The sequence below is a fragment of the Pseudopodoces humilis genome, chromosome 5, assembly GCF_049639895.1.
Source record: "Pseudopodoces humilis isolate 2021_Gansu_Grassland_sample_001 chromosome 5, ASM4963989v1, whole genome shotgun sequence".
NCBI lineage: Eukaryota > Metazoa > Chordata > Aves > Passeriformes > Paridae > Pseudopodoces > Pseudopodoces humilis.
In genome coordinates, this window is record NC_142204.1 from 29552696 (window position 1) to 29696874 (window position 144179).

Consider the following 144179-nt stretch of genomic DNA (forward strand, 5'->3'; position numbering starts at 1 on the left):
GCCAAGCAGCTGGACTCACTTTGGATTATTTTTTTTTAAACTTACAATTAAAAACTTAAGAAGTGTTTTTATGTTATTGTCAGAAACTTTGGTCATGTGTGCCAGAAAAATTATGTAGCTGACATAAAGCAAAATGTTTGCATTTATTATTCATAAAGCAGAAGTCTTTTCAGCTATCACTGGCAGCCATTGGGAATTATGTCATTTTTATTCCAAGAACAGAGCAGATACTGCCATAACAGATTGTTTTGCAATCACACTGTACTTCCTTTTTGATCCTGTTGACAAAATGGTGCAGGGGCTGCTATGTCACCTGCAGACTTTCAAGGTCTTGTCAAGCTGAGTTTCACATGTATTCCTGGATCTTTTTTTATATTAAGGCTAACTCAATTCACAAACATCAGCTTCTCCCACAACCACTAATGATTTTTTCCATTTCTTGCATGGGCTAAATAATCCCTACTAACCAGGCAAACCAGACATAAATAAATGCACCTCACTCATCATCAGTTCTCTCAGTTGCTCAAAACTCTGGCTTTGGAGAGTGCAAAGCACACCCTGGTAACTGCTTTAACACCCAAAATTAAAAAGGCAGAGAGTAAAATACAACAGTCCTGTTTAACAGCACAGAAAGAGAAGTATCACTTGTTGCCAAGAAGCGGCCACTGTGCAGTGTTAGCAATCACTGTATGAAATAAATAACCCTAACCAACAGCGTACTCTGAAATACTTCGTGTTGGTGTCCCAAATAATTCCAAGAACCAAAGTTGTGTGACTGTGCCAGAAACCAGCTGAAGGCACCCAAGACTTCATCTGCTGTTACACTGCAACTCATTTTGCAACATCCAGAACTGCCCTGAACTAGTTTGTCAGGCAGAGCTAGGCAGAGCTAGCAGAGCAATTTATAAACTTAGTGATAAATTCTCCCTGAATGTGGGTGCTTATTTCTCTGCTTGTGCTGCTGCAGAGGGTGCAGCAGTCAAACAGCAGCTTCTGCCTCTCCTGGAAACTGGCACTGCATTGATGTAATTGAAAGAAGTTTCCACACTGTATCCTCCTCAATTCCTGTTTGGACTGTGACTTAGGTGACAACTCATTAGTTTTTTGAAGTTGCCTAGTGGATCGACGCTATGTCACCTTTTATGTGTAGCCTACCAGATTCAGACAGAAGTAAAGTGGAGAGGCTGAACTACTGGACAGGCTGGTGCTAGTCACTTGTGGGGTTCTGCAGGACTACATCCCCTGCCCAGTTCTCTTCAACCTAATTAACAACTTGGATGCAGGACTCAAAGGAATATTAAATAAGTTGGCCAATGACACTAAGCTGGGAGGAGCTGTTGACTCCTTCAAGGGCAGAGAGGCCCTGCAGACAGATCACAACAAATTAGACATGGGCGATCACCAAACAAATGAAGCTTAACAAGGGAAAGTGCCAGATTGTGCACCTGGGACAGGGCAATCCTGGTAGTGTGTCTAGAATGGGGAACAAAAGGCAGCACTGTGGAAAGGGATATGGGGGTCCTGGTCTATGGCAAGCTGAACATGAGCCAGGCCTGGCAGCCAGGAGGCACCAGACAACCTGGAGTGTCCTGGGGGCATCAGACACAGCATGGCCACCCAGGCAAGGGAGGGGATTGTCCCCTCTGCTCTGCACTGGGGCAGCCTCACCTTGAGTGCTGGGGGCAGTTTTGGGTGCTACAATATAAAACAGACATTCAACTATTAGCATCCAAAGAGGGGCCACTAGGATGGTGAAGGGGCTGAAAGGCAACCTTATGAGGATTGGTTGAGGACACTTGGTCTGTTCAGCCTGGAGAAGAAGAGACTGAGGAGAGACCTCATCACTGTCTGCAATTTCCTTGTGAGGGGCAGTGGAGGGGCAGACACTGATCTCTTTACTCTCATGACCAGCAACGGGACTTGAGGAAATGGCATGAAACTGAGTCAGGGCAGGTTTAAATTGGATATTAGGAAAACATTTTATTACACAGAGGGTGGTTGTAGACTGGAAGGGGCTCTTCAAGGAAGTGGCCACAGCACCAAGCCTGGCAGAGCTCAAGAAGGGTTTTGACAACCCTCTCGACACATGGTGTGACTCTTAGGGTGTCCTGTGCAGGACCAGGAGTAGGACTCAATGACCTGATGAGTATCTTCCAAGTCTGTTGCCACTGGAGATGAATGGATCACACAAACACAGCTTGAGGTGTGGTGAAAAGCAGAGAGAGTTTATTTCTTCTCCCAGGATTTATAGGTTTCTGACCACGGCCAGGGGTTGGATGGTCAGGATAACACTTCCCTAACGGCACTGACCGTGAGAGATGTCCATCACAAGACGTGTATCAGAAAGAATGTACACATATCTATGTTTACAGTTACTGTCTTGGGAAAGTCTTCAGAAAACTATGTCAGCAAGCTCAGAAGCTGAGTTTTCAGGGCGACATCAGTCAGCCTATTCTATGATTCCGTGATACTCTACACCTTAGGACAAGCTTGAAGCTGGCCAGTGCTGAGCTTCTGAAAGAAGCCCAGACATGCTTTTAACAGAAACTTTAGGAATTGAGCTTACATTTGATATAGTCATGATCCCTTCAGCTGCTGAGTGTATGGTTCTACCCACTTGTGTATGTAAATTTGGAAAAACTCTAGTTATTGTTTAGTTACTGTTGGCTAGAATGGAATCAATCTAATAGGAATGAAAGCAGTCAGGACTGAAGCCTGTAATATATGGAAACACTACACACGGAAAAAGCCCCTTGTAGCCTAAAAAATTCCCTTTATATTTTTCTGTTTAATACCATTTTAATGAGTTGGTACTGGTCAGGGGAACATCCTTTTCCTCTGTAGTCATAGACACTTAGTGAAAAGACAGAAGATCAGCACAAAATACTGTACATCCAGGCTGAAGAGGGAAGTGGAGAACACAGTACTTGTGTGGTCAGCAGCTCCATACAACTCACCTGTCTGAGTAACACCTTAATAAACTGCCCTAGGCTTTATATGCACTGATAACTTATATGCTAAAAATTGTACTCTGGTTCTACTGAGCTTAATGGTAAAAAAACCCTCTGAATTTAACTGCTCAAGACTTATCATAGCACTATGGCACTTAAAAGCAATTCTGTCTTTTGACTTCATAATGCCAAAAATATTCATTTTCTCAGGCAATCTCCCCACCACAATGTATGGTTTTAAGTCTCTATCACAAACAGCACACTACTTAGTCACAAACATCTCTGCCACAATTGCATGGGATGGTGAAACTATTTGGATGCTTGCAGGATCTGCTGACTCAGATGAACAGAGCTTGTACTCCCAACTCTAATTCCCCACTTGGCCTCTATCCTGCCAGTCTGGATTCAGGTCAAGGTGACATAGACTAAGCATGGATTAAACTACAGGTACGATCAGCAGCATGTGTACATAACAAGAAAACCTTCTCTAAACATATGCCACGGTGCTACAGGAGCTTGAGGATTTATCTAATCTAGCAACTATTTTCAGCTTGCTCAACTAAGGCAGCAAAGAAATCTAAATGAGCTTTCAAACTCAAGACTTTTTCCGACCATACTTACTTGGTAAACTCCAAAGACTATCTTCAAAATGCATTGAAATATTTTGCTGGGCTTCTCTACATATTTTACAGCTTTTTATACATTGCTTTCTTTCTGTGAAGGTGAACCTTGCTGATCTGTGAAATGTTGATCTACTCAGAACTAATATAATATGACATTTAAAGAGTCACAAACAATCTCTAATACTGTTGATCAAAAACTGTAAGATCTCTAAATGAAATCTCTTTACTTTTACCCAAGCCACAGTGAACTTCAAGTGTCCCTTAGACTTTAGTTTTTTAAATAAACTAATGAGACCTGTAGCTGCATAGATTTCTATTTTTACAAAAAAAAAGCCTGCCTGTGTTGTGGGAGATGTTCCAAAAAGGGGAGTTTGCTACTGTTGGAATAATCCTTTTTTATATAAAAAAGTGTTGTACATATTTCCTTTATGTACTGAGTTAGAAGAGAAGAAAAATCAAACCAACCCCAGTATGTGATTCCTATCTCTCTCCAACAGGATGGCTTCATATTTACCTCTCCCTCATTTTTTTCCCCCGTATTTGTCTAGTAACATTTAAAGTCTTCATTTTCTAGCTGTTTCTGCCTCTTGCTGTCCAGATCCTCTTTCTCTTTTTGCTGTGTGCATTAGCCCCACTTCTACCCCTATAAGCTCTGCTTTCTATTCCTCCTTTCTTCAGCCATTTCCTCTTTGTGCCCTTGAACTTCATCTTGATTCTTGCTTTTTCTCTCTTTCCTGGTACTCTGCAAGATTCCCATGTGAGTCACTACAGCAGCACTCCTTTTAGCAGAGGTAGGATGGTCACTGTGATGAAGAAGAGTCCCATTACCAGCCACACTTCAGAACTGCTGGCCATCAATGAATGACTGGAATGGTTTGACTCAGTAGGTCTCAGAAGGAAACAAGTACCCTTCTCTGATCAATGTGAAAAACATGGAGGCAAAAATAAAGTAACACAATTTCTACCATCTTGAGTTATCCTCTCAGAAAAAGATTACACATTCGGAATACTTAGTAATTATTCCTTAAATTAGCTGGCAAGAGACACCCAACCCTGTCTGTTGATTTTAGTTACCTAATAATTTTAGATTTTGTGTTTTTTTGCTGTGTCCCCTGCTGAGCTCACACTGACTGATCTAGAGTCTCAGTGTCATGTTTCTCATGTAAATGAATTGTTTTCCAATAGATTATAGCTATGTAATCCTGCTATGAACACTAATGGACACTAATTGAACCAAAGAAGGAGTCTGTGCTATTCTACCATTCCTGTAAATGCAGCTGTAAAAGGGAGAAAGACTTCTGTTTGGTCTTGGTTAATATTTGTAGAGCTGATAGTGGGGGGGGGGGAGCAAATCTGATACAGAAAAATGAGAGTGCAACTTTGTATTTGTAACACTTCACAAAAAGGTTTCTTTGCAGTGTAAAACTGTTTAGAACTATGTCCTTTAATGTTCAATTTTTTAATCAAAATTTGCTTCGAATAAAAATTAATTTTTAATTCATTGCAGAGTTTTGTGGCGTCATTGATTTCCTTATAGATGTACATAGGTATAGATGGAATACTGTTGATATTTCACTTCTAACAGTGCAACAAGTGCAACAAGCACATTAACCTGCACGGTGACATCGGTCCGCACAGGCAGGCTGACAGAAGCGCTGAACTCTCGCCCCTGTAGCTGCGGCAATCACGGATTTACACCTTAATTAGCTGGCAGCCACCTCTGGGGAGCGGCTGCAGCTGCCATCTCCAGCTGCTGGCAAATGCGGCATTTGGCTTCGGGGCTTTTTGTCACTTTTTCTTTGGGTATGTGCGCGTGTCATTACCAATGCCCACCTTCTAATATACTAATTGAAAACAATTTTGAACCTTATTAAAGCGCTGTTAGCTTTATTAGAGGAATGTCAATACCGATCAGGACGTTCAATCTCTTGCTTCATTCAAAGAGATTTTAGAGTGAAAAATGAGGACGTTTAGGAGAACATGGTGTTTACAGTATTTCAGCCGCTGGTAGCAGCCGATCTGTGCGAGAGCAGCGGCCCTGAGCCACACCCGTAGGCCGAGCGCGCCCTGAGGACTCGCCCCGCCATTACTGAGCCCGCCCGTCTCCCCGGCAACGCTCCCGGCGTGCCCCGCGCGCCGCAGGCCCCGGCGGTCGGCGTCGCTGGCGGGAGGTGAGAGGCGCCATTTTTAAATCGCTCGGGCCGGCGGCAGCCCCGCCCGGCTGGGCTGTGGGCGGGGGTTCCGCTGGCTGAGGGGGAGCCGGCGTGTGCGGAGGACCGGGCTGGAAGGGGGGAGCCGGGCTGTGAGCGGGGCCGGACTGTGATGGGGGCTGGGCTGAGCTGAGCTGACCGCGGCCCTTCTGCGTGCGTGGGGCCGCATCTCTTGGCGAGCGGGCGGGGAGGCCGCTTGGCCTCTGCTCGGGCCCCGCGCTCTGCCCTCGGCCCGGGCCGTTGTTGAGCGCGCAGCCGGGACGGGAGAGCCCGGCGCTCCTCTGTGCCCGCTGCTCCGCCTTCGGGAGCAGCCTGCTGCGGCCTCTGCGGCCTGCTGCGTTCGGGATCGCCTGCACAGTTCAGGGGTTCCTCCTGCCTCTGAACTCGCTGCAGACTTTCGAGTGTTTACGTTTGTCTGCTTTGCTTTCCACCAGCGATCCTCAGCCGCGTTCGATGTGAGGAAAATTATTATTTTTCTATGCTTCTGGATATGTGTCAGATGTGTTAGTGTTTTTCCTCTGACCGAGCTCCTACATCCATAAGTCAAAAAACTTTACAGTAAAAAGGTCACAGTGACTTAAGTGGCTCGCTTGGCCTCTCATTCGATCTTCGTCCACGTACTGTAGTGTATATAAAATCATATTTCTGCATACAGGAGGTGTGAGATATGTATGCTAATGTGAAACCTATGCCCTCCCTGAACATAGCGATTTTCGAGTCAACATGAAGGGGAAGTGATTTTTCAGAAGAGTTTTGTTTGTGCGCTATAGCTGTATTTGCAAAACGCAGCCATTTGTATGCCCGAGCAGAACTTTGAATGAGATTTTAGTGAGCGAAAACTTGTGTGCGTTTGAACGTTTCTTACCATGTAAAAAATGGAAAACATACTGTCTGCTCTTGAGTACAGCTCAATTTATCAGCTGTAGCTGCCATTTCAAATTCGATTTGATCAGTCAGTTTGACTTGGTAGTGTATGTGGCTAAAGCACAGATTTTACCCCTGAGTTGAGAGAGAACCTTGTTGTTTTTCACCTAATAAGTAACTGGATCTGTAGTATAATCAGAAACTGAAAGGGTGATACCAGGTGCCGTGTGTAGGGATGGACACTGCAATAGTTCATTGTTTCTGAAAGTTTTACCTTGAACGGTGTCATGGAGGGAATGATAATAGCTTGCATGAGATTGATATCTTCTGAAATGCAGCTGTTGTACAGATATTCTCCAGTATTTCTGCACTTAGGTGCACAAAAGTGTTAAGTGTTTATTTTCACTGGTTCTCTCCAGTAACATCTGAGCAGTGTCTAGGTTATGGAACTCTCTGTAACAAAGGTTTCCCTGTTTCTCTTTGGTTTTGCTTCCCTAGATATTTTTTTTTTTTTTTAAGGTGATTGCTTTGACTGTTACAAGTTGCTGATGACAGATCAGTAGAACATGGACTGTTAAAATGCGGTGTGCTGACACATTTCTCAAATAATATAGAAGGGGGTTTGGCGTTCTTTTGTTACACACTTGATGTTCATGAGAAGTCTGATCTCTTATGAGTATGTTGCATAGTTGTTTAAGATAGGATTTGTTTCACTGAATTGTGACTGTCTAAAATCTGGGTATTTAGTCTAAAGCTGTGATTTTGTGAACATCTGAGCTCTGTGCTGTGCCAGCTCTCTGCTCCTGAAAGGAGAAAGGCTTGCTCCTCCTCCTGTCTGTTTACTTGGCTCTTTGTTCCTTTCCCCTAGCCTGTACCAGCTGCCCACTTGCACTGATGGTGTCTCTTGCTGGATTTTTCCATGAGCTCGTGTGACTCACTGACCTCACAGAAAAACTATTGAGTGTCTTCTGCTTGTTTGAATGTGTTGGCTTCTTGAGTTAAAACAGTCCATGAAGGGGTCTGATGAATGACAAACACAGGAATGGGAATAAAGAAATGAGGAATGGAACCCTCCCATTCCTGGTGACAGTGAGCTTTTGTGTTGGATTACACTTTTGCATTAGTTCATTATCTGGTCTTACTGTGGACTCTTGAGCAGGGAGGAGAAGGGGGTGGTGTTTGAAGAGTTGTTTTCACGAGGCTGTGCTTTCCTTGAGTTTTTCACTCTTTCAGGCAAACAGTTCATTGTTTCAGAAGATCTTGGTTAATTCAATTAGAAAAAAAGGAGCAAATAAAGAGGTCTGGAGTTGTGGCAGAAGCAAGCAGAGGAATTAGACCATGAATTGTGTGAAGCAGCTCTTTGATTTCCAAAGATTTTACCAAGAATTTTACTGCATGAGCAAAACCTGGGACAAGGCTAAATACTGCCAGTTGTTTCATAGTTAGTTGCAAAATTATATTCATTGTATCATCTAGCTGCTTAAAACCGTGTTCAAACATGATAAATTTAAGTGTTTTGAGTATGGCTGTGGTATGGAAAAGAGAGCCATGTGTGAGTTATTTATGGCACTCAAGGGAATTACCAGTACATGGTGCAGTCATGTCATTTGGTTATGCCAGGTGAACAAGAAGGAAGCCTTGCTGTTGTAAACAAAATGCCATAAAAATCCATATAAAGAAAAAAATCATATTGATATATAATATTTTTCTCCAAATGCAAGTATTCTCATTTTTAAGAGCTTGTAGCAAAGAAAAAGCTAAAATAATATAGCTGAAAAAATCTTCCAAAAGAAAAGCCCTTTCATGATGGGCAGCTATAAAGAGGAGAGATGGATAGTGGGTCATTCAGCAGTGTTCCTTTCTTTAGGAGGAGAAATAATTGGAGAAGAAAGGCAAAACAAAGGTGATTCTTGGAAATGTAATTTATTTACTCCACTTAGCTATTCTACAGTAAGTATTGCCATTTTATCTATAGAGTATGCATTTCTGAGGTTTCAGGACTCTGCACCAATGCCTTTATATTTATACCTGTGGAAAATTATGTTAAGGTTTCATAGTATGAATTTGGGGCGACTGATAGAAGTTTGCAGTTTGGCAGCTTGATAAAATTTGGCAAATAAGTAGATGTTGAATTAAGTTTAGATATGATGGTGGATTTAGTTTCTTTAAAGTATGTTTTATGCTTCTGCACTTCTTGAACACGTCTCCAAGAGAGGAAGAACCTAGTGTTCTTTTAAAGTATTTCTCAAAAATTATAGGAGTAGTCTTTGTGTAATTTTGAAGATTATTTAAGGCCTGCTCACTGACTGTGAGCAACTACTGATAGCCATTAGCACAGAAGAGATTCTGGTTGGTAATATACTTTAAGTATTTGTATCCCTAAATGTTGTTGACTATTGACAGTTTACTGCCAGAAATTATTTTATGTTGTGGGGAAAAGAACCCCAAAACAACAAAAGACTTTTTTACATGTGAATAGGTTAAATATTACAAATTGCTCTTTGTGTTTTTGAGGAAAGAGCTCTCACGAAGTAATGAAATCTCTGTTGTCTGTTTCAGTTGTCACGAGGAATGCAAATCATGACATTTGCCGCTAGATGTCCCTGCAAGCCAAAAGAGTTTTGTTTCCTTAAATGCAACTTAGGTTTTTCAGTCTGGGGCATTGTTTTGTCAGCTGTAATTATCTCCCTCTCTTTTCTCCTTTTATCTTTTTCATGAAATCTTCATGCATATTAATACATGGCCAGGTGTGTGTCTTGCTTTGTAATTTGTGCACTTTTTGATAGTAGCAAAAGCTGTGAGAAGAGAATATTTTTCTCACCTGCAGCAGCTTGGAATAGAGAGTACAACAGGCTGTGTTTCAGCTTATCTTTTGGCTGACATGCTCTCAGAACACATAGTGTTTTCTTGGTGTCTTTGACTTTGTCTCCATTATGCCACTTCAGAAATACTTCTTAGTCAAGTAAGAAGCAGAATTCAGACCTGACTTCAAATGCTGTCTTCCTAATTCTGAGCTTTGGTTTACAGTTTGATAGTTTCATTTAGTATCTGTAGCACATGAAAGCAAAATACTATTGCCTGGTTGTTGTGGTTTTTTTGTTGTTGTTTTGGTTTGTTCTTTTTGTTTTTGGGTGGGTTTTGTTTGTTTTTAATAGTGATCATGTTAACCCTGTTGATATGCTTAGAAATTCTTAGGGACATACTGCCTTTAGTTTTCCCTGTGTACCAGAGCTTTCTCTCCTCTCACGTGATTTATTGTCTTTAGCATCACTGACCTCTCCTCCTCATCCAGCTGTTGTTTTACCAATTAAAAATGTCTTTATATTGAGTTTAAAAATCGCTGTTTCCCTTTGTTTCTCAACAGCCAACAAAACTCAGGGATGAAAAAGAGATTGTATTGATTAGAAGGGTCTTGAGAACTTATGTCATTAATGTTTGATATTGGTTGTGCGTTTAGGACAGTCACAGAGGAAAATGTTCTTTCTTCTGATTCTCTCAGCAAATTTGGGTAAAGCAGAATACACACTTGCTGTTGCTTTTCCTACAGTAATGTTGTAAGTGGTAGATTTTTCTCTGACCTTTTCTCATTTCAGCAATAGAGGAAGAAAAAATGGGAAGAAAGTCTTACATTTACATTTTCTTGACATTATCATGTCTTAGTGGAATGGGTGTTTTTTTCCTATATGGAAGACAGGTTTTCATCTTGCTTATAGTTCAGGGGTTTATAAAAATCAAATTATAAGTGTTTAAGATACAACCATGAAAGAGTGCAGTGGTAGAAAGTATACATGCAACTGTGCATGGCAAGAAGGTGAGGTATTTGTAGTGATGGTAGAGATTTGTCATTGTTTCTGTTTGAGTTTTACTTTGTACAAAGGTGCACTTTGCACACTGCAGACATGGACTTCTTAGGCATCAGTCCAGCTATGCAAAAAGTTAAAATGGCAGAGTAGTTGTTTTCAAAGCTTTGTAACTTCCCTAAAAGTCAGCTACAGTCCTCCCTCCCCCAGATCCTGTAGAAGTGTCAGTAGTGATCAGATTAATACCTATTGCTTCAGATATCAAAAATCACTAAGGAGGCATATTGGAATACTTAGTTATTTCTCAGGAACTCTTGATTTACAACTTTCCTCACACCAATCTGATATTATCACATTTTGCAAAAGTCTTTCTGGAAAGGTCACAATAAAACATGAGATAAGCTTTGAAAATAAGGAAATGATGTATTTCAGGACTGAACTGTGGGCAGCTGTCTTCCAGGCTGTCTCTGATACCTTAACTCTTTTCCAGAGAGGGCTTGATAGGAATTCAATAGAGAATTATCTGCTTTTCTTCCAGCTGAAATACTTGTGTATATTGATTAATACAGCTTGTTAGGATAGTGTAACAGACTTTGACTTTAATAAGTAGTAAGAAAAGCTGTGTGTCTGCTGTCTGTGACCTCTGCTTGAACTCTGATTAAAAAGGCATAATTAGGATATCATAGTTGGAGTCTCAGTGTATAGCATAAGTAAAAATAATGTAATCTTTCAGAAAATAGTGCTTGTTGTTATTTTGTATTGACTCAAGTGACCTTCATGTTTAAGTGTACTCTGCTCCAGGAAGGGCTATTACTTCTCAGGCAGGCTGCATTAACAGAGAAGAGTTACACTTTCAGTAAATGTTTATAACCTGTGTTACAGCAAAATCGGGATTCTTCTGTACTTAAAGCAAAAGCAGTGTGTGAAACCTTTGAACTGTGAATGTACTTGAATGCTAATTACATGTCCTTGTATTTGTTCAGGTGTCTTGATCTTCTGAGATGTCAGTGGAAGGAGTGGCTGGTCTTGTAGATTAGTTATACATCAATCTTCTCTTCTCCATACTCATCGTGAACAGTCATAATAAAATGGATGGTTTGGGCAGCCTTCTTCCTCCTGTGGGTGAAAGTGGTGATGCAGCTAATTCACAAGAAATACTGAAACTTTTGATGGATGAAAAAATGCGAAGTGAACACCATAAAGCAAATTATCAAACTCTAAGGGCAGAACATCTGAGGTACATCAATTTAAACAAGTTTCTCTCTTTAAGTTGTTAAAAGGCGCAGCTAAATATTGGAAGGGATTTATTTGCATGTGTGAGATGTGTGTTAGTTATTTCTGTGTGTAAGGACAGATTTGATTGTTGTTCATGTTAGAAAACAAACAATTCAAAGTACCTTAAGACATTGCAGATGATGTTTCCACAGTATTTTTATGCTTGTAAGTATGGGATAACTTTCTAATATATTACAGGAAGAGTATAGTAATAGCTTAGTTCTTATTTGGTATTAGTATGTTTGCTTCTGTATGTGAATCTTTTGAGCTTTTAAGGTCATACTTTAAAAGGTGAATATAAAGTAAATATGTATTTTATCTTTCAGATTACAAGAGGATTATACCAAATCACAAGATGAACTGAAACGATTGTTAGTTGAAAAACAGACTGTACATGACAAATTTCAGCAGCTTCTTGCTGACTTTCAGGAGCAGTTGCTGGCTAAAACACAAGAGCTGGAACAAGTGAAGCTGCAGGTGAGATAATTTACTGGAAGGACTTAGTATGTATTTCTATCCTGTAGTAGGGCCATGCATATTTTTTCTGTTAATGCAGCATGCATATACCCAGTTCGGATATATTTCAGATGTCTTGAAATTCACCCAATCCAAGTAATGGCTCTTCTCTAGAATGACTATGGGTTGAAATTACTGTTTCCTTGTTTAACTGAATCATCCAGATCCTGTTGTTAGTTGCTGTGTAAAACTCTCAGTCCCCATCTGTGCTTGCTCTGCTGTTAAGGGAGCAATCATCTGCATTGGAGGGTAGCTTAGGTGCCTAAACCTGTTAGGATAAGTGACTAAAAAAATAGATATTTGTTTCTCTTCATGATTACAGCTTTCTTCTTTCTTTTTCTTAAAAAATCCCAAACTGGAATCAAACAAAAAGACTCCTCAACATTTAAGATAACTTGGGTGTCACTCTATGTAACCACTTGTTTCCTTAAAGTAATGCAGGACATGTTCTGAGGAAATAAATAAAATCTCTAACCAAAGGTTCCCAGACTCTGAATGGAGGAGATGTGCCTCAGAACCATAACTAGAGCTAGTTTCCAGGGACTTCAGGATACAGATAAGTGAAAGAAAGGTAGAATAAATAAGAATATATCACAGTTGTGGATAAAATTTTTAGTTTTAAACTCTGTTTCTTAGTAGATAGTTTGCTGTGTGAACCATATCAAGAAATTTTAACAAAATACCATGCAGAATGGAGCTTAAGGCAAGGAATCTTTCTTGATTATTCTTTCTTTCATTTAAACCAGTACCCATGTATCCATTGGAGAGCACACATCTGTTTTGCAAATAATTCTTTGGTGTTGCTCATTTTGATCTTTTTGAGTCGGTTCACTTACTGTTTAAATTAGACACTAATTCTTTATCTTTTATGTGAGACTGCTTTCCTTTCCCCCATCCCCCACAAAGGAGATGAATCTCTTGGCAATTCAGCCTGAAATTTTTGTTGCTTCTACTGATAAATGCTGACATTCAAAATGCTTCTGTTATCTTCCCAGAATATTTTTAGTTCATTAATGCATTTTTTTTGCTTCTGTAATTACTATTGAAATTTCTTTAGAAAAACATAGAAAATTAAGTAGAATTCCTAAAATTGTATTTGAAATACTTTATTCCTGGCCGTGTTACCTATCACAGTGTAAATAACTGAACATGACTAATTATTTGTGATATTTTTCTCATTGAAGGTGCTAAGTCCTCAAAAATTAGAACTGTTAAAATCAAAAATTTATGAGGAATTGGAGTCTCCTATGAGAGAGCGTTATCAGAAACTTGAAAATGTAAGTCATAAATATTGAAATTTTATTTCATTTAGAGCAGTGATTGCTGCTTTATAGTTGCTCCTAAAACCTTAGGAAATTAAAACTGAAAGGGGATCAAAGTATGACATTATTTGTCTGGTACTGCTGTCCCAGGCAGGGAAGGTTGAAATCCTGGAAGAGGGAGGAGGTGGCACTCAATTCGTCAAAGATCACTTGTGAAACAATAGGAACATTGCATAGACATTTAAAGGAAATAAATTTGAAAACTTTTAATTTGGATTGTTTTGTTTGATTCTTTTTTTTGTCTAACTTAGGAAGTAGAAAAATACAGAACACTATATAACAAACTTCGTTATGACCATACATTCCTGAAATCAGAATTTGAGCATCAAAAGGAAGAACATGCACATATTTTAGAAGAGAAGAAAATAAAATATGAGGCTGAGGTAGGTAGACTATTACAGTAGCTTAGAAAGTATCTCTGAGAAAGCTGCTTGAACATTGTGGAACTGTTGGTACTTGAAGGGTTGTCAGTTTGGCTCCATTTCATGTTTGTATCTATTCTCTTAATTCTCAAAGCACTTCTGTGACTTAGCCTAAGGCTGCCTCTGCAGATTTGTTCAGTGATGGCTTGCAATATTATTTGTGCTATTAAAAGTAAAAATAGCTTGCTTTCTGGTAAATGACTGCCAGTATATTTGCTTAATGCTATTTTTAATCACATTTGTGATGGAATTGGTGACATGATGCTAATTTGAAATTAATAAATTATCTGAGTAACTAATGTAAGTTTAGACTTTAAATTACTTATGTGACAACTTATCGAGGAAGATATTGTTAATGGCAGATAAAAGTACCTTTTGCAATGTACCTGTCATGATCTGAGTTTGGATCAAGATGGTGATAATCAAAAGGATACTGAAAACTTTGGTAAAATTATTCCAATTGCATTAGCTCTTGAAGAAACTATTCGTTCATTTCTTTGGACTTTCAAAAGTGTATGTAGCTAAATAAATTGCCAGCTTATTTATGTTTTAAATATATACAGCATTGTAAATGAGTTGCAGATGTCATTTGCATATCCATTTAAGTATTTGTCTGGAAGCATATATTCTAAGATGCCAGATTTGAATGTATTACTCCAAACATCAGACACAAATCAAAGAAATCATCACTTTCAAAATCAATCCAAGTTTGCAAATGCAGTGCATTAAAAACAGAACAGTTGTCCTTCCTGGAGCTAAACCCACATGCTGCTTTACAGCCTGCCTCTCTCATGGGCTTGTTGAGTTTGTGCTAGTCCTGCAGCTAATTAGCACACTTACACAGAATGAAACTACCTTGAGCCCAGGGCACAGTGTGATCTGGTTTCTCTCAAAGGCTTTTTAACATTCCATGTCATTTTGCACAAGGAGGCTATAAAAACATCCTAATTCTTAAGTGATGGCTTGGGCATATCATGCAATTGAATTTCCTCATAAAAGGCATTTGCTGAAGAAATCAGGTTTGTTCGTAGAGAATGCTGGTGAAACTTTTAAAAGGACTGCAGCAGATCAAAGTTTGGACTCGTCTCCAAATATGGAGAGAATTCTTACATACCTTTCTCACTCTTTTGCACCCACTATTATATTCAGTTCATGTCACTTACTTTGAAAGATAACGATCTATGTATTTTTCTATGTATGGATCTATTCAGTCTGTGTCACTTATTTTGAAATATAACAATCTACAGTCTCCAGATTGGTATGTACCTTTTGTATTACCTTGTGAGAGAGAGTTGGAGGGTACTTTTGTTGTTGTTACTGGGTTTTGGTTTTGGATTTTGGTTTTGGTTTCTTTTGTTGTTGTAGTTGTTTTTGTTTGGTTTTGGTATTTTGTTTTGGGTTTTTTTTGGTTTATTGTGTGTTGAGGCACAGTCATGTTGGCTGTCCGGAGTTATTAGCAGATTCGAGTTCTGTTGTATTTATTATATAATTTATAATTACAAAATAGTGGAATCCTAAGGTAAGTTGGAAGAGACTCTTTCTAGTCCAAGATCCTGCTTAAAATACTGAAGTGTAATGAGACCAGTTTGCTCAGGTCCATGTCCAGCCAAGTATTGAACATTTTCAAGGACGGGGATTCCATAATTTCTCTGGCAAGACTCTTTCAGTATTTAACCATCTTCATGGTAAATTCTTTTCATAACACCTAATTGGAAATTCATGTGTTCCAAACTGTGCCTGTTGCCTCTCTTCCCATCACTGTGCATCTTCTCCTCTCCAAGCTGAGCCTTAGCTTTCTCACCTTGTCCTTATTTGTCATGTTCCCCAACCCTCTGAATACCTTAGTAGTCATCTGGACTTGACACAAACTCCAGATACAGCTTTACCAGTACTGGAGGGGGGACAAAGGATCACTTCCCTGGATCCGCTAGTTAGCCTTCTGCCAATCTGCCAGGATTGAATTGGGTGCTCTGCTGAGTAATGTTTAGCTTGTTGTCCACTAGGACCCCAGATCCTCTCCATGGAGATGCTTCCTAGACAGTTGCTACAGGCCTGTACTGTTGCATTGGATTGCTCCTTCTCAGATACATGACTTGTGCTTCTTGTTGAAGAGGACCCAGTTCTGTCCATTCCTTCAGCTTACCCAGACTCTTCTGGATAGCAGTTCTGCCTTCCAACAGATTGACCATTTCCCCCCAATTTGGTGTCCCACTCAAACTTCCTGAAATGAGGACAAGCTTGCTAATGAAGACATCAATCAGTGTTGCACTCTGTAGTGCTCTCAAAAAGACCACACTAATTACAAGCATTCAGGTGGTATTGTTTTGAATTTCCTGCTCTAAGCAAATGAATGTTTAAATGTTCACTGCTGCTATTTTCTGAATTGTTAACTGCTGTAATAGTACACCTAACCAATTTAAGAACTTTTTATTTTTCTGATTAACAACTATCATCAGATTGCAAGACTGGATAAAGATAAGGAAGAACTCCATAATCAGCTGCTTAGCATTGATCCTACAAGGGATAGTAAACGTGTGGAAGCACTTTCTAGAGAAAAGGCGCAACTGTGTCAGAAATTAAAAGCTTTAGAAGCAGAAGTAGAAGAACTAAGAGCAGAAAGACACAACTGTGTTGTGCAAGCAGAAAATGTTCAAAGAGTACAAGCACGACAGTTAGCTGAGATGCAGACCATGATGAGATCTCTAGAGGTAAGACTTGGTTTTATTATTTTGCCTCCCTACAGAGTGTAGTAAGAATAACACTTGGCCTGACAGAACTGTCACTGAAATCACTGATAATCTTGCCATTGACTCCACAATTTGAATTTGTACATTTCAGATTTAAAATCAAATTGTAGTTGACTGGGAGTCATGCACTGCTAGTTCAGCTTTGGCAAGTCTCTCAACTGAGAGATTCTGCTGAATGATATCCTTCCCAAATAAGCAAGTCATATCTGTATTTGTAGTCAGTAAGAAGGTCAGCACTTGCCACTTAGCTGGAGCTAGAAACCAGTATGTTAATAATCTGCTGCAGTAAATTCTTTATTCTTTTCAAAAATGTCACATGATGATGCTCTCTTTAATCCTTTACTCATCTGTCATCTTTTTTGCTTAGCTATGCCTCTTCTTTTTCCAACATGTTACTGCAGTTGTTTAGTACTTGGCTGTTGCTCTCCCTGTTGCTCTCCTTGGTATTTATGGCTTGTTGCACTTTTCCCAGGATTCCATTGTATTCCTCATCTCATTCTCAGATCTTCTGTCAGTTCTTGCTACCTCTCTAGGTAGCGAGCCTTTTCATCTATACTCTTTGCACAGTTGCAGCATGCAGATAGATGGTTAATTTTCTTTTTTACTATTATCAGTGCTGTATACCTTAGTTACAAAATGCTCTGATCTCAACTTAAGAAGTGCTGTAATCTTCTTAGACAGCTTTAAAGAGAGCCCCGCCGAAAATGAAAGTGTTCAGAAAAAGGAAGGTGACATCGTATATTAGATTACCTTTTTGGTATTCAGAAAAGATCAGGGTCTATAATAGAGTGATTGCATTTTATTTCCTCTCCAGGATGTTCATTCTTCTGTCAATATAACTGCATAGGCCAGCTGACTACACCTTTTTGAGCACCATTTGTAGTTACACTGTTTACAGCCCAGTAATTTACTGGTAAGCACACCTGCTGCCTCCTAACCAAGTCAGGTTACCATCATCCCTTATCAAGGAGGTTTGAAAATGGGAGTGATTTTGTGTAGGAAGTGTTAGTAAAAATAGTTGTAACTTTTGATTAAAATTCAAGACCCTTGTTGTATGGGAATATATGGTTGAGCAAAGATGAATATTTATATATCATATTATATATTTTAACAAGTCAATAATATCTGAAACCCCAGACCAATCAATCATTTCAGATGAGTAACAAGAGGCAACTCAGCTCCAAAAATCTTAAAAATACTTCCTTCATTCAAGGCAGAAAAGAAGTCTGCTGAACTACAGGTTGGTCGAATTGAGAAGGAACTGCAGACAAGTCATGAGCAAAACATTCTCTTAACTAGCAAACTTCACAAATCTGAACGAGAAGTCAATTCCTTAGCTGCTCAAGTAAGTACTTTTATGGTATCTGAAATATATTTTTCAGATCCTGTTATGGTTTTCTGTTTATATTTTACATTAAGAATAAAGTAATAATGTCTTCTGCTGTGACTTAAAATAGGTACGGAGTTTTTCCTTCAGTTTCAGTTGAAAGACGAAGAATATGTGACTTTACAGGAGAAATGTCGTAACTAAAAGTATCTCTAAAGATTGAGGTTATGTTCTTATTATTCCATCTTCTAGATCTTTTTCCTGAACAGAATGAGATTTGAAGTGGTATCTTTATATTCATGTTTTTGATGTTTATGAATATAGCTAGCCTTTAGAGCTTTAAACTTATCTTACTACTTTTTTTTTTTTTTTTTTTTTTGTAATGGACCTATGGCTTCTGCAGATCTTAAAAAGTATCCTCTAAATGGGCTGTGTTAGCTACAGGAAGCAAGCTGCATTGGAGTTACTTGTGGAGATTTAGGTTATATTAGAAGCGGGGTAGTGACATTAGCATAGCCTTTTTCTTGGGCTAATGCCAGCATAGCTTGTGCAGAAACATTTCGGTACAGAATTACATCACAGCATTTTAAGCTGACCATTGTCCTAAAATATATTTGAGTAACTTTGTTGGCATCAGTTCTTAGAGGTTTTGTTCCAAGTTTGTATGCTTTGCTTTTCTCTTGAGATCTTTTTACAGTGCATATTTGTGAGCTAAGTGTTTAATTTTGGTCATTCATTAAAAAAAAAAGTTCTAACTTACCATAGGAATAAGACATAGCTATACCACTATTTAAAGCCTCTTTATGTAATATGACATACTTGGCCCCCATGCTAAATAGGAGGGGAAAACTTCTGTTAAACATTTTTCAGTTGTCTCTCAGAATATATAGAAGATTGTTATGGTCTTTATTTTTTCTGTCAGCTGGTCTTCTTTGCTCCCCTCGAGAAGCAGAACAAAATAAAATGTTCCAGTGGTGTTTCTCAAAGGGGGGAAAATAGAAGCTTTACTATATTAACCTGCACCTGCTTCTGTTCCCACTCAAACCTATTCCTGAACATGGTTTGTCTTAGGTGCATGTGTTTGTCTTCTGGATTTTTTGCCTTAAAAAAGCCACCTTAAATCTTTTCAAGTTGCCCTGAAATGTTATCAACGTCATACATAAGCAACTAAATCTTCTGTGTAGTTACATAATAAGCTACTGTGTCATTCTTAACCTTTTGCCACTTGTATATGCTAGCAGGTTGTAATTACATTTGTCATTGTGAATGGATTTTCATTATAAGTGCTTTCCTCCAGATACTTAATTCGCATTGACCGTGTAATTACTGCGTTCAAATGCCTAAACTATAGAAAGTTTCCATGCAAGCAGTAATTTTCTTTGGTTTGATGTTCTTAAAGCTCCTACTTTTATGAGGCCATTTGATGTGTCCATAGAGCAGTATTTGATTTAAAATGCACTTTAAAACTATGAAGAACCTGGGTTTTGAGAAGGTAATGTAGCACTCCAGGAGGCCGGGGGACTATAAGTAGTTACCAAATTGAAATTACTTGGGGAAGTAGTTGGTATTCTGGCTTTGTGTATCACTGTTTTGATTTATTTATGGAGATTAAATTAAATTTTATTTTAACTTGACTCTGCGGTACCTTTAGTCAGAAGTGAAGTAAATAAATAGAAATTTATTGTAGTTAATTTGATGTTGGTTTTTACTAATTCATAGGTAAAGGAACTAAAACATTCACATAAGTTGGAAGTAACAAATGTCAAACTGGAGGCAGCAAGAGCAAAGAGTGAAGTAGAAAGAGAGAGAAACAAGATTCAAAGTGAAATGGATGGTAAAGTACGAAATTATTTTGTAATTTCATCTGTTTACTTATAGTTAAAATAATACAATTCTTTTTTTCTCTGAACACTCTCCAGCAGCCTTCACCTTTGTCCTGGTTTAGGGCAAAATTTGGGAGAAAACCTCCAGTGGGGCTCCCCCCGGGAAGCAAACCCACGTGGCCCCTTTTTTCCCACCCCCCAACCGGTTCGGGAAGAGATTTCTCTGAGAGAAGTGGAAAAAACCTGTTTATTTCACAGGCACAGCACTACCCAGCACAAAAATGAATGATATCACATTACAAAACCTCTCGCCCTTCAGAAGAGATGACAAACTTCAGAGGGTCTCTTTCCTGTGGGTGTTCGCTCTGTTATCAGTCCCTCTGGCGCTGGAAAATGCTGCTGCCCAGGCTGGGCTCCCGGTAGTCCACGGGTGCAAGCTCCCAGTGCTCCCCCGAGTCCCCAGTCCAGAGCAGGTTCGATTCGTTTCAAAAAAGGGAAAGAAAACAGTCCAGGAAGACCTCTCTGCTCCGGCTAGTTGGAAAGCCAAGGCGATCTGTGTCTTGTTGTCTGTCTGTGCTGTAGTCAAAACTCCCGATGCGGGGGGAGCAAGTACAGTCTCTGATAACAGACTCGCTGCTTCTTTTCCACTCACTTTTACTCTGAGATGGAATTTTAAGAATACAAAACCTGTGTCTGGGTTAGGTGGACGAATGGGGATACAATTTAACATCATAATCAACCCAGGACAACCTTCTATTTCTGGTCTAGGTCATAGATCTGACAATTCACTTGGTATTTGAAATAATTGAGTTGTTTCACTTCATCTACTAGGCAAAGAACAATTGAGTGCAATTTTTCATTTATGTAAATTAGTGCATTTGTGACACAACTTGAGCATAATCTGTTTCAAATTATATACTTCATATGGTTATTTTTTCTAAATTCTTGAGTCTTTTATACTCTGCTTGAAACCTTATCATGCCACAGAGCTTCAGTGGTTGGGTTCTTTTTTTTTGATTTTGTGTCTGTGGAATTGGAATCAATTCCATAAGGCTGCCACATGAAACAAAATACAGTACCTAGTTCATTCTTTGAAGGAAATAGGCATTGCTCTAAGCCACCTGATGCAGCTGAGTATGTAGGCAACTTGAAATAGCCTTCTAGAGTGAAAAGGCCAAAACTTTCTAGTACTAGTTGTTTAAATTACTACACAGCTTTAAAGAAAACTGTCCTCAGTGATTTGCCATAGCCCCAAAATAGTACCTTTGTCTTCCTGAAATGTTTCTGTTCACTTACTTTAATTTACCAAGAGCAATTAAGAAGTGGTGTTTTCTGTATTGACAATATACTTACAGTGTATTGCAAGCTAAAAATGTTGAGCCCTATGAAATACAAAACTCAATATAGACAAGATTTAAGCTAATCTGAACATAATGTGGAATTCCATTTGCAACTCTGAATTAGCTAAATAATGAGGAGTCACTGTTAGAGAATGTTGGCTTATTTACCAGTGAACACAGGTGTCAGTTACAAGATTTTAGTTTGTGTCATTTGTCCCTGCCTATAGAGTCATAGTTTTAGAAATGCCTCACTTGGTAATATAGGTGGATTAAAATCAGATTTGTTGTAGCCCAGTTACTGATTTCACAGATAACCAGTTATTGCTTACTGTAAACTTTTCCAGAAAATGAAAATTTTCTTGCTTAACCTTTGCATAGCTATTGTGGAACACTTTTAAAAAATTTTAAATCCAGACACAATTTTTTTATAAATTGCTCTAGAGTTTAAATCTGTAATAATATAAACTGTTTAATTACTTTGGTTTGAAGTAAGAAACTCTCATAGACCGTGATTCCAGTATAATGGTTACTTTTCAAAAGTCTTGGAAATATAACTGTTACAGTAAGAAAGGCCTCTTCTGATTTTCTTGTGTTTTGTTTTTTCCCCTTCCCCCATTCATTCTGTCATTTGAATTGAGATTTTTAGTTCCCTTTTTTGAATTTAGAAAGTTATTTAAATATGGGATTTCAGCAGGTTCTTATCAATAATGATGTATTTAACTTTTTTAAATGTATAATGCAGGATTGCTGTCCGACAAGGAAATTCTTACTGCAGCTGTTGAACGTCATAAAGTGCTTTTAGTAGAAAAAGATCGGGAGCTAATTCGTAAAGTGCAAGCTGCCAAAGAGGAAGTTTTTGACAATATTGCAGCCTTACAAAATGAAAAGTATGTCTATTGATTTCCTCCTCAGCTTCTAAAAGAGGACTGTTTTGTGTTACTTTTTAAAATGTCAGTCTTAACTAAACACTTCTGGCATTTTGTAATGATTCTTGTGTGCATAATTGAATAATTTCTTAGGTTAGAACTCGAGAACAGACTAGCTGATCTAGAGAAGATGAAATTGGAACAAGATTCTTGGAGACAATCTGAAAAGGATCAGTATGAAGAGAAACTACGTGCTGTGCAGATGGCAGAAGAATCTAGCAAAAAGGAGCTTCAGCGTCTGCGGTAGTGTGGCTTTTCTAATCTTAGCACAAATTTCTCATTTTTCCCCCCTTAATGTCTTCACAGTAGACAGAATAGTATCTTCCTATTCATAGATACAGAAATCTTCATTATGAAATGTTTGTTATAGTAGATTAAACAAAATTATCTTTTGTACTATGTAAAAAAGAGCACAGAATTAAAAATTAATTGTTTGAAAAGATAACACTCTTTGTCCAAACCTTTAAGTGTTATTTTCAATGACCATTTTCAATGACCAATGAAGTAATAATTTGGCAATACACATTTGTTAGAACTGGTTTAATGCTGGCATAGCCCCAGTGTTAGAGTAAACCATTTCTCTTTTCACAATGGCACCATAGCAGCAATTGGCAAGCTGTGACCCTAATATGATGTCTCTGAGTTGGTTATTATGGCTGGGAATTTACTTGGCTTACTGTAGTTTTTATATGAGGGTCAGGATGATAAACTGAATCATACTCTAAAAATCTTATTCCTATGTGAATTCTAAGAATGAATAGAAATATATTTTTAATACTTTTTTAGTTAAATATTTATCAGCCCTGCAAATAATGCTATTTTTGTCAGGCTGATTTGTCCTTATTTATAGCATCTGTATTTTGATTAGATAAAAAATAAGGATGTCTTACACAATTTTAGATTAAAAATTCAACAGCAAGCTATGCAGACAGAAGAGCTGGAAGAAAAGAAACGTGAAAATGCTAATCTGAAACAGGTAAGGTTTATTGCATTGTAATGTTTTGTAGAGAAATACATTCTTTCCTGTAGTTACCATGTTCTGTGTTTGAAGATTAGATTGAATTTTTAAGGCGCCTTTTTTTTTTTTTCCCCTGAGGGACAAAATGTGTACTTCAGATATTTAAATGAGAAGTGTTCAGAAATCAATCGTGCTTTCCTGGACCTCTGTAAATGGATTACAGCTTTTTGCTTCATATGTTTTGTGGGTACCAGGAATTTCAAAGCTGAATGTTTATAGACTGGTATATTGAATATGGTTATGCACTATTTAACTGGAGATTCAGTTGCCATGGAGACTTATAAATTGTTTCTAGGTAATGCTTTGCATTTACACTGCATCTCTCATCTGAGTTTCTTCAAGTGTTTAACAGATGTTTCATAAATGAACAAACTAGTGTAAAGAGGTATATTTCGATTGCAGAGTCAATTGATGGCAGTGTTGAAAATCAAACTTTTTTTTAACTCCTGCTTGCCTATGATGTTATTTAGTAGGTAATAACAATAGCTGTGCATCAAAATACTCTGTAACCTGTGTGCATTTGAAGTTCAAGACAAATGTTTTTTTCCTCCAGAAATCAGAAATTAAGGGATATAAGTGTCCGTATGGGGGGACAAAAAGGGAAATGATCATTTCTGTAAGCTGGCTGCAGAGGTTTGACTTTTCAGTGCTTCCTTGTTTTGTGAACTGACTGGGGTGGTCACTGTAATGAAAATAACAGGCTGTAACATGCTGTATATTATGAGACAGAAGAGCCTGGATAGCTCCAGAGCTCGGCTACAAAGTATTTCATGGTCCTCCAGTTCTGTTCAGCCCTGGTGCTGAAGCGTAGGATTTCTGAAGTTCTGGGGACACTTCAGTGACAGAAGAGTTCTGCCTACCTTTCTCATTTTAACTACAATAGAAACCTTTTGTCTCATAGTGATTTACTGTCCGGAGTATCTCAAGCTTCTGCAGAAACTGTTGAGTAAAGAGAAAAGAAACAAGTAAAAAAGGCTAATGACAAGCTAAAGCTAGTTGATGTTTCCATTTTGCATTGTCTCAGTATCTCAAAAATCAATTGTTGCTTATTTGCATACCTTTGAAATGGAAAAAATATTTTTTGTTTTGGTAGCAAATAGATGATATCCAACTCCAGCTTGCCTCACTTTCTCAATCAGAAAATGATTTGCTGGAATCTAATCAGAAATTGAAGGAAATAATAGAGAGATTGAAACAAGAATGTCAACATGCAAGGGCTCAGGCAGAGAAAGCTCAACTGGAAACAGAGAAGTAATTTTTTTCTTTTGGCTTTGCTTTTCATGTTCCTTGTGTTCTGCTTATGTGGATTACTTAACTGTGGATTGTAGATCCTGAATAAAGTGAGAAAGTTAAAATGAACAGGAAATATTGGACAGTTGTAAAAAATGGCCGTATATTCTGTGGCATAGCATGTATAAAAGCTTTCCTCGTGTCAGCTTTAAAAAAAGGAGTTTGTTTCCATTCCTATCTGTTAAAATTAATTATTGATTAGTGAGATAAACTGCTTGCATAAAATGAAATTCTACTTATACTGAAGTAAGTGTCAAACTTCTATAGGTATAAATGGATCTAGAGTTTCAGACAGTTCTAAGAGTGTTTAAGCTGTGGAAAGCTTAAATGGATGTAAAGAGCATTCAAGCATTGTAATTGTGTGATAAGGTTCCATGGTCCCAGTCAGTATGTGTGAATACTTCTTTCCCTTTCCCACTAGCTACTTTTAGCTGATATGAGGTAAGTAAAAGGTTATGGACTATCTTCTTGTTCTTCTCATCAAAATTAAAAATAATCACTTTCCTTTTTTTGCATAAGCTTGACCACATACCATCAAAGTATGACAATAAATGGTGAAGGAAGCAAGGAAATGATGAAGGAAGCCAAATTTTATTCAGATTCCACATAGAAATGCACATTTTCCTGGAATTTAAAGATTAGTTTGTCAGTCTGAAATGGCTTTTCAGAATTTCCTAGTTTAGTAACCATATGTGTCTAACTTGTACTACATTATTGTGTAATGGGTGTTTTAAAAAGTCAGTGTTCCAGATTAAATATAAAACTTCCAAAGTGTATAATGTAACTTCTTTTTGTTTTAACATCTGTTTTGCTACTAATTGGTACTGCAATTGCTATGTTGTCATTAGTTTAAGCAGTGCTTTTCAATTTAACATTTGAAGATATTGCATTTGGACTGCAGAGTATGTCAGTAGCACATTAAATACTTTGGATGTTTGCTTTAGGGAGGTGTACTCACATGTGTAATGAGATCCTTGCTGTTACTTGAATGAGGCTGTCACTGTCATTTGCATATTTATGCATCACAAAACAGTCAGGACTAGGTTTTCCTGAGAAGGCAGTGGAAGGGACTTCTCAGTCCTCAGAGATCATTGTACAAGTATGTAGATACTGAGAGATGCACTAAGGCTGATACTGCAGAAATGAAGCAACATTGTAGCCTGCATGTAAGTCCTGCAGGTCTGTGCCACTGCTACCCTGGGAGCCTTGGATCATGTTTCCATTGTTTTTATGAATCTGTGTGATAGGACATCCTTCCTCTGTTCAGTAAAGTCTTATGAGCTTGAACACCAAAAAGCTAAGTTGCACCAAAGCAAGAGGAAGTGAAGTAGGGACTAAAAGATGAGAAAACATAAGATAAAAAGTTTCAGATAAATAAAGTAGTGCCATTGAGTATAAGTAGGCAAAGCAGCTGCATGTCTGGCTGTGTCAATCTTAAGCTTTAAATGAAAATGGGAAAGGAGAAAAAGAGCTGAAGGCAAACTCTGAGACTTACACAGATCAGAGATGGGCTCAAACAGGTACTAGTTCAGCATTTTGGGAACAATATTAGTGGCATTTAGACCAACCAAACAACAACTACTGAAAAACCCAAACAACCTCAAGAAATCCTCACACCCAACTCAAGCATTTTTTAACCATTTCCTTAGCTGAAATCCTTTTACTGCTAAGCAGTGCTTGTCCAAAGTGCTTTGGTTCCTGGGTACTAGTAGTTATTTACAGTCAAGAGTGAGGTATGAGCCATGCTGCATCAACTAAAAGAGCCATGACAGGTGACATGTGGGCCAGGACTCTGTTTCCCAAATGAGAGTGGATGACGTCCAGTACTTCTATTGTGGGGAAAGAAGAGGTGGTTTGGTGAGAAATTTAGGGAGATGCATTCAGAGTCCATGTAGGGAAACTGCATCTGCCCAGGACTGGAGTTCTGTGGATGCACTAATACTAAGCCTTGGTTTTATTAAAATCTGCTACACAGAATCTCACCATTTGATTTTAATTTTTAACAGTAATATAATTAAATGTGCCATTAGTTCTGCTCACAATGCAGGTAGCCCAAATGAACAAGGCAGCACAGAGAAAGTGGCTCCTTTCCTATACACTGCTAGAGAACACAGCCTAATTTTAGTGTGTTGTAACCGTGCAAAAGTCTAAACAGATAACATGTGCCATTGGTGTGTGTTCAGCTGGAGTATTGTCTTAAAACCATATTAGTGGGAGCTTCCTGATGAGCTGGTGTTTGTTCTGGTTGGGAGCATGTGCTAAGCAAGTCTGTTACAAAGACAGTAGACTCCATAGAGCAGCACCTTGCTTTCCCAAACAGAGAAGGTAGTTGTCAACTCTTCTGACAAATGACGTTTTAAATAGGTATCTGCTCTTGTGTTATAGTGTGATAGTCTGACCTGAACTGAGGAATTTTCTCTGGGTAGTTTATCAGCATGCCAATCCAACAAGGCACCAACAATTAGCTTCTTGGAATCAGTTTTCAAATTTTCAAAATTCAAAATTTGAGTTCAGTATTAGTTTGTTCAAAACACCTCATGGTTGAAGAAATCCTAGGATAATGCATAGGTTCAAATGTCATAGTCACAATTGGAATGTGAACGCAATCAAATTTACGTCAGATCGTTTAAGTATATAAAAGTAGGAGTTGTGAAAAGATGTGTCTATTTTAAGAAAGCCTTAAGGCAACTGAACGTGCTGCTTTGTTTGTATAACCTCATAATCTTTTAACCTGATGTTTCCAAAGGACTTCAGAATACCAACGTATGGAATGGCTGCAGGAGAAGCATATGCTTACTCAGCACCTCACAGAGTATGAAGAGAAATACAAGCAAATGAAGAACAAGCTATGTCGAGCTGCTGTTGCTCAGAAAAAGGCATACTGTCTCTTCCTTGTTGAATGATCTAGCCTGTGTAAAGTTTAACTTTGTTGGCCAGCTAGAATTGTTTCAATGTTAAGAGTTCATTTGCAGTTTACTGTATATAATAACTAAATATGTTGGGTTCTTCAAGATTAGCATAGAAATAGGTTGAAGTGACATGCCAAAGAATATTACAGCCGACAATTTTGTTATCAAAGTATGCCATCAAAGACTTTGTGAGGCTTTCTTTGCACACACGTGTGCATTGATGGTTATTTAACAAGTGGACCCCTTGATGATGGAGGATGATGTTTCAGATACTAGACAAATGATGTTCTGCTTTTCCTTGATGGAATATTAAAATTTTATTTCTTCTCCTAAGCTTACTTTTTATGAAATAATTTGAAAGGAAAGGCAGGTTGCTTGTAAAACCTCAAGATTAATTAGCATTGTTATACATTGAACATAGGTTATGAAATGTACCAGTATCTTTTAAGGTCATGAAAAGTTAAGATCAATATGAGGGGGAAAAACCCGCAAACAAACAAAACCAAAAAACCCCAATAAACAAACAAACAAAAAAACCAAAGGAAGCATACTTTTTTGGTTATGCTTATATTCATTTATACACAGTCATTTAAAGGATGACTTGTGATTCTTAGATACCATTAATGTTTGTTAGAACAGCTGGTCACTAACGAGTGATTGGCAGCTGTGCCTCTTTCATTCAAAGCTAGGGATCATTTCCCATCTCTTCTGCTTCCCAGCATGGCAATCTCAGCACCTTCAAACAACACAACATCTCTTAAGAAAATCCTATAAAGGGTCACAGCTTGAAACCACATAGATTATAGATTTAATTTTTACAGGATTTAATCTATTAAGGTATTACTTAGCTGTTTGAAACATCTCATTCACAGAGAAAGACTCTCAATGACAATAAACAAAGGAGGATGCGTGAGAAAATAGAACTTTTGGAAGCCAAGATGGAAGAACTAGAAAAAGAAAATCAAGTGTTAAATAGGTAATAAATTTGCTTTTTCTTAGCTTGAAAAATTACATAGGCTCAAGGTATGACTTACAAATATGAAGTATTTTTGAATACATGTTACCTAGATTAGTACCCAGAGTCCAGTCTAATAGCCTTTACAGCACTAGAATTCTTTGAATAGATTCTGTTTAGGATGGGCAGCTGAGAGCTTGTGAGACAACTGCAGGGCTGTCTCTTCAAGAAGAAAAAGAGAAAAAAATACCTGATAGGCACAGTTGCAGGAATCCCTTTAAAATAAGGAAGTGAACAAGACTTCAGGATTGCAAGAGAAAAAGACATGGCATCCTCTTTCAAAGATGAAGTCCTGGTTTTTCTCTCTTCATTGAACCCCTGTGGAGGGCTTGACTTGAATAATTAATTTACTGTGGCTTCTCTGACTCACTACTGTGAATGGTATTAAAAGCTTAATTTATTTTATGTAAACTCTAATCTGTAATAGAGCAGATAGCTAAATATGTAGAGGGACATTTAGACAGGTATTTAGGCAAAAAGAATATATACAGATCTACTTTCCAATTCTTCTGTGTAAGAATAGGTAGAAACTGGGGGTGTTAAACAGCAGAGCACTCGTGGAGAGCTTTGCTGCTGTGTTGGGATAGCAAAGATCTTGAGCAATAAGAAATCTGTAATTTCCTAGACAGAATGTTTCCTCTGAAGAATATGCTCGCCTCCAGAAGAGGCTAAAGGACTTGCAGCGTCGGCATAATGAATTCCGGAGTATAATTCTGAATCCTGACATTCCGTCACTCAATCCAGTCAGTATAGCGCCATCGTCTGCCTTGCCTCCTGGGCCTGCAGCGTCCTTCTCCTTTCTTCAGGTGGTGATATATTACACATTGTGAAAATAATGCAGCAAAAGAGGGTACTGAAACAGTTCTTTTTACTGACCTTAGTTTTAAGGAAGGTGTATTTCAGCTTTGAACAGAAGTAAGAAATATTGAGTTATCTAGAGATGTTCCCTTTGTCGCAATAGGAGGGTGTACTTGAAAAACAAAGGGTATGTTACAGAATGTAACAACTGGGTAGTTTTAAGGCAGTTCTCCATACTTTGTCCTTCCCCTCAGAGGCTTTAAATGGCTCCTTCTGAGCAAGAAATGCTAGTATTGTTCTCACACCATGGTTTCAGTATTAGAAAGCAGTATTGCTGCTCTTGATTTCTTGTGTGGTTAAAAGTGTCTTAGGCTGAGCTGCTGAGGGTGAAAATCTCTCTGGCTGAGGTTGACCAGGTTGACTTTACAGATTCATGATTACTGAGACCTCAGGTTTGTGTGCTCCTTCATCTGGGAGGAGGAACAGCTGCAGATGTATTTCTTCCTGATGCTGTTCGTCTAGAATGTCAGAACAATACCCACAAAACACTAATGAGTAAAATTTAACAAAAAAGGATGTTTTAGACTTTACAGTTTTAATTTTCCTTAAAGAAAATGAATGCATTGCTCATTTTGGTCCCTTGTAAGTGTGCAAAATGTAATAAAGCCACATTTTTATTCTTTTTAATTTAAAGGAGGAGCAGCATCAAAGAGAGCTTGCCCTGCTTGGCAAGCGGTTGGAAGAACTAGAAACCAGACAAAGAAAACAGCTGGAAGATCTTGGACCATCTAGAGAGCGGGTAATGGTGGGGAACGGGGACTTGGCAAGAAAAAAGATCACTGGAGAAGATGAAGCACAAAGTGAGGACTCTAAATAAAATCTGCACACTCTTGATGCTGTTAGCTTTCAATAACTTATCCTTTGTACATGCTTTTCATATTTTGCCAAAAATATGGTTGTATGTGCCTGAATAGCATAAAATATATTCTGCATAGTTACCCCTTTGTGGCTCAACTTGTTTAACTGCTGGGTCTAAGGACAAAAGTAACTTTTCTCACTGGGAATCATAAAAAGAATATGCAGGGTTGCTTTTCATGAGGGGGCTGTACCCTGAATATGTGTTACCAGTGAAGTGATACTTAGCATAGCAGCAGTTACAGGCTCAATATTAGGACTCAATTGCAGTTTGTTTCTGGTCCACTAGACTTCCACTAGACTTCTCTCAATTGCCTGCTCCTATGGGTGTGTGTGGGGGAAGTGAAGTCCCTTCCACTATAAGCCAAGAGCAGATTTGGGATGATGTGATGAAGCTGAATAGCCATAAGTCTGTGGGACCTAATAATGTGCATCTCAGGATCCTGAGGAAACTGGCTGATGGTGTTGCTGTGTTTAGAAGCCATGGCAGTCAGTGACTGGGGAAAGGGAAACATTGCTCCCATTTTTAAAAAGGGGAGAAAGGATGAACCATGAAACTCCAGATGGGTATGCCTCACCTTTGGGTCTGGGATGATCATGGAGCACATCCTTCTAGAAGATGTGCTGAGGCAAGTAAAAGAGAAGGAGGGCAGCCAAGGCAGCCGTCATGGCTCTGGTATGGGCAAATTGTGCCTGAGCAATATGGCCTTTTATGATGGAGTGACAGCAATGGTTGACGGGGGAACACCAACAAATGTCACATTTAGACTTCTATAAGTCCTTTGATATGGTCCCACATGACATGCTGATCTCCAGATTGAAGAGACACAGATTTGATGGATGACTAGCCATTCAATGGATAAGGAATTTGCTGGATGGACACAGCCAGAGAGGGCTCTATGTCCAGGTAGTGGATGGTGATGAGTGGGGTCCCTTAGAGCTCACTTTTGGGACTGATGCTCTTCAGTACCTTCAGTGATGACAGTGAGACGGAGTGCAGCCTCAGCAGCTTTGATGACAGGAATCTGAGCTCTGCAGTTGGCACATCAGAAGGAAAGGATGTCACACAGAAGTGGGCCCATGGGGACATCATGTAGTTCAGCAAGTCCCAAGTGCAAGGTGCTGCATCTGGGTGGGGAAAATCCTAAATGTGAGTGTAGACTGGGAAAAGAAGTCACTTGAGAGCAGCCCTGCAGAGGAGTTGGGAGTTCTCATGGATGAAGGGCTGGTCATGAGCTGGCAGTATGCATTCGCAGCCCAGAAGGCCAGTCAGCCTGGGCTGCAGCAAAAGCAGCATGGCCAGCAGGGCAAGGGAAGCTTCAGGAAGACATTTATTCTTCCAGCACCTAAAGGGGCCTATAAAATGGAGAGGAACTTTTTCTGTGTCCAGAGAATGTCAGGACAAGGGGCATTCATTTTGAACTGAAGGAAGGGCAGGCTTAAATATTACGAAGAAATCCTTTACTGTGGGGGCGGTGAAGCACTGGAACAGGTTGTCCAGAGAAGTTGTGGATGCCCCTTTCCTGGAAGTGTTCAAGGCCAGGTTGGATGGGGCTTTGAGCAACCTGTACTAGTGGAAGTTGTGCCTGCCCATGGCATGGGGGGGATTGGAACCAGATGATCTTTGGTCCCTTCCAACACAAACCATTCTGTGAACTATTGCTAAGGCTCCTTGTCAATAAGGTTTGTTTTTCAGTATTTTTCCATAAAGTCAAAACTTTAAATAATCTCAGCACAAGAAACTTCGAAAATTGTTTTTCAAGGTTTGAGTTGTTTAAAATAAAACTGACATTTAATACAAAAATTTAAAACTGTTTTATAAATCCTTTACCACTTACTTGATATTATCTTCTTACTCCTTCAATGTAAAAGTTAATGTATGCTGCTCTGGGTTGCAGTTTTGATCACTAACAATGCTGTAGTCCACATCTAGATTGTTATTTTGATGCAGATAAAAGGATAAAATGAAATTTGAAAAGCTCTGAAAACTTCTATTTGCTACCCTTGACAATGTGCCCCTTGTATTTCTATAATGGGAATAGGCAATAATTGTTTTTTCAATATATTATAGCAGAGATTAGTATAACAAATTGCCTTCACCTTATGTAAATGTAAGTCTGTATTTGTTCCTACTCTAATTTATCTACAACAAAAATATTTATTCTAGGTTAAATATATTTTTTTTTCAGTTCATTATCAGTCCACTAAAAGAAATTTTTGAATGATAAATTATTTATCTAAATTTTTTTACTCAATAATCCAATAATGATGACTTTCCTGGAATTGCAGGAACTTTTCATCTGGGTTTTCTTTGTTTGTATTTGGGTTGTTGTTTTCAAAATAGTGTAACAAAAATGTGGGACAGTGCAAATACACTGCAATCTCTTGTGATAGGTTATTTAGTATTGTTAGACTGAAAGAATAGCAAAAGAATGACACTGGTGTTGTCTTAACTCTTCTCTCAGAGGCTGCATTTTTTCATTTTCCACAGTGTGTAAGTATAAGGCTTTGTCTTGGCTCCAGCCAGGACAGGGTTAATTTTTGCAGTTGGGGGGGGGGTCGGGGCGGGCCATGACTGGGAGCTGGGGTTATTCTACACCACCTCATTTTCCTGGGTCAGGGGGAGGAGATCCTTCTGGAAGGAGCATGCCAGGCTCCATGTAGTGAGCAACCATGTGGGAGTCCGCCTCCCTTTTACCCTCTGTCATTAGTATTGTTGCTGTTACTGATCATTTTCTTATCTCATGGCTGTTTCCAGTAAGGGGTTCTTATCTCAACCCATGATCTTTACTTTTTCTGCCTTCAATTCTGCTCTCCACCCCGTCCGAGGGGAGGTGAGGAGGTGAGGCAGTGGGACAGCAGAGCATGGTTTCCAGTGTGTCAGAGGGAGAACTAAATTGGGGAATACCATTCCCGAATCAGGGCTGCACATTCTTGGGGAATTTGTTAAACTTCTCTGAGGAAAACAGTGTAGCTATTAGAAGTAACAGAAGCTATTTCTGCTGCCTCCTGCAGTATGAACTTGTACAAAGTAACTCTCTGTGCCTGAGCCAACTTTGCCAAATGGGATGGTCACCAGCATCTACCAGCATGGAATGGTTGCAAAGAGCAGCTGTCGGCAGCTTCATGTTTCTGTCCCCAGGTACAGCCGTGTCAGCAAGGTGCTCTCTGCTGTCAGGGGGCAGGGGATGTTTATACAAACCAGGTAAGATTTGCAGGGCAGAAAAAGGGTAATGGCAGGAGTAAGAATGATGGTCAGTACTAGGTCTAGTTGGTGAACTTTCCCAGTTGGTCTCAGGCTTTTTGTGTGAAAGCTTATTTTCTGTCCCTTAAGCACCTTCTCCTGAAAGAGGGATTATTGGGTTATCATACTTTGTAACACTTTCAGTTTTTTTAAAGTATTATCACCATCAGTCTTTAAGCAGTGCAGTTGAAGTGCAAATCCTGAAGGCTGTGTTGGAGGTGTGGCAGGCACTGCACCATCAGCCTGTCCCTGGCCTGTTGCTGCTTCCCACAGGTGGGAAGGCAGCTGGGAATCCTCCAGCCCAGGGAATCCCCCTCCATTCAGACTGCAGGAGGTAGGTCACTACTCAGCAGCTGCTGGAGTTTAGACCAGTGTCTCCCCTCCCCAGCATCACCAGATGCTGTACTGTACCTTGCCGTTCCTCTTCCCAGTTTCAGTGTGATGAAAGTGTGCTGTGCTGACCTGCATGGTTCTGTCCTGGAGCCTGGCAGGGCTGGAGCTGCAGCACTTTTTTCTCACCTGATGCCATTCCTTGTCTTACACTCCATTCCTTGCATGACCTTGCATTGTTACCAGCTGTGTTTGCTTTCTTGTAACCATTTTAAAGTACAGAATCAAACTAACCTCCAAATGCTTTTATTCTAGATAAACCCATACAAACACCAACATGTATTTGTCATTTGCACTTTTTTTAACCATTCATTTTAAACAACAGATTAACTTCTGTACAACAGGAATTACTTTACACATTAGTAAGATTTGACTTCAAACTAGATGACTGCAAAATAATGCTCTGTAAGCTAGTGTTAGAAACACGCTGTTTGCCATAGCAGTTTGCCTGTAAACATGGGAAAGTAAATTGAAGAGAAGTTTGCTTTTCATTTCTGAGGATGCGATTAGAACTGTTGTGTTGCTGTAATACCCATAAGAGTCAGAGGTGGTTATTTTTCTCTGTGTAACAGTAATGGCAAATTGCTGATACGGAAGGTGTGCCAATGTTTTGTGTGCTGACCCAAACCTACCAAAAGAGCCACAATCACTTAATTATACTTCACATCACTTTGTGAGATCCACTTGATGGGTTACAAAGTCCCAGTATGACTTAAAAATGGTTTACTAACAGAGTGACACTGTTTAGGAGGCTTGAATAAAAGGCAATAATCCTATTCCAGGCTGTAGGTAAAGCTACAGGGCCTGCTTCAACACATACTTAATCTCTAGAAATCATTAAAGCTAGTGTAGCAAACAAGCAGTAGTACAAATACAGAATAGGACTGATTTTCATTTCCTCATCAATATAAACACATATAGTGAAGTTCACAGGATCAGACCCACGCAAACAGATTATATTTTACAGCTTTTCAAGCAGAAATGTTGGAGTTGTTTTTTCTGCCTGTACAGAAGGTTACTGTTGAACAAAACTATCACAGTTCATTTGAATGCACTGCCAGCAAACACCTGAAGTAGAAGAGAACTAACTGGAAAGTGTAATCCGCTCCTGCCTCTCCTTCAATATCAATTACTGTGCTTTTTCCATTTATTTGATGCTGCCTTAAAAGGTAAGATTAAGAACAGTAAAAATCAAGCCCTTACGTGCAGGTATTCCAAGCTTAAGTGCTAGTCAAGCCACAGTCCACTCCTTTAGGACAGAGGGCAAGATAGGGTAGAGGTGGGTGGGTTTTTTTCCAATTAAAATTGAACTTATCAAAATACATTGTGCCAGGCAGAGAACTGCTGAAAGTACTGCAACATTGTAGTGCAGTGTCCTGAACAAAGCCATACATTCCATCAAGTATAAAGTGTAAACTCAATAGCAAGTGTAAGACTTGAATTAAAAAAAAAAAACAAAGCCATCACAGTATGGGTTGGTTGGTGGCTGCCCTCCTCTGATACGCAGGAGGAACAACTTGTGCAATCACATGGTAGGGAGGAGGCAGACCAGCAGGACCGTGTTTTTGGGTTTGCTTTTCTCCACATTAACAGCCCGCACTGCTTCTGCCACAGGTGGTTGGCGTGTGCTGGCACTGGCTGGCCATGGGATTGTGACCAGAGCAGGCAGCATTAGCACCGATGCCTGAGCCCTGGGACTCCTCCAACGCAGCACGGTGTGACCCTCTGTGTGACCTTCCGCTGCCTGGGAGCCCTGCGCAGCTGCCTCCGGCTGCTCACAGCCCCAGCCCTGGCTTTCTGTACCAAACCTGGGCCATCTGTGCCATTCGCAGCCTATGGCACCTTTCCCACTGCCAAGGCAGGTGACAGCTCTTCCCTCTCCTGTGGGCCACTGTGCCAGACCACTCACCTCCAATGGTATGGAAATGTATCTCCTTGTCATGAGTGCCTTACCTCAAATCTAAGGGCACGTGACAGCCTCAGAATGTGCCTCCTGTGACTGAATCAGAGTCCATGGTGACAAACCATTTCAGCTCTGTCGTAGAGGGTAGGGTTGTGCTGGTGCTGTAGCAGAGCTGGAGCCACAGCTGCTCCTCTGTGGCTTTGCTCAGTAGCCACTGCACCAGCCTCATCCCAGCAGCACAGCCATGCCCTTGCTTTCCAGCTGGGCCCACTTTAGCCACCAGTGCAAATGTAATGGGCCCCTTCCTTCCAAAATGGCCAAGCCTCAAAATACCCCAGCCAGACTAAGGCAGACAGTTACCCCACCCCAACCCCAGCACGTTTATATCAGTGTCTCAAACACCAGTCTTTCTGTTCTTAAATCTTATTAAACCAACCTTTGACCTGACCCCCATATGCTGGCTTTAGGTCTGTGAGGCCCTTGTACACAGATGGCAAGGCTGGCCAGGACTGTCAGCGCTGATGCGTGGGCTGATCATGCACCTGAGTACAGGTTTGTGCACCAAAGTGCAGCCATCGTCAGCTGCTTCATCAAATCACAACAGTGTCCTGATGCAGTGCATTTTCAGCTGTGAAACTGCTCCCAAGTGTTTCACAGCTTATTTAAGGATGGAAAGGTCAAAAATGTAAACACAGACTGATGGTGGCTGAATGCCCTTCTCCAAAAGCCTCCCCTTATCTCTTCCCCTCAGTGGTTCGCTTCACTTCGGACATGGAATTTCTAACCTAACAAAGGGAAGTCCTGCCATGTGGCATTTGGCTCTCCAACCTCAGACCCACTGTGTATACTAAACACATTTATCCTAAGTGCCACTTTGGTGCCAGGTTGTTGTTGGGTTGTTTTTATCTCGTGGTGGTTTTTTTTTTGTTTTGTTTTGTTTTGTTTTTTTTTAGGTTTTTTTTTTTTTCTGAACAGGAACCAGCGAACATTTGACTGGAAGGAAGGAAACTGCAGCTGACCCGTATTCTGAAGCCGGAGCTCACTCTCACAGTTTGCCAAGCTGCTGAAAGGATGTGGCGAAACATCAGCCTTTTCTCTTACAAAAAAGAGGTAAGCAACGTGCAAGTTCATGTGGGCAACTCTGAACTTACAGTGTATTTTGCACATCTCCTATGACCTTATTTTAAAGTAAGCAAAAAGCTTACTAGACGGTATTTTTGACCAAAAGGCTATGTGTGTTCAAGTACCTAAAATTGCTGACCCTGCCAACATTAGGTCACTTTCACATGCCCCAGTGTGAATATGTAACCCTGCCCATATTTCATTCCCAATCGTAGATTACTTGGAATGGTCAGAGTGGAGAAGAGTGTCCAAACATTTCAAACCCTGTACATATAGTCAGTCAAAACAGTTTTGGGAGCAGTAGCGCTAATATAAAATCCCCCACAGTGATGCTGTGAGTCAGTGCTCCGCTCAATGCCATTTGCATTTTTTCTTTTCATCAAATAAGGCTTTTACTTGCTGGAGCTGTTTCTGGACTTCTTCAAACCCCCGTTCTCGCTCAAGTTTGCTGACAATCTGTTAACAATTAGCAAAAGAGAGAATAATTTTTTTAATGCTTATTTTACTTACTATTTTTTAAAGCCTGCTTTTCTTTACTCTAACAACTACTGACAGAAAAATCCACTCAGTGCCTGCCTATCTGTAAACATTCTTTTCCGACTTTAACACTTTATTTTGGTAGTTTTCCTTTCAAGTCATTCTGATCACAGGATTTGCAACACTTCCACAAAAGAATGACTGAGCCAAGCAAAAAAACTCAAAACAAATTCAACACATGCTCATCTCCCAGAGCGTGAGGCAAGGCCAGTGCTCCAGTTTTTACCCTAGAGAAGATTTGCAAGTGATATTTTATTTCTCTTCCTCTGCCCTATAAGCTGAAGGCAATAAACTGTCTCTTTTCCTCTAACTCACCCACTTGGCTCCAGCCCAGGTGATAGAATGGAGCTGTCTGAAATCTCTGCTGGCAACGCTATGCAGGAACAGGTCTCAGTAAACAATGAAAGAGGTTTAGCTACTCCCAGTCAAAAGCCAGAGTGGGAAGAGCAGAGGGAAGATTTCCTTCTAAGGATGGCCTAAGTTTAGCCAGTACTAGCTTCAAAAAAGCAAAAATGGGGACTTAAGACTAGACAGTACACTGAATTCTCCTGTATCAATCATTTAAATGAGATTAATTAAGGGTGATACCATTTTGAGTATCATCCCAAGCTTGTGTCAATAGGTGAATATTTGATGCTGAATCCAGATAATTTGAGATGTTAGAGATCAGAAGTGGTAAGCCAGCTAACAGGTGACTGAGAGCTGGATGACTACAGCAAACGCTGGTGCTGTGCTGCTGAGGATGAAAGAGAGAAAGGCCTGGTTGCTGGGAAACCCAGACAACCTGCTGGAAGCATAAGGAGGCCTTCAGGCAACACACCCCAGCTGGCTCTTATCTGAGTCCCTGCACAGGCACACGCGGCCTCTGTTAAGGATGCTGAGCAAAATGGAGTGGAGAATCCTATCATGCAAAGTGGAGGACGGGAATTTTCTTAGAAAGCAGTTTAGAGGTAGCCTGTGACTAAGTACTTTCAGCTGAGAAAAGATTTCTTTTGTTTGTAATAGCAGGGACTGGAAACTATAGCTGCTTCTTTTTAAGAGAAAGACTATTAGAGCAGAGCATTAAGAGGGCTATGATGGGAAAGAAGCAGACACCTCTTGCTGTAAGGCTGTGTGCTCCACGGAGGTGTTTGCACTGACTGTTAAACTGAGAACCCTGGTGCTACAGTCTAATCTGATTTCTGAACCTCCAGGGAAATGGAGCGTGTGCACAGGAGTTGTGACAGGCATTTGCAGAGACTCTGCAAACACAGTAAAACAAGAAGTCTCGACTATATAGGAACTTCCTCAAAACTGCAGGGATAATGTTATTGCTATTGTCTCTGTGCAATACAGCATTGACAGTACAGGTGCACTAACAAACCTTTGGCCTGTGCCCTCTTGGATGGGTGGGGGCTCCAGCCCCTCACAGCTCAGCAGAAGCAACAGCCTTGGCTGCATTAAGGAGGGGCTGCCTCTGGAATGGTACCCAGCAGGTCACACAGCCCTTGGTTACTGTGTCAAGTCCCACATTAAAGATTAAGCAGAAATTACAGATGTGCTTACCTCATCATAGTATTTCACTATGTATTTGTAGATTTCAAACAAGGCCACTTTCTCATTAAATTCATTTTCATGTTTCTAAAACAGACACAGTTCTGGTCAGATATTTCTCCTTTAAAAAAACAAAACTTAACATGAAAGCAAATGAAGTTGTTGCCTCTCAACCATACCTTAGATTCCTGAGCTAGAAATTCTTCAACCTCTGCAGTGGTCAATGGAGGCAGATCCCGGATGGCTTTGTAATATGCTTTCACCTCCTTCTTGTAGAGTGGAATGTCTTTAGCATAGAGAAGTTTATTTGTTGGTGCTTCCTTAAAAGAAAAAATTTGAAGCCTCGTAACTTTTCGCAGCACAGATTTCCTAAGGTTCCACCTCCACATGGTTAATTGCATCTAATTGTGTCTGTGTGACTCATTTTTCTTTGCTGTGGTTATATGCAAGGAACCAAGGCTATGAAACAAAGATGCAAACCAGAGGCAGGACCTCACTAAGTGTCTTGTGTTTCATGACAGTTGCTGTGTAATTATTTCTATTGACATCATCAGTTCCTCCTTACAGATCCCTAGACCTGAAAGATTGTGAAAGCTGAACCAAAGGGCCTGAGGCTGATACCCTATTTACATACAGGATTCAGCAGTACTGCTGAAAGGGAAGTTCCCCAGCAGTGACACACCAGAATGTCTTGATAGCTGCTGTCCTGGCAGATGTTCCCCTAAATCTCTTTGGTCCCTTCTACTCTTTTCCCTCTAGGGTTTGAGAGCATGGAGAGCTGACTGCCAGACATGCACAGCCAAACAGATTTTTTTTTTTCATGCCAGGACTTCAACAATCCAGGTCAGCACTGACCTACCTGGGAGTTTTAGGCTCATTTGAGGAAATAAGTGATGCTTGTGATAGGAGCCAAAGCCTCACCTGGAAAACTGATTTTCAGAATGTAAAAGTGGGGGTTGGTAGTTTCTTGTTTAAGTTCTGGGCAATAAATGACACAACCATGTGATATCTTGTCACCACTGTTTCCAGTGTGTCGAATGAAGTAACTTAAATGTTTGTTTTATAAATGGCTAAAAGATGCTTCAAGATAAAAACCTAAAAATCATAAAAGTAAATATGATTTAGTACTAAAAGGTCACAAGATGTTTACTGCATTGCAAACCTTTAGCAGGTTTCAGCACCCCTTTTCAAATACCTTACAGGAGCTATTGTTTCAACAATACTGCACAGTGTGTTTTAAGTACAGAAACCTAACAACAGCTCATTTGCAGTTTTTCCATCAATGAAGTGATGTGATTAGCTTTAATTTATGGTACTTCACTCCTAAAGTAAGATAAATAAGCACAAATTTTCTATTTACCTTTAACAGATGAGCAGTTGGATTAGATCACATAGGATATTAGTCCATTTTTATATAAATTCTTTTAGGCTAAAAAGTCTCTAGCCTGTTTTTTTTTGGTAGTATGAGCCTGAACAAAAGCTTTCTGCTTTGGTCCAAACAAAAGGAAAATACCCTGGGAAAAAATGAAGTATTTCTGATCCCCAGAGTTCTGGACACTATACTAAAGAATTTTTGAATGTAAGATTCCTGAATTTGTTGTTCCAGCAAGTAATTTTGCAAACAAAAAGGGAGCAGCTAATATATGTGAAAGGAAATGTTTCAAACTTCAGAGGTCTTTCAGTATTCTTACAGTTTCCACTAGCTTATTGTGTGAGTTTTCTGCACACTGCTGTGTGGCAGACAAAATTTGGACTACTTATCAAATAATGTTAATACTTTTAAAGCCTTTGTTTAAAACTACATTAAAACCTTAAAATTTCCACCTTCTGCCACCTATTGTGTAAACACACTGTGCAGAACTGAACTGCAGAGAAAACAAGCAGCAGTTAGCTATAAATAAAGCATTCTCATAGCTTTATCTGTCTACTGGTGAATTCTTCAAAATCTCAGGAGACAGAGCAACGAGGAATAAAAACCCAGCTTAATTAGGCCCCTGACAATTCTGCCCCCAATATCAGCAGATCCAGGATTTCATCATCTTAATCATTATACAGTTGAAAAAGAGATCGGTTGAGAAAGTAGAAGAAGACTGGAGGGGCAGCGTTACCTTCCCCAGTGTCTGTTCTGCAAGAGAAAAGGCATCCATGAAAGCTTGTGCGATTACAGACAAACAGCCATCTATGTGAGAAGTCTTCTTAATATCAAAGACAAACTGGGGATTCTTCAGTATGTTCACCCAGAAGCGAAGAGGAAGACTAGACAGGAGGAAGAACAAACATCTTTAAAATCAACCACTCAAGTAGCACAACTGCTTTAAAATGGTCCTTGATTGCAGCTGCACTCATGGAACAAAGCACAAACCTGGCTGCTTCTTCACGCTAACAAAAGGGGTCAGAGAACAAAGGCTACAGAGCAAACACATCTGTCAGGCACCCAGCTTCAAATAATGCTCTCAATCTGCAGCTACTTCTTTCAGAGTGTGAAGTCGATGTGCAGACTGCACAGACCTGGAAGCTCTGGTGGTTTGTGTTGTATTAAATCAATACACTAAAATTACTGTTAACCACAAAGCCAGACCACATCTTATTCCCAGTCATGCCCAAATCTTACTCTTCTGATCACACGTGACACATTCCATTTTTGCAAGTACATTTTCAGAAAGCACACACACCCCTGCATAGATGCCATGGGTATACCTGTTAGTTTTCCATATGTGGACCACATCAGGATCAGTAATTTTTTTGCTCTCAGCCTGGGCATCCAAAAAGTCAAAAAAGTACTTGATGGCAACTGGTGCTTTATTGTTGGGTAAACTCCAAATGCTCCTGAAGAGCTTTTCAACAACTGAATGAATTGCAACCTGAAAAGTAACAAGTTAATATTTTGTTACTATTACACGAGAAAAGAACAGGATATTTTACCTCAAAAAGCTGTGTGCCCAGACACATAGAAATTACAATGTGCTTGTGGCAAACATCAAAGCCATAGGTTATTGGCAAACAAGACAGTAACAAAAATGAAATTAAAATACACCACAATGAGCTCCTTCCATGTCTCACATGTCCTGTTGCTCTGCTTACAGGAGAATCATGGTGAACTCTGTAATAAATCACAGGTGGGAAGAACCACTTGGGCTAATAAAGACAACATCAACTCTTGGGATCCTGTTGCCACTGTTGCTAAAAGTATTTGGAATTTGTGACTGGAATTAAGAGGGAGGTGAGAAAAAGCTGTTTAGCCAGTTTCCTAGGGCACTGGTCTTCTAGGTGCCATCTGTGACACACGCTCAACACATGTGCTTATCAACACTTCACAGCCAAGTGGCTCTGGCACTTCATCTAATTCTAGGATAACAGCTTTGGGTGCTACAAGACACTAATATTAGAGAGAAGAACTGAAAACTGGGTATTTCTGATACAAAAGTGAAGATATTTGGCTCACTAAAGGAAGGGTTTGGTTGCTGCTGCACTCACTGACATAATCAGAGAGTATTCATAACTAAAGGCAAACAACACACTGTTTTGTGCTTTTTTTCTTCACATCTGTTCTGAAGCTCCTTCAGCCCAATCTTCTCTTGACAAGGATTTAAGCATATCCCAGGGCCTTGATGAACAGGGCCAGTTCATTTCATGCGGTAAACTCTGCAGTTGGGTCTGTGTGCATGTATGGGAGAAAGGGGAGCCGAGACAGAGATGGTGAGATGTAATTTCCTTTAGTGCACAGCCTCTAATGAGAGGAATTTCACAGCAAAGGATATCACAGCTCTCTTGTTCAGGGAAGTGTCCTGCTTCGGAGAAGGAGATGATTAATTTAAAGCCCTTTAAAATAATTGTTTCTAAAAAGCCTGATCTTTTCTTCTATGCCTTAGTCTTCCACCATAAGACATTTACGGTTTACTCCAGCATTTCCTGAGGGCTCATGATAGTTTTCACAGGTAATGAGAAATGACCAGTCTTCAATCTCATTTTGGGGACTGTCCCAAATTACTTCAGATGCTACTGACAACCTAATTAAATAATGATTTTTAGATTTTTAAATGCAAGAAGGTTATCATCATCATCCCTTCAGGCCTCTTGCACAATTCTCAGTGTTGTGCACCCATTAATATTTTATGCAATATGCTGTTGGTAAAAGTTTTCTAGCCATTTTGAGTAAGTCAGAAACGAGATGACAGTACCAGAGGGAGTGGGCAGGACTTATTCCTAAGCAATGCACATTGTAAAAATTAGGTAGTTATATTATAAATCCTAAGGACCTTTCTTTAAAAATTAATCTAAAATTAAAAAATAATTAAAAATTAATATTAATATTATAATAATTAAAAATATTTTGAATGCCTAATCTAAAACCTTAACAGATTATATCATTTTGTGGGCATTATCTTGTGAAACTCGGGCTTCATAAATTGTCTCTAAGCTGGAGTGAGAAGATTGTTAACTGAAAGCTGTCATTCCAGAGGGGTTTATTCTCACTCTATGGAACTCTGGTAAAACTCACTTTCCATAAGCTAAGTAACAACATTTTTTTTTAAACCTGAGAAAAAGGTTGTGCTTACTGAGGAGATACCATGTGAAATCAGACAATTTTAGAACTCTAGTATTAGAAAACCTGAAATGTGCCTGTCTTTGCAAGTGGTCATACCCCATAGTTAGCACAGTGATTTTTATATGCTATCTTTTAATTTAACATTTGATTTACACACAGGAAGTCTTGTACAATTTCTGGTTTAATTTGTGTTTCTGTTATGCCGAACTAGCCAAGCCAACATCAGCCCTCCCGCAAAATACAGCCTTTACAGTTTACCTTAGTTGACAAAAGTTTTGTGAGATACATTTCTTTCACTTTGAATTTTTGCTTTCCTTTGTGACCTGCTCCCTTCACATCTTTATTTGCTTCTGAGTCTGGTAAAATCTGTCATGAAGAGATTAGAGAGATTACACAGATCCAAATACAGCTCAGTATTAAATCTACCATTAGCAGTGTAATGATTCAACTCACCAAATGACAGTGTTCATCTGAGTAGTCCACATCTAAACAACAAAAGCAGAGAGCAAACAGCCATTAATAAAACACACAGCTACAAGCTTGTGAGTTCTGCTGAGCTCTGGGCTGTGCAGCAGGGTGCATCCAGGATGCCAAGCAAACAGTCAGTGTCATCCTTTCCTGCCTGCAGTGTGGGGGAAGCCTCTGAGAAATGCACAGACCCTGTGCACCTCTCTAGTGCCAACCTGTAGTTTGGACCACTACGCTACGGCATCCTATCTGCTGCTGGGGTAAGCTGGCAGCAATCACAGCTCCTCTGAAAGGAGGACAAGATGAGATGATTGCAGTGGTTTAAGTCTCTGAGAGTGCTGAGTGCAGGTGGGCTGAGGTCAGGCTTGAACACAACGGCTGGGAACAGACAATCTCAGTTTTGCTGAGGGAGAGGCCACCCCAGTGAGATACACATTTCTCCTACTTTGATAATAAGGAAACACATGTTAGGAGTGTGTTTCTTCACAGGGGCTACAGAAAGCTCTCTCCTCATGCACCATCTGGGTGGGAGCAACCTGCATCACAGGGCTAGGTGAGATGAACTGGCCTCCTGTAAGCACCCTTTATCTCCTGACATGTTGTCGAGACAGCCAAGTCAAAACTTTCAGAAACAGTCAAGAGAATAAGGACAATTACCAAACAGTGGGGGTTTTATCATTCATGTTTCTGGACAGTGCAGCACTATGTCTGTGATGCACAGTTCTGGCCACCAGGGAGAAAAAGACATACTCCCTCTCTTTGTGTCACCTGGGCTTCCCTGTCCTGCTTTCCTGCCTATGAGCCTGTATCTCTAAGCATTCATTTGCTGGTGACTGTAAGCCCTTCTGTCCTTCTTTCCTTTGCCTTCTTTCCTCCTTTTAGGCCCACTGTGCCTGCCAGAGGCCCAGAGCCAGGGCTCTTAATTTGGCTCAACAGTATCAAAGCACCAATTTCTCTGACCTCCTATTGACCAAGATCTCACAGCTCAGTTCTCTGCATTCCCAACCATTCTGCACTGAAGTTTAAATAGGTCGCAGTCCCTTTGTTACCTGATCGGGTATTTGCCTTCTTTTTGAAGACTTTTATGGTTGCTCCATTTGAAATCTGAAAGAAAAAACAAACAAATCATGCTGAAACAAAAGTGCTTAGAACTCACAAAAGCTTCAGTTTCATTTCCTCTGTCCCTCATCCTATGGCAGTGCAGGACAGCTCTCTACTCTCACCACAGTGTGCACGGCCTTCAGCAGGCAGCCAGTGCTGGGCTTTCAAGCACAGGCAGTAGCTGAACTTTCTCAGCATTACCCAGCCAGATGAGAAGGCACCTCTTCCAGTGCACCAACCTTGAAGATCTTTTCCTTCCTTCAATTTTTCTGGTTCAGCCCATATGTGGACATTTTCATTTTCATGTACTGCTCTGTGCTGTTTCTTGCATCCATTTTTTTACAGAATGCTCAGACTAAATTCTCTGCATCCACTGCCATAGGATCCCATGGGAAAGTGAGGCAGAGAGGTGCACACAAAGGTGAATTCTCTTCTGGCCCCCTTTCTTTCAGCTCAGTCTGTTCTACCCATGTCCTGTGGAGGGGGCACTTTGAGGGTTTAGCCTGGTGCTCCCAAGAACTATTTTCAAACTGAGCAAAATATTTATACACCGTAAGATCAAGATCTGTAGCTTACCATCTTGGGATTTCTAGGAAAAAGGTATCTCCTCTTTCCCTGAATTTATAGTGTTGCCAGGATGTTACACATTATCTTTAAAACAAACTGGCAAGCCATGCTTTTATTGTCAAAGAGTAACTAAAAAATGGCTCCCACTGAGAACTACACCACTGCTCTGCAATCAAATGTTGAGTCTTGCCAAGTTCTAGTGTACTTGCCTCTATAATTACAAAAACAACCGGCCAGTTCTAGGAAGGGATCTCTGCCAAAATAATTTAAGTGTTTTTTAAACCTTGGCAGCCAGCCTGGTGTGAGAAACCAGTTTAAACATTAAGATACTCTATCAAAAGCTGTGTCTTGTGCCAAAAAAATCTGCACTTACATTTGCTCCTGGAAAGTAAATGCAATCTATTTTATGATTTTTTTGCAGAGCTTCCATCTATCATACAGACTTTCAGAACTATTTTAGACAGCACAGAACACTTGAAAAACACACTACAAATAGGAATATGCTCTAAGGCTAGCTTGTGAGGGGATACAAACACCCAGACAGTCCTCCTACTTGGCCCTGAAGACAGATAAACAAGAACAGTGCTACCCAGCAACTTACCCCCCTCCCGGAGCAATGTGGGCCACATGCTGCCTCCATTCCCTCCCCAAGAAGTAGGAGGGCAGCTCAGTGCTGAAATGTGTTGAGTTCTGTCCTGAGGGAGATGGGCAGAGCTCAGAGGGAGAACTGCGCTTCCCTCCAGGAATCGGAGGCATTGCTGCAGAGCAGCCACGACCAAAGCCTGCACACTAGGTTTTATTTTTGGGACAAATTATGCTTTTAGCAGTGAGTAGACTATGCTTTTTCCCTTCTTTGTCATTACTGCAGCAGCCATACTTGCTGTTTTTTTCAGTGTGATCCAATAAAAAAAAAACAAACAAAAAACCCTTATTTTTGCATCTTGCTGTCTACATCACTTGGTCCTATGGACACCTCAAAAAATCTTTGCTTTGTCAGGTGTGTTATTGAGGGGGACACACAGGGAGAGGAGAGATCTCTTCCAATCCAGACAACATGGAACACAGCTACTTTTCAAAACAGAAGACATGGTAGTGTGGCTCTATGCCTCTTGTTCCCCAGGCCTCCTGTCCTCATTGTAATCCAGTCCTTGCCAGTGAGCTTCCAGGATCACACTCAGTTTCACTCCATGGGGCCCTGCCTGCTCCGGGAACGTGTGATACTTGTATCAGTTGGGAAACTGGAGATCTGTGACTGGACAGCAGATCTGAGAGTGACTTCCCAGCTCTCTTCTTTTGTGGGGAATAAGATGTCAAGATAATGAGTAACTTTCTTGTCACGGCTTGTGGTTATTCTCATGGATGTGACAGTACAGACCACATAAATAAACCTATCAATAAACCTCCTAGGAACCAAAAAATTAGAGCAAAAGTAGCACACAGGCCAGAGGCATAGGAGAGTCTAACAGTACAGTGGATTTTTTCTCTTCACAAACATTACACAGAAGTGCATTCTTGTAGAAACTAAAACTACATTTTCAAGATCGATTGGTGACTCTGGGACCTTCAGAACACAATCCTCGTGCTTCAATGTCTTAAAAAGATTTGATGGCACTTCCCAATTTTGAACATCTGGTTGCTTTCCAGCATTTAAGGCTGGCAAACAGAAAGAAAAATTCAGGCTCATTCCAAAACTCGAGGCATTGTTGAAATATAAGTAGGAATTTCTCAGGCAATGTTACTGCCCTCACAGAATGTATGTAACGTTCCTTTTTCTTGCTATCTAGACACTTTTGATTCCTTTTTGCATCAATATGCATACAAGAAAACAAAGGAGATATGCTAATGGCTAATACTTGCCACTAAGCCACTGCCTAAAGCACCACTGAGTTTTTGCCTAAAATGTACATTATTTTGTCAGTGCCAGAAAATGTGAACTAAAATACTGAAGAGACATGCAGTGCAATTTCCATAAGGCAGCTGCTAAGCTATAATTAGTGTAGTTATAGCTTTGCAAAAACAACTGAGCCTCCTACCTAACTTGCATCTGCAAGAAACCCTTGCCTGCAGAAACCTCAGACAAAACAAGGGCTGGGACAAAGATACCCAGGGATGACAGAGACCACTGGAGCAGACTTATTTGCCACGAGGTCTGACATCCATGAGCCACAGCATGCCATAAGCTCCAGACATGCAAAAGGCGGCTGGGAAAAGCAGAGAGCACCTGCAATAGCTGCCTGTGGTAAAGCGGGCAGGTACACATTAGACAGAAGTTCAAACACCTAATCTAATTCAAATCTAAGCTGACCTTTGCTGCACAGGTTCAAACTGCAACACTACAATGTCCTAATTTGTACAAAATCTCTACAAGTGCAGTGGAGGAGGTCACATGTTCATCTATAGATTCAAGACAGGCACAGGAAAAGCCACTGGATGATGACTCGGGACATCTGCGACCCCTGTGAGGTAAAGAGAGCAACAAATGCCTACAGAAATCTGTAAAGTGACTCCAGATGAGCTTGCTTTGCATCTAAGCAGCCTTGTTCTCTGCCCAGGATACAAAGTCCTGCTAGGGATCCTTGTTTCTCTATGGATGGCACAGTATTTGCTCATGCATACAGCAACATGTTCCATGTTGGCTCAAGTTCCTCAGCACCATACTGCACTGCACAGCACAGACCTACAGCAGCAAAACTTTTAAATAAATAAAAATTTATGAACATGTTAAGAGCCAGACTTTCAAATACAACGAGGCATGAGGAAAGATCTGTAAAAGCACTCAGCATGATAACATCAATTTCCAGAATCTATCTGTAAGCATCACGTGTGAACTTTCATATCACCTGAGGCAAATCACCTGCTGCACATTTCCCTCCAACATTTCACTTTCTATTTTGACTGGTGTCACTGAAAACTCCTTAGAGGAGTAATGCTGCTTGCTATGCTTTCCCAGTGTGCTACACCCAGGAGGGTTCTGCCACCAATTGCAGTTTTGTGTGTTGTTGCAATGATGGACAGATTATTGCAGCATTGCAAACAACTGCTTTATAGGTGCAACTGGAAGCAGAGGGGAAGACTTATGGTACAAGTGCCAACAGCAGATGGAAGCAGAAACAGAGAGAGAAAAAGGCAAGGAGATTGACACAGGAGGTATCAAGAAAAGAGGGAGAAAAGCCATCAATCCTTTTTATTCTGACTTGCAATGAGATTTCAGTAGAAATTTCAGAGAAGTATCAATACTGCCTGTTCAGATAATCAAAATATGAGGTGGGATGAGGTAAACAGTTGCTCATGGTGCAACAAAAACTCAACAGTAGAGACTCAAAAAGACCCAAGGCAACGTTCATAGCTGGAAATCAGATTCTGTTTTAAATTACATGCTTGACAGAAGTAACAGTTTACCTGATATGTTTGAACCAAGCAACCCTGCAACAAGGAAACCTCTGAAAAGTAACAGAAATCATGACTCATTGGCAAGAAAGTTGTTTGCCACACAATTCTTTCCTTCTGTTGATGCTCAGCTATGACTTCAAGCTGTGCAGATCACATTTGAGAGAGCTGTGGAGAAACATCATCTCAACTCATTGGTGTGGCTTCAGTGCTTACCTCATAGTGACCGATGGTATTTAGTTTCCTTATCCCATCCTCCATCACCTCTGAGGAACCATCAATATCTAACAACTCTCTTTGCTGCTCCTCAGACACAAGTTCTGCAGTATGACAGCAACAGAAAACAATTACACCCCAATGGCATTCTCACTGTACAGATATTTGTAAAGAAAAACAACACCTAACTATTTTGGACCAGTGACTCCCAACTGAGCTGCTTCTCTGTATCCTTGTGTTAGGTCATGTGAAAGTGCACTCCCACACTTCTGATTCCTTTTCTGGGGTGACAGCCTGGGTGGCTTCCCTTTCAGCAGGTTTTGGTGCTTTAAGGCAGCTTTCAGAAGTGCTTTCACCTAATCACTATTCTGTCGCACAAGCCTGACTAGAAGACTAGAAGAAAGGCTCCACATCTAAGAGATCACTAAAATGAGCTGTACAAGATTGACATAGTATTTGTGAAGGGTGGTCAGGCACTTGTAAAGTATATAGACATCAAGACATCAGATATGAAAGTAAATTATGAGCAATTTCCAACACAGAGTCTGAGAAGGTGAGGAAGTATAGGCATCTTGGGGAGCAAGTCCAGGAGGTGACAAATGCCTACAATATAGAGTTTGTTAGGTTTCCCACTAGGATACGTAGGAAGTGGTATGGTGGTGATAGCTACAGACCTTGGGCTCTTGAAAACCCAACAAGGAAAGGTGGTTTGATTCATCTACTGGAACAGCCTTATTTACATCTGTAGATACTGTAGGTGACTTTGTGAGTCACAGGCGAACTATTATATAAATCTAATCTGACTATAAAAAAGATTTATTTGAAGGCTCTTCTGATCAAGGGTAATGTAGGCCTGTAGGAAGGAAGGAAGGGAGGTAGGAGGAATAGTAGATCGGGACTAAAATACTCGATAATCATGATGTCATCTTTTCCACTGATAAAATGCAACAATCAGCTGTGCTTAGGTGGACAGGCCAGCCCCAGAAAAGGAAGTGAAGCAGTGTTCTAACTGGTAACATAAATGATCTAGTTTTTGCCTCAAAATTCCTCATGAAAGCTACGTTCTGTATGAACTCTGAAAAGAAACAAAGCCAAAGGTAGGCATTCCTAATAAGAAAACTCCACAACAGACCAGTAAACTACATGAAAATACAACATAGTGACATTCTCTTACCAAGACCAATTTCATCCAGCTGAAGACCATAGAGAAAGCCATTCTTATTAAAGAAAGCCTGAAGACTCTTCTCCTTGGCTTGGCCTATGGTGTCGCAGTCCAGAACATTAACTTGAATAGTTTGACAGGCATCTCCACTCTCGTTTTCTGGGATTTTTTCAAAGATAATGTTCACTGTCTGGGGAAAGAAACGTTATTCTGATTTACAGGGAACACCTGGCAAAGGAAATCTACAAACTCCTGACAGATTTTCAGCACCTGAGAGATTTTCAGCATATTTATTAATAAAGCTGTTTCAAATAAAGATTGTTTGAAGGAATTACACAAAGAAGCATTTAGAATTATTCCTGTTCAAAAAAATGAAAAAAGAAAGATATATAGCAATATATTTCCAAGAGTGTATTTTGTCTTCTGTTTTTGTGCAAATGTATTTCAGTGAATTACAAAAAAAAAAACAAGAGAAGAGGAAGAATTACAATGCATGTTCTAAAAAAGCAGTTCTTTTATGTAAAATGAAAGCCTTAACAGCAAAACTGTAAGTGACAAGAGATCTGATAAGGTTGCTGAGTAAGTAGTCATGGTAAGCATGATTGATTCTGAGTGGATAGAAAGCAGTGTTAAAATGCATATTTACACCAGCAGATTATGCTGAGTGCCTTATATCACACAGAAATACACCTTCCCTGGAGGTGTCAGCATCTGTCTACGTACAGCCCTGTCTCTGGAGGCAGCACAGACAGGGCTGCCACAGAAGCAGTGAAAAGAGAGCATGTTGCAGCAGATAGACTCCAAAGTGGTACAGAGCTGCACAGAAAAGTGCATAGTGTTCTGTTAGTTGTTATTTCAGGTCAAATACCTATGTCTGGTTACAGTACCTCTATCCTTTAGCTCACAGCTACTCTTGGCTGGGACACAACTCCTCTGCTAGGCTGCACAGGAGCTGAGTAGGGGCTGGAAGGAGGTGCCAGTGACACTGAGTGACCATCTCCAGGGAATGTTTTTTTTTGTCAGGTCGTATTTCTGATCAGGTCAAGCAGATTAACTGCTAGAAGGCAGGGAATCAGGGACGAGCACAGAATTGCTACTGCCAAGCAATAACATCAAAAATTTCCAGTGCCACAGCCTGCTCTGTGCAGTGAAATCACTGTCCAGCTACATGGATACAGATGTTCTGCTGGAGATGTCTTGGGACAGAATTAAAACCAGTGTTTTAGGTGCCAGCACTTAACTGCAAGTGGCATAGGAAAATAAATGTACCCAAACCATTCTGGCTGCTGAATGGTTCTGGTATAACATTTATCTTCTGACTAAAATGAGAGGTCTGCAGGTGTGACTCTGTGAAGGACTGAGCATTAAAACAGGAAGCAAGTAAACCATTTTTCTTCTCTGCTGTCATGTGAAGGAAAGAACTTCTGTCCATGTTGTTGCAGGGACAACTTTTCTATCTTCTTAGAAAAATAGGTAGTTATTAATAGTTCTAGAATAGTATTTTCTGCTTATTGCACAGCAAGAGCTGTGTAATGTGTAATTACAACAGGTTGCTGGTAAAAAAAAATTAGTCCAACGCAACAAAAATTGACTTTACTGTCTCTACAGAAGCAAAGGGAGTATTAAAAACAGGGTTGCATAACTATGAACGTCATGATTTAAGAAAGACTAGGATGTAACTGAAGTAATAGGGAACAACTTGATCAGGACACTGAGACGTTTAATTGTGAGGAAAATGAGTCCATGGAAAGGACAGATGGAACAAGAGACAAGAATATGTGGGAATTGCAGACGGAGAAGCAGACTGGACACCATGCCTCAGGTTGGGATTTCATGCAGAAAATTAGTAAAAAATATATTGGCACAGCAATGAGGGAGTCATGCTTGGTTAGGCCCACAGACCTACTGAACAGACAGCAGTCCTTGACTCTGACTGCCCTGAGGTCATGGTCTTGTAGGATTAAAATGCGGACAGGGACTAACTGTATTTTGTCCTTGGAAAACTCATTTTAATCAGTCTTTGCCCCTTCTAGTCTCTGAACTGATCTTTCTGAACTAGCTTCTCACACTTAAACTGACATTGATTTGGCTCTATGCCCTTGGAAGCATTCATACCTTCAAATGATCCTTTCCTTCTACATGGTTCTTACACTGCAATATTCATGTTCCTGCTCCTGCTTCATTTCCCACTCCTTTCAGACCATCAAGAGGAACTGTCTTATTTCTCTTCCTCCTTTCCTTTTCAGCACATGCTCTTACACAAGCTCCACAGGAATGTGCAGCCTTTTCAGTCATTAGCACATGAGAGCCCTCCCATTCCTGCTCCATTTGCTGTAGGATGACAAGACTGTAAAAAGAGAGTAGTCATCCTTCATGTAGGTGGAATACAAGTCATGTACGGACTCCTTAAGTGAAAGTGTGAGGATAATAGGAATGCTTTATAACTCAAAAGAGTGGTCAGATGGGAAGGAATATTTAAACACATAAAAGTCTCTAAGCCATGAGAGCCACATGGATTTGCTGATATGATTTCCTGCAGAAGTTAAGTGATGAAGCAATTGATGGGGAGCTAGGAAAGCCAATTATTATTAAGTTGTCCCTCTGCAGCTGAAGTTTTCATAAATCAGATTCAACCTGTCTGACAGCACAATCCCTGGCTTTAGAAACCATTAATCAGAAGCTGACAGTCACAATCACTATATTTAGACACATAGTGTAGAACTAGAAAAAGAAACAGAAGTTATTGTAAAATTATGAAAGCCCTTTTATGATCAGCTCTGGAGGTCAGAAAATACCTGAGAAACCACAGGACATGTGAAAGTCACAAGATAATATCATCAAGCCTTTTTCTAAGCTCTCTCACTTTGCAGAGGAAACAAAAATACTATTAATTTAGGGAAAGGTTCAGGAGAAAATTATAGGACCTGGTTCAAGCTAATAATATCTACAGATGAGACTTCATGCACTAGAAATTATGACAGCAAGACAAAATCACAGTACTCTTCAGAAAAGCTTTAACATGGGTTGCAAGAATTGTTAAAGGCTACTTAAGGAGAAGGTGGCACCTGCAACTACGTGTAGAGGAACTAGCTTGGAACCTAGCTACAAGACAGGAACTAACTTAAAAAAATATATTTTCACCCATGCAGTCACAGAAATATTGACATTTGAAGACAGTGTTTGCAGGTGGCTTTTCAGATTTCTAGTTTCCTTGAAAATTAATTTCACACAATGAATTATTTAGCAGAGCTATTAATAAACATAGCAGATAATAAATGAGATCTGGCTTAATAAAGTAATGTGACAATATCATATTTTCTTAGAAATAAGAAACAATAATTTGGGCTATGCAAGGACTCTTATTCATTACCCCATGCATCAGCATTATTATCAGCATTGCATCTGAACAAATCATATTTCCTTTTAGCAGACAGATGGAAAAAACCAAAAAATCCCCTTTTGATTGGTGAAAGGTAATTTAAGAGTCTACCAGGATGTGCCACGTAACAAAACTGCCTTAAAACTACTCCTGTCTCCCAGACTATGAAATACAATCAACAGGAAAAATCAGATTGATTGCATGATCCTTCTGCAGCAACCAGAACAGTCACCTGTGAAGAGGTTATAGAACAGTTATACAAGGGTTAGCCAACTGGCACAAAAAATGGTGCAGGAGTTACATTTAGGCTAGAGGGGCACTACACAAAGGAAGGGTTGTGCTGTTGATGCTGCAGTCTGTCTCTAATCCAGAGGACTCTCCTGCAGCCAACATCTGCACTGCTCACAATAGTGAGGGCTGCTGTGTTCTTTTCTGCTGACAAAAATCCACATATGTGTATGTAACACACTTTTAATAGCTTCCTTATCTCTCACAAAGTGTGACTAATAATACCACAACGATGATGTCTTATTAGGAAATTGGTTTCCTTGTCTCTGCTTTACTCCCTTACAGCCCACCCACTTTTTTTTAACACCCCTCTTTTAACTGATAAAGCAGTTGAACACTTTAAGCAACCCTCCACTACATGGCTTTGCTTCACTTTTAATAAAAGGCAATTGTATGAACAGGTGAATTAGGTAATTTCTTCCCATCTAAAAATGCAAATACATTTCAGCAAAGCATTCAACAGCCCAAATGCATTTTTTAAAATATTTTTTTAAAATAAGCAGTGACTACTCAAAGGAATGCTGAAGCACCAAGTCCACCACGAGAAGTCTCCCCTGGTTTCTCACAGGAGATATATCACTGAGAACATCTCCAAGTCCTCTGACAGGCTTCCTTCCTGGAGATCTGCCCCCTAAGACAAGACAAAACTACCTAGTCATGGTGACTAAGCTGTGGACCCCTCCCTGCCTCAGGATCCCATGTTATCTCCTTGTTAACTATTGGTCATCTTACTCCGGTCTCAGACCATTGGTCCCTTTTCCAATTCTCCCCTTCCCTATAAAAACCCCAGTCTTTTGCCCATATCAGGGGTAGATCATCAATGGCCCCCTTTGCTGAAGCCTGCATTAAAGAACTGGAACGCCACATGATCTCCTGTTTGTCTACACACAGCTGGGGTAACCCATGAACAGAGCTGGCTGGGCTGATCTAAGCTGATCACTGCAAGACCAGAAATCACTTCTAAAAGAGCTGTTCACTTAAGCCTCTGCTCACGCTCCTGAGGGTTACCCCTGGGTGGAAACTGCCTGGAACCCCAGACAGTGGCTCCTTCCCTGGGACGTCTATCTGGGTTTGCTGCTGGCAGAACCAGGGGTCAGACAGATCCCCAGACCCAGCCGCAACAGCCTCCCATTCCAGGCTGGCATTTTCTATTCAAAATGAAACTCTTCAGTGAAATGCTAACACTCAGCTGTGGAGTGCACTTCTTCATCAGTCATTGAGCAAATTATCTGCCGAGGGGTGCAGCTGCTTGTCTGCCTGTGAGAAAGCAGACTTGCTTCCTCAGCCTGAGAAAAGGATCCATGACACATCCAAGTCTCTTTCAAGGCAGCTTTATTTCTCAGTACTCAAATATAAGCACAGCACGAAAGAACACAGATTCTCAGCCCATACTTGACCAATGCTTTTAGAAGCATCTTTCCTTCAATTCCTCCACTTGAGCATGTACTTCAGCAGCCTATCTCTGTTCAATGCCTTTCCCTTTCTAGCAGAGACGGTTAACAGTAGGGTGTTGGGTGATCCAAGGTCTGTGGCCTTTTTAAAAAGGCATGGGGCCCTGCCAGGAAACAGCTCTAACACTGTAATTCAAACACTACATGTTTCTAGGTTCTCTTTTTTTTCTGGTTACAAATGGCCTGAATTTTAAAAAAAATCTCTCTTGGATCTGTAGAGCTCACCCTTATTTTTAGGAGGCTGTCTGTGTCCTGCTTTTACTGGTTTGGAACTCCCAAATCCTGAAAGGAGAGATTCTCATGCAGAGCACCTACACCTTTGTTTGTACCCTGTTACTGATTTGAAAATTGAACTGTCTACCAGATGTATCCCTGTATCTTCAAGGGCCTACACAGCTTAAAAAAGTCTGGACACCAAATGTCTTCAGATTTTCTTCACCATCTGTATATCACCCTCTTTTTGGCTGTATTTTTAGGCTTTGCTCTGGAGAGGTAGATTTTAATGTACTGCTATTGTAGGGCTGGAGAAAGGAGCAAACCAAAATACCAACAAAATACTGCATGACTCAGAATGTAACTGCAGTCAGCAACTGTACAAATGTACTTGAAAACTCAGATCAGGATTTATTCCATTTAGAAAACAAAACCTCCAATCCTTTAGGCAGAAATGTTTTTCCACAGTACGGAGAAAACACTTGGTTGCCAGTCTGTAAGCTCACAGGTCCTGCATGTCAGTGCAGTGCATCTGAAATGGTGTTAGAGAAGAAAACTGACTACTTTCTCTTTAGCCTCCTGTTAAATGCTATTTTTGAAGGGAAAATGTGCACAGCTGGCTTGCTTGCTTCCTCAGCCCAGAAAGCCTCACCACTCCACCTAAGTCTCTTTCACAGCACCATTTTAGCTTCCAGCATAAATCTCAGATAAACCACCAAACAAAACCATTTCCCAGTCCAGCCAGAAATAGTCCTTAACTTCATCTCTACAATTTTATTGAAGGATTCCTCTCTCCTTTTGTGATGGTTTTAAAGGGAACATTCAGCACTTCTCAGCTAAGCCCAAGGAATGCTGCACCTAAATGAGGAAAGCTGATCTATATTAACCTTATAGCTGTATCATTATCTCCTATTCAAAAGCAGGAATACAAAGTACAAAGGCAGGAAACAAGGTTCAAGAAGGGCTGTGGGCTCTCACTTCCTCATCCATCTGCAGTGCTCCCCAGTGATAACAAGTCCTTCAGACCACTTACCTTCTCTCCTCTTCACTGCAGGCTGACCACAAGACCCTATCACTGACTGCATGCATAGAAGTAGCTCTAGAAAAAGTATTCAAGGTTCTTCAGCAGTTTCAGAGTCATTAATCCCCCCCAATTTGAATGTGTGCTCTCAATTTGAATGTGTGCTATAAATAAGAGAAGTCAACTAATTCCACAGGACCAGATGTTTCTGTGCAGTCTACTAGTAACAGGCATACTGAGCTTGCTTGAAAATTGTTGCTCTGCATCACTACTGCGTTTTGCATCCTATGGGTACATACAGCAATATATTTAAATTTACTCTGGATCTCAAATACATGTCAGAATGCAGCATACAAACAAGGAAACCAAAGATCTTGGATTATGTGTTTGATTTTTACTCACAAACTTCCTTTCCAAATGCACACTCTGGCAACTTAGCTTGAAGTACCTTCAAATGCAGTCTCTAACAACAGCTTTGTAAGAGGAAGATTTGACTATTACTTTATCAGCTTGAAGCTTTCAGTAGAAAATGACAATTCAGAAATGATTCACAGAAATGTTGCCATTTCAGTGAGTTTCCTACGTGGCCCAGTGAGATAAGTCCAATGGACTGCTGACCAGCCAAATTTTCCAGGGTCATGTAGCCTATTCCAGTATATGGCATCTTAGCACCTCCAAGTTCTGCCTCAAAACAGAAGACAGGCAGACCTGGAAACTTCAGCCCTACCAGAAACTGAGCATATGGGCTCTGAAAAGGACTGAGTTCTCCCCCAAAGCCACCAGCACTTGAATTGTCCTTGCCATGGTCATCACTGCCTGCCAATTTCTGCTCCCAAGGTGTGAAGCCCACTATTCAGCAGCACTTCTCATACTCCTCATTATGTCAGGTAACTGACCAGAAACCAGGAGTTAAGAAGCAAGGAAGCTACAAAAATGACTGGAAATAAACATTTTTAAGTTCTCAGACCTAAAATCACCAGGAAATTCTGGAGCAGAAGAGTGCTCTGAAAACCTTTTTCCGACCTCCTACTCTAAAAATCACAATTTTTACATGCTCCAAAGTGCAATAATCCTGTTATCCCTTCTCATCTCAGTGCCACAATGACAATCAGTAAGGGAACTCCAGCTTTCAAAGATGTTTGGGTGCAACTGGAAAACACGAAGTACTTCTTAGGTGCTTTGAGAAAGGCAAAAAATCTATGATAAAGTTCAGGAGCTTAGCTAGACTTCTCAGATAAGCAACTAAGTAAAATCCACCATGTTATAACCTTGCTAATTTGAGAATGATTTGGTGCTAATAATATGGAAACCCACAGCAAATCATTGCCTGAAGATTAGCCACAAGTAAACACAAAAAAGAAAAGAAAAAGAAAAAGAAAAAGAAAAAGAAAAAGAAAAGCTCTGAATTCCATTCTTTCAACCATTCCTGAAGTGTAGTTTAGTTTAAATTCTAAGCATGTTTATATTTTTGTAGTATACTTTAAAATAAGAAGTATTTTTTAATACCCTGAGACTTCATTTAACCTACTCTTTGGTGATTAATGCATGCTGTGAAGTGAGGAGTAAGTGCTATTTGTGAAACATATATCAGTGAAACACCAGCTAGTTAAACTCTTAGCATGTTTGGAAACTTTGTCAGCAATAACATTTTTACTATCTGGGTGCTTAACCACTACCTTAGTATCTTAAGAGTCTTATTTTAGCTTCTTAGAAACAGAGAAAACATTACAGCTGCCCTTCCTGGAGAGAACACAAGCTGGCAAACATACCACTGTTTTGAATTCAGACACTTGCCACAGCAGCCAGTCTTCATTAAGAGTGTAGAGGGCTTTGCAAGTTATTGCATCAACAGGTCCTTTGTTTATCCTCTGATTGAGGGTTGTCACCAGCAAATAAAAAGGCTCACCAATTGTCTCCTAGGACAGGAAAAAAATGCAAGAAACGTTTACTTTTGTAATCATTAAATGAGCATGAATAACTAGGAAAAAATCAAGTGTAACAAATGGTGTTATTTCCTTTTAAGTAACTCATTATCTTGCAATTAGAAAAGAAAATCCCTCCAAGCAGATTTATCTAGTTATTTGTTTAACCTCCATCTTTTGCTTTTCAGTGTGAGTCTCATGCAAATAGCAAGGGACATCTGGAGTGAGTGGCAAGATAGCTCACAGCCCCTTGCTGTGCACAAGCACACTACAGACAAGCTGCTCCTACTCCACCTGGCAGACACTTCCTAGTTCCACCGAAGAGTGGGTGGGGGGGTGAGACACGCACATGTTCACATGCCTACTTCAGCTACTTCTTCCATTTTCAGTCTCGTGAGAAAACAAGCTAACAACTAGTTTCCTTTCAAACTGGTGTCAGAAAGGGGTTTCTGTCTCTGAAAAATGTCTTGGGAGCAAGCTGGTGGGACTTACCCTGGTGCATCAGCAAAAGAGGAAATGAACCGAGGCTTTGCTCTCCTGCCTAAACCCCAGGGCTCAGGAGAGCACCTGAGAAAGGAAAGATGTATCTCTATTTCCATGTGACACCATTCCTGCAGCCCAGCTAAGGCATCTCACTAGCACAGCTCTGTAAAAATAAGTGTCTGGTGTATTGAGAACATATCTCTGACAGTTCCTTGGCACTCTCCTTGGCTCCAGCAAACTGCTGTGAGCTGCTGAGCCTCAAACAATTCTGCTGCTGTATTAATGCAAGCACTGATGAGAGTGATACCAAGTGTGATAGAATCACATTGATAAGAGAGACAGGAAGAGTAACCAAGCACTGAAACCAAGAACAAAGTTTTATCAAGTTACTAAAAGAAACAAACATTAAAACGAAACTAAATGCATATTTTGTTTTCATTTGAAGTAATTTAGGTCTTGAAATCTGCAATACTGCTTGGAGGTTGAAAAGTTTGGAAAGAAGTTTAGTTTTCCAAAGGATGGCATTCCTTAAATCTCCATTTCTTGGTAGCTTTCCAACAATTTGCAGAGGGCTACAGCTGCATTTTAACAAGTGTATCAGTCTTTTAATACGATCACAATACATCTCACTGGGCTGAAATGTCTGGTGTGAGAAAAAGATATGCTGGAATTACAAAATTACCCAAATCTTGGCCAAATACATGACACGATCATTGCTTGGTGATGTGCTCTTTTCCTGCATTGCACTGATGGCAGCCAGCTAAGCCACCTAAACTAGAAGAGTGCACACTCATAATGTTAAATGCTAGACTGATTCCTTTAAACTGATCCCTGTGACAGCTCCTATGGAAAAAAAATCAATTAAAGAAATTCTCTGCATATCTTAATGGAGTGAAAAGATGAACACGTACCCGGAGAAATCCAGAAAGGCAGACAGACATCCAGTTTGTCAGCAATTTTTCCACCACAGATTCAGTTCGTCTGAGCAGGAGCTTAGGCTGTACATTGCTCGACTGCTCCATCAAGTCCCTTGTCAATACTTCCAAAATATGGGTCAGATAAACTAGCTTAGTTTGTAATGCAATAGTCAAGAAAGATGCAAACAAGCACCTGTGGGGGAAAAAAAAAACACAATGCTTTAATTCCGGAATTTCTCTTCCCAGTTATCTTTAATAAATGAAACACACTTTAGTGCAGTTCATATCCTAAGTTTTCACTCCTCAGGCACATAAACTGTCCACTGTTCTCTACAAAAATATAAAAAATGCAAGTCCATCTGCTTTTGTGACTATTTTTTAAACACAGAACGTGCGTCTCTAAATTTAATTTTGCAGAACAACACCTGCTCCAGTGACAGAACATTTCTAAACTGTAGAACTGTTGATCTAACTGCAGGAAGTGTTTACAGTTTTGAACTGAGCTTTCCTGCTCCTTTACCTCTTTGTTTATATGTACAAACATTCCAATTTCTCTTTAATTGCTTCTTTTAATGGCAATGTTTTTTCTTCCTCAGTGTGTGCAGATGGAGAAGGAAAAATACTCCAGAGTGCTCTAAGTTTGTTTTGCAAAAAACAGAAAATACATTTGTGTGCTACAACCCATGTTGTTTTTTCCTGATAATTCTTTTTCTTGAAGATGATAAGCATAATCATACTATACCTGTCTTTCACTGAGAAATTTTTCTGCTTTTCAAGGGTGTGAATGAGAGTAACAAGAAAGTTCTTGTTACAAATTAAAGCATGCAACATGTTGAAGCTTTCATCCTTGCTCGTTTGGTCTCTGCTCTGGAATAGTTAAACAAAAATAAGCAAACTGTAGTTTGGCTATGATGGATTCTTAATGCTCAGAAAAAATGGAAAGCAACATATGGGATAAGATTCTGGCCTTATTCAAGTTAGTGGGAATTTTGCATTTATTTAAAGGGTCTTAGGATTTTACCAAAAATGCACTTGTGTTTGTGTACAACATAGAATATACACATGCAGAGCATTCATTTTCTGCCCTATACACAAAGCAATGTCAATAGTTAAGTTTGACCATCATTTCCCATTATGAGATTCTGTTTTATTTAAGTCAAATACACACTGGATGACAGCATTTTACACTTCAAGCTCTTTGTACATATAAATTGACATAACCCTCCTCATGGAGAAAAGGGAACATACTGAAAATGCAAGCTGACGTGTTCAAGAACAACACTGAGAGAAGGGATACAATCACTCTTGAAAAAAAATAAATTAAGGCATAGCACACTACATCAGCTTACCTGTGGCATTTCTTCACTGAAGATGGATGCAAAGCCTCCTGACTAAAATATAAGGGGATATTTATCATTCATAAGTACACCAAAAGTTTCTAACACATGTATGTTTAACACACCAAGCATGTTCTTAATACTACTTGAAATAAAACAATGGAAATGCCGACTTCTAGAGCAGATACAATATAAAAACTCTACACAGTAACTTCTGCAAAGGTGCTGCTAAAGCTCACTGGAAAGTGAACTCTCAAAAAATGACCTGGTATCAGTGTGCTGTGTGTGTTACTTGATGCTGCTGAGCTGCACTAGCATGGCAGTCAACCAATGCTCCCCAGGAAGTGAGAGCTGTGTGTCACTGTCATCTGCAAATGTGCTGGTGTGCAAAGGGTGCTGCAGGCTGCATCCTTCCTGGGTGGCAGCAATAGCCTTTGCTGTACAGGGCTGCTGGTAACGAAGTGACACTTGAGCTCATCTGCTTCCATTCATTTCAAGGCACTCCATGAATATTCACTGATGAAATCTCCAGGAGGTCCATGCTGGCAGTTTCCACTGAAGCACAGGTGCTATCACACATCCAGTCCTAGGAAAAGCTTTCCCACAAAAGGAAGCCCACAGTTCTCAAACACCTTGTCAATGCCTCTTGAGCAACAATATACACTATTTACTGACATCTGTTTTAACTGTCATGCTGGCAGCCTCTAGTTTCCTTACAGATCACAGAATGGTTTGGCTTATAAGGGACATTAATGATCATCTAGTTCCAACCCCACTGCCATGGGTAGGGTTATCTTCTACTGGACCAGCCTACTTAAATCCCAGTCCCATCTAGCATTGAACATTTCCAGGGATGGGGCACCTACAACTGCTCTGGACAATCTGTTCCAGGGTCTCATCATCCTCAGTGTAAGAAATTTCTTCCTTATGTCCAATTTAAATTTATCCTCTTTCAGTTTAAAACCATTAACCTTTGTCCTGTCACTACAGGCCCTGGTAAAAAGTCTGTCTCCATCCTTCTTATAAGCCCCATTTTAACTGAAAGGCTGCCTTCCTTTCTGAAGGCTGAACAATCACAGCTGGCCCAGACATTCTTCATAGAAGAGGTGTCCCAACCTTCTGAGCATTTTCATTGCCCTCCTCTGGACTTGCTCTAAAAAGTCCATCTTCTTCTTGTGCTGGGGAACCTCAGAGCTGGATACAGTGCTCCAGGTGGGGTCTCAGAGGGGGAGAGAGGGAGAGTCACTTCCCTCAGCCTGCTGGCGATGCAGCCCAGTGTATGACTGACTTTGGGCTGTGAGCACACACTGGCATTTCACAACTCATTTTTCCTCTACATACCTGATTGTTCATCCCTCCCTTTCCTCATTCCTCCTGTTCTACTCTACCCTACCAAACCCTTCTTCCTCTTTCTCCACTGGCTATTCCCATTTCTCCAGAACTTCTTCAGCAACCCTAACACCAACTACCAATAAAAGACAAATGCACGCGTGCGTGCACACAGAGTAAAAGAACCAGAACGGTGTTAAAGGTTAAAAATGTGTGTGAACAGGGAGCAAACATCAGAGCATTACACCATACAATCTGTGAAACTGAAGGAAAACAGAAATAATAAGACAAATTTAACATGCAAAGCAAAAATCAGGCTTAGCATCAAGAATATTTTGATATAATGTCCATTTAACACCTACAAGCATTAAAAACTATTAAGCCATATTAAATATAGAAAACTGATGCAGTGGGAAGCAAGACTCTTAAAACAAAGATGGGGTCTATCACTCTTAATTTTAGGTTTTGGAGTCCCTCTTTAAGCAACTTTTCCCATCCTAAGGGAGATGCCTCAGACAAATGGGATGAATCGCTTTCCTGAGCTGCCCATCTCTGCACTGACTAAAGAAGATGCTCAATGAACAACTTCAATTTCCATGCTTAAACAGCTTAGATTAGATGATACAAAGCCCATCAATCACACTGGGGGCCACAAAGAGTGCAATATGGACATAATTCAAACACATGTGGTTAGTGAAGGAAGTGGTGGTTTGACACTTCGACCCTTCTGTCAACCCTTCTGACACACTCAGTTGCAATATATACCCCACTGGCTTTTCTGTTCATCTATAATATTTGTTCAGTGGAACACTGCTTTTCTGCCACATTCATACAGCGCTAGGCATGTTTGGACACTCCTGCAATGTAAACAGTAACTACTTAGCAGAAAAAATTGGCATACAACACATTAAGTAACTTGCCTGACACTGTATGTTTGTAGAGAGCTAAGAGTAGCAAGTGTACCTTCGTGGGATAAATATTTCAAACTGAGACAAAATCCAACTGAAATATTTCCAGGGCGTGCAGCGGCATGAGACTCACCAAAGCAAAACAGAAACCCTTCCCATTTTTACTTTACAGAATGCAGCAGAGTGGAAAATTTTGCCTTTTCTTCTTTTCATTTGTAGAGAGCACAGCATTTAGGTTGAGTCAGCTTCTACAGACTATTACTGTTTTGACATGGGAAAGTATAGGAAAAGGTATATTCTTAAGAATAAAACTGCTATTGTAATGCTAATATGCCTGACAACAAAACAAACAGAATGGAAAGAGATGCAGGAAGTAAAGTTTCCTTTCTACTTTCTTCAGACCACTTGGTGACCCTCTAAAAATCAGTCTGGGGGCATAACAGTAACACCAGCAGAGATATTCCCAGTGTTCTTTTGTGTGAGGACTGGACTCAAAGCATACAAGGAGTTTGCATTATGCAATTGCTAAATATTATTCTGACTTAGTGTCTGGTATTTGGTGTTTTACAAAAATCAAAGGCCCCGATTCTGCACTGTCACATGTATTTATCACAATGAGTTTTTACTAGGATCACAAACAGCAATAAAGTGAAGCAGTGTGCAGACAAGAGTGCAAGACTTGGCTGCAGCAGTGATGAGAAATACATTAAGCCTGGTGGGTAATTCACATCCATACCAGTTATGACCTAAACCAACCAAGTTTCTACTTACTGGTGTCAGTCATGCAGGAAAATATCACCAGTTGAGAACACAGCTTCTGCCAATTGGATAAATGCTCATAAGCACTGGTTAACATCACAATATAATATTGAAAGCTGTGGCAAAGGCACTTATCAGCATCATAATGTGCCACACATGCAAAAAAAAAATTAGTAAGAGAAGTAAAACATTCAAGAGAACACCTCTTTGCTCATCTGATGCAGTGGCACAAGCTGCTTCAATGAACACTGAAAGTACCTGCCTCTAAACTGGAAAACCTTAAGTACTTATGTCATTTCTAAGCATTTGAGCTGCACCCCTTTGAATCAACATCTTACCATTTCTGTCAGCACCTTGGTGTAAAAAGCCAGCACCATCTTAGAGCCATTTCTTCATCCCAGAAGTTTAATTAGGAAGTGTCTTGATGTTAGCTAGTATGTTAGCTAGCCTGACTGTTACTTTAATTAGCTACACCATTGGAAGTGAAAGCATGGCAACAAAAAAAGCAATGGATAAATTATAGTTTAGTTAGAGATGGCCTGAAAGGAAAGCAGCTCAGTGAGGCTGAATAAAAAGAAATGGATACACACACAACCCTTGAAAATTCAAGAATGTTGCTTTATCTGCAGCATAAAGGCTTGGCTAAATATAAACAGCTTTAAGTGTTCTTTGGTAATTCTTGATTTAAGAAAAGTTTCCTGTGTGAATGAAGTGCAATTACTGCATAGTATTTTCTTTAGTTATTTGATCCTGACCTTCCTCATTTTTTTGACTATTAGACAGGGCTGACAACTGAAAGACTTGTAAATATTTACCTCTGGAAAGAAAGTTCTAAGAGCGAAGTGTTTGTAGTCAAGGAAGGGAACTGTTCCAAAACTATCCACCACATCTAACTCATCCATCTGCAGCTCAGCAAATCCTGAAAAAGCACCCCCCATCAACCCCAGAGAGTTAGTTTAGTTGACACAAAATCAGCTTCACGATTATAACTTGGCCCAAGTAGATATTCCTTAAAAAACAATTTTCAGGGAAGAGGGGTTGTTTTTATAGCTGATGCTCTTACGAGATGGAAAGTAGCAATCTACTTTTTTGTTGAAGGAAATACTACATGCAATCCTATTAACTCAGCTCTATCTGCTACTGCAGTGCACACAATATTGAAGAGGAACTCTGATACAGCACAAAAATATTATAGCAGCTACAAAATGAAAATGTTTATATAATGTGAGCATCTTGACAGTTTCAGTTCAGAAAATATGCTGCACACCTACCCTCGCGTATTTCCTTACGAATTTCATATTCCAGCAGTTCAAGTTGCTGACTCTGTTTACGAGTTAACTCTTTGGATTTGTATCTAGTAACTATGAATGCCGCTAAAAAGGTAGAAAAAGAGGCTCTGAGTACAGAAATCACAGAACAGAAAACTCCTATACAAGACATATTTTATTATCAAGAAACAAAAAGATTAATGTACATTTGCACCATTAGTTGTCCCTGTGCTAGTACCCATCAGCCCTAGTTATCTGGATCTATACCTCAACATTTAGTAAAAATTGCTCCTTTTAACAAGGTCTTGAATTGTCAACCCAACTTTATTTGAAAGTGCAGCACACCCTGCTATATACAGCATGCACAGTGAGACACAGACTCTAACAACCACTTCTACTAATAGCAACCTACTTAAGGTAGCACTGATTAAACAGAAAAAACAGTTTTTATGAACAGAACATCCAGTTACAAATTGTTAACTTTTATAAAGCTTATTTAGCAAGAATAAAGGCATGACATATGGTTCCTTTTTAAAATGAGCTTTAAAAAACAGGAATCAACCAAATGAACAAACCCCTATACTTATTAAAATAACTAGAAATTTATCAAATACATAACCAGGTAAAAACACCCAGAAAAAAAAAACAACAGGAGCACCAAGAAGAGAAGGGGATAACTATTTACCTCCCTCAGTTTCGTAATGACCCACAAATTCATGAATGATTCAAAGGAGACTGAGCAGAAACACCACAAACACTGCCTGAGGATAAGCAGTTTGTTAGGGAACATCTGCCCCAGGGACAGGAGGGTAGCTGAGCTCTGACAGCTGGAAGAGACCAAATTGTGACACAAGGATGTCAGTTCTGTGGCTTGCTTCTTGAAGTGGAAGTGAGCAATCCCAGCAGAGCAGACAGAAATACTGTCTTCTAACATGCTTGTGACGTGCTGCAGTCTGACAATTCAGACTTCACCACCAGAACAGAGTTAACTTTGTCCACTCTTATTGGGAAGAGGGTAAAATCACCAGACTGTTTGTGACAGTTCCAGACATGTGAGTATGTATAGTGTCTGTGTCATGTTCAAACCCTTCAGCAAATCAAAAGCTGATAATACATTATTTGTACTTACCTATAATGACACCCACCACAATAGGTAGCAAAATAAGAACATATAAATATATGTGTGATGATGTTGGTTTGACTTCATGCTCAAAATTTCCTAATTTGACCTGAAGAAAAGCAATGGCTGTGTTAATAGAGGACAGGCATTCAATCAGTGCTTAAAATGACATTTAACGTATTTAAAGAAAAGTATTTAAGGCACATAAAGACAATGGGAGATTATTGGGAGGACAGTAGAGGCTCAGCAAAATGCATATGAACCAACATTTACTTAACTTTTACTGTATTTCATGTTTAAGCAGGGTAACAGAGCAATGATGAAAAAATTTGGAGGTCCTTATGTACCATGAAATTTTGTCATGCTCTTGCTGCAATCTAGAGCCCTCAGATGAAAGGCAAGATCTGCCTCCAGCTTGCCAAGGGGCTCATGCACTCAGTCACTGGTAAACATTTTGGCACTTGACAACAATGAAGGCATGTGTTTGCACTCACAGTGTTACTCTGCTGAGCAGAAAAGTAAGATAAGACTCATAATAGGAATGAGGGAAGTAGAATTTTTCATAGACACCTGGCCTACATCCTACTTCCCTATTTGCAACTTCTTTATGTTGTAGGATTCCTACAGTGTGTTCCTGAAGGTCACTAAGAAAAAATGCAACATATGATACATGAACATGTTACAAGTACAACATCCCCAACAGTGGGCTTTTCAAAGGCAGGACAGGCATTAATTCTTAGGGAAACATGAAAGTGCTGAAGTCTGCCAAATGCCAAACTGAGGCATTCACCACTGATAATTATGGCAGAAGAAATTTCACAAAGGAGGATCTGAAAGAGGACTACAAAAGCACATAAATAAAGGGTGGCTAAAACTATAAACAGGCTAGACATAAAAATATGTTCTGACATATAAAAAGAATACCACCAAGTGCCAGGGATAGAAATGAGCTTGAGATAATTGAAAAGGAGGGTTGAGTTGAAATTATTTTGGGTTACAGCAGGGAAGGCAGAGATCTGGTGATTGCAATCAGTGGCTTGTCACAGGAGGTGAGCAACCAGGGCAGCTGCAGACTGCCAACTGGATACTCACATCACAGCTATACAGACACAAGCAAGCAAAAAAACCCCACAGGGCTGGAAGGACACAGCCTTTGTATTTCCGGGGCTACAAAGAACAGAAAACAAAGCAGATCTATTTCCTTCATCAAATGTTACTTTTTCCTCTGATGTCTCTATGTTTTCACAGTTCCTATGCAAAGTTCTTTTGGTCTGTGCCTTCCTAGGATCCTATTAGCCTTTTCCAAGGCTCAAATACATTAGTGACTAAATACATCATCCATCCTGTGACTAATACATCTACTTTTCTAGACTTGTCATGTTCAACTGAAGACTTCCTAAAGCAGAAATTTCTGTTACTCATCCTTGTTTATTGAAAACCGAGATAAAGCATTCACTTAATTTTCTGCTCATATTTCAATTATCTTTATTCTTCACCATAACCTTATCTAGTATTTCTTCACTTATCTTTTATCTTGCTTATGAATCACAGACTATATAAAGTACACCTGAATTAATCCAATTCCTATTCCTAAAATAATTTCATTTTTCTGCATGACATTATAAAACCTTCTCTGGACTGGTAATGCCTCTGAGCTTTATGTCATCAGCAAGTGTTATTACCGCATGCCTTATTTTTGTGTTCAAGTCAGCGGTGATATTAAAGAATATCTATATGAACATCAGCATTGCCCAGAGTCAGCTCTCCACACACAGCATCCAGTTTTTCTAACCACTGGCACCCTCATAATCACCACATTAAATAGTTTACTGAATGACTTCCAGGTACATGTGATCTATCGCTTTTTTGTTGTTGAGGAAATCGCTCATCTTAGGAAATAAAAATATCTAGCATGATCTGCTTTCATTAAAAAGGATTTGACAATTATCCCATTTTCCACTTACCTCCAGGTCTTTCATGAGTAATTCAGAATACATTATAAAGTTTTACACAGAGCTAGGATTAAATCAGCAAGCCTCCATTTGCCAGGGGTTTGGGGTTTTTTCCAATTTCAAATACTGTTTTTTTATTTGCTGCTCTTCAGTCATACATTACATCCCCTGACTGCAGCTTTATTTAAAATCTTTCCTACTAAGCCTACATTGTCATGTGTCAGTTCTCCCTCAGTGCTACAATGGGAATGATCCTGTTCCTGCTGTCTTCAGCCCTTTGATCTGAATCTTGCTTCTGTCACAAGAATGGCATTTTCTACTCTGACACCTTCATGCAGACTGATCATTCTGTCTTTGAACCCACACCCAATATCTTCTTTCTTCTGGAAAACTAAGGCAAGAGATACATTTATTCTTGAGCCAAACTTATCTTTTATACCCATCTTATCCTTTTTTTCAGTGGCCCTACTTCTTCTATTATGATCTATTCATAAGGTTTAAAAAACATGTGAGGATTTGCTACTCTGATATTTTTCTTATGTTGGAAAAAAAAAATTTGAGGTACTAGAAGTGCCATGTTACATGATAACTATTGCATTTGATTTGCTTTAGTAAAGTGATGACCTTTCTATAACAGTCACTTCTATGAAGTTTGCAGGATGAGCATGTGATACAGCAGGGCAACACCGATTTTTAAATGCAACACCAAACTCAGAAAGGCTTTTCCATGCCGTAACTGGCTCAGATGGCAGGATCCACAGATGGGTGGATCAGTTAAAAGTGATAAAAAATCAAGAATAGCTTTGTTAATCTTTACTATGAGCCATATGCCTTGAAGTCAATAGAGTTATTTCAGTTTTATACCACCACACACTGCAGTAAGAGTCTGACATAATTTTTCTCCTTCACAAATGGTAATCATAGCATTTAAAAAAATTAATATCTTTATCTTATTCACAGAACAAGTATCTTAAGCTGCAACTCAGCTTTGACATCCATGCTAATGTCCTTATATTTGGGCCTGGCTTTGAGCCACATGCTCAAAGCATTTTAGCCTTCACTGTGCACACTGAATTTCACCCCCTTTTTCACCCAGAAATGCCTTCTATCTCAGTGGTGATCCCTTAGACAGATCCTTACTTACTTTAGTATGAAAAAGTGACTGGGAAAACACAATCCTTTTCCTCATGGCCACAGTGGAGAATCAGATCTTACTTACATCTTAGATCTGCTTACAGATCTAAGATGAGGGGCTCTCCTGGAGACAGTGATGCTGTTCCAGTGATGTCTGTTCTGCAGGTAAGAGGTGTGACAAGCTGCTGGTCTCCTGGAGCTCAGCAGCAGCGAGTCCAGCTGGGACTGCAAAGCTCGGACTCTGACACCACCCCAGCAACCAGACAGAAAATTAACTCAGTTCTGCCAGCGGTACCTAAGCCAGGCAGGCACGCTTCGACATGAGGAACAAAACTGTACTACCAAATACCATGACAGCATTAATGACACATTTTACTACACTTGTACAAACATTCAAACAATGCTAAATTGCAACAAAAGGGACTTGTACTTACAAAAACTTTCACTGTGGAAAAGTCAATCTTGTCGGTTCCTTCCCTTTTGAATTTGCACAGTATGGTGCTACGGTCTGGCTTTTTGGTAATATTTTGGACACTGAACCATATCTTTTTGGTCTGTGCACCAGTCATATATGACAGATAAACTTCTACCTCTGTTTTAGAAATATTCAAGTTATCATTTTCTTTCTGGAGGGAAAGAATTGAAAACAAACATCAGTCACTAAATACAGTAAGAAAAAAAAAAGTTATCTCCAAACACTATTTTAAATTGGGTACTGTAGTTTATTATTTTGAAACTTACATATATTTTTAATTCCAGATCAGGATCCAGTTCAGTGTGCAGCTGGTAGTTAATGAACACTGGGTCTGGGTGATAGTGTAATTTGACACATGGTATAAAGGTAGTATCCACTTTTAACATCATATCAACAACTTTACCCTCTGTTGCATGGCTCAGGCTTGGTGTTAAGTAATGATACTCAGATGCATTTCCAGGACACCTAGAGACCTAGAAATGCAATAGCAAAGCTCTAACAGTCATTAAATACTCAACAGTGGGTACAATTACAAACAGAGGCACTCAAACTCATTTTAATATTTTCCTGACTTCACACAGATACCTGCTAAGCCTCTTCTCTGACATCAGGGCTGCATGCAGTGCACCTGGAAAAATTTCTGTGTTGAGCAAATGTCTACCTTTAAGTGAATTTGTCACACACTCTGCACGCTGCTTTAAGGCTGATTGCTCACTGCTAAGGTAACTATTTCCTGCAATGAGACAGGAATTGTGACAATGGAGTTTCCTTGTTTCCCCTCAATACAGGTGACAAGCTCTTATCACAAGGTGGTAAGACAAGCTCTACAGCACTCCTAGGCATTTGCTCTTTCTAACTTAACTCCTGAGAGAGGGGGTTGCTACAATCATCGTAGCATTGGGCCATTGTTTACTCCACTGGATGATGCTGCTGTGTTCTGGTCTCTGTGTTGCAAGGGTCAGCAAAGTGCTTGCCTCCTCACAACCTTGGAGAAAGGGTTTCATCCCAACACCAGCTCCAGTCTCCTGCCCCTCACTGAGGCAGTGACACCATTTGGGCTTTCAGCACAGAGCCAAAGGGAAGTATAGCACTCCCTCCTCCGACACACCCATGTGTGGAGACTAAGGAGACTCAAAAAGGACACATTTGGAGCAAGTCCTTAGACCACAAACAAAAGCTCAGGGAATTATGCAGGAGAGCAGCTGATGTGTATTTGTGATTCTGTACTAAGAATGTGTATAACTGTAATCCTCTAAGTGGTCTTACTTATTTCAGCAGGGTGACTGACAAGTCCCTGGCAAGTGGTTGGAAAATACTGAGGTCTCCTCAAATCTTAGGAACAAAACCAAATGCTAACCTAGACGTCAAGAGACCTCTATTTGGTATTGCAAAGGAGATAAGACTTACTGTGAGATTTGATCTCTGGTCATCTGAAATAATCACACTGTCCACCACATTAAAATTTCTACCAGTTGTAGTAATTTTGCGACCACCACTGCAAAAGCCAAAGCAAAACAAAAACAAACATGGGGAGAAAGGGAGGTTAATGTTATCTCTTTTCCCACAAACATGTCCTGCATTAATCCTTCAGTTGTGAATAAACTACTCAAGTGCATTTTGCTTTGGTAGCAGACAACATAATGAAGTCAAACTGCAGAAAAAGATAATTTGAGCTATGCACTGTACTTCCTCTCTTTCTTTATAAAATAATGGTAGATACTTTTGCTACCCCAAAACAACATGACTTAATTGCTTCCACACGTATACCCCTTTTTTTCAGGGACTCTCCAACTTTTTTTCTATTTATGCAGCCCAAGAACTAGACCATGATTAAATATTCTGCCTTGAAGAAAGAGCATCATGGTGTTTCACTGCCCCAGCCTGTGCTTATTCTTGCCTTCTTCCGGACCAGCCCATCATGCCAGGCACCTCACAGGAAACATTCTCGGTGGTGTTCAGACTATCTGTCTCAGCACACAATGGTGCTTGTGTCTGAGGGCTCTGGCTCACAATTTATGCTGTACAAAGTTGGAGTGGCTTAAGGTATTATTAATTTCCAGCTGCCTGAGCTGCCTCTCACCTGGAGATGAGGGCACGCATCCTGGCTGCTCAGTTGCTGCAGCTGTCAGCCCAACCCATTACCTCAAATCCTCACTCGACAAGATATCAGATTCAGAATGTGAGAACAGGTAAAAACTGTGAAAGCAGAGGGAGAGGTGGAAAGCTGTGCCAGAGAATATCCTTTAAATCATCCTGTAAGTCTTTCACCAGATCTGTGAGTCTCCTGCAGAACACAGCAAAGGCTTGAAAAGCGCTCTTTTGGCTTTAGGGAATCATATTGTAAAGCAAGTCTGTGTACATCAGTGCAATGATGATTATTTTCACTTCACTTCCAAACCACTGATACTTTATACTGTTTCACAGATGAATGCTGTATTAGCATCAAGAAATCAAACTTAATTTGAGTTAGAATTTATGCATGTTATCCGTATTTTGGGTTTAGGCTTAGTAGGGATAGGCTACTTTTGACTTCTGTAAAGGAGACCTGAGGTGGGCAGAAGAAGTCTACAGAATCCATCTTGCAGCTACTATAACCCTATCTGTTAAATCACTTCACAGGCTTAAATTCATCCAACACAACAGGTTACAGCAGTCTTCAAAACTTGCTTCAGCTGCAGTCTGGCCAAGGAAGAAGGCTCATATTGGCTCAGTGCAACTACATTTGGGTAAGTACATAAAAACTATAGAAAGACAAACTTACCTGATCCAAGAGGTATTTGGTGTAATTCTAGAACATGATGGCAGTGAAACGTAATGCAGGGTCATTGGTGGTGAACATTTTTTCCCATTAGCCTGGATACATATACTTTTGGCCTCTTTACGTGTTGGTGGGAGAGCAAATGTCATTTGTGTATCATTTAGCACATTTCTAACTTTAATGCTGGAGAAGAAAGAAAACAAACACTGAGACACAGATGCCACTCATTGGTGTTACTACACGAAGCCTATAGCCTACAGCAAGTGGCAAGGAGAAAAGAGAACTGAATCTCTGTCTGAGCTGCCAGATGGAGGTGGAAAGAGAGCAGGGAGCTGAAGAAATAAAGTAGGGCATCGTTTGAATGAAGTTGCTATGTGACACAATAATCACAGGAAACAGTATAGATAATCAGCCCTGGGATGAGGCTATGTAATGCAATGTGTGACTGTGCTGTTTACTGCGTACTTCATGCTACCACCATGGTCCATGAGCCAGTCAAGAATAACAATCTTCATTTTCCTTTGATTTCTTCTTTTTCTTTCTCTCTTTCCTCACATTTTTTCACTCCTTCCTCTTTCTCTCTACTTCCTGTCTTACCCTCCCTCTCTCCTTTTTTTTTCTGTGGTCCCCTGAAAACTTATGGTTGAAGCAAAAACTGAACACTACCTTTTCAAGTGCTAGCTATATAAAATGGGCTTCCTAATCACAGGCAGCCATTGCAGCTGCACCTGAAAATAACTGATTCAGAATAAGAATGCCTAATTATCTAGGGGTTTACACTGTGTAATCATCAACAGAAAAATTGGAGCTGTACTAGAGATTTCCTTCCCTGGCATGGTGTCTGTGCTTTACAATCAGAATCCTAGAATATATTAGGAATATTTTGAAGCAGAGGAGATTCAAACAAAAGCTGAGGTTTTCCTGTGACCTAACTTCTTGATGCCTGCTAGAAGGCACAGAGAGCCACAGATACAAAACTGTCCTACTGCTGCTGAGAGAATTGACAACTCATCCATCCCTTGTGTTGTACTCAGACACCAAATTCATTTCCATCCTTTGGTAATTTAAAGTGGAAGTATAAGTAAAGAAGTCCAGAGCATCCCCTGCTCTGCTGAGGAGAGGTACATGACAACTGTTCACACAGCCATATTGCTAGAGCAAAATGGATATTATTTTCACCACGCAAGGTAAATAGTGTTACTTTTTGGTTTGACTCACACGTCTGGTTTACAGCCAGTGATTCCAGTCAGTATCAGTTTTATGCCTGATGCACGTGTAAAGTTTTCTCCTTTGACTGTTATTTCACTTTTGCCTAATGTAGAAATCCACAAAGGCTCAATGGATTGAATGCTGATATGCTATTAGGAAAGAAAGCAAAACAAGATCTGGTTATGAAAAGGCTGGGCAGATAAGCAACAGCTGTAAAAACAACCACCACTCAGGAATGCAGATTTTATGGCATTGGGATACATTTTTATTATTAATTTCAGATCCTGTTAAACTTAATCCCGGGAAGTACTGTCAATCACAACTTCATTACAAGCCAACTATTTTTACCTACGTATTTTATATTTCAATTTAACTAATAACGGAGTTGCCCAAAGCAATCACAGTCCTTTAGTAGTAGGTAGCATAAAAACCCAGCTTGAAATGATACGTTTCATGTGACCCCTGAAGAATTAAAAAACAAGGCAAGACAAAACCCATGGTGCTGTCACTATGAGAGATCAGATGAACAAATGAAGGCATCTTTCGTGACCTGAAAAGGGGATGCAGGGTCAAATCCTCGAATGAAAATTTGAGAAAGCGCCCCAGAATTAGCTTTACTAGAAAGTCTTTTCAAAGTCATACATAGAACTAAAGGTACAAAACAACTGCAGGGGAGTCCTTTGGTATCTCATTTTTACGCTAAGAAGTTCTCCAGCATTTAAAAATAACTCTAGTTTGCTGTGATGTTGTCAGTCTTGCAGAAAAACTGTGCTTTTCTTTGTCTATATTTACTTAGTCTAACTTACTTAACACTACTGAGCAAGAAGAGGTATTTTTTCCCTACTGTATTCACTTGATATTTTTGATGGCATCTCATGTTTAACCAGTTTTGCTGCTTCCCCAGTTTTACAATCGCACAGACGGCTTCCTCTCTATCTTTCAGACAACAAACTGAAACATTCAAAAGAACAGGAAAATATGCATGTGAAACCACAAACTGTTTGGGACCTTCTCAGGCAAACCTTTTAGCTCAATTTTAGACTAGTTTAAATTGAGCTTTTAGAGCACTGTGATTATCCTGGTTTTTTGCTGTGCACCTGCGGACACATTCACTGGGAAGTTCAGTCTTCCTGATCCTGTTAAGGATGCTGGTGCAAAGCCTCTAGGAAAGTCCATCCCACAGGTTTTTCTCACCATTAATCATTTCATGTACCCAAAACAGCGCTGATAAGGACTTTGGGCTGGTAGCCTGAGGGGACCACCAGGGTCACAGCACTTTGACCATTTCAAAAAGGTCTCGGCACATTGTTCCCACATGCTATAGTTCACTGGATGCCAGAGCACTCCAGAGCAAATGAGGGATCTGTCACCACTGATTGAAAGCTGCAACTCGTGCCTTAGGAAAAGGCCAGAGAGTGCAAAGGCTGGGGCCAGGGGGCCTGCAAAAGGGCCACCAAGATGACCTCTCGTATTGATAATAGAGGAAGGCAAAGAAAATCCCTCACAAACAGCCTGAGGGGGAAAATTCACTCCCACAATAATCTGGAAATCAGTTTAATTCTTGAGACCGGACAACTGAAGCAAAAATCAAAGCCAGCAAACCACTATTGCTTTTCTTCACCTGCATCCTCTCCTTCTGCTTGTGTCCAACCTCCAGTGCACCAAGGACAGCCAATATCCTCACACAAATCCAGAAGCCAAATACCACAGAAAGGAGGAAAACACAGCTTTGGGTTCTCCCTGGTAACCATCAGGGAGCCCTGAAGCACCAGAACCCCACAGTATCACATAAACACGTGGAGATCCCCCATATAGCACCAGGGCTGTGAACCCTGGTGAGAGAAATGCCAGGCACCCATTGCTCAGGGGTGCAGCAGGGCTCCCACTGGTCTCTTTGCCAGGCACCAAACACCACAGAGTGCTTCAGATTACCTGCCTTGCTTCCTTTCTTAGCCCATGAAGAAATCATGGAAAGGATTGTTCACTCAGAAAGTTTCAGCCCCCTCTGAAACCATGCCTTCCCTGAGGTTACACAGCACAGACTCCCTCGTGGCATCCTGCCCTGGCCTCATGGAGTCAGTGCAGTCACAGCACTGAGGTAAGATGACCTCAAGAGTCTGATTCCCACCCAGCTTGACCGCCATAATCTGCCTCAGCAGCAAAAGAAACCAATAATTTCCTCACCAAAGGCAGGAAGGACCTAATGTGTCCTCCCTGGGGTCTGCAGTGCTTGTTTCCCCAGTGCCAGCCAGCCACTGACCTTCCAGTTGCTACATGGTAGGGGGAGCAATGCCCAGGGCAAGAGCGGCCAGAGCAGAGAGGCAGAAGGATATTTATAAAAATCACTAGTTGTGAGGCATGTGATGAAAGTGTAAACATGCAAAGAGACATACAGGAAGCGAGCACCAGGTCCTCAGGTAATGTAAATCAGCACAGCCCTGTCAGCTTCAATAGAGTTCCATATTTCTGAGCTGCAGCCTCCTCCCGCCTCCCCTGGACAGCCCTAACACTACCCTGGGGCTTTGTGATCCGTGCCAGCACATCCTCAGAGGTGTGGTTAGCATGGCTGCAGGTCTCAGAAAGACTAGCCCAGGTTAAGAGGTGTCTGCCACCCTGGGGAGTCCCTCTCTGGCACAGCCCCTCCTGCACAGGGCCTGAAGAACTGGATCAGGGAACTGGCCTAGACGAAAAATAACCTGCTGCAAGATAACAGTGATTTCCAGCCAAATCAGTTCCCTAGCCAAGCGTACTCAATCCAACCACTCCAGCTGCTGCTCCGGCAGGGGAGGGGGAAGGTGCACGCATAGAAACCAGCAGCTGGAGTCAGGAGAAGGGCTGGGGCTGGCACTGAAAAAAGTATACTAATCTAAATGCTCAGCTGGGGTTGTGGGAAAACACAAATCCTCTTTCTCTACTCTCCAGTATGTTCTCCTTATAGCGCAAGCAGTCAAAGGAGAGCAGGATTTCAAATGCAATTTCAAGCTCTCTGAATGGATCAATCACTTCTAAATAAACATCTGCCTTTGCACTGCCTCGGGTGCTTTCACTGCCTTGTCCATCACTGTCTTTCCAAGATAAGGCATGTGGAAGAAAGCCATCTCCTAGGCAATTCCAACTATTTACCAATGTCAAATTAATGCACTTGGAAGCAGAGCAAAGAAGAATTTTTTCTGTTCTTTCACCAGACATAATGCTTTAAATGCAGATCGAATCCAGAATATTAATGCTCAGAAGCACAAGTATTACAATCCCACACGTCTCCGTGAAAAACAAGATGTGTTTTATGATTTTGTTTAAGAAACATCAGCTGAGGAGCTGAATTTAAGAGGTAATCCCTGTCTTGAGAGGTAGAAGTTTGAGTAGTTCTAAAGAAACACTTAGAGATAAGAACACAGTCACTATTTATAACAACGAAGCATCACTCACAGAAAAGCTGAAACCAAAAAGTGTAGGCAGCAAATCTCTATGTACTTACTCATCAGTCAATTTTCTCTCCACTACTCATTTCTTTTCTAACACCTGCATGTCATAAGCAACCACTGATAAAAAGATCACTGAGTTTTATGAGAAAACAAAACCATTTTGATTTCATAAAGAATGAAGGGATAATCTTGTGGTTAAAGGGCTGACCTATGATGAGAAGGTTAAAGGGCTGGCTGATGAGACAAATAATTTAGACTGTATGCACACATACAGTCTATATGAATTCTGTAGAGAATTCAGCAGGTATTTTGGCAGGACTAGTGAACTTCTTCCTTCCCAATGATCCAGCTTGTGTGGATCCATCTCCAGTTTTGTCTACAGCCTGGAAACAAGGAAAATTTTTCTGAAAGTGTGAACCAGAGATTTACTAACACCCATGGATTTCAGTTCCTGGACTCATCCTGTAGCCACTTCTCTGTTATGCAGAAACTTGGTGGCACATCCTCCCCTTCCTTCTGCTCCCCTGGCAGCTGTTTCAGGAGAAGCTGTGATCTGGCTGCATAAAATGAGGAAGAGGTTTGAGATTCTGAAGCTTAGTTTCCCAGAGCTGTCTGTGACAGCAGAACTGAAACGTGCTTTTATATCTAGGTAAGATTTTAAGCCTGAAATGTTCTCCTTTTTTGTTGTTGTTGTTGGTCAGCTCACGTGTTCCAGCCCTCTGCATGATGGCTCCCGTGGAGTGACTAAATCCAGCACACAGGGACTTTGGCATTTAAAGCAATCTTGTAAACACTGCATCTACAGGTAGGCACAGGACAATTGCAGTGTTCACTGTCTCAATGCCTGCATCTGAAACACAAGTCTTTGCTGATACCTTTTAACACCAGCAGAACACTAAGGAAAAATAGTATCAGTCCAAATACTTACTTTGTGAACGACTGCCTACTCATCCATATCTCTATTTTTTCTGCAAAGTCCTCCCATTTTAAATAATTTTCTCCCTCAGAGAGCCTTAATAATGCTGATCTTAAAACGCTAACTAACCTCTGTTTTCCGCACAGTGGTGATCCCCTTGGAAACAGTTGCACTGCAATCATCCTGGAAAAAAATAAGAATTTCTCCATGTCAATATAAAAAAGAGACAGATTGCTGCTCAGATGTAAAAAATACAAGAAAAAGCCATCACAGGGGATTCCAGTTTTCCCCAACAAACTTCACCTGGCAGGTGGTGACAGGAGAGACGTGTATCCATTTGCAGCTGGCACACTCACCCTTGTGTATACACCGTGAGCAGCTGGTAACACAGAAACAGAGTTTTTGTAAGACACGGGAACTCAATCCAGATTCAGCCATGAATGTCAAATTTCAAGTGACAGAAAAAAGCATAAACCCAAGGGAAAAACCAAGCAAACATGTAATGAAATGGGTAAAAGTCTGTTTACCCTCCAAGCCTACTGTTCTGCTGTACTTATTCTGAGAAGAAATTTAGTATGAAATACAATCCGCATTGAGATGCTGAGAGTCATTAATTTCAAAAAAAGCAGGAAGCAGAGGAAACACTTTGTGTTACATTTTACTGTGATTTACAGTACATGAGTGGCCAGGTAGTACTTTTTAACCATAAAAGGGAAGAAACCCATCACTGATTTTTTTCCAGCTTTTCTGAATCTCTGTTCTATGCGTACAGTGCTAGGAAGTATTGCCAGCGTGCTATTGCCTTCATCTACCAAAAAATATGCTTGTTGGAAGACTAGTTTGTCCCTGTCTAGCTCTGCAATGCTTCTACCAATACGGAAGAGAGCCAAGAGTAGCACAGTCCCTCCCCAAACGTGCTGAGAAATGCTCTGATTTAGAGAAAGACAGATCCTTCCCTGTGCTCCTTCAGGGACAGGGAAGTGATGTGCCACTTCCCAAAAAGAAAGAGTTTTATTTCATCCCAGGTGCTTCTGAATTAGCCTTTTTGCATAGGGGAGGAGAATTCTGAATGGGAACACTGCAGTTACCTACAGCATATCTTAGCCAGATCTTTCTAAATATTAACAACCACCTATCATAAAGTGTTAGGCCACGTACTGGGCATGAATGCTTCCTCTGCCAGCTCTCAACAAAGAGTATGAAAAATAATGTCTAAAGAAGAATAGGTATTCATTATTCCTATTAGCAGATTAGATGTTACTTTCTGGTTTAATTATATTCATGTTACCTGTGGACCATATTTAAATTGCATCTGGGTCTAATTTAAAACAGCTTCACAAAGTGATTTTAAAGAATCTCTTGACTGCTCTAATCTAGGCCTTATACTGAGTACCAGGGGCCCACCTTTTACCCAAGGACAAAAAGAATTTTAATGTCATTGTGACATCCTTTATTATCTCTTCAGGCACTTGTCATAAATTCAGTCATTGTAATGACTCTCCTACAGTTAGTTTCCATGGTCCTATTAAATAAGAGAGTCATCAGAAGAAGTAGCTTTTTAAGGGAAAAAAAAATAAAAGAGAAGGAGGAGGAAGTGGGCCAAGAAAACAGATCTGACTATCTTTAGTGACATGTAGTTCCTCGACAAATACAAAAAAAAAAAAGAATGATGAATGACTTTAGTTACTTTCCCCCCCCCACACACACCAACCCCACAATGAACTTTAACAAGAATCAGGCTCTTACTTTTTCAACTGAAATGTTTGTGTGATATTCCAAGAGCTTGAGGACAGTGATGCTTCGAGAACTAGACAATCTGGAAAAATGCACATGTTAGGTATATGCTGGATATTACAAGAAATAACTGTTTAAAAATAGTTTGAGTTGAAATCTCGAAGTAGCTGTTCTCTACTTGGTATGCACCTTCTCTCATACATTCACTCACACTTCTGACTGATAAAAATAGCCAGATTTTGTCCTTCCACAGCACTCCCCAGCTGAGTTATACCAATGCTTTTTACACACATATTAATTAAGCTTGATGCCACCACCGTATGACAAATAAAAGTAATGTTATTGTCAGGATAGATAAGGAAATGCTACTGTGAAGCAGGGATATGAAATCATCTCTCAGAAAGCACACAGTGATATATGCTGTGGTATAAACCAGACCCTGAATTCAAGTCTTCTAACACACCAGACTGTTCTAATGCAAGAGATCCCACCATACCATACTTCTCTCTCTTTCTGTCTCACAGACTTGGTTTCAGAGTCTCCTTTTGTAATCTATGCAGTAGCAATTTTCATCCTATTTAAATCTTTTATGATTGCATGAGTCAATTTGCCATTATTTCAGCTAGCAATTACTATACCAACAATTCACTGGCAGCTGTGGTATGAAAGAGTATCTTCTCTTATGAGCAGAATACCACATCGAACAGTAGAATTAGACATATACCACTTAAGCCATGGTCTCTTTCATCTGTGTGCCTGCAGATGTGTAGTCTGTGAAATGAATGGCTGCCTGAGATCAAATGAAACTCGTGTTTGGAGACTTTCCTGACTTCTCTGTGCTAGAAAGTAGCTAGCTTTTTAATCCAGAAAAGTTACGCAGATTTTAAGTATATCTATCTTGCACAGGTAGAGAAAGCTTTGTCTTTATCACAGGCTGGCTTGTTCAGATGAAAGCCAGTTTTGCCTACAAGTGCATTGTTAATGTAGGTATCTCCTACCTCCACATGGCAGCATGGGTGTTCACTGCAAAGGTCATCTGAACTGCTTGTTAGAAACAGCCCTTGGGACCACTCATGTTCAAACACCTTACTAAATGGATAGCAGAGTTTGACTTTAATGACATTTTTATGCTTAAAGATGTGGATGAGTACAGACAGACATTCTGAAATCCTTCATCAAACACCTATGTGCATCTCCAGAAATCTAGTTACCAGCTGAAATCTGATGCATTGACAATTGCCTAAGTCAATATATGAGAAAGATCTCAAGCCATGAGCTACAGAAAAAGTAAAATACTCCTAGTATTTTACTAGAAGTAGTAAGTAAAAGTAAGGAATTTATCTCCTTCTGGCAAAGCTTGTCTTTTCTTTTAAGCTTGTATAAATACCTGAAAACACTGTCAAATATGCTTTCCTGATTCTGTCTGTGTTGAAATTAATGGAACCTATTATTTTCTGTATGGTCCGGGCTGACCTTTCAAAATGCATTAGACTTCACTGAGTAGTGGGTACTTTCAAAATGTTTCTTCCAGAAAATGATACCTAAAGGAGTTTTGCAAGTGCATCCTCTTATGAAACGGAGGTCACTTTACAGGAGATACCATAAATAATCAATGTTACTTCACATCTGAATTACCCAGTAAGACATCTCAGCTCACAGGAGCACGTGAGTGGCAGTGATACTGGCAGGCACAAGCTAACCTCACAGCCTCCTGGTTAACACTGCCAAAGGGCTCATTTTTGGCACAAAGCACAGGCAAGGTGAGCTGGCTCCCATAACAACTGTTCTCTGAAAACCTGCTAATGGAATTAAGAGGAAGCTTTAGTCTGTGAAGACGGAGAACCAAACTATATAGTCCATAATTATAAGAAAACATGGCTTTTGGGACTGGGTCAATAAAGGACATTTCCTTCTTAAAAATCCACTAATAGTGTTTCCTAAAGACAGCTAAATAGATGAAAATACTCATGGATATCACTCCAGCTGTCATCTTCTAGTGACAGTCTTTCCTTCTCAATTCCCAGTACTGGACAGGAACCTGACACAACACTTCTGTGATGCTGGAGGAGTTTTTCCCATACAGCCTCCCGAGGTTCAAATGTTCCAAAGAACCTTCTCCAGGGGCAAGGGTGCCCGAGAGAGAGAGTTCTTTGTAGCACTGAGCTCTTCAGAACAACAGGTCCTTGAAAATACTTGGTAACATTTCATTCCTCCTCCTACACCACGGTTTTGTAAGAGAATCATTTTTATGCACAGTATTCCATGTCCTTTGGGCTATATTAATGAGGAAGAGATAGAGGAATTTGTGTGAATTTTCTGTTTCCTCTTCAAGTCACCCAAGAACATGTGGGAATCCTTGTGTTTGCTATCTGTTCCTTAGTTTAGATTCAAACTCTCTTTCACATTCTAACATAAGCAACTTCAAGAAGTTGTAAGGCCAATCTCTGTTAAAAAAGCTTTGTGCTTCTATACAGACTCTTGAAGAAATGCAAGGGGGATGTTGCCCTACTGTTAGTTAAGTAACGCTGCACTGTGAAGGATTATGATCAGGTCCTTGACACCAAAACCTGGAGAACAGCTCAAAAATCCAGACATTCAGTAATTTACCACTTCATTCTAAAACTTGGAGCTGCCCATTAGATACACAAGAATTGCACATCCAATACAAACTGCTCAGGTATTTGAGAGCCATTGGTGAGCAAAGTGGTGTAAATATTATTGCAAAACGATTCAACCAATAATTCAGAAGGATGAATGAAATCAAGTCAAAAGGATGTACCCACCAAATTGCCCCTAAACCATCTATTTTTCTTCTAATCCTCTGCGCATTTTCTTACAGTGTCTAAGTTAGGTTGAAACAGTTAATTAAATGTTAAGATTATTTATTGTAAAGACATTAATAATTAGATTCTCCTCTTATTTATGCTAGTACAGTTTCTTGCAAAAACAAATTCTGTTTGCAGATTAGAGAAGAATTAAGATGGGTTAATTTGTCAAGGCAAAGCACTAGACCAATACTGCTTCAATTGCTCCAGCCAGCTTCATTGTCATTCCATTTATCTTAAGTTTCCTTAGACAGTTATTAATGGCACAATGTAAATAAATATTCTAATGCTAAAGCACTGCACTGCCACAGGGTCAACTGAAGAAGCTGCTTCCAGCCACAGGGTAATGTGTGTTACTACTTCTACAAAGGATTCCATATTAACAAAACTTTAATCACCACGAACAATGCGAGTATACTCAAATTACTCGAAAAAATATGAATTTTCTTCTGTGATATTTAATTACAAGCATTACACACTTTCACACTCATTAGGCCCATATTTGTGCAATACTCCCCTTTATTAAAGGGCAGTGAATAAGCATTAAATACATGTAATAATAAAACATACCGTTATCAGTTATCATCAGAGTGGTTAGATTGCAGAAACAGGATGAATTTTTCAGCACTACGTTTTCATAAAATATTTCAAGAGCTGTTACAATTTTTATCATACAGAAAGTAAGGACTTTGCTTACATTTGCAGTCACAACAACCTATAAAACAATAAAAACAAGAATACAACAGGGAGGTTTTGTTATACTTGCTAAATAACCACCTTGTCTTTACAGAAAAAGACAAACTATGAAATGCACAAAACAAAAATTTTTGTGGTGAAAACAGACAATTCACTTTGTAAACTCTCAAAGGAGAGTGACTCTCCCAACTGAAGAAGTCATACAAAAATAGTTCTGAAAGTAACAGCATTGGTTGCTTCCAGAAATGAAATGGATCTCTATGGTATGTTAGCAAGCAGTCTTAAATAATTTTGGATTTTAAAACTAGAAATTTGCTGTGTTATATGCTGTTATATTTCTTTAAAAATACTTAAGTAAGAATCTTCACAGAGAGAGATCGTTTGCATCCATAACCAAAGAGCACTTAATTATGAAACAGAACTTATATTGTAATGAATTATCCTTTGTTTCTGGCTGAGAGTGCTTTACAAATATGATTACATTAGTGCATTCAATCAGGAAATCAGAAACAATAGCGTGCAGATTAAGTGGCCAGTCACAATAGTTGATAATCAAATATTCAAGGCTGCGTGTGCTGTGAACAGATACAGAGTAAAGACTAGTATCAAGCACTTAAGAATTTGTGTTAGCATATGTGCCCCAGTGAATGTTTTCTAACTTGTTACAAAGCTCAGAACTTCCATACTGCACTTGATATACAGTTACAGGATATATTAAAATAGCTGATACAGTGATACAATGGAAATATTGCCTGAGTTAGCATAGTGAATATTTGAATTTTTGACTTAACATCATGAGGATGTTCATAGGATTCTTCAGGATACTTTTCACAGGAGAGGAGGAGAACACCTATCTAATTCACACATTCAGCTTACTGAGATTTTAAAGATATTTGCCAGTTGTTGGGGTAAGAGGAACTAATATATGGAACATGGTGACAAAAGAAGACAAGCTGCAATAAGCAACAAAATTATGTACTTTAAGTCACAATAAACAAACACACATAAAACTAAGTGTACATACCTGATATTTGGCAGGGAAACTTAGCAGGATTTTCAGATCTTTATCAGGTGCATGTGAAATGTTATACCAACCATTTATGCTGTTTGAATGTGTACAATTTTCTTTTAATGTGCACCTAAAAGTATACATAAAATTATACTAGCCTCCTTATCATGCCTTTGACTTCAGACACTGTACTTCAACTTATTTAAAGTTACTGATTTTTTACAGGAACACTATTGATTTTTATTTTTTTTTTACAGGAATATGGTTATAACTGCAAAAAGCTTCAGGAAAACAATCAGCAAAATCTTCTGCTTATCAAAACTAATTACAATGCATTGATATATGCTCGAGGGTTTTGGTTAAGTCAATGGGACTCAAGCAAATAGGAGATGCTTGGCCAGTAACAGTGGAAGTGGTAGCCTGGGATGGAATTCATCATCCCCAAATTGGCTGCTTCATTGTACAGCTCTAGATCTGATCCCCCTGCTGCCCCCCAGTTCCCCCCTATACTCTTTGGGGAGAAATATGCTCTTAAGAGTACAACGCACCTACCCTGCTTTAGACATTCATACAAAAATCAAATGAACCACACTGTGGAAACTGCTTATTCTCTCCAGAGGATATAAGAAGGGATGGGAGTGAAGCTCAAATGTAAAGCTATACTACAAATGTGCATAGTTGATGAGATATATCCTCTTCCCTAACCTCCTTTGTCACCCACTGAATGATAATCCTTCCCTTTTTTTGACTTTAGTCAGTGCATTTAGTTAAAAACACCAGATTTGAAGAGGTTCAAAATAGATTTCTCTATCTTCAAGCACAAAATTCATTTCAGAATTAGGACAGCTCAAGGTAAATACAAATGTTAGAGATGCCAAATTGTAGGAAACAAACTGTGCAACAAAAAATTAAGGAAGTATGAGGAAATGCTAGGATACAGAAGTACTACAAAGACTACACATATTAAAAACACGTTATAAGAGAAAGACAACACAGGCATACAAATTAGATGGACAATCAATGAGTTTGAAAGGTGAATCCTTAAAATACTGTCTGCTGTCAACAGTTAATGAACAATTCATGGTTTAACTCCAAGTAATTTCATACAGTTAGCAATTAAAGACAAGTAAGTGCTAACTGAATATATCTTAATATCTTAATACTGATTGAATATTTATAAATAAATATAACGTTTAATTGTTTTAATTCTACTTTTCTACTAAATGTAGAATCACATATAGCTTCAATACTGTGAACAGTGAGATCTGCCTTAATGAACCATTCCTTCGCTAAAAACTGGAAATGAGTTCACAGTTGCAAAGTATGGGCCTTTTTAACGAAGAGCTCACTGTAAAATTTCACAAACAATGTATTTTCTCTCCAGAATGAACAACATATTCAACAAAAATATACACCACACTCTGAAATGCCCAAAATAACACCACAAATCTTAGGGACCATAAAGTCTTCTCTGCAGATCAAGATGTTGGCAATTGGAATGCAGTTAAACACAAGGTCACTTCCTTTGTGGTCTAACTCAGGAAACTGAGTTCCTGCTGCACAAGAACCTGGTGGGGCTTTGCATCTCAATACATTCAGATGCTGATTCTGTAACAAATTAGGACTATATATGCCTGATGGACTTCAAACTGCCCGAGCTAGGGCAAGTATCAGTCTCATTTATAACTCTCTTCACCCTGCTGAGATCACAAAGGCTCATTAGCACCACACTTTTAGAGCCAGAGAAGATGGGATCAACAGATCACAGATGTGCATAAACCACATTCTCAGATATGTATGGGTAGGTAATTCTCACTGGTAATGAGGAAGGACAAAAGATAAAGACATTCTACAGTTTCTGACAGGGTGAGGATTATAATGGTAAAGACGCAAGGAAACACAGTTGCAGTACTTGGCAATAAGTAAGTGTATGAATGTCAGTGATGCGAAATACTAAAATATTTTTATATTCAAAATATTTTTAAAATATTAAAAATTTGAAATATTAAATCAAAATATTAAAAAATAAAACTGTTCATCAAGATGAATATTTACAACTGTCCCAGGAAGAAGCTACTTGCTTTCTTAGACTGCCTGAGGAACACAAGCAGTGAACCTGTTTCCCTCATTTGCAATGAAGAATCTGAGCATTTAATAGCAAAACCAGTAATGGCACCAGAACCCAGGGTCATGCTTATCTTTATGTGAGGGAAAAATGCATCTTTTGTTGCTCTAAGAGCTGACCTTTAACACTCTAACAGTGTGCTGCGGAGAACAGTCATTTTCATAGGAAGCAGTCACATCTGATGCCCCTCAGCATAAATTCTCAAAATTGCCCTGCAAAGGCCAAGAGCAAAATAATTCCACTCACCTAAAGATAAAATTATTCTGTAATACCCCTATTTTTAGAAAATTTATATTGATTTCAAGTGATTTGAATGAATATAACAGATAAATATTATTTGTAAACCACATGATTCTGAAAATTAACATACAGACTCAGACAACTAAGTCTGGCTTTCCTGGAAAGGTGAACTGGACCTTATACAAGTATGAAGGTATAAGGTATGAAACCCTTGGATCAGATTTCAGACTGTAAAGATATGTGCAGAGAGAAAAGAGTCAAGGTTTTTTTTTTATATATTTCACAGCAAACTAGTTCTTTTATACTACTAAAGATTTCTCTACACAATTGGAACTGAGTTCCTCTTATTTCACTATAACACAATACTTATGCATACTGGTTCATCTGTACTTAAGTCTCTGCTTCACTAATCTTTGTTAACTACAGATCCTAACATACTTGCCTTCTCTATCCTGCTAAAGCATATTGATTTCCTCATGGAATGAGAACACACTTTCATTCATGTTGTGAAAATTGTGGCTTCTTTCTTTCTCCAACGTACCAACCACTGAATGAAGTCCACAGATGTCCTACACATCGACTACATTCAAGAGTAACTCTGCTCATGTTAGATAATATATTGTGTTGTTTCCATGTGGAAAATGCATGTAAAACATCAAAACCTTGTACTGGAATTGTATTTCAGCATAATTTAGGTAAATCTGATTCATCTACAGAAAATCTATAAACTTTAGGAGAAATCAACACAATGCTATGACTAATTGGTTTGAATGATGGCAAGTGAAAAGGAGAATTAATATATTTGTCCCTATAGAAGAAAGAGTAGAAATAGGAACAGTAGAAACATTTTATTTCATTTTGTTTTTACTTGCAATGAGATGCACACATTTTTTCATTAAAGGACTGGATTTTAATTCACGCTGTCCTTAAAATGAAGCACTAACATTGCTAGTAAATTTTATGTAAAACTGGAGTGTGTGTTTTATTTTACAGGAAAATTATTTCCTTGTAAAAGCAGAAAATGTATCACTGATCTCAAAATTATTATGGAATATATTGCTGTAGTGGACATATATGGACTTTGACTAAAATACTGGCTAAAAATGTCTTCTTCTTCTCCTAAACTTTCACTCAGAGGTGTCTCTTCACAAAGCCAAATATTTAATGACATTAAGTATTTAACAGTAAAAAATTATGTGGGTGTTGAACAGGACTCATACTACTTCATCTTTTCTCCAAAAGAGTACATTATTTCTGTTTCAATCAAATGGAAAGTTTTGGTGATTCCCCTCATAAGCAGGGGATTTACTGAGTAATAAGAGTTATTCACAATCTCTTTATAAGGTAATTAAAAGACTGAAAATCTTAGCACTGTAACATACAGTTTCTAAAAGGAAGCAAAAGAGAGTTTGAAGAAAACATTACAGAATAAATACCTACTCTCTTCCAATAACTACCTTTGCAAACACAAAGTGGCAGATCTTCAGCAAAATCACGCTAACACAAAATGGGTAAAAAACTAAAATGAGTTAGTATTAACCTTCTAAAAGAGACTACAAGTGGAATTTCTCAAAAATCCATCTTATAGGCACTTTAAGATTTTAATCGGAGGCAAATTAGCATAAAAGAAGATTTACACTGTTGACATCTGCTGATGATACACAGTTGGGAATGTTAACATGCACAGGAAGATAAGAATATCACACAGGAAAACTTGGATTACCTTGAAATGGAATGACATTTCAAAGCATAAAGTACAAGAACATGTACCTACAGCAATAAAAATCTCACAACCCATATGTGTTATAGACTGGAAACTCATCTGTTGGAAACACAACAAAGAAAGAAAAGGACCTGGGGGCATTATTTGATCATGGATGATTGTGGCCCATCAATGTGATGCTGTCATGAAAAAGACGTTTGTGATCCCAGAACACACTAAGGCACTTCCTGGACAGACTGATTAAACAATATTAAGCAAGACACAGCTGAAATCTCCTCTGGAACACTTTGACAGTCCTGGCCATCCTTATCTTAAAAGGATGCATAAATTTCACAGAAGGATTACTGGAGTGGAGGTAAGAAAGGAGTGTCTCATGTAAGAGGACCTTAATGAAGTTCCCTGTTTAAGCACACCAAAATGAAAGGAGAGAGAGAGATAGAGAGAGACTGCTTTCACAAAAACAGGTAAGAGGTAAGAAGAGCTAAGTGTGAGGGAGTGGGGGTGGGGAACTTATTTAGGCAAAGGTGATGTGAGCACCAGAGCAAAAAACTACAACCTATCCATAAACATACACATGATGAAAATGAGCAGACATACTTTTACCAGCAAAAAATGAGACTGCCAGGAAGCAGCTGCACAACCAGGGCAGGAAGGACAAAAAGCCTATCTAAATTTAGAATGGTACTTCGCAAGTTTTTAGTTTTACATTATGTGGTTGCTTGCAATTGCTAAGATTAGGTCTGACGACCCAGGAATTTCTGCAGTCCAGGCATCAGATGTTGAAATTAATTATTCAAATGTGGGAATGAAGTATTTAGGAAGAAAATCTCCTTTTGCCTAAACCAAAGTCAGTGGCTCCAAAAAAAGGAAATATCAATACTGAAGACAACTAAGCACTTTTCTCGTTCTCACATACAACATGCTCTCAGCTATTAAGAAGTTTCAAGAACAAGTATACAATTTTATTTCTCAGTCTGGAAAACAAAAGTATCTCTTCTAACAGCAAAATGATTTATTATTCTCTGCCCAACATATATTTTATGGGTAGATCTCAAAAATCTGAGGGTTACATAGCCTTTCAAAAGCACTGATTTCCCTTTCACATGACAAGAAAGTGTCTCACATTTATGGCTATGACTGATTCCACAAAAAATCAGTAGATACAATCTTGATGTTGAATAGCCCCAAGCCAGTCAAAATGTACACTGACTAATAATGCTCTGCTTCTATATGACAGTCTAAAATATTAAAAGATACCTTTGACTGAAAGAACACCACCCACAGTAGGGGTCCTTTGCAGATAAGCATTCTTGCTCAGAAGCAAATCTACCGCAATTTGCAACTGGTATTCTTCTCACCTGAAACCAAAGAATGCAGTAACACATTGAATTAATACAGCCTCCATAAACAGGGAATTTGAAGATTACCATTAAGAATCTGACAGCAACCAAGCACAATCCCTCTGGGGAAGTCTCCTTATGGATTCCCCTCTGCCAGAAGACCTTTGGATAGAAATATGCAGCCTATTTCGCACACACTGTATTTTGCCATCAGATAATGAAACACCTCTGACAGTAACAATTTGGTTCTACTACTCAAAGGCCAGCATGGGCAGATTAATGCAAGAAAGACTGATCAGCAGAGTGAATTATAGGTAATAATAGAAAGGAGGTATATTTTACAAATAATGCTCTGCTTAGCAGAACACCATTTTCCTCTCCTCAGAATGGAGATATTTAAATGATTGATGAAGGTGCATCCAAAAATGCATGCGCATAACAAAATGCATCTGTGTTTGCATCACCATGTCAGGTTACTGCATGTGCACACTAGAACAAACGCATGCAACTGCTTAGCATGCATGAAAATGCCATTTCAGTAAGTAAATGTAGATAATTGTGGCTATATTGTATGTATCTATACTTGTACATTCAGCTTGAATATCCTAGCCAGCCATTTTCAGAAAAGGAAAGGAGAAAGAAAAAGAGAAAGCTGATTACAAATACTGAATACAGATACAAATAATGTGATTAATAACAATGCGAATTAATGATCTTAGTAAGAAAAACTAATTCAAACCATATATTACAAATTTTCAAGAATTAGAAGTTCCTATCTTTTGTCAACAGAAACAAGAATACACTGCTTCCTGCAAAATGATATTTATTGTTTTTCCATCCATATATTATAAAATTCAATTTATCTGAAGGTGTGTGAGATAATCAATTCAGAAGCCAGTCATAATCCTAGATTATTACCAAGTTAAAGAAGACAATGTAGAAGCCTTATTTCAGCCCCAAGAGATGATCAGAGAAGTGCATTTATTCCTTGAAGCTGTTGTTCCTTTGTAACGACTTGGTCTTTTACCAAAGTTAAAGAAAATTCAAGTCTTACTTTGAATATCTATATATACTTTTGACTGAGATTTCAATTCCTTCTATATTTGTGATAGATGTTTTATATCAATCAGGGGTTCTCCTACCAATTTACCCCCGCTATGTAACAGCAGGCTAAAACACTATGTTCACTGCCAGAAAAGTGATTTTATTGTAAGTGATGGTAATTAAGTGCTGGGTGAAATCCTGTTCAGCTAAGATGGACAGCAAGCCCTTAAGCTTTCAATGCCATCTTTCCCACTGCTGGCGAGACAAAGGGATTTTCTGATTGCTGCTCAGTAGCCCTGCTGCAAGATGTGCTAAACAACTGCACCAGCTCCTGGGAGCCGCTCACTGCTTGACGTGCAGCTCCAACACATTTGCTCATGTGCAGCGGCTCTCAGCCTCTGCTGAACTCCTTGGCCTCACTATGCACACACATTGCTCACTTGTCCTTTTGCTTTATTCTTTTGAAGTCTATGCCTGACTGAAGACAATGGGAATTTTATCACTGATTACAGCTTTATCACTGATTTCATCAGAATTAAGGCTTCAAAGCCATCTTTCAAATTAAAAGATTTCTCCACTTTATAAACTCCTTAATTGACTGGCAAACCCTGACCTACCAACATCTGGATTGCTCTGCCTACAGAGTGTAGAAGTTTTTTTTGCTGTCTCTAAGCTTGACTCTGCATGATTTGCATTTTCCTGCCTCCAGGAAAAACAGAAACAAACACCCTCTTGGCAGAATGGCACAAAATAAGCATGGAATTAAGGGTATTACTGGATCGTAGCAACACTGGGCAGCAGCATGACAGCAAAAGCTCTTCCAAGTTCTGCAGGAGTGCAGCCCAAACTTAGACAACATAACCAGATATTAGATGTAAAGTTGGTTATTGCAGGTTGCATATTAAAAGTCTAACTCTGACACAAACCAATGCTTCACTTATAAAGTGGCAGAAATCCTTAAAGCAGTGGTTTATATGAATTTATTATTTTATTAAGCATTGTACTTACCTTATTGGCAGAGGACAGATAGATGTAGTTGTTATTCACTGGATCAAGTCGCAGTTTGGGGAAAATGGAAGTTTCTTCCTCAATTTCATATAAAACTTCTGGACAATTAGATTTCATATCTTCATTAAGAATAGCCTAAAACATGTGTAATTAAATTATTCCCATGCTCTTTAATTGATCAGTCAACATGTTAAACAAAAGTCTAATTTCAGTTACATCAAAGCTTCTGAGGTGAATTACTGTGCTATCATTCAATTCACCTACTGCACTGGTTCTCACACTGGAGAAGAATGAAGGAAAAGACCATAGGAACAGAATTTCAACAAAATCCATGCCAGACACATTTAGCACTGAATTTGGCACTGGTTTAGCATATGAAACATGCCTTCCACCAAGTCTGTTACTGATTGATTCAGAAACTGAATGTGGAAGAAATGCCTATATCCCAAAATCACAACTTTTTACTTCTTTCAATGGAGAAGAAAGTATTAGCCTCCAGAAAACAAACTAACATTCAGACACCCATAAAGTAAAAAGGAACTTACATAAATTTCTTTGTGGCTTCTCTAAATATACAACTGTGATGATATTTCTTTTTCTTACCTTGACCAACTCTACTGTTTTCCACCACTCTTTGCACAGAATTCAAGGGAACTAGAGACCCCAGAAACTTAATTTTGCAAGTCAATAAGCACACCAACATTTGTTTTTCATGGCTAAAGAAGGGAGATGGGTTCACTGTCTCCACTGTGTTAAGCAGACATGGAAGACTTGAAGTTCATTTTTCATTATCAAAAGCAAAATGAAATCAAATGGACAAAGCTTTTCAAGGTCTCTACTCTATTTCTCTCCAAATGTCTGCTTAATAAAGACAAAGAGTGAAAGTCATCCTTTGCAGTGTAGACAGGATATGAACATTCTTGCAAAACCCTGAAAAAATTAAAGCATAAAAGACATTTGAGTGGATGGTTGAAATGTTTGATAATGAGGTAAGATGACTTTCAAGCAATGGATTTAAGTTAGTGTACGTCAACTATTCAGAAGCTACGGTAAAATGAATCTTGACTTTTCTCTCTAATGGACAGATTTTCATATCACATAGGCAAACAAACACACAAACAAGCACACTTCCAAAATTTAACAATATTTAATACTTCTACTGAAAAATCAAAGCAAGGAGGGAAACAAGGTAAAATAACTGAGAACTCCACAGTCTGTAAATTAATACTGTGGGCATTAGTGTTTTAATGAAATGTTTACTTGAATTTTAGCAGGGTACATAACTGCTTTTGAAAGTTATCTTGCTCTCCAAAAGACCATATAGCAGTTATTTCACAAACAAAAAAACAGAGATTCAGGGGATCATATTTGTTTATAATACACTGAATAAACCAGGAAATATTTACCCACTTGAACACAGCAGCAGCTGGTGGAGAAGGGAAGAACTGCCACACTCAGCTTACCTTCAGTAACTGTCCATCATCTGTTCCCAAAAAGAGAACTATACGATTCAAAACAACTGTGCCATAAACAGCCACTAATCCAGAGTGAATCAAGGTAGGCAATTTCTTGATTGATCGTGCCTCCTAAAAATCAGATATAAGAAAAACATATTAAAAAATCACTCACCTATACTCCAAAGCTTTGAGGAAAAGAAGAATCATTGGAAAGATTCTCAGAGAACCCAACTTTAGACAAGACTTTAAGTAGCATTTCAATTCCGGCACAGTTTCAGAGCAACACATTATTGGAAAATACACACAAAACTAGTTTTTCATATATGACAACTGGTCATATCTGTAACAAATATTATATCTGCTGCAGTTAAATCACTGACTTCAGTGGGATGCATACTCAGCATAGCAGCAGTAAGTTACTTTGCGATAGGATTTCTCTTTTTTGGGACACAAGTCCTGGGGTTATTCTGAATTTCCAGTTTTTCTCAATGAATCCATGTTTTGCCATCACCTGAAGGCCAGATACACTCAGCAACCACTTTCAAAGGAACGTAAATATTCTGGAGAAAGTAGACACTTCAAACAAACTGTGTCTGTGTGTATAAAAATGCAAACCTTCATCTTCCTTGACATCAGAGGAAGTACAGACTTGTGTATTACATAAACATAAAAACAAGATAAAGCAATATAAAGCTCATGTCATGGAGAACATAAATGCAGCAGTGTAATCAACATGTTACCCTCAATTCTCCATCCCACCTGGAGGAAATTAAGTGGCAAACATATGTAAGCAGCTCACAAAAAAAAACATCATGCAGGAAATCCCTGTATCTTGTGGAATGAAAAACCAAGCCAAATAACTCTGATTGTAGATGACTGAGTGTTGAAAGGAAATCTATATGTGTGAGAATAGGACCATCTACCAGGGGATCTCCCTAGAAGCCCATGTGTCTCCTCAGTAAGCAGCAACTCAGGTTTGAAGTCCTCTAATTGCTCCAAGTCAATCTCTGTGGTAGACATTGCCAAAGGTGTGATCCCACCTGCTCTCCAAAGGGGTCCAACCCCAGCCAACCTTTACTTCACCCTCCCTGTATAATGCTTTCCAGTCAGCTTACTTAAAGTTAGATGTGCCTAGAAAATGCTCTGTAAATCTACCTACATCTTCATTTGAGTCATGCTCCTCATCACATGAACATGTGGCTGCACATACACCAGTGCTGGCACAAAGGAGTGGCAGGCATGGAGAGGTAGGAGACAAGAGCTCAGGTAAGACCAAGAACAAGCTCTGTAGGTTAGCTTACAAAATCCAGAATTTCAACCTCAAGGATGGATTCCTAACCCTACAGGAACCCTCTGAGTGCAAGAGCCTATTTCACTTTAATGCACAAAACAAAGCGTGGAATGGACCATCAAAACTGACATTTAGAAGAAAGGTGAAGGCATTTCTTAAACTTATGAAGCAAATCCCTAACACAGTAATGGCTGAATTCAACTCTCTTGCATGCTATGATGCTGGCTTAACCCCCAAAAGTCTTTCCAGTAGAAATATTTTTTTTTTCCTGAACTGCAATCCTAAGTCAATTAAAATGTTCTTCAGTCATCTGAATCATTTTAATTAGCTTGAAAGAACAGCCACTTAGAATAAAAGAAGACTTGATTAACTTTCATATTTAAAGTCGCTATTTCTTTTTTCATGCAGCAGGAAGACACAAGGAACTGTCATGCACTTGTACAGAACTTCAGTAAAACTCATTTGGCCATGAGAATCCAGTGCCCTGGAGGTCTGTGTTAGATAGGGAAGTGAGGCAGGGTGTGATTGCAAGCATTTTAAGGTGGAAAAAGTTAACTCACTTTATTTATAGATCAGAAGGTAACAAAACTCCAGAACTACTGCACGCAATGAATCTTCACTCGGGTCAGTGAGTGGAGCTTCCACACTTTCATTTCTACCAAAATTAGGACGTTTTTCTGCAGTGCACCATGTAGTAGTGTAAGAGAGACAAACTACCCTGGGTTCCTTGCAGACTCTGTACAACAAGATCACAGAAAAGAGAACTCACCCGGTTTCTGAAAAGCTTTGCTGCCAGATTTTATTTTGACCCACATACTAATAAAATAACCAGTGTCATATCAGTGCATCCTCCTCATCTGACTGAAGAACCAATACTGACAAGTGTGGAAGTCTCCTCCCCTCCCTCTGCTTGCTAGAGGGAGGGTCAACACGACATTGAGCTAATACAGAAAAGAACAAGGGAAATTCAGATGGTGGACAGCCACAAAAAAATTGCCTTCTCTTTTTTGCAACCTATTTCTCCAGTTTGCCCATTTCCTCCAGGGTGCAGCTGCTGCTTTCACCCCTCTGTCTCCCCTTTTCCACACCCATTTATTGTTTTAACAAGACCTTTTACCTCTTTCTACTGTGACTAATGGGGTTACAGCACTGTAGAACCTTCCCAAGCTACTCCTTTCACAGCTAAATCCATTCTTAAAAATGCACTTACAGCCTAAACTTCCTTTATACTTGAAAAGTTATTCATCTCCACGGTCATCTGTTTGCCTATCCTGTAACATTTTCAGGTGCATACAAAAGCAAGAAAAGCAAAAGGAAAGATAATATCACTCTGTAAGACCTCCCCTTTTTTAATTCTTCAGTTCCATCCTCTGTTCTATTCTGTAGTCTCTCTACAGTCTATAGCTGTTTGGTTATTCGCATGGAAGGTATTTATACTAGTTTTCTATTTGGCACTTCATTTTCAGATGTATCTCCATATGACTCCAGTTGTAGCAACCATATTCACACTTCTGTCTTGATTTCCTCCTGATTATTTTACATTGTGTGCCTCAGAGGAAAGGGCAGCATTTTTAGCTCATGCAGCACTCATCATATGCAGCTGTCCAAAACGTAAAAGTAAAGGGTTTGAGCATCCGAGTGAAAGAACAGATGCAGCTAAACGAAAGGACACAAGATTTGTAAATAGTATATAGCAATAGTCAATACTGAAACAATAGATACTTTTCCTATGGGGAAAGAACTTTTGGAACCTCATCCTTCTTTCTTAACTTCACCATCCTTTAACCACCTTCATAAGCATTTACTATATCAGAGGGTAACAAATATTGGGGCATGCAGTGAGCCTTTATTAGGGCTAAGGGATCAGGAGATTAAACACTCCAAAATTTTATTTCCAGGAAGGTTTTTGATTTGTGCATTGCCCAGGAGTGTTAGGTGGACAAGCATGTCCATCCTGCAGCCTGCAAAAAATCAAGGATGACCAGGAATCAGTCTTCAGTGAGACCTTGCAGAGGCAAATCCTGAGGCTCATGATGCAAGGGAGGAAGAATAGTCAGAGGCTATGGTTGAGTGAGATGCTGATGGAGACTCCTGAGATGGGGAAGCTAGAAACCTGTGACTGCTTGCAGCAGCAGAAATAGTCCTACTCTGCCCTCAGATCTAAGTTCACAGAAGTGGTAAAGTGTCCTAATAACCAGTGAGGGAGAACAAGCTCCATCAAGGAAGGCTTTGAAACCAGCTGAGCTTGAACAGCATATTAGCAGAGAGCAAAAGGAAGTGGTGGGTGACCGTGAGGGATGAAGGCACACACTTGCTAAACAGTCATGTTACAACAGGCTGGGGCTTTTTTTAGGGGACCCTACCCATTGCAGAAAGACTGTAGCAATTTTCCATTCCTTGGACCACTACTCATTCTTGCACCTCCACATGAACACCAAAAAAATGGCCTAGTATGGACCAGGTCTACAAAGCTCTGGGGGCAAAGTGAATAAGATGAGACCCCAGGCTATGTTAACCTCTGGGGTCAGTCAAGAGTGATGCTCTTCTGGATCTGTTACTCAAAAACAAGGAAGAATTGAAGATGTGATAATCTGAGCAGCGAGCTGAAGCCCAGGCTTCAGTGTGTTCAGGGAAATGGCCAGTGGGATCCCCTGAGAGTCAGCTTTGAAGAGAAATAGAGCTCAAATAAGCTGGCAGGTCTTTCAGGACAATCTCTGTCAAGCACAAAATTCAGGAAAACAAGCAGACACATCACGAGATGGCCTCTAGCTAAAAAGGGAAGTCATGATTGAACTACACTGCAGAACAACATCACAAATGAGGAGGAAGCAGGACTAAGGAGGAAATCTCTGGACACACAGGAATGGTGGAAATGAGCTTGGAAAATCCAAGCTCACCTAGTTTTGTAACTGGCAAGGTATGGTATGGACAACAAGAACAGCTTCCACTACCACATGGATGATAAAAGAATTAACAATAAAATGCACCCCAGCTGCTGAATAGCTCAGGAGATTTACCAACAGTTGATGCAGACATGGCTCTGGACTTCACCAGCAACATCTTGTGGTCCTTTGTACACAGAGAGATCAAGGAGGAGAGAAACTACGAGTACTGGGAGAGGATTAAGCAAGAGATCTCTTAAGAAATCTTAGCTTTTACAAGTTTTAGGGAGGACAGATGGGATCTGTAGGAAGATGCTGAGAGATTGTTGAAGCTGAAAGGTTATTCTCTCCTGTTTCAAAAGGTGTAGAGATCAGGTAAAATCTCCAACTGAATAAAGACAAATACTGCACTGATATTAAGAAAAAACAAGATTTTTTTTTTTCAGGGTACTACACATTAGTTGGTCTCACTTTTTTCCCTGGGACAATCATGGAGAAAATCCTCTTTGAAACCATTTCTGGTCACAAGAAGATGAACATGGTGACTGAGAAATGCCAGCATAAATTTGCCAAGGATAAATCATGCCTGACCAACCTAAAGTACTTATAAGACTTGTAGATGTGGTGCTTAGGGACATGGTTTTGTGGTGGATGATCTTACAGGTCTTTTCCAAAACTGGGTTGCTTCAGCCTACAGAAGAGACAATTTCAGAGAGACCAATAAAACAAAGCCAGGCTCTTAGCCCAAGTGTATGTAAGGCAACAAGAGATAATGACACAAACTGAAACACTGCAGGTTTCTAGTGAACAGGAGATGAAAAAGCATCACTGTGAGGGCAATCAAGCAGAACAGGTTGTCCAGAGAGGTTGTGCAGTCCCCAGCCCTGGAGTGTGAGAGTTGACAAGTCTTCAGTGGTTTACTTCCTACACTAAACAGGGATGAACTGAAAACTCATTGTAACAAGATAGAAATATTCACTTCAAAAACATTAACTCTAGAAACCCATCAAACATCAGATGCAACACTAGCAGTCTGTAATACTCAGGAGATTAACTTTACTACTATAAAATTAATTACAGGATCAATTTTGATACAAAATTATATTTACAAGTCTGTAAATCTTTCTTTAAATAAAAGACCGTGAATCACTCTGGAATGAGTTACCACACAAATTCAAATGTCGTTCCTGCAAATTAAAGGCCGTAATTAAACTGATGTGACTCTGTTGACTTCGAAATCTCATTTCAGTAGAGCTTACACCAGCTAGGATTTGTGTTAAGATTCCAAACTATGTTTGACAAATTAAGGGACACATACTAACCCTCATATATATCAACCATTGAAAAATGAAAAAGTTCCAAGATCAGACTGTTACAAGTCTTTACTTGCATTACGTAATCGATGAAAATCCAACCCAGATGGCTTATCTTTTAGTAACTATCACAACTACTTAACCTTTTCATATAATAGAATAAACACCTTAATATAAACTACAGCAATTCTCTTTCTTACAAATATATGCCTAACAATTTTTGGGGGATTTTCTACCTGAAAAATTGTGAATCCTTGAATCTTCCTGAATCCTTTTCTTTCCATGCAATTTTTTTAACGACAAAACCAATTTCCACATTTGTCATTATCATGCTTAGGCAATACTCTACATTTCTCTCCTGTTGATGTTCTCCAATTGGAACACTTTTCCTACTCATCTACTTGGCTGTGACTCACAACATCCTGGCTTGTCTGTGAGAGACCTGAGGTCCTTTTAGGTCCCGCTCTGTCACAGAACAACAGAAGAAAAGCCATTCTTAAAGTCCACTAGCTCCCACAGCAAGTTTGTGACAAATTCCAACATTCCTCCTGTGTTTGTAAGTAACCAGTCAGGTTTCTGAAAAGAAATTGAGACTTGACAAATTCCCATTTACTAACTAAGGAAATTGTGTAGAAGATACACTTATGTATATGTAGGCTATGCTAGTGAGTCCAGTAACACACACACCCTGATAGTGCATGTAAGGAGATATATTCAAAACTAAGATACATGTGGATCAAATAAAAAAAAAAGCTGAATATAAAACTGTAAAATGTTCAGAGTAGTTTCATCTAAAATACCATTTGCCTCTTGCTAGATAGGGATCCTGTCTCTGGGAATCAAGTGGTGCCAATGTCCTGAATAAACACATCCAAGTAGGACAATCTTTGTGCACTCTACTGCACAAAACAAAAATGGACTTACCTACTTCTCATACGGAGAAATTCAATAGAATTTGTAGCAGTCACATACGTTTTGATAAAGTTGGTAAGCAAGGATCTTAAAAATTACTAGTTTCTAATAACAGACTCTAATCCAGCATTAAAACTTAATGCAAATGAGAACTCTGGCCTAAAAGGCAAAGCGAAGCTAAAGAGATTACACACCTACAGTGAGTTCCAACAGGATGCAGAGCAATTTGGTTCCAATCCAGTGAAGTACCCAAGTACATGCTTTACTTTAAATGCATGGGCATGAAGATGATGAAAATACTTATATATGCCTAATGTTGAATATGTCATTAAGTGCTTTACTGGGTTAGGGCCAGAAAGCTCAGTACCTTACAGGAATGAGTTCAAAGTACACCATTTAGCAACGGCATAACAGGAAATTCAGGACCACAAATACCCTGGCCTAAGCCCTTCTTGCAGTGTCCTGTTGAGAAATGCAATGCGAGTGGGGAGGGGTAAGAGGATGTCTTGCCTAAAGGTAATCAGAATAGTAACAGAAGTCTAAAGGATTACAAGATCAGAAAGAAAACAAACTTCCACTACTCCTTAATGTATATGCTTACTATAAATTGTATTCCTGCAGTGAGAAAACTCCCTGTATTTACAATTCCTACATAAGCTGATAGTCCGTATCTGGGATCCACATACCTCATCACATCACACCTGAGCTCCTGCATTCAAGTGTACCCAGCAGAGAAGACTAAGACCCACAGCACCCTCCAACTCCCTTCCAGCCAGAGCCACTGCTAGGGTTTCACACACTGCTGCAAGCTGTACACTGATGGACGTGCCACACTCCACCTTCCTGTCAGCTCCGAAGCCCATGTGTTTCTGAGTCCAAGAACAGCATATTCCACGATTGCAGGGACTCCCATACTTTGGTGAGAGACGGTAGAAGGATCTGGTCTAAAACAACCCAGAAGCAGCAACATATGGGCCTGTCATCTCCAAACTTACTCTGCAACAGCCTAGCCTAACCTTCTGTAGCATAAAAAAAAATTAAAGCTGAACTACATGCATTTATTTCTATGTTTATACACCATAAGCACATATAATTAGCTTAATAAAGAGAGCTAATTAGCCATGTAATGTTATAGGTCATATTACTTCAGAGGACCCACACGTCCTGCTATCTCACAAAACATTAAAATACCACTTTTCTCTCAGTGGTAAACTGCACTTCTCATGCCAAAATATTACAATCAATAACATCATCATAGTTTGGGACGTAAGGCTAAATAAGAAATCCTTTTAAAGATTGTTACAGTTGAGATTCTTCAACATTGTATCCAAATGTGATCTAAATTTCCAGGAGGGATGAGCTTCTTGGGACATGAAAGTAACACTGGAGTCACAGGAGTCTGATCTGAATTAGACCAATTATGAAACAAGTGGATCATTGATTTTTCATATTCAGGCCCTGAGAGGCAACAGGGACAGGGAATCGCCCTGTCTGCAGAAATATGTGCCTCACCTTACCTTCATCATGTCACTCTACGAGATCCATGAGGTTTTTCTGAAATTTCTTGCATGAGATTTTGTAAAGTGTTTAGAAGGGATCTACTGCCCAGGGAACTTTCTTCTTCTGTTTTGTTTAGTAGGCTCAGAAAGCACCTTCACTAAGAAACTTCACAAGTAATTAGGAACAAACAATACAAACTAAAAATTCCAACAAGCGAATAGGTATTTTGGGATCAGAATGAGACTTGAAATTCATTCAGGTTTGCCTTGTGGGAGCACAGAAATCACACAGTAAACAGTAAGCTAGCACTGGAAATCAAGGGATTGGCTCTGGCTCCATAGTGAGTTTCACTATTCAGCACAGTTGTCTCACCCACATATGGGGTTCTCATTCACAACCACGTCCTCGAACACTGGCAATAGTCTCACAGCTTAGTAGGGAGATGAGCAGACTGAATCACACGTGCCCTCTGGTAGTCTGTTTGGAAAAATCTCAGCACTGCACTCCACTGTGAGCTAGATTTGGAAAGGCAAAGAGTGACAGCACTTCTTTCAAGGAATTTTGAAGAAACTCCTATTGTAACAGCTCAAGGATTCAGAAGTTTATCTGCAAAGACCCCAGATGGTGTGGGAACTGCAAAAGACTTGTGGTTTGCTATATGATCCCCTATGGCTCTCCTTGATACTTTTCAGTGGTCCTTTAGCCACAGCTCTGGAAAGTTTCTAACTTAAAAGCGTGGATAGGCCTTTCAAAAGCACCTTCTTCATGTGAATGACATCTTTACCTCCCTGAATATAATTTTTAGGTAATTACTACTGAGGCCAGAGCAAAGCCAGTAGCCTTGCCTATCCCACTGTCCATGCACTCAGCTCACCCTGAAGAGGAGGAAGGAGCTGAAGAGTGTTACTGGTGTAGGTGACATGGGGAACTCCATGGGACCCCACTGTGTGAAAATGTAACCACTGCAACAACAAAGAGATAACACCTATTGTTGTCTGCTGCACACAAGGATTTGGGGAGGTGGCTGTGAGAGCCCTCCCAAGCAAGGCCAGTCCTGAGAGGCTTGGAAAATACCTAACACAGAACAAGCAACCACAGATAACTAGTGAGTGACAAGGATAACAGTGCACACAGCCCAGTGCACAGAGCCAGTTTGATGGGCTTTTTTTCATTTCTGATGTAGCTGCAATGACATGAGATGTGAATGCACAGAATAAGATAGGAGATGCTTTATCTAGGCTGTATGGAAAATAAAATGAAATATGACTAATCCTAAACTGAAAAGGACACGCTGAGGGAGAAACCTAAGACTCAGGTCTGACCCAGGATGCCCTCAGGTGCTCCCTCAGATGTGTCTTTCCCAACAGGTAGGTGGGAAGTATACCAAAATCTGGTAAAGGATCAGCTTTTTAGAAAGAGAACGAGCTGGAGAAATCACTAGAGCTGACCAGGGCTGATGTGCAAAGCCTGATGCGGCTCTGAAGTTTCTCGCTAACTTCATGTGCCTCCAGGTCAGGGACACCCCGTGAGTCATGCACAGAGACATCAGCCACAACAATAACAGTGTCAACAAGGGCGTGCAGGATGAAAGCTTAGCAAACGATGCCCGGACTTACACAGCTCTTCCCGTTCATATTGAAGTGCGTGGATGCACAGGCTTGCTCCTTCATCTCCTCCATCCCAAAGATGCAGACGGCAGTGCTGTTCCACGCCTTGGCGTTGTGGCTGTGGCGGAAAACACCCACCCACCAGCCCCGCTCACCCTGGCGAACAAGGCTGGAGGAAATAATGAGGCTCCTGCACCCGCAGTCCAAATAGACGTGCCCTCGCAAAGTAAGGCCACCCTCTGAAGGCCGCAGCTGGCGCAGGACAGCCATGCTGGGTGGCTCCGTGTTATTGCCCAACCTGGCCTTCAGCGTGTAGTAGGGAAAGAAAAGGTGATCCCCCCACTGGAGCGCGTCAACAAAGTGCAAAGGTTCCTCCTTGCGCTTGATGATGCCCAGCTCCTCCTTGGACTTGAGGTTGACCATGCTGCGCACCGTGATGACGGTCTCCTTGTCCGACTTCGAGGGCTCGCAGTGCAGGTGGTTCGTGTCAGCGCTGGTCGAGTAGGTGGCCGCCACGGCCAGGTACCAGGCGCCGGCCTGCTGGAAGACGACGCCGGCGGTGGAGCCGTCGGGCAGGCAACTGACCACCTCGCTTTGGTTCAAGCGCTGCCGGTAGGACGGCTGCTCCCACACCTGGCAGGCGCCGCCATCCTGGGTCCAGCCGGTCAGCAGGACGCCCAGCCCGCCGGCCTCCTCGTAGTACAGCAGCAGGTTGCTGCGCATGCCGGGGGGCTCCCCGCAACCCTGCCCCGCCGCCGGCACCACGCGGAGCCGGGGCTGCAGCTCGGGCCGCAGCTCGTACAGGCAGCTGCCGCCCGCCACCAGCACGGCGCCGCGGCTCACCTCGATGTTGTCGATGGGGGCCCCCGGCAGCTCGAAGCTCTGGGGTCCGGCGGCGCCCGCCAGCGCCGCCAGCAGGGGCAGCGCCCAGCGGGGGGCGGGCGGCGGGGCCGCCATGGGCGCGGGCTCGGCTCGGCGCCGCGGGGCGCCTCAGGCGGGGGGGGGGGGGGGGGGCGGCTCCGCCATGCTGCGGGGGGGGGCCGGGCGCGCTCCCCCCCCCCCCGCCGCTGCTCCCTGCGCCGCGGCCGGGCTGCGCGGGCGGGGAGTTCCTCTTTCGGGGCGGGGAGGAGGGGGTGCCTGCACGGGAGAGGTGGGCTGGGCTCCTCCGGGAGGGCTGCCGAGCCACCTCGCCGCCGTGCGCCGCCGCCCGCCCTCCGCCCCCCGGCCCCGCCGGCCCGCCTTGCCGCGGACGGTGGGCGGCGGCGGCGGCGCCGCGGGAGCCCTGCTCGGCCGCCGGGCTGCCGGGGGCCGGGGGCGGCCGCCTCGCAGCGGCGTGGCGGGCCGCGGAGGGGAGCGAGACCCGCCTCGCCCGGCGGCGCTCAGCACCCGCACCCGCTCGGGGACCCCTCCGGGAAGCGGAGCAGGGGAACCCCCCCGGGCAGGGCGGCCCCCGTGCACTCGCCCTGCCTCGCTCCCGGCCCGGCTGAAGCCCCCCGCGGGCAGCGGGCGAGCAGCGGTGAAGGTGCTAAGCGGGGACAGCCGGTGGCGCGGTCCGCCGCCGGGTGCCGGGTGTGGGCGTGGGTCTGACTCTGCTGGGCACCGGCAGCGCCCGCTGCGAGCCTGGAAACCCGTCTTGTTCCCGTTCACATGCACCGCAGAACGGCCCTGCTAAACAGCACCCCGTCAACCAGTCCCCCGATGCCACCTTGAGCGGGAAGGTGGGGGGATCAGAGATCCCTGTTAAGATCTGTCTTGCCTGAGGTAGAACAAAGGCTCTCGGCATTCTCCGAGTCCTGCAGGGCACACGAAAAATCCTTTCTAGCTGTGCTGCTGAGAGATGGACGCCCATCCATCCTTGGGGGCAGGATGGACCACGTTGAATGGCGTAACTGATTTACTTCATTTTCCACTCTGTCACTGCTGGCTGAGGTGCAACACAATGTGAAGTATAGGTATATAAGTATAGGCATGCTGAGTTCATGGTAAATTATTGTTTTGCTGAATTTTAAATAAAAAATGAAAAGCAGCAAAGATGCCTTTCTGTATTCTCTTTTGGGTGCCTCTGAAATCTCTGGGTGAGGATGGGCGTAGGGCCCATTGCCTTGCTGAAAAGAGGATGTCATGTTCAGCACCGAGAAGTCATCTGACCCTTCAAGACACCGCTTTTGTCTTGAAGTAGCTTGATAGCAGGAAAAAGTGGGACTGTAAAATTTAGAACAAAAGTAACTTCTGTATGAATCAGTCAAGTGCAACTTTTTCAAGTAGGAAGTGCAACAAAGTTAACAAATTTTGATTATCTTTCTTCATTACAGTACCCAGCCACAGTTATTATGCAAAAATTGATGGTCAGCAAAACTATTCAATAATTTTGCAGTAAAAAGGTGTCTAGGACAAATATTCCCATGAAATCCAGAGCTCTCCACAGCCCATCTGCTTATCTCTTGTATAGTGACTCCAAAACGCATCCAAAATCTGCAAAACGTAGGAGAGGATGTAAAAGGGAATCATTGCACAATTTTTCTTCTTGCCAGATGCAAAGAGATGCTCTATGTGCTAACACTGCCTGCAGCTACCCATGGAGGATTGAACTTCGACTCAACATGTAGGCAAAGTAAATCCTCATGCCCATATCACAAATATAGATTGTGCACAGAAATGTTGTTTACACATCTTTGCAAAGGAGGCTGAACATGTCATACTGGAGTGCATTACACATTATCTTGCCTTCTAGTTTATTTTCAGTTCAAATATAAAACTGTAAGTGATTTTCTTGCTCAAAACTGATGAGGCTAAGCAGCAAAGCATATCAGCATCCTAACTACAAGACATGTCTTATTCTGACCACAGAACATGTCCAGCAACAGGGTGTCTTCTGCAAACACCCCTCCTTTTGCAAAATCACCGAGCTCTGCATGTATTGAAGACACCTGTTTTTCTCAGGCTTTATGCCACATGTACTTCACTGAATGACTGGTTTGTTTAAATGAGTGAGGCTTGTTCTAGTCTTAGAGAACAGCAACCACTCCCTAGGCCTGCAGACTCCTCAGACTGCCAAAACGGCCAAAAAGCAGTGCTCTGCTTCAATTTTTGTGCTGGGAGGACTGAACTGAATACCGTGGCTGTCACATGAAAACAGTCCAGCTACGTGGGCTAGCAGTTCTACTGGGATGGGATGGGATGGGATGGGATGGGATGGGATGGGATGGGATGGGATGGGATGGGATGGGATGGGATGGGATGGGATGGGATGGGATGGGATGGGATGGATAGCAGGTCATACCCCTTCTGCCCAGGGCCAGCCATCAGAGCACAGTTCTGCAGACTGTTCCCTGCCTGTCACTTTTCTATTTCTGATTTTTCCTCTTTCCAGCGAAGCAGTAGCTTGGACCAGAGCCTCATCTTGCAACATTTAATTCTGCACACACTTTTGAGAGCCAACTTTGCACTGAGAGTTAGCACATGGAGTTTTGCTCATGAGTGACCCAATTCTTGAAGTGGCAAAGTAGTCCCAATTCCTTTCAAAACCCCTGAAGTAAATAGGAGTTTCTATCTTCAACACATTCTTCTAGATTCTTCTGTCTATCTGGATACTGGAAAAGTTGAGCTTCTATTGGTGTTATGGAAATAGAAAGGGAGGCTACAGGTTTATTTGGTACTGCTTCAGAATGTCATATTTGTTATTAACACAGCAGACCAGAAAGCAGCATAATCAGTTCATGACTGAACTGATGCTCATGTTGGAACTAGATGATCTTCCAAGATACCTGCCAACCTAAACTGTTCTTTGATACCTCTATAAAGTCTAAACAGACAATGGCAAATCATTTCACTGTATTCCCTTGGCTGTCAGTTCCATAATTGGTGTTTTTATCCTGTTGTTGTAGTGTGTTTTATTTTTCAGGCACTGAAGGGAGGGCAAACAAGGTAGCCTGCCTGTTAATGTTAGGCTTTACAAAGCATTGCTGTCTAACTCTGGCACCCCAACCAAAACTTATAAAAAAAACAGGAAAGCAAACTGAGCTTCCTTTGCTATCGTAAGCAACATTTATTTATTTCAGCATGTCATGTTAGATCTGGAGTTAGAATGTGAATCACAGCAGGACTTGTAAATCTACAATTTAAAGAGGTCTCATTTAGATCTTCAACAGTGTTAGGCAGAACACATCCTAAATTAACTTAAGATTGCTTTTCCACTCCAGTTCATGCTTCCCTCCTACTTACTTCTCATCTGCATGCTAAATTTTTCTGAATTTATGAATCCACAGACAATCTTACAAAATATTACTAGTAAATGAGAATTATTTTTTATGCTTAATTTATTTAGCTTCACTTTGATATTTCCCCTGTTTTGAAGTTTCAAGACCACTTAAGCTTTTATTTGTTTTGTTTATTAAATCCATGTGGTTACTTTAGCTTAGTTCTGAAATGTTTTTTTGCAAAGGGTAAATAACCTTTCATTTACAAAGTAATAATAGGTAGCATTAATGTTAACAGGCATTTAGCTTTGGTGTAATACTTGAAATAATTGCTTTTCTCATTATATAGTTAAGACAATTTTCTACTGCAACTGCATGTTGACAAAATAGAAAGGAAATACTGGGCAGTTTTTCAAAAAGCTTTTCTAAGTAGGATTCCTTTCCTGACAGAGGCATTTGAATACTGAAACTGGGTTTTCAGATTTGGATTTTAGTTCTGCTTTTCAGTCTTGTTTCTTTTTGTTTAGATTTTTTTGGTTTAGATTTTTGTTTAATCTAAAAGCTACTGACCATTTTTCATTTTTTGTTTGCCTTCACAATGAGGAAATGGCAGATTCAAGAACAGGACTATGCTGTTACAACTCTTTGGGGATCTGTATAGGATGCTATCAGCTGCAGCCAGCAGTGATATGTCCCACTAATGCATTTGATCCACTTGCCCAGGGAGATGCTCCTTTGTGATGAAAATGCTAGAGCTTTACACAGCTCTTGGGCATCTCTGACACAGCAAAAGGCTCTAGATGCTGGCTAATGCTTCCCTTCATGGGAGCAGCATGTTATAACTGTATTGGGTTTGTGTGGCTGGGTTTTGGTGTTGGGCAAGAGGGGGCTACAGGGGTGGCTCCTGTGAGAAGTGGCCACCAGCTTTGTCCATGTCCAGCAGAGCCAATGCCAGTCACCTCCAGAACAGATCAGCTGCTGGCCAAGGCTGAGCCAATCAGGAATGATACTAACACCTTTGGGATGACATATTAAAGAAGAAGGAAAAAAAACCTTATTGTACAGATGTAGTTGTACTCAGAGTAGAGCAGAGTGAGAATATGTGTGAGGAACACCTCTGCAGACACCAAGATCAGTGCAAAAGGAGGGGCAGGAGGTTCTCCAGGCACCAGAGCTGAGATTCCCCTGCAGCTTATGATGCACACCATGGTGAAGCTGCTGTGCCCCTGCAACCCATGGAGGGCCATGGGGATGCAGAGATCCACCTGCAGCCTTGGAGGAGCTTTTGGGTTACTTTTAAAAGTTACCCAAGCTCTTGACCTGACTGTGTGTTCAGTCAGAGATAATAATCATGCATGGAGGGGCCTAAGACCTACAGCAAGGTGTGAAGCAAGAGCAATTGATGTGGCCCTTTCTGTGTGAGCGAAAATACAAATCAGAAACTTCTGCATTGAGTCAGTTCCTCAACCTTAGACAAACACACCAAGGAGAAATTTAATCTGCAGCATCTATCTGTGACAGTAGATGAAGAAACTGATCAAGAATCTGTTCTAAACTCCTCTTTGTTTTTCCCCTTTGCACATTTACACTTGCAGAGGAGATAATCATCTGAAGGCTTACTAAACCATTAGCTGGTCAACATATTTTCTATTTAAGATGTCTAAACCAGACCATCCAATTTGAATTTGAGTCAGCTGTAGGAGAGCTTGTGTAGGTTTTCCTGCTGGCAGATCTGAAGGGATGCTAAATTAAGCTGGGCATGGACCAAAAAGTGGCAAAGGAAATGGTGGATGAACCACCAAGAGTCTGGGTATATCTCTGTTAAGGTGTTATTGATGTGAACAGAGGCTGTCAGATGCATACATCCTTTTCACAGAGGCTTTGAGTGTTTCTTAGTTGACCTTTTATTAAAAACACATCATCTGTTATTGCACAGAAACTTCTTAGTAGTGCTTTGCATCAGCTTAGCCATTTGCAGAGTCACCATCTGCCTAAATCCTTGATGTTCTCGTATCTCTGACACCTTTCTCTTATTCAGTTTTGTCCTCATCCTATCCATTTGTGTTCTGGTTCTGACCAGGACAGGGTTAATTTTTTGCAGTAGTCAGGAGGGGGAATGGCTATGACCCTGGTGTGCTGGGGAGAGGGAAGGGAGTCTGTTCCAGGGAGAAGGGATTCCTGGAGGTGGAATATGGTGGAGGGAGCCATCTAGTATCAGTATCGTTGGGATGGTTTTCCATGTGAATCGTTTCCCTTTTTGTACCCTCTGTCATCAGTATTGTTGCAGTTACTGTTCCTTTTCTTATCTCATTGCTGTTTCCAGTAACTCATTCTTAACTCAGCCCATGATCTTTGCCTTTTGTGCCTCCAGTTCTCCCCTCCAGCCCACTGCAGGGGGAGAGGGAGGAGTAAAGTAGAGGAGTGAGAAAATGGCATGTGGTTTGGACAGTCTCAGTGGGGCTACTGAACTGGGGAGTACCATTCCTAAACCACAGTAGTTTCTAACAAACAAAACATTTAATGACTATATCAAGAATTTTTAATGCAGAAATGTAGGAAGAACATTTTAAAAATTTTGCACATGAATTCAATAAACTTTCACCTAGTACCATTTGAAAAGTCTGTGTCATTCCACTAAGAACCTTCAAGTCATAGAAAAGTTAAAATGCATGCTAAAATATATTAATGAAATTTATTTCAAATTAAACTTGGAATACTCGCTCAAAATTGAAAAAACCCCAAGTGCACAAAGTTGGGAAATAAGACGCTATAATCTTCCTCAAGGATAAACAAAATGACTGTGTTAAAGAATAATCATCTGAGCTTTAATTACAGCACTGGTGCAAGAGCCATCCACTACAGCATCATCACACACTGATATGCTCTAGGACTAGATTAGGTTCTGAATGGATCAATTACTATTTATTTCCACCATTCTTTTCTCTAATTTCCCCAAATGGTACTGATTTAGTGCAAGCCCACTGCAGATGTGAGTAAACACACTTACTATTATTTATAACTCTGCCTTTTGGCTCTGGTCCTTAGTCTGGTCACAGCCAGAGTTCCATAACCTGAGGCAAAATTATTACTTGGGAATTGAATCAGATTACAGATGAATGCCACTGCAGAAGATGGATAGGGGTATTTGTTAACTTTAAGATAAGAGTACTAAAAGATATTACGAACAAAGGAACAAGACATAATTATATCTATATTCCAAAGTATTAAAATGCCTTTCCACTAATCCTGACAGTCACTTATAATATGAAGTCTTACTTTTGCTTGCCATTAGGCCCATCAGGTGGGTCTCAATTCAGTGAGTATTCACCCTTCAACTGTAAGGGTATAACACTGATGTCATGTCTTTTACTTTCTAGTATGTTGACTAGAAAATGCCAGCTTACCAAAAGTGCTTTGCCAGGGCAATGTGTGAGAGGGATCTTCCTTCAGTCTCTCATGTGCCAGAAATTCAAGTTCCCTCCATGAGTCTTTTCTCTTAGAGCCCAGAAGCTAACTGTGGGAGAGGTCCCATCTGAAACATGGACCATGACATTCAGTTGTTACCAAGTATACAGGCCTCCACATATCCATATCAACAAATTAAAACACTTGTCTATGTTAGACAAAGGTCAAACATGTCTGCAGAAAAGCATCTTGGATTTTTCTTTTGTAAGCAAAGACATAAAAGCTTGGTGCTACATAGATTTACACAGAGAGATTCATGGAATTAAAATTTATTTTGAAACAGAAAACAAAATGTTTTTCCAAATGTGTATTCATTTAAAGAACTGTGTAACTAAGCACCTGTTTACACATATATCTATTTCTGCTTGCCTACTGACTACTATATTTTGAAATCCTGTTGGTGAGAGTAAGAAAAATAACTGTATTGTTTCCCAGAGTTAAAGATCTATGCAATTATGCTGTGAAATGAATGGCTTATCAGAGAAAAATAACTTTGCAATTATCTGTGTTTAGGAAGGCAATTAAAGAGGTTAGTTCCACTCAGGGGGTAACCTGAAAGCTATTCTGGTGCTCAGACCAGTTTTGATCTCTCACTGCTGGTGCTTGACCTTCCCTCCCTGACTCCATGGCTGCTTTCCAAGAGCAGGTCTTCAAGGAAAGGTAAAAGCTGACCCAAGTTTAACTCCTTATTTGTTATTCTGGCAATTGTTTTTTGCGTATCTCTGTCTCACTTACCCCTTTTTGTTTGTCCTGAAGAGACGTTTGCATGGAAACAGGATGTTAGAGGCAGAGAAATTAGCCCAAGCTGCAGGATATTCAGTGCCTGCAGGCTGTGGTCTGCCAGCTGATAAGGTTTTTCTTCTAAAGTCATCTAAGAAGAATCATAAAGGCAACAGAATTAAAGACAAGCTTGGTACATAAAACACCTCAGTTTCTACAGAGAAGATTTTTCAAAGTTGTCTGGGTAGGGACAATTTTTAATGAGCAATTTTAAAAAAAACATTATCAACACATGAGCAGTACTTAGTTTCCTTTTTGTCAGTTTTAACGAAAATCTAATTAATTAAGTTGGCCAAATTAATTAAGCTAATGAAATTAACCAAGAGAACTTTCAGTTTTGTGTCCAGAGGCTACAAAGACATTTTTTGTCAAATAATCTTCTTAGTGCTCCCACTCTGAGTTAATAGAAAGACCCAAGATACAAACTACCTTTGCCACCAGAGAGCAGTGGAATTAAGTATTTTAATTACAACTAGAATTGTTCTTAATTAGTAGCATGTACTATAATGCAAGAGCTTGCCTTCCTTTGAATGCTGTTGAATAATGGTGTCTCTGAGAGAAACAGGGACAAAAAGCTCAATATGATACAAATTTGCTTGATGTTGTTTCTTTTTTTCCTAACATTTCCCTTCACTGTGTTCACTCTGAGAAGGATCTAATTGAGTTGTCATTGTCTCTGATGATTTGCCAACAAATTTGTTCAGAAGAGCCTGTTAGTGGATGGTTGTACCCCAGCCATCATTGTACATTATTGTTTGCTCAACCATTGTTGTACATCAATCTGGAATACCATTTGGAAAGCCTGTCTTCAGTCTTTCATTGCTACCACTCCTGTGATGAAAAGCCCAGCAGACAGGTTGCTCTGCCTCTTGCTTTCTTTCTCTCATTCTCTCTTTGTTCTCTTTTTCCTTTTTTTTTTTCTTTTTTTCTTTCTGTCCTTCTTGCTCTATTTCTATTTCTCCTGTTATTTTTCTCTTTTTAACCACTCCATTTTTCAGGCATGTTTATCTTCATGTTTATAAAAATATTCCATGCTCCCTGCAAATCACCTCTCTTGCAGAAGATGTTTACAGCCCATTGTATAACCAAAGATTCCACCATTCCTCTCCTTTCAGTGTAGCACATTGTTCAGTGCCAGGTCTGGGCAAATAAACTTGTGCTGCATGCCCTATTTGCCCTCTTTTTCAAATGAAGTCCACATTGTGAATGTGAAGCCTGAGGATTCTGGATTGTCAGAGGAAAACAGGGATGGTGGATTCTATACCTGAATGAAGGTCACTGGAAGCTAGAAACCTCAATGCATGTGAAATCAGTCAGCTTCCCAGTTCCAAATGTCATTGAGCTTATTTATTTTCTGCAAAAAGGTCTCACATCTCTTCTCTCTTGTTACAAATAACTGTAGTTTTTCTCATAATTTACAAATGCATACAGGATCCATTATGTTCCCCATATCCTCTATCTTCAGTAATTCACCAAATAATCTGCCAGAAGATCTCCTATGCAAATAGCCCTCTAGGTATTATAATGACACCACTTATATGAAATGTTTACTGTACTGTCTGAAACTGGAATAGTGCTTAAATTAAAGCACTCCATGTTTTAAAACCTTTCATTACTTAATCTACATGGAAAGGACACCAGATGTCATTCTTTTTTTTTTTTTTTTCTCCCCAAAAAGTATATTGCTTTTAATATTCTAGCTGAAATGCACCAGTGGCAAGTCCTCAGCTGGTATAAAATATCACAAGTCTGCTGTGGTCAATGAAGCAATAGCAGTTTATCCCAAAGGAGGAGCTGAAACAAAAGGGGATATTTAATCTGAATTGATGGAAAAATAAAGTCATAATCTGTTTGTCTGCAAAATCAGTGCCTGAAAGGTGATGGTGTTCCCTGTATCTCCTCATCTCTATAATCTCTATAAACTTTTAATTTTATCTCATAATCTCTTTTTCTTTATCAAATAATCTATTGTGAGGGTTCCCATCCAAACAATCCTCCAGATAATATGGCACTAAAACAAAGATATACACTTAATAAAGTGCCACTATGTGAAAGTATAAATTATGTAATAATGAACCAGAATCTAAGAGTTCATCCTGATCCAAAATGAACACAAGTGAGAACTCATTTTCTGCATAAGCATTTCTGTTAAGTATTTCTGTGACTATTCAACATGTACAAAAATCCTTTGAATCATTGTCTTAAAAAAAATTGAACAGATAAAATGTAATTAGGCCAGGATTCGAAAAGACAGTTCAAAAAATAGATGTTACAGAAGAATGTGGAAGTCAGACAGTGGCTCAAAAAGCAAAACAAGAAGCTTGCTTTTTACATAGGGAAGAGCTGCAAAAAATACAATCTTTGCAGGGCTGCTCTGTATTAACATTGCTTGCCAGCCCATATGTCACTTCCTTTAGAAGAGTAGCAGTAATGAAGTAATGAAGTCTCTTTCTAGTCAAGGTACTTAGAGTCTCTTAATCCAGGCTAAGGGAATCACTTTCCAAAGCTGACTCACAGGTGAAAGCAAAAAGTCAGCTTTTAACAGCCATGTATGAAAGTTTCATGGGGTCATTGTCTGCAATTTTTAGGGCTGGGATTATAATTCAAAATGATCTTTAAAAATTGGAGAAGTAGCTTGGGGGAAATAGAACAAAATTTTATACAGGAAAAGAAAAACCCACATAATTTCTTTGGCTGTAAAATCCATGGCTAGAGCAATGATGCATATTCCTTGAAAGTAGAGGATTCCACGTGTCACTGAAACAACTAGTATTGGAGGCAAAAGCTTGGGAGAAACATGGTAACCCACAGTTTTATAGCAAATGATCCATAGGATTGCCTATCACAAGCTGCAGTAAGAGTCAACAGCATCACACTTGTGTAATATCACTTAGAGATAAAAATTCAGTGTAAGCAGAAGTATTGCCTACAAGAGCACTCAGCAGTGGTGAGGCTATAGCTGATGTGCCTCAGTTTTTGAGCTTCTCCTCTTTGAAGGAGGAGAAGAACCAGTCAAAAATCAGAATAGTTCTTTGAAGACAACACTGGATTAATTAGAATTGGTTTTATTTTTTTTTTCTCCAAAAAATGGATAAACTAAGGAGGGTTGCAATTATCTTCAACTATGCAACAGAAAAGGAAACTGTTTGTTCCCCTTGTCTGCGGTTGATTGCATGACAGGAAAACTACAGTGAGTAAGGTTCAGCTTTGACATTGGGAAATGTCAGGAAAGTGAAGTCTCAAAGGGTCAATCACTGGGCAGTATTTAAGAATGTAAACCTTGGTCAGGAATAGCAGGCAGAGTTCAACTTGCTTGGGTGGTCCCACAGTGTCCCACCAAATTTACAGTTGGTGTTCTGACTCAATCTTGCTGAAAATAATTTGGCCTGAGACAAGCAGAAATAATGTGTAAGTGGAAGAGGGATGACAGCATTTATTGGGCAAGATGTGTTATGCGTTCCTGTTTTATATCTTTATCACAAACTCTAGCCAGTAGTTTTCTGTATGATGATAAGATGGCATTTTGTTTTGTCTCATTCTCTGTTAGTAGCCTGTGTTAATAATTCCTTCTGCCCATTCAAACTGTTGCTTTGTTTTTTTTGCAGAGTGGGGAAGTGAGGAAAGGGATTCTCACTCCCTCATCCTGTTGGGACTTCCTGCATTTTACAGAGATTAGGAAGAAGTTCTTGAAAGTCCACCTGAAGATTCTGTCCTCTCTATAACCACTGTGAGAAAAGGGAAGGTTCCCTCATGCTGTGACAGCTGCAGAGACCACTAAACTTGAGCAAAGCAAAAGAAGGTCCATGTTTTGGAGGTGGAACATGTACAAAGTGTTTCCTTGGGAAACCGATGAGAAAATATTTCACTAATACGTGTTGGCTAAAGGTAGAAGAATTATCTCAAATGTGAAAGACAGCAAATACTGAAACATGAAAAGGGGATGTGAAATTTCATTGAAGTACAATTTTAAAAGCAACACAAACTTTATATGTTAATCAGTGTACTTTTTGAACTGTCTTTAATCAGAAAATATTTTTCTGCATTTAATGGATTTAGAATAAAACCTGACATTTGCTAGTAAGAAATAGCACTGATCTTGGGGTACTGGAGGGTTTTTTGGTTTTTTTTCTTTCTTTTTCTTTTTTTGATTGGGATTGTAATCAGTGTAGAAAGTCCCTTCATGTCAGTCAGAGGACTGTAGAAACTGAAATTTCAGTCACAACTAGAAATCATAGAAAATAGGGCTGCAGAGTACCTTGAGAGGTCTTCTAGTCCGTCCTTTCTCTCATAATGGAGGAAGAGCTACAAGTAAATAATTCTCAAGATTTTTTTTACCTCTCCTGTCTGTAAGAGTCATCAGTGGTGAAGAATCTGCTGCCTCCCAAAATGAGCTGATTCTGTGCTGCATTAATCATAAGGCAGAGCTTGAATGCATGAACTGAAACTGGTCTTCTCTGGCTATTGAGGAAACTCTCCCTGTTCCATCCTGCTCTTTAAGGGTCTGCCCAGCAGCAGGAGACTGAAAATAGAGAATCAAGCTCATGATCCAGCCTGTGAAACTATCCATGAAGATGGGTGACTGATATGGATTTGCACCTGCTGTGTGAGGAGGAAACCCTGGAAAAGTGGTGGGAATTAGAGATGTTTGCTTCTTCCAAACTCCAACAGCTTCTGCTTAAGAAGTGAATGTTTGTATGGCAGGATGTTCTCTCAGCCAGTGGTTTCCAGAGGAGGAACAACTCGCCAAAGTGAGAATTGCATCTGTAACTATTCTCTCTGGTGCTAAAGTCTGGGGTGGTTGGAAGGAGACTTACAACTAAGAGGAGCAGCTGGAACAGAAACCGCTTTGGAAACTTTCCTGCCAGGCATTTTCCTTGGTGCACAAGGAACAGAACAGCATGACACTTGCTGTTCCACATTTTTAAGGCTCTTCATGGTTAGAGTTGTTGACAGCTTCCCCTTGAGCTTCACAAATGAGTCTGAGAAGGCAGCAGTGATCTGTCATCTGTCCTTACAACCACAAGCCAGCAGGTGAGGTCAGTGCTGAGCCCCTCAGACAATGCTCACTCTTCCTTCCTCTCATATCAGCCAGCTTTTCCAGTTTTTGAACATTTCATGGCACTTGCTGCTGCTGCTTGCTTTTTGTGCTCAAAGTCATTGCTTTGAACTACTACAGCTGGCCACAGATTGGTAACCACCTGCACCTTGCAACACCTGTGTTTATGATCTCCTGTGAAGGGTGTGTTGGCAGTTTCCATATTAGTACTGATCTTACACAGCCTTGAAAATGTTATTTTACTTTTATGTGGTGCACTAGGAGCTTCAACTGAGAATATACAAATACATTAATTATTATAGCAAGAAGTTTTCAGCTGCTACTGTCAGAGTACTTGTCCCTCTATGGACAAACACCCCAAGGTTCAGCACTGAGGGTTCCTGAAAGGGTCTTGGGGCTCAGTCCCCTGGCTCAAGGACATGCAGCAAAAACCCCATGTCTTGGGGAAGTCCATGAGACTTTTGCTGACAGCAGAGATGATATGGAAACAGAAGCTTTCCTACCCACAGTTAAGGGATGGCAGCACCTCTCCAGTTAACCTAGGTCACAGCCAGTGTCACTGCAGCTCTCCTGCTCCTGTTACCCAGACCTGGGACACGAAACCTGCAGTGGAGAGGAGCATCAGCTGCCTTCACACCTATGTGGGATGGATGCTTTCAGGGGGCCAATAATACAGCCCCAGTGTATCTTCCACAAACATGTAGATACATGTCTGGCTTGGGAGGTGTTGATACTGTACAACCTTATGGCAGCTTTTAAATTGTAAGCAACGTGGACCAGCAGATAGTGGACCCTTTGTATTGGTATTCTTGGTCTGCCTATTTGTTTTCCTGCAAAATACATGTGCAAACACACACATGGACACACATCATTATATGTAATGTATGTATATAAAATTACATGTAAGATGCACATACAAGTGTAAATAGAAATAGATGTAGTGTCAAAGGCAGAGAAGAATATAGTGTGCTATAGCATAGACTATATATAGGAAATCACTGAAGATATTTTACTTCCTATGAGGATCACATCCCTTCCCACAAATCGTTATATAATCCTCCCATGGCAACTGCAGCATTTGCACAAGGAAATGTTAAGAAAATATGTATATTTAGCTGTTCCAGTGCAAAAGAGCATATTCTAAGGGTATACCTCAACATCTAACTCTTTTATTACCCGTAAAGAGCCTCGAAAGAGGCTGTAAACAGGTCCCTCTTGCTTGTAGCTCCCTCAGCTTAGCTGGAAGCTTTTTACCGGATGGACACAAACACAAGGGAGCTAGGAAATTTTGGGGCTAGTAAGTTTTGCAGTCTGTATTTTAGCCACTGGGTGCCGCTACCAAATCACTTGTCAAAACCAGTTTCTCCAAATACAAGATTGCAATTTTAACAGCATGCCTTGATTTACCTTAGCCTGTGACACCAGGTTTTGTGGGGCTGCCTTTGGTTACCCAAAGGCTCATACAATAACCCTTTTCTCAGAGCTGCCAATGGGCTTCCATCAGCTGCAGTTAAGATATTTCCTCACAAAAGAATAATGGAACAGCTTTTTATTAAAGTGCATGAGTGAAAGGTGAACAGGGTTAATAAGAAAAAGATCTAAAAGAAAACTTTAAGAAGTATTCCATAAACACCAAATATTTATAGAGGGCTAAAGATCCTGATTCTTATGATATGAGAGGAAGTTGCTGAAAATAAACTATGCATCTCTGCTATTACATAAACTCATAAAAAGTATTAGAGAAAGAAGATGATCAATTAATCCTATTCCAAATTGCTAACATGTTCTCCACCATCATTGGGAAAGTGTTGTTTCAGGTATGCTTTTAGTCAACTTGCATTTTAAGTGACCATTGTTCTGTTTGGAACTCCTGAATATAAATGCAATACTGTCACAGTAGTCTAATGCTATATTTAGACCTGAGAACATTTATTTGCAGACTTCAGTGGTTATGAAAATGCACGTGAAAAGCACATAACAGATGCTAAAAAGCCCATCTGCATTTTTCAGTATCTTCAGATAAAAGAAGAAAATATGATGCTGTCAAGTCATCTCCCCAACAACACCTGGACAGATGCCAGCTGAAAACCACTGACAAAGCACTCACCTGGTTCTCCTCTGAGAGACAATGACAAAAAGAAGGGAGGACATGGCAGGAGTCCTGTATTGGATGGCCAGAGAAGAGAGGAGTGGTGATAGCAGCAGCACAAAGGAAAAGTGACAGGAGGAAAAGCAGTGGGGTTTTGGGGATTGAGGGAAAGACACATTATACTACCAATTTTCTGCAGTGAGCCTTTCCTATGAAACATTGGGAGCCACTAGCCTACAATTCATGGTTCTGCAGGTGATAGAGACCATGTCCTCATCCTTGAAATCATAATTTTTTTTCTTGGAAATCATAATCTCTTTTATGTTTCTGGCGTCTGGCCAAGTCAGATATAATTTCACTGATAGTCTGTCTGAAATGAATTTGTTATAGTGCAGCACGGTGAGGGCCTGACAAATAGCCTCAGAGAGCTGTTCTTGATTGTGGAGGGAATTTCATACTTTAAACAGAAATTTACCTCTATTCATAGCCAGTTGCTTTCACTTGCCTGATATTAGCTCATGCAAGAATGAGTTTCAGGCACGCATTTCATTGTCAAGACTTTGAGAAGAATTTCACATTTTTCTGTTAGTTTTGTATCACCTTGTTTCACTTCCCCTGTATTCTCCAAAATCCTGGATTTAAGAAACTAAAGGAAGGGAATTAAGGGTGACTTCATGTAATTTCTGTGCAAGGTACAGATCTGATGTTCCCATAGGAAAATAGTCTGCTCAATTCCCTAAATGTGAGCTCAATAAAAATCCCCAGATTCTCATTAAATGGCTGGAATGTGTCAGACTGTAGAACTCAAAACACTGCTGAAATTGTTCAGAGAAAGCTCTAGCAGTCTCCTGCCTAATGTGTGTGTGAATATCCACATGTATGTAGGCACAATCCTTCTCCTGCCCTACTCCTTGATTATCTTTGGTTTTGGATCAGAGCAGTCCATGGTATTTACCTCATTTCAAAGGAACATGAAGCCTTTGGTATCTGCTCCCCAACAGGAGGAAGGCACCCTCCAAAACATTAAAATTTTCTTCTTAACACATTCATGTTGCTTTGGCAAGTCCAATCACCATCTTAATTTTTTTCTTTTTTCCCTAGAGAGGTGCTACAACGAGGTTTTATTTGCATGAGCTATTTATTCACAGGTTAACCAACACCATGTGAAGTCATTACTGCTGTCCCTGAGCTTGTGTCCTGAGGGAACAGATAGCCACTCCAGACCCCGTATGTCGGGGCAAGAAGCAGCTTTTGAAGCTGTTATGGTTGCTCCAAGCCTCTGCATTCTCTCGCTTCTCACTTGTGAGGATCTTGGTGCAGGCAACTGGTTTTATTGGCAGCTAGATAGGCACTGGGAGAGTACTGGCCATTACTGGAAAAGAAGAACAGGTACTCAGCTCCATTTTTAAATGGGTAATGGTTGTTGTGTTTTCCCAGACTGATAACCATGTCCTCTTTTTTTCAATAAAAATCTCTTTGCTTGCATCATTTCTCACCTGCCTGCTTGCAGCAGGTGTAAAAGCAGGATTGGTACCTTTAGCTTTTGCAGGTCTTAGGATGTGGGCTCTACTTGCTAATGCACTTGGCAGATGATTGAGGAGGATTACAACAGACAATTGCATCCACAATGGTAGGAAAGAACAATATTCATTTAAAGAATTAAGCTAATGAAGAAAATGTGGGAGACAGAAGGATGGGGGACAAGGGAGTTACACAGCCCAGCTTGCCTCAGGACCTGCCAGGGCATAGCTGTAGATAAACCATAAATACTTGGGCTGAACAAAGACAACAACTGTTGTCCTTCAGAGTTTTTCTGGTTAGAGCACTGGTCAAATGCAACTGTGCATTTTTTAGAAGACCTGACAGGAGCAAAAGTGCAAATGCATGGAAGGAGGCCTGACTCAGGCAGTTGCTTTTTATTGATGCCCCATGCAGGCAAATTGGCAGGAACTGAAATATAAGATTTCCTGGAAAAAAAAAAAAAAAGGCAAAAAAGCTGTATGGTCTTCTGTAGAGAAGACTGGAGAATAAAACAGTGAGAGATCTACTAAACTCCTCAGCAGGGGAAGAGCCTGCCCACCTTCATATGCACAGCTGAACAAATAGTTTGCCTTCGCTATGATCCAAAGATATGGTGCCGGAGCCTCCTTCCTACTAGTCTGAACATGGCACAACAACAGCAAGCTTCAGCTCTCTTCAACTCTTGCAAAAAATCAGTGCTGTTTCATCTTGGCTAAAGCTGGTTTGGATATTCCTGAAATGCATTGCAGTAATCATAGTCTGACTGCTTCTGGAGACACGTTCTGACTCAAAACCAACAAAAACCAGAGTTTTGGGATAATCCCTATGCTTCAAACAGTCTCACTTACTCCATGTGGATGGTCCCAAAACTGGGGCCCAAAAGTAATTGCCATTGCAATTAGTGGCTTCAAGGGAACAAAGAAGAGGCTCTTTTTACTACAGTGAAACTGGTAAGATGATCTCTTTTCCAGACCTAGGCTCCCACTGGTCCAATAATAACCAATAACTGTGATTTCCATCACTTGCATCCTCTGGGAGACACTTATGTATCACTGATTCATATTGCAAGTTTCCTTGTTTTGGGACTGCCATAAGCCTGGCAAATCAAGGAGCACTGACAGCTTACTAAAGGAGGAGATACTGAGCAGAGACAGACAGGAATTTTTCAACAAAACAACATGTGTCAACACCAAAACATTTAAAGGAAACAATGGGAGCGCCAGTGAAAGTTTAATGAGGAAGGTATTTCAGAGAGAGGTACATCCAGACACCATTGATGGGCAGGTACCCTCTGGGGATGCATGTTGCACAGCAAGCAGGAAACCACCACTCATTGAATCTCTGCCTGGGTGTCTCTCACTGTCCTGACCCTCAGGAGCTGCTGCCTGCATTACAAAATGTGGGCATACTTTCTTCAAAGCTGATATACCAGATGGATCATCCCTTACCAAATTAGAAGATGAAGTGTGTTGGCAGAAGCTCCTCGGGAAGCAGGAAATGCCTGCACGATGCTTCCCACTCCCTTCCGAGCAGATCGCACTGCCTCGATGCTGCCTCAATCGGCAGCTCCCACTGGCATCAGAACCCAAAGCTCCTTAGTTTCCTGAAATTACAGAAACAGCTCTGTATGGCTGAGCCCTCCATTCCCACCATTTTATTTCAAGTGCTTCCAGGCCCTCTTTGATTACCTGCTACAAAGGCAGTAGTACATATGGAGGTTTACTTTGATATGATATAGTTCAATCCTTAAAAGTAAATTCTTATACCTAAAAGCAAAAACCATCACCTCTTATATTCTAAAATATACTTTTTGTACAAGTTTCTAAATTTTGAATTATTTGCGGGAAGTTTTTACAGGGAGATATTTGGGACCAAAATTTGCATTTGACAAAAAATAGGAGCTAAATTATATGTAGCATTTTGGTCATGTAGCACTGGTGTTATAATCACTCTTCCAGCCCAGAAATGTTCACCTAAATCTCCACAGGCACCATTTGAGAGGAACAGCCAGTCTATTCCCTTGTGGGAAGACCAACTTTCATGTATTAACTAAAGCACTCGCAACAGGTGTAAACAACTTTCCATTAGATGTAAAGTTCCTGGTACATTAGACAACATCACACTTTAACCTTCCAAGATCTAATTTAATTCCTAGGATCAAGAGCTCATGTTACTAATACTTTTTGCCAAAACCCTGGGATCATGTCCTACATATTACACTAATTCTTTCCAGAAGAATTTAAATTTGTAAATAATGAAGAGTTCGTACAACTCCTTCTGTTAGCAGTGCTGCTGGGCCTTTTGCCAGTTTGTAAGCTGAAGAATTTTGGTGTTTAGTGCTCCCATCTGTTCAGAAAGCCTGAGGGTGAGTAGTTATCAAAAGCAATATGTGGGCTTTTTTATTCCATGTCTGAGATTTTATGACATACTTTGTCACAAAACAGGCCACTGGGGAGATTTCCCTCCACCCGAGTCTCTCTGCCTGGGGAACCTCTGAAGTCCCACATACTTGATTTTTGCCCAGTCTTGATCTAAACAGACCAAAATTCACTCAAATATATAATAATTCTCATCCTGATACCTCAGATAGAAATATGACCAAGTGTTTCTCAGTTATGAAAGAATTAAAATCTCAGGCATGTATATACTCAGTGCAGAGGAATTCAATAAACACAGCTCTGTTTGAATGAGGGTTTTGAAGGCAGCCCCACTGTCAAGGTATAAGGAATCTTTTGTTCCCCAAATAAGCACTTCAGATGTGTCCTTCTGCTGCCTCAAGGTTTGGAAGGTGAGGGCTCCTCTCCCCACTGGGATGGCCAGGTGCACAGGGGGACGTGGGGCTGCAGGCAACCTGTCTGCTCCAGGCACTGTCTGCCTGTTGCAAGCCTGCCTGACCCTGTGAAATGGCATTCTCACTGAATGGGATGGGCATTCTCACTTCAACCCTCCTGGCTTGAATGCACTCCAGCAAAAAGGTTATTTTCCACAAGTGTAACCATTTCATCAGAAGCCTCTCAGGACAGCTAAGGGCAGGTAGTTTGGCAGCTGGAGCTCTGTATGCTGTTTTCAATGGGCAGTTTGCTATCTGGCCTCTGTCACACCGTGAGGATGTCTCCTCTCCTCCTGTAGGCGCTTTCTGCCCGTTCCTCGGGGTCAAGAGAGTCAAAAGGGAGTGGCATTCACAGACCATCTCCTGCAAGCTCTGTCTGTAGATTAATCACAAGACTAAAGTTGTCAACAGCTTCTTCTGGCAAGACACAAGCCGACATAGATGTTGATAGCTCCAGGGCTTGTGGAGCCATCCTGCAGAAAGCAGAGGTGGGAAATGGCAGTCTTTGTAGAAACCTCTTCCTGATTCATCAAAACCAGTTACTGCACCCAGTGAACCCCAGTGAGATGCCAGGGTACAGATGGAGTAACTTCTCCCTCTGCTTTCTATTTCTTCAGGAAGGTTTAACTTTATAAGTTAAGAAACTGAACTGAAAAAATTGACAAAACAGGGGACCTTAGGGACCTCTGAGGGACCTTAGATTACTATTAAAATTATTATTAGAATAGATTTTTAATTATCTTTTAAAGTTTACAGTTTATGGACACCAGCTTCTTTGGGGCTTGCCCTTGGCCTGCTTTAACTCAGAAAACTCACTGTCAAGATAATAAAGAGCAGGATCCTAAATGTTTACTGACATTCCTTCTCTGTTTGTTGTAAATGCTAAGTGTTGTAAGTGTTGTAAATGTTGATAGTTTTTGTTAGGTTCTTCCACTAGAAAACTGGTGGTTTCCTGTAGCTGTGTTTTAGCACAGCAGAATACAGAAAAAAATCCAAATGAACTCTATTACTAAAATTAAAACCAGTACTAAGAAAACTCAGAATTCAAACAAGCTCCACATTTGGAGAAGTCTGGCATGGCAGGCACAAGGTGATAAAGAAGTGTAAAATCACAAACCTGAGAAGGAGCTCCAAGGTACCTTTTTTAATACCTTTTTATCTCCAAATCAACCAATTTCCATATTCATTGAATACAATCTATAACTCCACAGTTAACTCAGAGTTCCACATTTGACTGGTTCCACATAACTTAAACCGAATTTATTTTGCAATATTTACAATTACGAAGCCACTTTCATTCATTCAAGCACAAGTCCACTGAACATTTGGGAAGTCAGGCCAGATAGTCTCATTAAAAAAGCTCTCATCAGTTAAAAGTGTCAGAGCTGCTTTTATTTTCCTTAGTCACAATGCATTCCAGTCCTAACAAACCCGGCACACAAGGAGGTTTATTACCATTTTGCTTGGTTAAGAAACAACAGGAGTCTTCCATGTCAGCGCAGATCATCTGAATCCCTTCTGCTTGGTATTTGTTATCAGATTTTCCAACACACCGCAGCTAATTAGGCCTTTGCCTTCCAGACCCCAGTTCTTCCACTGCTGCCCTTCAGTTCCAGTTTTACTTGGCTTTTGTGCATGGAATTGAATCAGCCTGCTTTTGTTAAATTTCCCAGCTTAAGAAGAATTGTTTGGAAAGTGATGAGAAGAATCCAAAACCAGTACCCGAGTGAGATTTAGGCACTTGCTCTTTTTCAGGTAACTGAGAGGCCCACATTTGAAATATAGCCGAAATTCAAGGCCTTTAGGGCAGGAAATTGCACATTTAAAATTTTATTCTCAAGCTGGTAGAAATCATTGTAACTCCAGCTATGCATCCGGCTGGAATAATGAGTAACACCGCAGCCGACCATGCCAGAGGCGGCTGCTGCTGCTCTTCCCTGCTCCAAGGGCAGCACTTGGCACTGCTGGGGAGCCTGAGCTCCATCCATTCCAGCACCATGACAGATTAGAGAAGCTCAGCAGCTTGGCAAAGGTGGGGTTCAGGAGAGTTCACTGTGCGCTAGGAGGTTCTGGAGCCCACTGGCTGAGGATGGTGGGGAGAGCTCCCACGTGATGTCTTTTGGGAAATGGTAATTTTGCCATCCGCTGTGGTTGTGGAGGGTGGGGTCCGAGAGATAAGGTCCAGGCTTTGGCTCCTTGCCACAGCTGGGAAGGCTGGTAAGAGAGGAATGGGTTCAGCTGCCTGGCTGGTTTAGCCAGCTCAGCCATGGTGCTGCCCGCAGGGGTACACACACCCCACTGGCACCGGCAGCTGGCACAAGACATTCTATTTGCTTGCTTGTTTTTGTGTTTGTTTTCAAAGGGAACCACCTCTCCCCCTTTATCCACGAGATCTGAGCACGGGCAGAAAGCACATCTGTAAAGCAGCGTGCCCTGCCCGGAAAGGCCTTACAGAAATGTCCATTCTGTGATTGCAGCGACTGGGGATGGGGGCACGGTGTGTCCCATGGGAAGGGGGAGGTCTCTGGAAGTGCAGCTAAACCAAATGAAAGGGTCTCTTTCAGCAGCCAAGAAAGCATATCAGCATTAACTGGAAACATTAAGCTTGTATCAGTAGTTGTATGGTTTAGAAAGTTTGACTTCCTGGAAATTAGTCAAACATTTCTTTTCCAAGTATGAGCACGGTACCCCCTCACAGAGGATTCAGTGGATGAATTTGTACTTTTGCATGCTTTATAGAGTGGTGCTTGCCATCTGTGACACTTGGATACACATTCTCTGGGAGACTTATTGGCATCTTAAAAAGAAAGGTTTTGGTGTGGTTTTTCCCATCTGAAGATGCGCTACAGGAACTCCAATTTTCTTTCGTTGGATGATAAATTAAATGCACATGATTTGTTTGTCTTTGGTGCCTAATATGTCAGCTTTAAACTTTACAGTTAACAGCTGCAAGGAGGCACGAAATTGGAGCTTTTTTTCCCCATCCACTGTCCAGACAGCTGCAAACTCAAGATCTGGGTTCTCTATTTTCAATAGTTTCTTCCAAATCTTGAGTTCTAGCCAGTTTCCTTTCATCTCAAGTGAATGCTGAGCCATGGTGAAGGATGGAAGGGGCACAGGGAGCTCCCACATGGAGTGGTTAAGTTCCCAGGAGTCACCCCATCCACAGATGTGAGTTGTATCTGCGGTGAGTGTGGAGTACAGAAATAATATTTAAGTCAGAGTTTTATCTTCAAGGCTCTTGGAAAGCTCCAGATTAAGACCCAAAGGCAACAAATCTTCTATACAAGGTGCTACCATTTGCCATGAAATTTTGCTTTTAAAGCCCCCTAAAGAATCCATACACAAAAACGTGACATCATTTTAGAACAGATTTTTAAAGTAGCTATTAAAAGGTCACAGGCAATTAGAAAATTACTAGTGATTTATTAGAAAACTGGAATAATGTAATAAAACTGCATTCAGATTCTATCCTTCTACACCTTATCACATTTTCCAGTGGAAGCATCGTGTTTCTCATTGTTTTATGAGGAGTTCCCTGAGCAGAAGATTCCAGGGAGCTCTGATTACCCGAGCTTTAGTGACTATTGACATTCTGCACCTCATACAGTGCAAGTTCTGATGGAAGCATTTCCTATGGCTGGAGCATTTAAACTTCCCTTCTCCTGGGTATCTTCCTTTAATACCTTGTAGTAGTTTTCAGAGCTCATGGCTAAAGTAGTATCTTAGGTCTCTCTTCTCCACCCAGCCCCAAAAGATCACAAAACCTGTAGGAATGTAATTAATTTAAGGGTTCTACAAGTCTCTTTTGATATGGCTGCAACTGGCCAAAAATCACGGAAGAGGACAAGGAGAAAGACAAATGGATCTCTAGGCTCTGTAATCATGTCAATAGCCAGGTATCTCTAGGAAATTAGACTAAAAATAATTTCTCTGGAAGTTCTTTCTGTGGGACTGGCCTACCCAAGCCACAGGATATCCTTATTAAGGGACTACTCTAGGAAATGGGAAAACTGACTTAAAAGTTCTGTCAAAGGTCCAAAACACACTATATAAAACTTGATTATTTTCTCCAGTGTAGTCATCCTGAGTATTGCTTCTCAGGGCTCTAAGTTTGGAAGATTAACCTTGAAATTGCCATATTATCTTCCACTCTGTTGTTCTGACAAACTTTTCTTTCTCCTCCCTTTTTTCATGGCTCATGGGTCTATAAATTCTACTCATTGTGTGAATACCGCATAGGTGCACATGCACTTATTAAAATGTAAAATCCATACCAGAAAATTCTTGCTGTTAGGCTTCTATTTCCAGCACAGCTAATAATAATTCACACTACATACATGTGAGTATATATGTAAATAATAATAATAATAATAATAATAATAATAATAATAATAATGATAGTGGTAATACAACCCCCCATATATATTTGCATATTTGTTAACTATTCCTTTAAGGTGCCAGAAATGAGGCAGCCAGGGATCAGTTTAGGCAATGTTGTAGGCTGTGTGTAGGCAGTGAGAACCTAGAATATGAATTTGAGCTCAGCTTTGATGTAATCTCCAGTGAAGTTAGGGGAGTTGCTCTGGATTTTCTCATTTATGAGAATGGAGCCTGGCACAGAGCCCTGTGGCTCAGGTTTTATCATACATACAAAGTATCACCTAATTGTACTTGCTTCTACAAGATTAACCCCGATGGTGAGATTTCTGCATGTAAACAGCAGTGAAATACATTGTGAAATACATCCCCATGACTGATGTTTTTGAGCATGTTTTAGGCAGTGCTGTGGTGACTGTCTGCACCAGATTCCTTACCTACCAGAGGGCTGGCAGTATCAGCACAAAGGCTGGTTTTCAATGTCTCCTGTGCAGTCAAATCAAGTCAAAATGAACCACTTTAAAGACAGGATGTATGGAAGGCAAAATTTCTGATTCACTCTCCCCTGAAGAAGGCGTAATGCCCACATGTAATGCTGACATGTGTGTAGCTTCTGTCCTGCCTTCCTTTCCCCACCTTTCCTTTCTGATACATGAGCAAGCTTCTTGACACAGAGATAGGAATTTACGTAAATACACAAGCTCAACAGCTCTCAGGACTTGTTCCTCAAGTGACTGAGAAGACTCTTGGTAGCACAACAGCTTTTTGCTGTGACTGTGAACATGATCAAAGATTAGGTTGACACATGTGAAGATTTATGGCCAAGGCAAAGATGGGTGGTTTTAATGGGAGGGTTAACTGTGATCTTATCCTGTGCTTGTTTGTTCCCAGTTAATTTTGCATGGAGACCCAGCTCCAACTCTCTCAGAGCCCCCAGCTTTGTGAACTCGGACATTGCAGCTGAAAAAAAGAGAAGCCACATAAGACTCTGCCCTTAGGTTACCCACATCTTCAAAGGCACAAATTTGGGCTCTTTTACCTAGAAAATCCTAGAAAGCATGCGGCAGATGCAAGCAGGAGCATGTGAGCCTGTGATGAAAGCTGGGTTTATGACAAAAGCCCAGCATCAGGTAAGCTCCATAAAAAGCTTGTTTAGAATTTAAAAGTCTAATTAAGCAGCAGCCAAACAAAGGACAAATAACTTTGTACTCACAGCACTCTACAGAGAAAGAGTAAAGAATCCAACCAGCTTCTACCAAAATTAAAGACATATTTATAAACAGAATTGTTTCTAACAAGAAGACAAATCTCATCCTTGTGTAACTGTCCTGAGGTCAATGGAGAACCCTGAGGGATTAATTAAAATCAGAAAATTCATAAAAGTCTTCTATGATGTGCCAGCTGGTCTTAAACAGGGAAGTATATTAATGGTTTCTCAACAAATATGTTGCAAGATTAGCTTCTTTTATTCAGCAATTCTTGTGTTCAGTAACGGTCTCTTTTTTCTTTGCAGAAATAACATTCCTCAGTACTGCTGGAAAAAGAAAAAACCAAACTAGTACTCTTTGGATGGATTCTAAATCTTTAATTTGTGAAGGCATTGTTCTGGAATATGTGGAATCGATTTTGTTTTTCTTTTTATTATAATTTGCAGAAAAATTCTTGCTCTGTAGAAAATGATAAGGATATTTTAAGTTCTTAATTAAAAAATTAATTGTTTTGTTTAACTCTATGTCATAATAAAAATGTCATAGTCACAATCTACTCAGTCCTTTGAGCCAGATTTTCAATAGAAGAGTTAATGTCTATAAATATAAAATTATTTTGAAAAATGTTTTGTAGATTCAATAGGAATTGCAGTGTTTCTTTAAAAAATTCTCTCCAACAAAATTTCTTTTACTTTAATAGAGAATATGCATAACATCTACAGAAATCCACTGAAATAAATTAAATAATGAAACTTAGTCATTAGGAATATTCTTACAGCTTCTCATATTGGTTTTAGCAGCTTGAAGAAATATCTCATTATATATTTATTGTATATCAATAATTCTGTTCCATATGTAATTTTCCTTCCATTTTTATTTTTTAAAGAAATTAGCTTTACTTATTAGGCTCTCCCAGTTCCCTGGGAGTTTCCAACAAAAAATGGTTTGTTTAAAAAAAAATAAGAATCTATTTCCATTTCCATTTATAACCAGGTGTTATAGTAACCTGTTCTTTATTTTAAAATTGAGCGAACAGTACTATATTTTCTAATAACCTCTTCTTCCTAAATCTCAGATTATTTCTAACACAAAGTTGAATATGAACATAAAATATAGCAAAGCTGCGTGTGCAGGAGAAAAAGGGCAGAATACAAGGAACAATATAGAGAAACAAAACCAGCAACAGTACAGCCAAGATTTTACTTCTGTGAAAACTGAAAACTTCCATTTATTTTTGTATTTCTGCTCTCCATCTTTTTGGAGGGCATGAAGACATCTTCAGGAAAGACAATTACAGGAAGACATGCTCTTGTTGTGTGAAACACCATTGTAATATACGGTTGAGAGATACATGGATTGCAGAAGAGGGAACACCCCACTGTACATTTGTAGACCTATTCTGTGGCATAACAAAAAAATCTCTATAGAACCATTACATCCCACAGCACATTTCCTGGAAGTTTAAGAACTGGCTGCGACTATCAGAACCATACTAAGAACTATAACTAGTTTATTACAAAAAATCATAATGACTTATTATTAGCAATTAATTTAAAACTGTAAGAAGCTCTGTTTTTAGGAATGTCTTGACTGGACATTCAGTAACTTATTTGTACAGACAGAAAGCAAGCTTCTGAGCTTCAGCCAAATCCAGAACCATCTAAACTACATCAGTACTTAAGGCCTTACTTCCCAAAGCTGAACATTTTACATAAGAAATATTTTCAGTCAGTTAGTGGCTACATTTCTGCTGGCTCTGTGCAAACAACAGTCCACTTTTCTCCAGGCCAGTCCCATCACATTTTTGCAGTAGCAGAATATGACAGACAGCAGTCAAAAAAGCCTTGATCCAATTGCCCTGGATGTTCAGTGTGAATCTTTTATGCCACCAGTTTTATTTTAATTTAATCAGAAGCAAAAGGATTTTTACGATCATCTAATCTTGGCGTAACTCTGTCATTTCCAGTACCTGTCCACAACTGCAACAAAAAATATCTGTGTAATGTGGGGTCACTTGAATGAATGCCCAGGGGGAGACATGGGAGGCAACATTAGGCATACTCCTCACCTTCTGGAGCGTGTCTTGGGGTTTCTCAGGCCTTAACCTCTTTCCCCTTCTCTTTCCTCTCCTTGCTCCTTACCTTTCCCATATTATCTATCCAGGTCAGATCCTCTGTTTCCATTGCTTCCACAGGCCCACACACCATGAGAAAAAACTGCAAGCAGAAAAAGAAGAATACGAAATGAAGCCAGACCTTACTCATCATGTCACAGCACGGCTCCACACTTTGGAACCAGACATGGCGCAGGACAGACCAGGTCAAAATATCAACGGCCCTCTCCTCCTTATAAACCCTCAAGCTGCAAATCTGAATGTGGAGATACACATGAAAGAATTTATATGAGTCCATGAACCCAAAACAACTGTTGAAGGTTATGCATCTAGTACTATAACTACTTCATCAGCAGGGCAGCATCAGTGAACCTTAATGATGAGTCTGAACTTCTGTTGCCCTCAGCATCCTTTCAGGCTTCAATTTCCATTGATCTAACTCTAAATTTCTCCTTGCTAATAGACACTGTCTCTGTATCTCTGTCTTGTATTTTGGGGTTAGTTGCAGGCCTTCTACCTATTTCACCAATGTTTACCTTGTGCTCATTTAAGTTATACACTATAAGCAAGAAACAAGAGCTTCCTTGCATCCACTTTTCCCCCACCCCCAATCACTCAGTAAATTATATGATAATTGTTTATTGGAAATTACCTCACGGTTTCCTAATTTTGTAGGATGATCCGAAGACAATTCTATAACAACACATGCCTTGGAAGTATTCAGCTGGAGCCTATAGCTACAGATGATTCCTGAGTTATTGGCAGCTAAAATGTAGACCATGTTTGTACATGGCAAATAGTATGAAGATAATCTTTTTGGAGATAGATACCCCATAACACATGATGCGAAGAGACAGTAAATAGGATTGTGTAAGGATGATTTGGAGAAACATTGTTTATATGAAGTGTCTATATCAAAAAAACTCGCCAAATAAAACAGGATACTCCAGTGCTGACATTTTACAATCAGTTATTACATAACATGACATTTTTTTAAATTTTAGAAGTATGCATAAATCTTGCCAGCACAAGCACCTCTTGCTGCCCTCTTGCTCATAACTCCCTAATGTTCTTATTGTACACATAGGTAGGTTTACACAAGTTTTCTGTACCTGAAATTGGTGCATATAATATTTAAAGGACAAGCATTTTTAACAAAAGCAGCACAAGTAGGAAATAGAAGTATTAACAAAACCTCTCAAGAGTTATGACAAGCAGTGGATGTTGAAATCACTGCAAATGACAACATAGGATATTTTGATGATCAGCTAAAGGTGAACTAAATGCTTCTACAGTTTCTGTTGAATATAATTGCAGTAGCCCAGAAAGCATGAGTGCTGCAACTTTCATTAAATATAACTGTTACCCTTCCCAGCATCAACCTCTTAAATCTTTGTAATGAGCAGCAGGCATTTTGGTAAAGTCAGAAATAACTATGATTTTGTAAATGATTGCTGTTTCATGCATACATCCATTTTCATCAGTTAAAGACACCATCAACAGTTCTTTTTTTCTACTCACTGCCTCTGATTTACTGGCTGACTTTGTTATTTCCTTTGTGCAGTTTATAGGACATAATTATCTAAAACGGAAGGGAGAGAACTTCTAATAGACATTTTTCTGCAGACAGTTTCTGCTTTATATTTATTTAGTTCACCAGCCTCTCACATCAAGGAAGATGTACTGGCTTGCAGAGGGAATAAAAATGGCAGAGCTGTGATGAAAATAAGCAATAAATAGTGAAAGATATATTACCAAATCATTCATTATTTCAGCCATGTAGTTTTTGTACTATAAAATCAAAACAGAAATTAAGCCGTCACTTGCAAAATGCATCGAAGGTCCTTGTGACTGTAGGGACCCAACATAGGATTTATACTTCTTTTAAAGCAAACAGTCTCTTTGAGAAACAGTGAGTCAACCATCCAGCTGCAAAAAAGAGTGCTTTGTTTCATTTTCAGGTTATTTAACCCCATTTTCAAGATGCCTCCATCAATTTCAAAATGAAAACAATTTTGAAATGAGGAGTCCAGACGTGCTCTACTGAAAATGTTTAAACTAGACTACCACCACTACCAAAATTAGAATTTTCTTTGCTATTTATGTCACATGCATAGAAGTGACTATGCTGTACAAACCCCAATCTAGAAATTGACTGAATATCTTTTACATATTGCATAGCCCCATTTTACAATTCAAGTGCACATTATTTCCCAACAGTTAATTAGAAAGGATGTGTGTCTGAACATGAGTTATTACATCTTGATTCTTCTCTTGATGAGGCACTTCAATAGCAACCTTGAAAACACAGTGAAGTGAATGAAAGGGAATTTGTCCCAGATTTTTGTTCGGAAGATGAGCACCAGAGAGCAGCAGTTCCCAGGAGTTGAAGAGCTGTCAGCCAGCAGAGCAGCTTCCACTGTACTCAGTATTTGTTGTATGAAACAAAGCTGCAACTTCTGTTAAAAAAGCTGCAAATTGTCTTCTTCCAGCAAGTTCTCTTACTTTAAAAAATGAGATTTTGTGTTATTAAAAATGACTGTGATTATTTTAGAGAATAGTATTTTTTTATGTGTGGTAGACCCAGCTCATCACGCCTTTCCCCTATTTCTATTTCAAGGATTTCTGTGTCTGTGAATTTTCAAAGTTTGAAAGGGAAAGTGCTAATCCATACATTAGATATGGTGGAGGAGAATCCCACAGTGCCTAGTGAGTGTGCACCTAACTTTCAGTGCCATTAGAACTTCACAGCTCAGGCTTAATTATTTTTTATTAATTTTCCTCACATCAATTACAGCATATTCTTGTTTTCTACCCAAACACGCTACATGCACAACATTCTGGATTGAGGGATTATTACCTTTTAAGGTGACAGACTTTGGATTTGGAGAATTTATCAGCTATTTTGAGCTGTTAGGAAGTGTGAAAGAATCTTGTTCTTTCCTTCAAGCTTTTCTGTGCAACTGAGTTTCCACAACCACAACCATCAGGCCATCTCTTTTGCCTCAGCACTGCCAGATAACAGACTCCTAAAGTGAACAAAAGCACACAGAGAATTTAAAGATGATATGCTGGGTCAGAGCAAAAGTTCCATTTATCCCATCTGGCCATAGCAGCTGCAAGGAGAGTCCATGAGAAAGAGGCTGATTATAATCCTTACATTGTTATACTTTCCCAGTTTCTAGAAATCAGGGATTAGGGGCTTGCTGAGCAGAGTTGCTGTTTAACACTCAAAGATCTCACTCCATAGACACCTGATTTTATTTTAAAACTCTTCATATGCTAAACCTCTGTGGCATGTTTTGGCACTTCCACAATTTTCTGTGTGCTATGTGGAAGATTATTTTTGTTTGGTTTAGATGTGCTGTTAAAACTTTCTGCTGAATGATCCCAGTTCTTGTATTGGGAAAAGCAGAATTGTTTAGTCCTCCTCTTCTCCATATAATTCAAGCTTTTTATATGTCTTAGGTGTGTCCTGTTTGGACCTTTTTTCAGTATTAGCAGTCTTCATATATAATGCTCCACTTTTCCCAGAAGCCTCTGCTAATTTTTGCTACCTTTCTTTCTGAAGTTTTCTACCTTCTACCTCCTTTGTGAGACAGAGGCCAAGACAAAAGCGAACCCTGTCTCTAAGCTGGGACAGCATTATTAAAATAATGCTGCTTTGTCTTAGTCCATCCCTAATGTTGTTCAAATTTTTGACAATGGAAGGTTGTCAAGCAGATGTGTTTGGAGAACTGACCGGAGTTGTGCCTCATCTCCAAAATAAAACCAGCTAAATTTGGATCTGATAATTGCCAAAGCGTGCTTAGGACTGTGTTCCCATGTGTGAATTACTTCACCTTTATCGAGGGTTAATTTTATCTTCCATTTTATCACCCATTCAGCATGATGCAAACTTTTCAAAATTCTTCAGTATGCTTTGGTTTCAATTGTTCTGACTGCTTCCAAAAGACCAGCAAACTTTCCCCTCTCAATGTTCTTCAACTTTTCTAGGTGATTTGTGGCTATTCCCAGCCAGATCCCCCTGGGATTCCCCGAGTTACTGCTCCAGGAAGAATAGCAACCATTTATTCCTGCCTGCTGCTCCATCTGCTTTGAGCAGTTATTAATGCACAGCAATCTCCCCCTGACGTTAGGTTTCTGTAAGATTGTTTAGGAAGGGATATTTTAGAAAGGTTTAGGAATCCAAAGGTAATTTTTTTTCTCAAGTTGCCCTTGTCTACAAGGGCAATGATCCTTTCAAAGAACTGTACAGGATTTGTGAGGCATAATATCTTTATTTATGAACCCTGTCCTCTATCTCCAGTAAGCTGTATATATTCATGTCTGCTAATTCTGCTCATTATTATAACTTCCATCAGTCTGCCTCAGCAGGAAGTCAAATTTACCATTCTCTGGTTTCCTGGCTCCCCTCCGGAGATTATTTTAAAAATTGAGGCCACATTTGCCACCTTCCATTACTCTGGAACCTGGGCCAATGTAAGCTATAGGTTACAAACTACTGTGAAAAGTTCAGCAATTTTATATTTGAATTCCCTTAGATCCCTCGAGAGATTGTTACCTGTTCCTGGCAATGTGTTGCTACTCACTTTATTGATTTGCTCTAAAACCTCTCTACTGACAGTTCAATTTGACCTAACCCCTCAGCCTCACCCCAGTAAATAAAGTCTTGTTGTGCAAACTTCCTTAAATTTCTCTCTGCTGAGTTCTGACACAAGCAATCTTTCTCCTTTCCTTCTTTTTCTTCTTTTTCTTCTTTTTCTTCTTTTCCTTCTTTTTCTTCTTTTTCTTCTTTTCCTTCTTTTCCTTCTTTTTTTCCTTATTTTTCTTATTTTTCTTATTTATCTTTCTTTTTCTTTCTTTTTCTTCTTTCCTCTCTCTTTTCTTCTTCTTTTAATTCTTCTTAATAATCTTCTCTGTTTTTGTTAACCACCCTTCTTAAAGTGTTGTGTTAATGTAATTGACTTATTAACCTTTTTCTCCTCTTAGAGTATTAAACTTCAGTAGTTTAGTCACTAGAGAGTTACATTTTTTATGATTATATCTTGAACTGGATCTGATACAGTGCTTTTTTCCCCTATATATATATAGTATTAATCTAGACCGGTTTGGGGACTGCTTCTTTTCACTTTTCTTGAGGAAACATAGTCATTTATGATGTCTTCAACTTATGTGTCTGTGTGGTGCCCACAATGACATTTCCCCATTGTCAGGGGGATAAGCAATGACTGGAATTTTCCATTACTGTTCTGTTTTGGATCTTGGAGGCCGTGGTCACCACTGTGCTCCCCTGATGTTGCCCCAGTATTAACCTATAACCCACAATTTCAATCCAGAGTGATACCCTAGGACTTGTTGATGTGGATGACTTAATTGCATTATTTGACTGCCAAGGATTTCTTTAACACAGATACAGTTTCTCCACCAGCAGACAGCTATGCTTTCTCTTATGATTTTTACCTTCGTGCTACACTAATTTTCTTTCCTTTCTCCTAGTTCACATTACAATATCCTGTAACAACATCTTCATTTAGGCTCAAGTATTTCTGTTCATCTGACTGTTTTTTGACCATTACCTTTTGCCTACAGGCATTGTACATTTTTTATCTTATTCTCATTATATGTTCTATTTGATTGCAGCTTTATTTATTTTTCGATATTGCTCAATGGTTTTATAGACTTGTTTTGCATATTCTTTTTCCAGAAAAGAGAGATTTATCTCTTCCTCTATGGAAGATGAATCATCCTAGATTGGGTGCGATTGCTGATTTTTCATCTTTCTTTCACTTCTACACATGTATAACCTTTTCAAGTGAAGTTTATGAAACTTCTTTTTGCTTGCAAAACGAAGTAAGAATTACATTAGGCCAATACTAAGGACATTGTATTAATAAACTGGTCTGTTAAAGTAAAGGTAGAAATAGTCCTTTGTGATGAAGTATCTTTGTTCTTCTCTGATTTATTTGATTGCTAACAATTATCTAGTAAAAATTCAAATGTTCTCCATGACCACTGTATGACCTTATTTAATAAAATCTGAACTGCCTATGCAAGGCACTGCAATCAACAGCAATAGCAGAGCTGAGCAGCATTGGAAATGCATGATGCACCTTTTAGAAATTTTAGGAAAAACCAGTGGAAGTGGACACATCACAGTGGCACAAGCTATTGTGAATTATACCTGATACTGCTTTCATTTGGACACCACAGTCCCTTTCTTATCTTTTTTGCACTGCAGAGAAGCATGCTACCTAGCGGAACTTTTCTTTTAAGAGAAGATTGCTTTGAGAGCTTCACTGACTTCAGCATGGCAGTTTTTCCTTCTGGCTTCGATCCTGTGAACTGATCTGGTTCAGAGTAGGCAGAATCTGCACCAGCATGGAGTCCTGCTTGGCCCTGGGGTCCTGGGAGTAGCTGGGCTCCTTGCTGGAGCTGTGGTCATGGAGGGGTGCCAGTAAGAGCTCATCTCAGTGCTGTTACTTTTCCCAATGGGAATAATTTTTGACATTCTTATCAGAGTTCCTCAGTTCGGAAACAGAAAGAATATGTATAATTACTATTTCACTGTTTCACTGTTTACTTTGTTGCAAAGTATTTTTAATGACAAGCAATATTTAAAATATCTGTGTGCATATACATTTATATACCCACACACACACATTTGTGAATATAAAGCATACAGGAACACACATATAATACATGTGCTGGCCCTCACGCACAGAAAACCACTAATTATACCTTTGAGAAGGAGAATAGAAAAAGAAATAAACTTTTTCCAGGCGCTTCATACTAAGTCTGAAGAAAAGTCTCCAGATGTCAATTTTCTTATAGCAATTTATTTAATCTGTTCCTGGATTTACCTCATTTTTGGTTAATCTTGCACAAATTGTGCATGTCTATATGTATATATATGTATTTTTGATAAGTATCTAACTGTGTGTACATTCATTTATCTATGTGTCTTTGGACTCCACACTTTTTCACAGGCCATATACATTTATAATGCAAAGGTAAATCAAACCTTACATATATTTAGGGAGCTGAAAGACTTGTTTTCTTTTAAAGACAAAAGGTATTTTTCAGGGCAATACCTTACACTCAAGTGTTGAAGCTTGTGGAGTGTGAGACTAATTGTTGCATATGTGAGGAAGGAAAAAAATGCTCCAAAATTCTCCATGAATGAAGATCATGGTAAGGAGGGGGAAAAGCACTTCAAAAAAACAAGCATAGCACTGAAAAGAGTAAGTATAACTCCCTGAATCTGTGAAATTAAACTCTTAGGTGCTTCAAAGCCAAAGAGAGATTCCTGTCTTGCTAAACTTGCATTTGTTTAGTTGTCCCTACATGATCCAAGTGCAGAAGTGAGTCACGAAGTTGTGACAAGGCTGAGTAGTTTGCATAGGGTCATTGCTGGCAACAGACAGGCAAAAATCTTCTAAAGATTGTAAGGGTCTTCAAATACAACAACAGTCAATTAGCTAAAAGAAGTCTAAATAATAATAAAAAAAATAAAAATTAAAAATAGTTTTCATGCATTTCAACAATCATCATGACCTGTGATAACCCCTCATATTACACTATTAAGAAACTTTAGGTTATATAAAGAGCACTATTTAGCCAGTATATATCTGCTTGAATTTTGGCCATCTGTTGTCTCTTCTGCTGGATGGCTATTTTCTTCCCATCAGATGTCCTCAATCCAACAGCTACTTCAATAATGTAATAGAACTTGAGAAACCAGTTGAGATTTGAAGAAAGCTGAGTTTCCTTCTCCAATTTATAAAAATGAGATGTGAGAGGGTGACATCTATTAGTTCTAAAATGCTGCAAAACATACTGATCCAAAACCATTAGTCTGATTAAATGTCTATGAAAAATGCTTTTTTGTCTAAGGTATCATTTGGTTTAAATGTGTAGCCTGTTCCAATTAAAACTTTTCTTGGCCATTCAGCACAAGAATTGCATTTTTGTGCTATGTATCTAGTGTGTATATTATATCATCTTGGCTACAAAAAAGGAAATACCAGTTATAGATATGGGCTACTTTAAGTAACAAACAGATGTACTTTAATAGCTACCAACCTATGAAAATCAGTCTATGTGTAGGAAAATAAACCTAAAATCCAAATACGAGTAAAAAGTCAAAATCAAAGAGGACTATTTTATTTATGGCTAAAACTAAGTTATTTCAAATCATCTTGCATTGTCCTGGCACAAGAGGTCTCTTGTTGGCCAAGAAGTCATCCCCTGGACAGGTTCAGAGAGAAACTGGTGCGCCCTGTAATGGGCTGAGCACTGGAGAGACTGCCTAGGAGTGGGGCTTCCCTCCCTGACATGGAAATAGCCAGAAGATACACGGTCAAGCCAAAAACTGAGTTAAAGATTCTGTAGCCTTCAAAGACCATTAAGTATTAGAAAAGTTGTTCTGGGACTTTAGTACAAATACAAAAAAATAAATTGTATTTTATGGGGTTATTGGATGATATATTGATTTCAAAAGAGTGAGTTGGTGAGTTTTATTATAGACAGCTACCTTAGCAGGACCACAGAGTGATTTGAAAGTAGTGGCATAACTCTGGCCCCCAGTTCATCTCAAACCCTTTCGTTCTGGTCTGCCTGTCTTTTTTTTTTGGAGTTTCTTCACTTAGCACTTGATTAAAACATGCCTTCTGCAAAGCTTTGCACTTCTGATATGAAGACAGCAAGAGATGAGAACTTCACCATGCCTGTGGTCTACTGTTAAACAACCTCATTGATCAAAATCTAAATTTTATATCTCATATGAGTTTGTATGGTTTTGGCTTCCAGACACTGAATTTGTGCCATTTCCCTTGAGCATAGAGCACTTTTATAGCTAGTATTTCCATCTCCAGCAAGCATTTATATGCTACAATAAATTATTTACACATGCTTTCCTTTCTAATTGTTTCCTGATAACAAGACCTCTGTTACAGCAGTCAGGACAGACACCAGTATGTTCTTACCTTGGATGGCAACACAAACCCTATGCTCACATATATAGATGAGATGCTAGACTGTTGTTCTTGATTAAAGAACAAGTCTTCAGTATATTAAAGAGCATAACTTTTTATTGTTGCTTTCTGTATTCAAATGGAAGTATAAATCAGTGAGAGGAGCCCAGGCACTACCAGGGAAGGTACAGATCCCTGGACGTATGTTGCTACTGCCACAGCCCCAGACTTGCTGCTTTCCCTCTCTTTTCTGAAATCATAGATAAGAAACTTGTTCAAAGTGGATTGCCAGAGTTTATTTATTGTACTTTACTAAACTTCCCCCTTTTAAGGTCTTTAAACAAAGAGGCACTTCATAGCAAACCTCTGCTGGTTTGTCAGTCAAACACTTTGACCTTTCGCAGCTCTGCTGTAATTGAAGGATATTTTTTGAGTTTGAAAGGCTCCTATGGGATCTCAGCCATTGCCCTGCATGTAACACAGGGAATAACCCAGGCAGCCCTTGTCTCTCCAGTCTGCACACTGGTTTAGTTTGGGATGGTATGGTTGCTCTATTCCCCAGAATATAAATCTCTCAACAAAGCCATCTGAATTAGCTTCCAGAGATGTAGCTTTAGTATGAGATGAGTATAGACCAGAAGTTAATATAAAACCTTCACACCCATGGCTTTTATAGGTGCAATCTTTGCTGGATTAGAAACTGGCTGACTGGCCCGGCCCAGAGAGTGGCAGTGAATGGAGCTACACCCAGTTGGTGGCTGGTCACCAGTGGTGTTCCCCAGGGCTCAGTACTGGGCTTAGTTCTGTTTAAGGTCTTTATCCATGATCTGGATGAGGGGATCAAGGGCACCCTCCTGTCAGTTTACAAACAACACCAAGTTGGGCAGGAGTGTTGATCTGCTGGAGGGCAGGAAGGCTCTGCAGAGGGATTTGGACAGGATGGATCCATGGGCAGAGGCAGACTGGATGAGGTTCAACAAGGCCAAGCGCTGGGTCCCACACTTGGGTCACAACAACTTCCCACAGTGCTACAGGCTGGGGGCAGAGCTGCTAGAAAGATGCTCAGAAGAAAAAGACATGGACGAGCTGAACAACAACTGAACATGAGCCAGCTTGTGCCCAGATGGCCAAGAAGGCCAAAGACATCCATATCAGTAAGAGTGTGGCCCGCAGGACTTGGGAAGAGATCAGCCCTGTGTACTCAGCACTGGTGAGGCCACACCTCAAATTCTGTGTCCAGTTCTGGGCTTCTCACTGCAAGAAAGACACTGAGGTGCTGGAGGCAGTCCAGAGAAGGGGAACAGAGCTGGAGAAGGGTCTGGAGCACGAGTCTGATGAGGAGCAGCTGAAAGAGCTGGGGTGTTTAGTCTGGAGAAAAGGAGGCGTAGGGTGACCTTATCACTCTCTTCAGTGGCCTGATGGTTTTCTGGGCTCCCTGTAAAAGAGACCTCAGCCTGTTGCACACCATTCTCCTCAGTTATGCTTCTTTTATTGCAGCTTCATTACATGGAAATTGAGCATTAAACTAGCACAAAACCACTGGAGTGGAGTGAGGAATTGGGATCCTCCCATTTTTATGCATATAGTTGTGCCACAAGCCAAAGTGTGGGTTTCAGATTCTGAAGCTCTTGGCCTTAGGCTTTATGTATGAGTTGCTGCAACACAGCTGTAGGTTTGATGCTGTCTTACTAGGTGGTATACTGGCAAAACACAGCAAAATCATTTGATTCTGGGAAGAGATTAAAGCACGAGTAGACAAAAAAAAACAAAACAAAAAACCAAACCAACAACCAAGTGGTGTTCCTGACAGCTCCTCTTACTGCTGAAGGGGCTCCACTGCTCAGATGGCTGCCACCTCCTGCCCAAAGTAAGGGAAAGAGAGAAGAAAAAGAAAATATGAAAGCAAGGATGACCGCAACAGTCCCAGGTCTGAGTACAGCATTTGTACTTGGCACGGCACAGCCAGTCCCTGGAAGGACCAGGGATGTGGGTCCTGAGGCCATTCCCATGGGAGAGGACTGACATTGCCTCCTGCTTTCTCAGAGCCTCCTGGAGCACAAGCACTGGGAGCTTCTGCTCCCCTCACATCCTGAGAGCGATTGTTCCTCCCTGTGCACAGACAATTTGCATTATGCAGTACAAGAAAGGCAGATGATGGCGTGGGTGGTGGTGCCCCTGAGGTGGCCTCGCAGCAATGAAGAGGGTGGTGGGAAGGGAAGGCCAAGGGAAGCTGCTTTGTCTGCTGGTGCTCAAGGCCAACCCTTGATGCACAGACACCAAAGCAAGCCTCGTGGACAAACACTAGCAGAAATGTTTGGTGTTTCTGTTTCCTGAGGCAAGGAATGTCTTTCTCAGGATGTTCTGCCAGCTTCCAAGAATGGTGTTCCATGTCACCATGATTGCCCTGGGACAGAAGAATATTGTGCTCTAGGTTAATTATAATTGACATTTGAATTTAAAAAATCCCCCATTCCTCACCCCATCGATCCCTTTGCTATTTGATTCCAGTGTGCACATCTAAAATTAGGCTTTTGAAAATACTTCATGGCAGGGGTTGTAAATGGTATATTTTCATAAGCCTGCTGCTCTTGAGGCTTATGTTTTGCCATCTTATGGCTTGGCTAATGGCCAGAAATGCATTTGTGTAAATCTGGGGCTTGAAGGCTTGGTAATATGCTGTGACTTCAATAATGAAAGAGCTGAAAAAAATTCCACTAAAGCGTATCAAGCTCATTTAAACAAAGAGCATTGTTATTTAATCCTTATTCTTGTACCACTAAGAACATGGTAAATAAATCCGCAGCAGTCAACAATCTACCAGGGTTTCAGCATGGCATTATCTCCTCCCGAGGTTTCCTTGAAACATCTATGTGGCACGCACATTTTAACACATGGCACGCAATCTCAGTTCAGCACTGTGCAGATGTGGTGGGGCCTACTGCAATGGTGTGCACTGGGCAGAAGGGAAATTGCCTCCTTCTTCTTCCAACAGCCCAAGTACTCCACTTTGACAGCCTCTTCAGAACATGGCAGCTTATTTTTTGTGCATTTTTTAATGACCATACATTACATAAAAATAAAACATAGGCCACCAAATCATCTACACAAATAAGACAAGTTTTACGTAGTCAAAGATTTGGCTTTGGATCCCATTTCAGTGGGGTGTTCCCTAAAGAGCATCTCGAAATGAAACTAGGCTATTAAAAGAAATTTTAATGTTCTATTTTTGTAATGAATTTCTAATTTTAGTCCCCACTGCAGGACTCCAGGATTCTTCTGAGTTTTGGACCAGAGATGTGCTGATAATAGGGGTTGAGATTACCCATGCAATCTGCTTCCCCTGATTCAGAGCTTGTTTACTTGAAGAAGGTAACAATGTGCATACTATGGGTGAATGCAAAGGGCAGCTCCCAATCCTTTGGCATCCATCATGTGTGTGTCTGTAACACATTCCATTGTGAAGTTTGTGTTGATATCTCTGGTAGCAGATTGCCACAAACTGTGAAAAAGTATTTGCAAAGAGGAATAAAGGTGAGGTACAGTTGATCTTGTTTTCTCACTCCCTCACATTCCTGCCTGTGCTCCATCCTGCTTTTCTTCTGACGTCAGGGTAACACTGCATTTATTTAATCTCTCTGGTGTGTGGCATGCAACAATGTCCTCTGTGATGCTATATTAGCCATCTCCAAGGCTGCATTTTTAGGGCTTCACTCTGCTCCCTGCATTTTAGCAGCCCTTTACTGTGGCACCATTCTCGTCATTCTTTCTGATATTTTTGTCTTTGAGTTTCTCCACATCCTGTCATTAAGTGATTGCTTGAAGCCACACTACACACCCCTGTTATTTTCTTTCCTTCTGAGCGCTTGTCTTTGTCCACCATCTCAGCTAAGATAACCAGGATAAGGATTTGGTGTTTACAATTGCCAAAAAAAGTGAAAACCATAGAAGATTTAGGCATACCAGTGCTGTGATTTCACTACCAAATCATTGATGGAAGCAGCATGGCTCAAAGGACAAGGGCTGGACAGAAGGGTGGGACATTTACCCTCCAGTTCTGGTGAGAACCAGAGCAATCACTTGACTTGCTCTCCTCTGGTTTCCCCAGCTGTCACATGAAGCTGATGGGGTGCCACTAGGCTGTGCAGGGAAAGGGCACTATAAGTGGCAGATAATTATTAGAATTGCTTGCTTGATTTCAGGCCATGACATTTTGTGTCTCTGGAGACAGAGGTCAGGGAGGGGGTTCATGAGGAGGAAATTCCACATTGCTTGAAGGCATAGATGGCATTTCCATTACTGATGGAGAAGGGTGTAAAATAAATAAATCACACA

General features: G+C 40.2%; 2 protein-coding genes across 5 annotated transcripts; one reads left to right on the plus strand and one right to left on the minus strand.

The window, feature by feature from the left end:
- Positions 1–5688: 5688 nt before the first annotated feature.
- CEP83 (centrosomal protein 83) lies at positions 5689–31814 on the plus strand. Of its 3 annotated transcripts, none has more exons than XM_088055652.1 (16): positions 5689–5745; positions 11432–11685; positions 12050–12200; positions 13424–13516; positions 13813–13944; positions 16440–16691; positions 17944–18075; positions 19777–19891; positions 21963–22107; positions 22240–22389; positions 23047–23122; positions 24258–24415; positions 27201–27330; positions 28236–28339; positions 29004–29184; positions 29871–31814. In XM_088055652.1, exons 2-16 carry the CDS (start codon positions 11537–11539, stop codon positions 30051–30053), a joined length of 2151 nt encoding a protein of 716 aa, XP_087911778.1. In that variant the 5' UTR covers positions 5689–5745; positions 11432–11536; the 3' UTR covers positions 30054–31814. The 3 variants fall into 3 exon arrangements, with proteins under 3 accessions (XP_087911778.1, XP_087911779.1, XP_005519611.2); XM_088055653.1 differs by lacking the exon at positions 5689–5745 and adding an exon at positions 6000–6239 and having other exon boundaries at positions 29004–29228; positions 29871–29947; XM_005519554.3 differs by lacking the exon at positions 5689–5745 and adding an exon at positions 6002–6239.
- A 2141-nt stretch (positions 31815–33955) lies between these two features.
- Positions 33956–104191, minus strand: PLXNC1 (plexin C1). Of its 2 annotated transcripts, XM_014249107.2 has the most exons (31): positions 103244–104191; positions 93736–93858; positions 92273–92407; positions 90138–90238; positions 84808–84922; positions 83658–83802; positions 80275–80344; positions 78832–78907; positions 78658–78711; positions 74200–74339; positions 72985–73164; positions 71631–71718; positions 70490–70696; positions 70183–70374; positions 66672–66771; positions 65546–65647; positions 65090–65193; positions 61291–61332; positions 60684–60808; positions 59936–60134; positions 58389–58535; positions 50280–50457; positions 49106–49209; positions 44884–44938; positions 43820–43851; positions 43625–43732; positions 41518–41681; positions 40929–41076; positions 39000–39140; positions 38833–38907; positions 33956–37206 (listed from the first exon to the last, which is right to left on the minus strand). In XM_014249107.2, the coding sequence occupies exons 1-31, from the start codon at positions 104189–104191 to the stop codon at positions 37102–37104; spliced, it is 4503 nt and encodes a 1500-aa protein (XP_014104582.2). In that variant the 3' UTR covers positions 33956–37101. The 2 variants fall into 2 exon arrangements, with proteins under 2 accessions (XP_014104582.2, XP_014104583.1); XM_014249108.2 differs by lacking the exon at positions 65546–65647 and having other exon boundaries at positions 103244–104010.
- Positions 104192–144179: the final 39988 nt, after the last annotated feature.

Coding starts and splice junctions, on each gene's coding strand:
- CEP83 (XM_088055652.1), top strand. CDS start 11,537: ATGGATGGTTTGGGCAGCCTTCTTCCTCCTGTGGGTGAAAGTGGTGAT. Junction 24,416..27,200: donor GCTCAACTGGAAACAGAGAA/GTAATTTTTTTC, acceptor ATGTTTCCAAAG/GACTTCAGAATACCAACGTA. Junction 27,331..28,235: donor CTGCTGTTGCTCAGAAAAAG/GCATACTGTCTC, acceptor TCTCATTCACAG/AGAAAGACTCTCAATGACAA.
- PLXNC1 (XM_014249107.2), bottom strand. CDS start 104,191: ATGGCGGCCCCGCCGCCCGCCCCCCGCTGGGCGCTGCCCCTGCTGGCG. Junction 73,165..74,199: donor ACTGGCTGTAAACCAGACGT/GTGAGTCAAACC, acceptor TTTCTTCTCCAG/CATTAAAGTTAGAAATGTGC. Junction 38,908..38,999: donor TTCTAGCTCAGGAATCTAAG/GTATGGTTGAGA, acceptor TGTCTGTTTTAG/AAACATGAAAATGAATTTAA.